The 144,179-nt window shown below is 44.1% G+C and overlaps 3 protein-coding genes across 3 annotated transcripts in view; 2 read left to right on the plus strand and 1 right to left on the minus strand.

Annotated features, from left to right (window-relative positions):
* The window catches only part of ZRSR2 (zinc finger CCCH-type, RNA binding motif and serine/arginine rich 2), a 12,631-nt gene extending 10,802 nt beyond the window's left edge, over nucleotides 1–1,829 (minus strand). The window contains exon 1 of the mRNA XM_040338661.1: nucleotides 1,687–1,829. Coding sequence (XP_040194595.1) covers nucleotides 1,687–1,730 — 44 coding nt within the window. The 5' untranslated portion in view covers nucleotides 1,731–1,829. The remainder of the gene's footprint in view (nucleotides 1–1,686) is intronic.
* Nucleotides 1,830–1,843: 14 nt separating this feature from the next.
* Nucleotides 1,844–29,080, plus strand: ESCO2 (establishment of sister chromatid cohesion N-acetyltransferase 2). The gene is made up of 10 exons (XM_040338660.1): nucleotides 1,844–2,028; nucleotides 11,848–12,805; nucleotides 16,635–16,704; nucleotides 16,816–16,870; nucleotides 16,968–17,106; nucleotides 19,611–19,742; nucleotides 23,609–23,698; nucleotides 24,478–24,621; nucleotides 25,489–25,673; nucleotides 27,194–29,080. The coding sequence occupies exons 1-10, from the start codon at nucleotides 1,976–1,978 to the stop codon at nucleotides 27,324–27,326; spliced, it is 1,959 nt and encodes a 652-aa protein (XP_040194594.1). The 5' UTR covers nucleotides 1,844–1,975; the 3' UTR covers nucleotides 27,327–29,080.
* A 24,785-nt stretch (nucleotides 29,081–53,865) lies between these two features.
* Nucleotides 53,866–116,914, plus strand: CLTRN (collectrin, amino acid transport regulator). Its single transcript, XM_040338662.1, has 6 exons — nucleotides 53,866–53,987; nucleotides 58,575–58,633; nucleotides 88,135–88,217; nucleotides 88,686–88,802; nucleotides 97,874–98,065; nucleotides 115,680–116,914. The coding sequence occupies exons 1-6, from the start codon at nucleotides 53,897–53,899 to the stop codon at nucleotides 115,828–115,830; spliced, it is 693 nt and encodes a 230-aa protein (XP_040194596.1). The 5' UTR covers nucleotides 53,866–53,896; the 3' UTR covers nucleotides 115,831–116,914.
* The last annotated feature ends 27,265 nt before the right edge of the window (nucleotides 116,915–144,179 follow it).

A 144,179-nucleotide genomic window follows, 5' to 3' on the forward strand; every position in this document is an offset into this window, starting at 1 on the left:
CAGAGGCTGCCGCCAACCCGCAGGAGCCGCTCAGAGGCTGCCGCCAACCCGCAGGAGCCGCTCAGAGGCTGCCGCCAACCCGCAGGAGCCGCTCAGAGGCTGCCGCCAACCCGCAGGAGCCGCTCAGAGGCTGCCGCCAAGCCGCAGGAGCCGCTCAGAGGCTGCCGCCAACCCGCAGGAGCCGCTCAGAGGCTGCCGCCAACCCGCAGGAGCCGCTCAGAGGCTGCCGCCAACCCGCAGGAGCCGCTCAGAGGCTGCCGCCAACCCGCAGGAGCCGCTCAGAGGCTGCCGCCAACCCGCAGGAGCCGCTCAGAGGCTGCCGCCAAGCCGCAGGAGCCGCTCAGAGGCTGCCGCCAAGCCGCAGGAGCCGCTCAGAGGCTGCCGCCAACCCGCAGGAGCCGCTCAGAGGCTGCCGCCAACCCGCAGGAGCCGCTCAGAGGCTGCCGCCAAGCCGCAGGAGCCGCTCAGAGGCTGCCGCCAACCCGCAGGAGCCGCTCAGAGGCTGCCGCCAACCCGCAGGAGCCGCTCAGAGGCTGCCGCCAACCCGCAGGAGCCGCTCAGAGGCTGCCGCCAACCCGCAGGAGCCGCTCAGAGGCTGCCGCCAACCCGCAGGAGACGCTCAGAGGCTGCCGCCAACCCGCAGGAGACGCTCAGAGGCTGCCGCCAACCCGCAGGAGCCGCTCAGAGGCTGCCGCCGCCCCGCAAGGGCCGCTCAGAGGCTGCCGCCAAGCCGCAGGAGCCGCTCAGAGGCTGCCGCCAACCCGCAGGAGCCGCTCAGAGGCTGCCGCCAACCCGCAGGAGCCGCTCAGAGGCTGCCGCCAACCCGCAGGAGCCGCTCAGAGGCTGCCGCCAACCCGCAGGAGCCGCTCAGAGGCTGCCGCCAAGCCGCAGGAGCCGCTCAGAGGCTGCCGCCAACCCGCAGGAGCCGCTCAGAGGCTGCCGCCAAGCCGCAGGAGCCGCTCAGAGGCTGCCGCCAAGCCGCAGGAGCCGCTCAGAGGCTGCCGCCAACCCGCAGGAGCCGCTCAGAGGCTGCCGCCAACCCGCAGGAGCCGCTCAGAGGCTGCCGCCAACCCGCAGGAGCCGCTCAGAGGCTGCCGCCAACCCGCAGGAGCCGCTCAGAGGCTGCCGCCAACCCGCAGGAGACGCTCAGAGGCTGCCGCCAACCCGCAGGAGCCGCTCAGAGGCTGCCGCCGCCCCGCAAGGGCCGCTCAGAGGCTGCCGCTGCCCCGCAAGAGCCGCTCAGAGGCTGCAGAACAGTGTCAGGGACTGTCTGAGACAGAAAACATGCCTCAAGAGACTGTAATTGAATGAAGACACATGACACTGCAATAGGGAAACCCCAGAGTAGTGTCTGTAGGGGGCCCTGAGGGCCACGGTTTGGTCACTAGGGCCTGCCATGAAGCAGCAGCCTTCCTCCACATATGGAATATTTCCTATTACAATGGAGTACTCTGCCACCTGCTCTATCCCCGCACACAATATGACAGCAGCATGTGTAGAAGAAGACTTGTAGGCTTGTTGTGTATACAGGTCGGGGCCTTCACCCGGCTCACAGCTCTCTCCTGTCTGATGTCCTCATACACCCTGCTACTCCTTCGTATGATTCTCCCACCTCTCATACATACTCGTATACATAATGTCATACACGCTTCATTTCTATCGAATATACACACTCCGCGCTCTTACCTCACCCGATCCTCTTCAGTGGCCAACACACCGGGGGCCGCCATCTTTGTTTAGCTCCCAGCAGCGCACAGCAACTACGGAAGCCGAATGTCAGCCTGTCTAGTGAGACGTCAGTGCGGAATCATGTGATCCCGAGATCATAGAATGGAATAGGAAGTGCGCGCGCGCGCCCCCGCCTCTCCTACTCGCAAAGGATGCCGGGTACTGAGGTTTGAAGTCTCTGGCGGGAGATAGTGAGCGGTAATCGCCGTGTTCAGTGTTTGTGTGCTCGGACCGATCTCTTCCCGCCATGGCTGCCCGGACACACCGCAAGAGGAAGTACAGCTTCACCACTGGAGACGGGTGAGAGAGATGGGGGGGGTTACATTGTTATCTTCGGTGTGTGTGAAAATATATATATATATATACATACACACACACATACTCTGTCCGCTGGTTGTACATCGCTAGCATGTTCAGTTACTACAATGCCCAGCGTGCCCAGAGGATCCGTGGAGGATTATTATTATTATTTTTTTATATATATATATATATTTTTTTTTTTTTAATTTTTTTGTGTTCTCATGGTTGTTTTGTAATGGACTGCAGTTCCCAGGGGTGACCATAGGTGGCGGCGTTGTACACAGCTGATTACAATAGCTGTCACTCGTGCTATAGTTATGTAATAGTAATGGACTGCAGTTATCAGGGGTGACCCTAGGTGGCGGTGTTGTACACAGCTGATTACAATAGCTGTCACTAGTGCTATAGTTATGTAATAGTAATGGACTGCAGTTCTCTGGGGGACCATAGGTGGCGGTGTTATACACAGCTGATTACAATAGCTGTCAGTAGTGGTATGTTTATTTAAAGTGGTTGTAAACCCTATTTAAAAAATCCTGCAAGTCAAAGTCATAATGAGCTAGTATGCATACTACCCCTTTATGAATTACCTGAGTTTGAAGCCCCCATAGCGGTCCTCGTACCCCCCCCCCCCCCCCCCCCCAGGCCAGCGACATCTCTCCCGGAGTGACTTTGGGTATCGTGGGCTCTGATACTGTAATTGGCCAGAGTCGCGATGATGTCACTCCGGTAATGGCACACTGACATACGTGCCATTGCTTCAGTTTACTGCGCATGAGTGCGCATATGACGATAACATTGGCGCATGCAGGGGATATCTGGTAGCTACAGGTAAGCCTTAATATTTCTTTTGTAATTGTTATATGTATTTTCTTCTATCTGTGTGGTTATTTCTTTATTATTGTGACTCGCTATAGGCCAGCTATAGTGACGCTGTACTTTTCTAATCGTGGCCTTAGATTGTTCCAAAACTTTTGTAATATAGGAAAAATTCGATGTTTTTTTTTATTTTTTTTAAATTATTATTTTTATGAAAACTCTATTATGATCAGATTCCTGTTGTCAAAAGTAGCCCTTTCCTGGTGTCTCTTGCCAGGCCACTGTTTGTGACATTTGCTTTTTTGGTTACGGTAACAGCACCCTACACGGTGAATGATCTATGGTCTGCAGTTCTCAAGGTGACCATAGGTGGTAGTGTTGTACACGTGTCACAGGTTACAGTAGCTGCCAGCAGCCTCTACACATAAGTGTATATAAACCTTAAAGTGGAGTGCCGCCAAAAATAAAAATTAAGTCAGCAGCTACAAATACTGCAGCTGCTGACTTTTAATTTTAGGACACTTACCTGTCCTGGGCGCCCGTGATGTTGGCACCCGAAGCCGATCTCTACCTCGGCTCTCTGGTGCTGCCGCTGCCATCTTCGGAAAGGGAATTAGGAAGTAAAGCATGGGTGTTCAACCTGTGGCCCTCCAGCTGCTGCAGAACTACAAATCCCATCATGCCTCAGCATTTGGAAGTCATGCTTGTAACAGTCAGCCTTGCAATGCATCATGGGACTTGTAGTTCCGCAACAGCTGGAGGGCCACAGGTTGAGCACCCATGAAATAAAGCCTTGCCTTGCGGCTTCACTTTCTGGTTCCCTACTGCGCATGGGCGACTCACGCTGCACATTCCCACTGATCCCTGCTGTCCTCTGGTACCTGTGTGTCTCCCAGAAGACAGCAGGGGGGGACGAAGTAGGTGCCAGACGTGGTCACCGTGGTGATCTGTGCCCGGAAGTGGGAGGAAATACCTGTATTACACAAGTACCTGCTCCCTCCTCCCCCCTGAAAGGTGCCAAATGTGACACGGGGGGGGCGGGATTCCAAAAAGCGGAAGTTCCATTTTTGGGTGGAACTCTGCTTTAATAGTTCATTAGCCATTTCATGACTAAGCCTATTTCTGAAATTTTGTTGCTTGCAAGTTAAAATCTGTATTTGTTAGAAAATTACTTGGAACGCCCAAACAATATAATTTTTTTGGCAGAGAATCTAGAGAATAAAATGGCGATTGTTGCAATATTTTATGTCACACTTTATTTGTGCAGTGGTCTTTCAAAGGCAATTTTTTTTAGGAAAAAATACACTTTTATGAATTAATAAAAAAAAAACATTAAAATTAGCCCAATATTTTTTTGTATAATGTGAAAGATGTTACGCCAAGTAAATAGATACCCAATTGCACACACTCGTGGAATGATGACAAACTGCGGTACCTAAAAATCTCCATAGGCGGCGCTTAAAAAAATACATTAACCAGGTTAGTTACAGAGGAGGTCTAGGGCTAGAATTACTGCTCCCGCTCCGACGATCGCGGCAATACCTCACATGTGTGATTTGATCACCGCTTGCATATGCAGGCGACTTGCGTATGTGGGTGTGTTCTTTGCTGCGCAAGCTCGCTTTTTTTTCTAATTTATTTTATATTTGTTACTTTATACAAATAAATAAAAATGTTATTACTTTTATTGCTGTCACAAGGAATGTAAACATCCTATGTGACAGTAATATATGGTGACAGGTACTGTTGGAGGGATCGGGGGTCTTTTAGACCCCAAATTCCTCCTTTACACTTCAAAGTATTCTGAGCGCCAAAAACAGCCATTCTGAATACTGTCACTTTTTTTTTTTTTTTTTTTTTAACTGCGCCATTGGCAACTGAGTAAACTGGATATGATGTTGTGATTAGGGGTGCATCGATGCATCGCGATTCGGCCTTGCACGATTTTGCATCGATGCAGAAAGCACCCGAATCATGATGTTCGCTGACATCATCGCGACTGCTCCCCCTTGTCAAATTTATTGTAATGGCCGCGAGAAGCGGGAGCCATTCTGTGCGGGAACATGGAGGGCCAGGGCTGAAGGGCATCCCGCCTGTCCATGCTGGCGCTGCGACTGGGCTTGTGGAGCAAGGAGCTCAAGGGAGGAGAGCAGAGCCAAGACACCGGAAATGTTTAGGGCAGCCGCGGATTTCACAGTCAGGTATGACCATTGAGGATGACCAGAGGAGAGCCGGGTGAAGTGGCAGAGTCACATGAGGGGGCCACAGCTAGGACACTGAGGATGTGGAGGATTCGGGCGGTGGATGTGTCCCCATATCAGTAGTAAGCTGCGCAGGGGGAGAAGGAGCGGACCCTCTGGGTGGCAGGGAGAGGAGGAGCGTACCCCCTGGGTGGCAGGGAGACGAGGAGCGTACCCCCTGGGTGGCAGGGAGACGAGGAGCGTACCCCCTGGGTGGCAGGGAGAGGAGGAGCGTACCCCCTGGGTGGCAGGGGGGGAAGGAGCGGACCCTTGGGTGGCTAAGGGAGAGGACCCCTGGGTGGCCATCTGGAGGAGGAGAGGGCCATCTGGAGAAGGAGAGAGCCCCTGGGTGGCCATCTGGAGAGGGCCCCTGGGTGTTTGGAGGAGAGGGCCCCCAAGGTGGTTGGGGGAGGAGGAGATGGCCCTGGGTAGTTGATTGTATATTCAGTGTGTGCTAGCTGCTAACCAATCATACAGCGCCCACTTTATTTTGGTTTTTAATGCAGATATGACCGCATATTCCCCAGCTGGCTGTCAAACTGCCTGATGTCCCCTACATCAGTGCGTAACGTCACGCCCGGCCGTGAGCCGCTGTGAGATACAGGAAGCGGGGCACACACACAACGTCATTGGTTGCTGGGAAACCCGTGATCCCAGCAAACCAATGACTGGTATTACACTGGCGGACCGGGCAGAAGTGTCCTGCAGGCTGCCATTTAATGACGGCATATCTGAACGCTTCAAATATACACTAAAGAGCATCCAAACGCATCAAAAATACACCAAAGTGCATCTAAATGTATAAGAAATACACCAGAGAGCATCAAATATACACATAAATACATCAAAAGTACAGTGTATTTAGGCATCACTAACACACCAGAGGGCCTCGGAATGCGTCAGTAATACACCAGAGGGGTTAAATAATCTTCAGGCCTAAAATGACACTTGTGCAAAAATCACAAAATAGGCTCTGACAGCAAAAAAGGTTTAGCCCTAGTTCTCCCCAGTGCGACCTTGAAATCGTACTACTTCAGTGAGCATTCAAAGCTGCAGATCAGTGCGCTTTGGGCCTCTAATTTCCAAGTCAATGCAAATCACAAAAAAGTAGTGCTGGAACCTTTTGCGGAGTTGCTACGACTTTTTTTTTTTTTTCTCGTGTTTGGGTTTGCATCTTTTTTTTTTTATGCATTGTGTAAAAGTGCATAAAAGTCCTATAGGCTGGGTTCACACCAGTGCGATGCGAGAACCCTGCGAATCTGCTGTGGGTTCCCGCATCGCACCTGACTCACACGGCAGTTCACACTGCACTATGCGAACTGCTGGGGAGTGTCATACAATGTTAAAGACACCCCCCCCCATTTCAGCTTGCATATCGCACTGGGAACTGACAGTTCGGACATGAATCGTATCACATAGGTGTGAATACCCATGCGATCCGATTCTACTGCGGACCAAAAAAGGGTCCTATGCGAGTTTGGTCCGAATGCGATATCAGCCATAGTATCTGTATGGCTGAAATCGCATTGTACGGACATCGCATGTGATGTGAACAGCAGTGCGGTGCGAATCGCATTCAATGTCTGGCATTGCACTAGTGTGATCCCAGCCTAACACTTGTGTGAATGAGGACACCTCCGCCCCCCAAAACCAGCACCTTCATGCAGCTTTTCATAGGCCTGTCTCTGTTGGTCAGCAGGTAACATGGTTCTCATCATTGTGCTTTACACTATGGGGGGGGGGGGGGGGGGGGGGGTTGGTAGTTTTGGGGCGGTCAATACTTTGGGTGGTCATTTGCTGTTATTGAGTCCCATCATCCACCTATCACATAGACTGTGTGGGGCCTCTGGGGTTGGCAGTATACACCTCACACAAGCATTCTCTGGCAGGGAACTCTGGGAATTGTAGTTCAGCTCTCACATGACTGTGTGTTGAGCATAGCAGGTGGAACTACAACTCCCAGAATCCCTGTGTTTGAAGGTTTTCTCCCCTTTTTTTTTTGTTTTACTAGGCCCAGCCATCCCCTCCCCCTTCCCATGCTTTGACTTCTGCAGGCTGGTGAGTGCAGAGGGGGAGAGGAGCACTACACACGTCTCACAGGCTGGTGGGTAGGTTGTATACAGGCTGGTGGGTAGGTTGTATACAGGCTGGTGGGTAGGTTGTATACAGGCTGGTGGGTAGGTTGTATACAGGCTGGTGGGTAGGTGGCATGCAAGAGTCTGGTAGTGTAGAGTTGTCTTTACAGGCAATGTGCACCATAGATCAGGATGTAAGTCTGGGGGGGGGGGGGGGGCAGCATTGTATCTTGCAGTCAGGGCCCATGTGCTTCCACTGGTGTATAGGAAAACTAAAGCCGTCCATACACTACAACTGGATTGTACAATCTCTATACAAACTTCTTTAAATTTACCAAAATGTCATCTAAAGACGTGACTAAAGTATACAGGGAATTTTATGCAGTCGGGCAGACCCCCACTAATTGTCGATCTGAAGGGGAATTGTACAATCAGATTTGCACAGTATATGACCCATGTTTACATCGGGCGCAGAAGGGACGCTCGTCTCTATATCGTTATGGTGATCAGAGGAGATGCAAAGGGAGAGATTTACTAAGGCCTGCTTCACATCCAGGCATTTTTTTCTTTTTTTGTGCATTTTCAGTTTTGTAGAAACGCACTACGTTCCATATAAGATGGTTTCCTATGGATGTAGTTCACATCTGTGCATTTTATGGAAAGGGCCAGAGATTTTATTCTGCAATGGATCAAAAAAAGTGTATTGAAAAAGGCAAAATGCACCCGGAATATGCAAACTGCAACCTTGCATAGGTGTGAACCAGGCCTCAAGCTGGAGCATGTGAAATCTTTATTTTTTTAATTATTTTTAGCGCTTTTTAAAAAAAAAATGTTTTAACGTCGCCTATGGATATTTTTTAGGGGAAAAGTTTGTCGCCGTTCCCCGAGCGGGCACAATTTTGAAGCGTGACATGTTTGGTATCAATTTATTCAGCGTAACATTATCTTTCACAGTTTAAAAAAGATTTGGGCTAACTTAACTGTTATTTTATTAATTATTTTTTTATAAAAAAAAAAGTGTATTCCCCCCCCCCCCGCCAAAGTGCACTTGTAAGACCGCTGCACAAATACGGTGTAGGGCGGGGAGCGATTTTGGCCAAAAAAAAAACTTGATTCACAATTCAAATTGAGTTTTTTTTATTTTTCCTGATGGACACTGCACCGGCAGGATTTTTTAGGCGAGGCCCTAAAAAGGGCAAAGCGATTCAGATTTTGATCGAATCAATTTTTTTTTCCATAGGACCGGCGCTCCGCGGACTAGGCCGAAGCCTCGCCTAGAAAATCCTGCCCGCAGCTTGCTGCGATCCTGGAAAAAGGCCAGACGCCGCGGACTAGGTCGAAGCCGCGGCCTTTTTCTCAGGATCACGGCGAGCAGGATTTTTCAGGCGAGGCTTCGGCCTAGTCTGCCGCGATACTGGAAAAAGGCGGCAGCCTCGCCTAAAAAATCCTGCTCGCCGTGATCCTGAGAAAAAGGCCGCGGCTTCGGCCTAGTCCGCGGCGTCTGGCCTTTTTCCAGGATCGCAGCAAGCTGCGGGCAGGATTTTTTAGGCGAGGCTTCGGCCTAGTCCACGGAGCGCCGGTCCTATGGAAAAAAAAATCGATTCGATCAAAATCTGAATCGATTTGCCCTTGCAACTCGATTCAGATTTTAAATCAATTTTCTCCCCAGCCCTAATACAGTGTGACAAAGTATTTCAATGACCGCCATTTTATTCTCTAGGGTGTTAGAAAAAAAATACAGCGGAACCTTGGATTACAAGAATAATCTGTTCCAGGAGAATGCTCGTAATCCAAAGCACTAGCATATCAAAGGAAGTCTCCCCATAGAAGTCAATGGAAACAAAAATAATTAGTTCTGTATTGACTTCTATTGCATGCAATACCACATGTGGCCGTGGGGGGGGGGGGGCACCGGAGAGCCTCAGAAATACTCAGACACCTCGGCTGAACTCTGAAAGGCTCGGGAACTGAGTATTTCCGATCGGCGCCCCCGCACCTCTGGCCAAATGTGGTACTGCACATCGCTGTGGCTTGAATCCTGCTCGTCAGGATTAAAAAAAAAATGAATTGCTTGATTTGCAAAAAGTTTGTTAACCTTGTTACTCACAAACCGAGACTTCACTGTATATAATGTTTAGGGGTTCCAAGTCATTTTCTAGCATAAAACTGTTTTTACCTTGTAAATGCCAAATCTCAGAGAGGCTTGGTCCTTAAGTCAGGGGTCGACAAAATCCGGGCGCCAGGTCGCGCTCGTGGAATGGCGACAAACTTTTACCCTTTAAAATCTCCATAGGCGACGTTTAAAAAAAATCTACAGGTTGCATGTTTTGAGTTAGAGGAGGTCTAGGGCTCGAATTATTGCTCTCGCTCTACCAATCGCGGCGATACCTCACTTGTGCGGTTTGAATACCGTTTACATATGCGGGCGATACTCACGTATGCGTTCGCTTCTGTGCTCGAGCTCGACAGGGCGCGTTTTCTGGCTCCTAACTTTTTTATCTGGCTCCTAGATTCCAAGCAAATTTGTCAAACCCTGCCTTAAGTGGTTAATTGAACAAGTTGACGTTAGATTGGCTACCGTGTACTTCTTCTCCAGTTTTAGTAAATCAACTCCAAAGTGTCGCCTCGGTATCGCAGCCAGTGAGGAATGTTATAGGACGAAGGTATTGCAAAGCCAACCTTTTCCCAAAGACGGGCCTGTACATGAGCTTTCTTGAGCAGGGGGACCTTGTGGGCGCTGCAGGATTTGTCTTTCACAGTGTAGTGTTACCAATTGTTTTCTTGGTGACTGGTCTCAGCTGCCTTGAGATCATGGACAAGGTTCTCCCGTGTAGTTCTGAATTGGTTCCTCCACCGTTCTCATGATCATTGAAATTCCATGAGGTGAGATCCTCCATGGAGCCCCAGACAGAGGGAGATGGACAGTTATTTTGTGTTTATTTAATGTGAAAATAATCGCACCAACTGATGTCACCCTCTTACCAAGCTGCTTGCCAATGGTCTTGTAGCCCATTCCAGCCTTGTGTAGGGCTACAGTCTTGTCCCTGATATCATCGGACAGCTCTTTGGTCTTGGCCATGGTGGAGAGATTGGAATCTGATTGCTTCTATGGACAAGTGTTTTTTATACAGGTAACAAGCTGAGATTAGGAACACTCCCTTTAAGAGAATGCTCCTAATCTCAGCTTGTTACCTGCATAGAAGACACCTGGGAGACAGAAATCTCGATGATTTGATAGGGGATCAAATACTTATTTCACACATTAAAATGCAAATCAATTTATAACTTTTTTTTTACATTGCAATTTTCTGGATATTTTTGTTCTGTCTCTCGTTGTTAAAATAAACCTACCATTTAAATTAGACCGATCATTTCTTTGTCAGTGGGCAAATATAAAAAAATATAATCAGAGGATCAAATGCTTTTTGTGGCGCTTGAGTTGCCCCACCCTTTGCAGCTATAACAGCTTCAACTCTTTTGGGAAGGCTGTCCACAAGGTTTAGGAGTGTGTTTATGGGAATGTTTGACCATTCTTCCTGAATTGCATTTGTGAGGTCAGGCACTGATGTTGGACGAGAAGGCCTTGATCGCAGTTTTCCAATTAATTCCCATGGTGTTCTATCGGGTTGAGGTCAGGACTCTGTGCAGGCCAGTCAAGTTCCTCCACCCCAAACTCGCTCGTCTGTCTTTATGGACCTTGTTTGTGCAGTCATGTTGGAACAGGACGAGGTCATCCCCAAACTGTTCCCACAAAGTTGGGAGCATGAAATTGTCCAAATGTCTTGGTATGCTGACGTTTTAAGAGTTTCCTTCACTGGAACTAAGAAGCCAAGTCCAACCCCTGGAAAACAACCCCCACACCATAATCCCCCCTCCTCCACCAAATGATTTGGACCAGTGCACAAAGCAAGGTCCATAAAGACATGAGCGAAGGAGATGTGGTGCGGCAAATGGTGGTCACACCAGATACTGACTGGTTTTCGGAGCTTCCCCCTTTTGTTGTGACCGGCCCAGGGCACACCCGAGTAATAATCAGCATCTTCATATGTCACTCCTGTGAGTTGGATGGATTATCTCGGGAAAGGAGAAGTGCTCACTAACAGTTTTGGACATATTTGTGAACAATTTTGAGAGAAATGTGCTTTTTTGTGTATGTAGAAAAAGTCGTCGATTTTTGAAGTGGAGTTCCACCCAGAAATGGAACTTCCGCTGTCCGGATTACACCCCCCCCCCCCCCACACACACACAGTTTTCACATTTGGCACCTTTCAGGGGGGGGGCAGATAACTGTCTAATGCAGGTATTTGCTCCCACTTCCGGAAAAAGATCTCCACAGTGATCTACGCCATGTTTAAGTTGTTGTCGTCGCCCCCCTGCTGCCTTCTGGGAGACACACAGGTCCCAGAAAACAGCAGGGACCACTTGGAACGTGCGACTCGACCATGCGCACTAGGGAACCGGGCTGTGAAGCTGCAAGGCTTCACTTCCCGATTCCCTTACTGAAAATGTTAGTGCCTCCACCCGGAGCCGAGGGACGGGTCGTCTTCGGGTGAGGACATCGCGGGTGCCCTGGATAGGCAAGTGTCTGTATTGTATGTAAGTGAGCAGCTACAGTATTTGTAGCTATACATTTGGGTTATATACTTGTTCCACCAACAAATTTCTTTTTTGTTTCCTGTCATTAGAAGTTGTTCGTCATTTGGGACCCCTATCAAGAAGTTGATAGTGGACTGCAGCGTCGTCCTAACACCCCTCCAACCCAGGAACTCCAATAAGAGCCACGTCGTAAAACGTGTGCCCACGCCGGCCTACACCACTATGGAAGACCCCAAGGAGAAGGAGAATTTTGAGGCGTCTCCTGTCAAGTCCAGCGTGGCCAGGAAGCTTCTTGTCTCTCCTCCAGCAGAGGACGATATGGAGAATGATGCCTACGCCTTTCCACCGCTGAAGTCGCCCACCTCTGCACAGAAGGCCATGGTGCCGACCAAGTCTTTTTATAAGAAAGGTGCTTTGTACGTTGGCCTGTTGGAGAGAAAACTGATCAAGGAAACCAAGTCTAATGGTGGTGTGATCCCCTCGCCTTCGGCCAGCAACAAAATAAAGAGTCCCAAGGCGAAAGATTCTTTGAAATTAAAAAAAAACAAAAGGCCACCAAGTCAGAAAAAGAGGGCTCCTAGTCGAGAGGTACCATCCCCCAAAACGGTGAAGAAAGTGGAGGGAAAGGAGACCACCGCACCAGTGGCCACAGAAATCCATGCCCCCAGTCCCCAAAAGAGCGCCATCTTGGGGTTAAAAGTGAAACAGAGGCCCAAACTCACAATGGGAGCAGCATTTTTTGCTACCAGTAAACGGCCCTATTCATCACGGAAACTTCCCGCTCACATCAAGTTCCCTTTGTCTTCCAAGCCAAAACCCTCACAGCAGAGCAGCACTCAAAGTACAGGTCCACTTCCCAGTTCTGATGAGAAGGTGAAGAAGAGCGCTGGTCTGGAGAGTATGTCAAGGGAAAAGAAGAGCGCTGAAATCGTCAAAACTAGTGACCTGAAGGATGGGAAACCAAAAAGTGGAGGAATCCGGGTTCCTCAACAACCAAAAGTCACAAAACCACCCCAACCTTCCAGGCAGGATGATACGGAGGCACAGGTATGGGTTTCAATGGCTTTATTTATTTTTGGTTTCATTTTTTTATTTTTTTTTAGTTGCTGTCCGCTTTAAAATTTGCAATCTAGAGCTCAATGTAATTGGTCAGGAGCATTCATGGTTCTTCTGCCCCGAATAGAGAGGTCTTTTTTAAAGCCATGTCTGGTGAGGCTCACCACTAGGCCTCATAGAAAACAATTGTTGTATATCTCGCACCTGAAGTCTTCATTGGTTGCCACAGCTCAGCTGCAGTGCATAAACCACTTCAGCGCCAGGCCTTTTCTGTCACGCTTTGTTTACATGTAACAATCAGTATTTTTATGCTATAAAAGTTCTTAGAGCCCCCAAAACATAAATTATAATCTATAGAAATAGTATAAAAAAAAACACATAAGAACAATAGAAATCTGTGTTGGTCATATACTACAAACAGCGCTGATGTTGAGTAAAAATATTGTGTGGCCAACTCCACAAGAAAGTCTTTAAACAGATAAGCCAAGCGGTGATCCTAAAGTCATTACAGTGTGCACCTTCCACCGAACTCTCCAAATCCACGACGTAAGAACCCATTCCCCTTAAGGCAGTGGTTTTCAACCTGAGGGTCAAATGAGGATTTGCCAGGGGTCCCCAAAACCTGGGCTGTTTCTGAAGCCTGCGGCCGCCCACTCAACCTCTTCACAGCCACCCATTCAGTTCACAGCATAGCTGGGAGGCAGAGACAAGAGGTCAGCTGACTGGTGAGGAATTTGAAGTGGGAGGGGCTGGAGGAGACCCCATCTTCTGATTTCAGCATAGGTGTCACTGCTACGAGAAACCACAAAGTCGGAGACACAGTGAGTAACACTACCTGTGATTAGAGTTGCCTTTAAAAGTCCCCACTACAGTTCTCAGATCACCCGATTACCTTAATCAAGAGCACCTAAGTTGGCTGATCCCAACTCCCCGCCAGCACTGCCACTGATCCCATACTCCCCACCAGGGAGTAAGAGAAGGAATAAAAATAGAGAATATATGGAAGGGAGAGGAAAAGAGGGGGAGGAACAAAGCAAAAGGGAGAGAAAGAATAAGAGAAAGAACAAGAAAGACGCCTAGAGAGGGATGGGGATAACAAACAAGGAATTAAGATAGAGAGAGGTAAAAGTGAAAGAAAGGAGAACAAAGAGAGAGAGGGGTACATCCTAAAATGTATTATAAGGGGTTTTAATATTGTATGAGTGGAAGGGACTCAGGGAGCGCTAAATGCCTGTAGGTTAGGGGCGCAAATTACTTGTCTTGCCTTGGGTGCCAAAAACCCACCATAGGAAAATAATTTTACCATTGGGGGTCCCTACAACTTGGGAAATTTTATCAAGGGGTCGCGGCACTAGACAGGTTGAGAACCACTGCCTTAAGGGTATGCACTCACCAGAACATAATGTATAACCAGCATTGAACAGGGGATAATCGTCTGAACCATGTACACTACAGTCAGCATCAGTCAGGGAGACACATGGATAAGGGCTCCTCTTCTTAGTCTCGTGGCCGATTCGCCAGATCACTATGTGGGCTAGTGCAAGCAAACCCTGCATTTGCGACCTGTGTTTTGGGCGGCATGGAATGCGGGTTTCCTGTACCATATTCTGGTGTAAACTGGCCATCAATGTTTGTTTTTATACGGTTTACTGCCGTAACAGGTGCACTTGGCTGGGCGCACTCTATAATCTGTGTGTTGCCTCGGCTCCATAAAATATACAGTGCTGTGTTCAGCAGTGACACTGGGACTACCTGTCCAACTTCCAGAATGAGCTGCTCACACATTAACTGGAAGCTTTGTAGTCTCTGAAAAAATACAATCCTCTCATTGGCTGTTGCAGGTGGATGACATGATGGTGATCTCTGCCTCAGTCAATCAGAGGAAGCTTTGTATTCATTCATAAGATACAAATCTTCCCATGAATGACTGAGTAGCTCGGAGCCTGGCTATATTTGGTTCCCCGTCCTGCTGCCAGAATACAGCGCTGTATACTGCAGTGTTTCTCAACTCCAGTCCTCAAGGCGCCCCCAACAGGTCATGTATTCAGGATTTCTCCCAGATGAAACGCTGTGGTAATTACGAAGACAGTAAAAACTGATCAAATCGCCTGTGCAAAATGTCTGAAAACATGACCTGTTGTGGCGCCTTGATGACTGGAGTTCAACACTGGTATACGGTATGGGGCTGTTTACAAACTATGGGATATTTTTATGGCTTTTTTTTTTTTTTTTTTTACTATTCGTAATGGTGATCAGCGATTTTTAGCAGGATTGCAACAGACAAATGGGACACCTAACTGACATTTTTGACACTGGAGACCAGTGACACGAATACAGTGATCAGTGCTAAAAGATATGCACTGTTGCTGTACTAATGACACTGGCTGAGGAGGGGGTTAACACCAGGGGCAATCATAGGGTTAAGTGTGCTTGCTAACTGTGTGGGGGATGGTCTGACTGGGTGAAGACAGAGATCGGTGTTACTGCCCAGCACAAATACAAGATCTCCATCTTCTCCCCGTCAGAACAACGATGTTTACATGGGCAGATCACCGTTCAGCCTCTCTTTGGAATGATCGCAGGTGGTCGGCGGACATTGAGTCCGTCGGACCCGCTGATTTGCATCCAGCCGCCCTGCCGCAGTAGACAGTCAGCAAGTGGTTAAAGGGACAAAGGGTAAGTTTACCTTTACAGAAAACTCTGTATGGTAAACTTACAAAGGTCCCCCTCCTCATCCCCTCAGCTGAATGTCCAAAATGTCCCTCGTCGGGGGGGGGGGGGGGGGGCGGTTTGGAGCATTATAATTGGTCAGCGCCATCACATGGGTGGTGCCGACCAATCGCTAGCCGCATAGCCCGTCCTGACGGCTATACAGAAGATGTGGATGGAGAGAGGATTTCTCCTGGCGCGGATATACCGGAGATTGCGACGGCCCGTGTCAGCGGGACCAGGGGGCAAGGGGTGGGACCTGCCTGTGTAAGTTCACCTTCCAGGTTTTTCTGTAAAGGTGAACTTACACTTTAAAATTTGGGGTTAGGCGTCAATCTTTTGCACAGCAGATTTAATGAAAAGACATCCATTGATCTGGGACTTTAGCAAAAAACTGATTCACACCGGTAGTAGGTTATCCTGGGCTGACCTACAGTTTTTTTTTTTTATTTAGCCAGTGTTCAATTCTCCTGTAGGTGGCAGTATAACATGATGGTGAATAACTCCCTTTGTCCTGCAATGGGAGAGAATTTCCCTTGACTTGGCATTGTTGACGACCACATCAGCAGAGAGCAAACATCTGTACCAAGAACACTTTTTTTAGTCTGTTCCTGTTGCAAATTTTCCTCACTCTTGTCTAGTTAATTGTCACTGGGGCAGGAATTAAAGCAGAGCTCCACCCAAAAGGGAAGCTCCACTTGTTCGCACTCCACTCCTTCAGTGAAGAAGCCGGAGCCTGCACCCACGTCCGATGGACGGATCGGCTTGGGGTGCCAACATTGCGGGATACCTGGACAGTTAAGTGTCCTTGTATTAAAAATCAGCAGCTACATTATTTGTAGCTTCTGACTTTTTTACAGGCTGGAACTCTGCTTTTAAAGAGTAATTTTTAGAACACTGAATAGCATTAAAAAAACTTTACAGGGGTTCTAGTTCCTTTAATTGGAACTGATTAGCATTGTCAGTATTCCTTTCAAGCTAGGACGGGCCAAGAGCAAGTAGTTAATGACAAATCAAACCTTCAGTAACTTTACTGCGTACATTGAGTGCTACTGCCCTCCTGTGGACACTTGTATGTGGTGCGCGTTTAATTTCTGTGTTCTCTTTACAGGAAGCTGAAAGTCATCTCCACAGTATGTTTGATGTGGACGACTCAATCCTGAAATCATCAGACAAGAAAGGTAGTAGATATAGCTAATCCCTTTTACAAACTGATATATCAAACAGTTGCATCTAAATCAAATAAATGAAATGTGTGATCAAGTAATTGCATTTTTTATTTTTTTGTTTAGTTTTAGGATCCTCCATTTATCCCATCTTCAGTACACCGTCTGCCGCAAAGAAAAGGTGAGTAGTAGCATTTCCATTACAAACCTTTGTAGTACCAACAAAGAAACTTACCTGCAGTGGATTTACGCATTTGTTTTTGTTTTTTTGTATAAAGGCCGTTTGACTTGCGGGCAGAGATGGCGTCCCCTGTTTGTGCCAGCACCCCTGTAGGGACCCTGGCACACTTAAACAAAATCCCCAAATCCAGCAAGAAGAGAGACTCCAGCAAGGCAGAGGAGGACCAGCTGATTATTGTAAGTTTAAAGTGGTCCCTTTTGCAGGTATAGCTATGTAAAATATTAAAAATAAGTGTTTAACCTCTTCAGCTCCGAAACCTTTAACCCCCCCCCCAGAATGACAAGGCCATATTTTGCGATAAGACACTGCGTTGCTTTAACAATTGCGTGGTAGTGCGGCGCTGTACCTAAACAAAATATATTTGCCCCCCCCCCCTTACACACACACACACACAGCTTTCTTTTGGTAGTATTTGATCACCACTGCAGTTTTTATTTTTTGCGCTAGAAACAAAAAGACAATTTAAAAAATATATATATATATATTTCCTGCTATTTTAAGCACACCCAATAATAAAAAAAATCGAATTTCATCAGTTTAAGCCAATATGTATTCTGTTACATATTTTTGGTATAAAAAAAAATCGCAATAAACATAGAGTGATTTTCACAAAAGTTGTAGCGTCTACAAACTATGGTATAGATTTATGAACTTTTTTTTTATTATTATTTGCGGGATTGTGGCAGACATAGGACACCTAACTGACACGTTGGGGACCAGTGACACCAATACAATGATCAGTGGTTAAAAAAAGCAGTCACTGGTTAACATCAGGGCCGATAAAGGGTTAAATGTGTTCCCTGGGAGTGTTTACTTTGTGGGGGATGGTTTAACTGTAGGAAGGCAGAGATCAGTGTTCCTGCTTGGCAGAAACGCAAAATCTAACTTCCTTACTAGCAGAACAGCGATCTGCCTTGCTTACATAGGCAGACCGCTGTTCTGCCTCTCTTGGAACGATCGCCGGGTTTCCGTGGGACCTGCTATGTCCAAACGGAGCTGCAGCAGTGGTTCTCAACTCCTGTCCTCGGGACCCACTAACAGGCCAGATTTTAAGTATTACCTTGGTGAGATGCAGACTAGAATACTGCGATCACTGAGCAGCAAATTATATCACCTGTAATGTATTTGTTACTTGCAAACCTGGCCTGTTGGTGGGTCCTGAGGATAGGAGTTAAGAAGAACCACTGACTTGCAGCTATGTGATTTTGCACGTAAAGGCTGCCCTGCTGCAATATATGTACGTTGGGGGGGGGGGGGGGGTGGTGTTCTCAATCGGTTAACCAATTCCGCTCTTTGGACGCACGTAGTACGCTCAAAGAGAGAACCTTTAATCACAAGATGCAGCCTTTTGTGGGTTTTGTGCATCTGGCTTCAAAGTGAAAGTGATGCATCAGCTCCATAGCTGCCAACACAGCTGGCTGCGCGGTGCTCCTCCCCACCTTACCCTGGAGGCCCTTCCCACCTTCTGATGGCACCCCTTCCTCCCATGGTTCCCAGGCTGTTCTGCGCCCGGGAACACATCTGCTGGCTGGGGGAGAGATTGCAGTGAGATTGAGGCAAATCTAGATCTCGCATGCAAGTGATGACCCCTAATGTCTCCATAATGAATACCTGTCACTTACCCAATGCTATCACATAGGGGTTTATTAACCCCCTTGTGATGGAAATCAAATATAAAAATAAAAAGTTAAAAAAAAATTGTAATAAAAAAAACCTTGCCAAAAAAACCTCCTTTTTACGCCAACCCAGGGTGTACACGCGCATGTAAAGCGCAGTTGCACTACACATGTGACATATCATCATGAATGTTGGCGAGAACAATAATTCTAGCCCAATGGCTCCCAGTTAACTTTAAACTGATGAGCTGTAAAGGCTTTTATAGCGTCACCTATGGAAATTTTTGGACACCATCGTTTTTGGCGATATCGCGGGCTCAAGCCATTTTAAGACGTGGAGTATTTGGTATCTATTTACTTAATGCAGCCTCATCTTTTAACCCAAAAATTGGTGTGATTTTTGCACTAACATTTTTTTTTTTTTTCAGAAAATTTGCGTTTTAATAAACAGTTGCGCAAATATCATGTGAAAAAAAAAAAAATTGCGGCCATCGGCTTTTTATTCTACAGTACCTCTGCTTTCAGAAAATATATAATGTTCTGGGGGTTTGTCATTTTATTGCTAAAATATAAACTTTTTACGTTTATGCGGGAAAAAAAAACCCAAAAATTGCTCTGGAGCCGAACTGACTATACGGTTTAAAAACAAGTAATACGCTGTCTCCTCCTGCTCTGCACATGCTCAGTTGCTCTCTCGTTTTTGACACTGTGCCGATCTGCTGACAGCCTAAAGATTCACTGCTTGTACTTCTTTTGGACGTTAGGCGCCCTGCGATTCTGATGGCGCGATTTTTACATTGTTGCCCGATGAATCACGGCAAAATCATGCCGCAATAGGGGTGCCTTTGGAAGTGACGGGCGCCCCGCGATTTGCTGTCACTTTGAATCGAGACAATTGCACCCGATTCATGACCTCCAAGATGGGAACGGAGCTTTCTAGCTCTCCTATTATTAAATAGAATGGCTTCCTTTTATCAATTAAGTTTTAACCCTTCTGTAAAAATGTTTTGTGCCCTGCATACACTATAACAAATTTACCAACGCTCTTTGTTGTCTCTGATTAGGACGCCGGGCAGAAGCATTTTGGTACTGTGGTGTGCAGCACCTGCGGTATGATCTATTCAGCAGCCAGCCTGGAGGACGAGACTCAGCATGCACAGTATCACCAACGTCTACTGGAAAGCATCCACTATGTGGTAAGGGAGCACCCACCTACACAATGTGTTGTCAGGGATCAGCTTAGGAATAACTGCCACTCAATCTACCACATGATTGAGTGGCAGTGATCAGCTTGGGAACCCCTCCCACAGAAATATGATTGGATGGCAGAGATTGGCTTTGGAAAATCTACCACAAAGGCCACTATGTGATTGGATGGCAGAGATCAGCTTGGGAACCTCTCCCACACAAGCTACTGTATGATTGGATGGCGATGATCCGCTTGGGAACACTTCCCACACGCTATTGGGTAGCAGGGAACACCTCCCGCACAATGTGCTGGGGATCAGCTTAGTATGATTGGATGGCAAGGATCCGCTTGGGAACACCTCCCACACGCTATTGGGTAGCAGGGAACACCTCCCGCACAATGTACTGTGTTGTTGGGTGCTGGGGGTCAGCTTAGGAATGCCTGCCACTCAATCTACCACATGATTGGATGTCGGGTATCAGCTTGGGAACACCTCCCACACAAGTATGATTGGATGGCCGGGATCAGCTTGGGAACCCCTCCCACTCAAGCTATTGTATGATTGGATGGCCGGGATCAGCTTGGGAACCCCTCCCACTCAAGCTATTGTATGATTGGATTGCAGGGATCAGCTTGGGAACCCCTCCCACTCAAGCTATTGTACGATTGGATGGCAGGGGTCAGCTTGGGAACCCCTCCCACTCAAGCTATTGTATGATTGGATGGCAGGGATCAGCTTGGGAACTCCTCCCACTCAAGCTATTGTATGATTGGATGGCAGGGATCAGCTTGGGAACTCCTCCCACTCAAGCTACTGTATGATTGGATGGCAGGGATCTGCTTGGAAACACCTTCTAAACAATCTTTCGTATGATTTAGATGCAGGGGGTTTGCCTGAGGAGCGTATAAATAAACTGATGCTGGAGATCATTTCTCCGATATAACATTTCATTTTTTTTATCACAAAGGTGCAGTCCTCCTAACCTTGGATAACTGAGGCAATGTGTCTCTTCTTTAATCCTTTCACTGCTGCTGATGCAACTATTAGGGTGGCTGCAGTAATTGCTTTAGCAGTCAGGAGTATGGTTTACCTTTTTTACATCTGACTGCTTGCTGGCTTTCTTGTAGAATTGATTTTACAGCTGCCTGATCAACTCTAGTGATCTCTAAATGTCTTATCACACCGGTGTCCTGAGCTCACCTGTCCCTCCTGGGTGTCCGGGTTCTTGGATGCAGAAGTCAAGCAGAAATGGTGGGACATCCGTTTGCTGATCTCTCCTGGGCAGTATGAACCTGGAAACGCTCAGCTGTGATCACTCCCTGATTCAGAGCTGTCAATATCGGGGAAATAAGCTAATCAAGCAATAGCCTGTGCTCAGTCAGCTTCAGCAGATGTTCCCCTAAAACAGGGGTCCCCAAACAAAGGGCCAGCTTATTTTCCTTTTGACTTTAGGAGGGCCGGATTGTGCTCAGTGGGGGGCAGAAAGTGTGCTGGGCCTGGCATCAGTGAGAATAAATATGGACTCAGTGTTGGTGGTCAATAGGAGGAGTAGTAGTGCCCTTTTTTACTAAGAGGAATAGTATCCCATCATTGGTATTGGTGGAAGAAATGGTGCTCCATTGTTGGTGTCAGTGGGAGGAATCGTGCCTCAAGGGCCAGATAAAGGCTATTGAAGGGCTACACCTGGCCCTTGGGCCACAGTTTGGAGACCCCTGCTGTAACGGATCATGGACTATGCTGCCGGGACAGTTATGATCTTCATGAGGACTACAAGGAACTGCACGGCTTGTCGCAATGGGATGTACCACATTGTATTCTGAGCTCAAAGGGTTAATTGGACAAGTCTCTTTCATTGCTGAATGCTAATGTTCCCTTCGCATAGCTAATGAACTCTTTTGTGGAGGTAACAGCCCCCCTGTGAGGTGTATGCTGATGGGGATTATGTGTGAGTGATAATTGTTTTAAAGGTTAATTGAATTCTATTGTCTGATCAAGTTAAGTTGAGGAGCCGAAACGGCTAGCGGCTGATTGGCTCAAGGGAATGTCATTCTTTCAAAGTATGTGTATTGAAGGCCCCCTGGGTGGGGGGGGGGGGGGAGTGTCATTTGTTTCTGTACAGTTGTAACCAGATATAAGGAGGAAAAATGTGGCATTAAAGGTCAGTCCTGCTTGACTCTGCAAACGTAGTCCGTCTCGTTTCTTGGAAGGGCGTTCGATGGGATATACCGGCGGTACCTGCATATCGCAGCTTGCCAGGGAAAAGGACGTCTCCAACGGCCGATACCCCTCACTACATGGGTAGCCGTTACACCTGCCCTAAAGTATAAGTTCACCTTTGGAACATGTTACTTGTACCACCCATTTTTATGGTGACTGCAGGCAGGGGACCTTCGCCGCACACCCGCTGTCACAATTTAAAAAACCTGTATGGCCGCGCCGGACTCTGCCCACAAGGCCCTGTCATTCATTAATTTAATCAGTTTTCTGTGAATGAATGCCTACAAGTTACTGCCAGCTATTGCAGCTGATGGCTTTTCTCTCAGGTAACTGTTTAACCATACAAGCAGAAAGCTACGCTGAGAGTCTGCAGGAGCCTCTTGTCACGGCCTTGGTGATAGATTATTAAAGTACTTTCACAACCTCTAAACGGCTGCTGCTTTTTTGTATATTTTTTAAAATCCTGACCTGCAGGATTCAAGCCTCTGCGGTGTGCAGTACCACGTTTGGCCAGAGGTGCGTAGGGGCCGCTGACACTCGGAGCCGTTCAGAAAATACTTTGTTCCCGAGTGCATCCGAGCGGTTTCCGGGTCTCTACGGCGCCCCCCCACCTATGGCCACATGCGGTACTGCATACAATAGAAGTCAATCTGGAACAACTTATCTTCGTTTACATTGACTTCTATGGGGAGACTCGCTTTGATATGCAAGTGCTTATATATATATATATATATATATATATATATATATATATATATATATATATATATAATTTTTATCCCAATTTTTTTTTTTTTTTTTTTTTTGTGTGTGATCACATCCCCTCTGTTCTCAGCTGCATAAGAGCTCTAAGGAGGAGAAACAGCAGACTAAGCTTCCCAGTTAATGAGTTAATGAAGTGTGTCAGGACAAGTCTGATAATTGGAGGAGTGTACACGGAGTTCCCAGCATAGCTAGAGAACTGACCACTCTGTGCTCTCCTGCTTGGTGTGGTCAGTTTTTAATAGGAAAGCAAAGTGACTGGCAAGAACACCAGGGACTTCACATACAAGGAAGCAATACAAAGAACAGGAGCCTTTCTCATACAAGTACACGGTACAGCAGGCACATATCAGGAATATGAAGTGTTGGGGTAACCAACAATTTAAAGCGGAGTCGTCACCACATTGGCAATTTTTTTTTGGAGGGGAGCGGGTACCTTGTTTTGACAGGTACACAGCTCTAGCTTCTTGCTTTAGGCGGCGACTCCTTCCCCCCCTCTCTCTGCAATCTTATGGGACATGTCACAGGTCCCAGAATATTGCCTGACCACTAAGAGCGCTGCACGACCCACGCATGCGCACCCGGCTGTGAAGGTGCAAGCTGTCACAGCCAAGTGCCCACACATGCAATGCCGACGCCGCGGAGAGGAGGGAGCGCAGCTTTGGGCAACCGAATCGCTGGACCGTGGGACAGGCGAGTGTAAAGTCAGCACATAGTTTTTTTGCAGCTGCTGACTTTTGATAAACTTATAAACAAGTGGAACTTGGTTTTAAACTTCTGATTTCTGATTCCACTCGGCTTTATTCCTGTTTTTATAACATTCTTCTTAAATATCATGTATCACTTTTGAATTTTTTATTGCTTTAAATTGAATTGTCCATTTCCTGTTCCAGGGCTGGAAGAAGGAGCGGGTTGTGGCGGAATTCTGGGATGGAAAAATTCTGATGATTTGCCCGGATGATCCGAAATACGCCCTCAGAAAGGTGAACGGGGGATGGGGTGATGTGTCCCATAAAATGTTCATTTATATGGAGACCAAGCCATGCAATTCGCAAGTTGGGTTTGGCGTGAACATTGCTGGGCCATGTTGTAGATCATTACCATAGCAGGTGCTATTAAATCTGACCCCAGGCCCTGCACGGTGGTACCGGCTCCTCTTCTGGACTGAAATGGCTTACTCCGATTTTCACTGCACACTGTCGGCTTCTCACAATGTGCATTAGAAGCTGCAGCAAGTTTAGATGGAGCCCACCTAATTTCCTGGCTGGAGGACATCCAGCATCATCTAGCTCTTCCCCCTGGATGACTGTCCCTTTCATGGGTTAGATTTTATTTCTTTCAGTCATGAAGGATCAGCATCACATACGGGCATTACCTAGTTTGATCTACATGCAATTGCAACCTGCCTAGATATGTCAACTCCTCCCAACTGACATCTACCTATCATTTTTAATGGCAAATATTAATAATGCCATTGGCTCCCTCTGCTGCCAATCACAGCCAGCGAGGAGGGAGTGGTGGGCAAGGCCAAGCTGCACAGAGCCAGCTCGGGAGCGAGCATCCATAAGTGTCCCCATGGCAAACAGCTTGCTAAGGGGGGGGGGGGCAGGACCACCGGCGGGAGATTGGAGATTCTCTATGCTAAACCATTGCACAGAGCAGGTAAGTATGGCATGTTTTTTATGTTTTAGAAACAAAAATTGTGTTTTTACATTCACTGTAAATGTCGGCTTTGATGCTCATGTTTTCATCCTCTGACTAGGCGGAAGAAGTGCGGGAGCTGGTGGACTCGGAGCTCGGCTTCCAGCAGACAAATCTGATTTTCCCAAGCAAAGCCAGGACCTATCTGTTTGTGTCCAATGACAAGACGATTGTTGGGTGTCTGATCGCAGAGCCAATCAAACAGGTGGGTGTGGCCTGAGAGGTATGAATGACTCCTCCCAGTCTGTACCTGTTGTTCACAATGAAAAGAGCGATAAAGCTAGAATTTTTAGTGCAGGATGAACTGGCTTCTTGTGTCGGCTGCGGAGTGAAGGACAAGACTTGTAGATTGGGAGTTTTTCTATTCTCTTCTAATAGCTAGAAATCCTGGGTGTTAAAATGGTTGGGGGGGGGGGGGGAGAGGGGATTACAGGTGATCAAGCATGTGGGGGGGGGGGTTGTTGCAGGTGATCAAGCAAGCATTGGGGGGGCATTTCAGGTTATAAAGAATGGGGGGGGGGGGTATTGCAGGTGGTCAAGCATGGGGGGTGGGGGGGGTTGGGCAATACAGGTGATCAAGCATGTGGGGGGGGGGGTGTTGCAGGTGATCAAGCAAGCATTGGGGGGGCATTTCAGGTTATAAAGAATGGCGGGGGGGGTATTGCAGGTGGTCAAGCATGGGGGGTGGGGGGGGTTGGGCAATACAGGTGATCGAGCATTGGGGGTCCGGCGCAGGCGACCAAGCGTTGGAGGGGCGACCTGGGCAGCAGTATAACATTGAAAGTTTAGACTTCCTGTGTCCCTCAATGTACGCCCAAAAAAATTAAATACAGGAATCCTATTTTGTGGGAGGGGTGTCTAAATGGTGGCTTATAAATATATTTACTAGGCTAGACTGCAATTTTTATAATTTATATTAAATAATATATAAAATAAGAGTTGATAAATAATTTCTGTATGTTTATTTATGACCTCAAGTGAGGGAGAGGTTGGGGCCTGGCAGTGTTTTTACTATCATGTCATTTTAAATGGTCATTGCCCACTTTCATTTAATTGCCGACTTTTTTCCCAGGCATTTCGAGTCCTGCCCGAGCCCGTCCCGGAGGTGAAGTCTGCCCACGATGACGCTTTGGAGCGACACAGAGCTTGGCGATGTTCTTCTGACCCAGAGCCGGCCATCTGTGGGATCAGTAGAATCTGGGTCTTTGCACTGATGCGCAGAAAGGCCATCGCCAGCCGCCTAGTGGATTCAATGAGGTGAGGAGGTCTGATGTGTCAAATCATAGAGCCACATTTTTTCCTAAAGACAACGGGTTACATCTGTCAGGTTCATTGATGACCACTTATTCTGTAAATAAATCAAAGAATTTTTTTTTTCTAGTAACTAGAGCGCCAATACAATGCTGAAATGTTGTCTTTAATCTGCTCTGTGTAATAGTTTTGCACAGAGCAACCCTGATCCTCCCTTTCTCAGGTCCCCCACTTGGACCCTCCCTCCAGCCGAGTAACCCCCCGTAATCAAGCAGCTTGGGGTGTGTGTTTACTGGCTGTGATTGATAGCAGCAGGAACCAATGGCACTTCTGCCTCTGTCTAATGAGGAGAGAGAGAGGCGCTCGGCTCTCATGCACATCACTGCATCAAGATCGGGGGGGGGGGGGCTGCATGCGGGGTTTTGTACCTTAATGCATTGAAATGATGGGCAGCACTTCCGAAGGGCCTGAAATGTGCTACGGAAGTGCTGCAACACGGGTGTTTTTAACCCTTTCTTCGGCCGCTAGCGGGGGTTTAAAAGTGCCCCACTAGCGGCTGAAAAGCGCTGCTTAAACAGCATTAAAGCTCTGCTTTATCGCTAACGCATGGGCGGGCCCCAGTCTATGGTGGTACTCGCTGAAGAGGAGGAGCAAGGAGCACCAGCGAGGGACCCGAGAAGAACAGGATCCGGGCTGCTCTGTGTAAAAACATTGCACAGTTTAGGCAAGTATAACGCGTGCGTGGTGTTTTTTTTTTTTTTTTTTTTTTTTTATCAAAGCTTTGCCATCGCTTTAGGTATTCAAATGATTATTAAACTGATTCTTTTCTATTCAATAAGGTAAAAAAATAAAAATTGGGTGCAGTGCCCATCCCTTATACTTACCTTTTCGATCCAACGATGTGCATGATGTCCGCAGCTCTCCGGTCTCTCAGAGAGAGCGCTCCCGGGCATGGTTGCCTGCGCCTAATCGAGAGTTTTGGATCATGTGACAACCAATCACAGCAGTAACGTGATCTTAAACCCTGCTTCGCCTCCCGGCATTCTTAACTTCTTAATGAGCTGAGAAGAGCTAGCATGAAGAAGTTAAAAATTCTTCCAAAGAGAATTCTGTAGATTAGTATTGCTGGACCCTTTCTTAATGTTCTCTACTTGTCAAGCTGATGAATTTTCTATTTGGTGCCCAATCTTATGACACTAATTATATTGATTTTAAGCAGTGGCCTGTATTTATGAGCCATTCATAAAATGCAAAGCTGGCAGAGCCCCATGGACTCTTAGAAGGGAGCTCTAAGATTGCTAGGGAGCTGGTCATGTGACTTTTGACCATTGTGCAGCTGAGCCCCTGAGAGTTGCTGACCTGTGACCATTTTAGAGAAAAGGAAGTCTGACAAAGCAGGTTTGTAATAAAAAGTCAGACTAGCATTTTCAGGATGGAAATTGCAGACCAAGCCCCCTGTCACAATACTTTTGCTCATGACAAGTTAACTTTAAGCTTGCGCTTCATTTCATGTTGTTCCATTTCAGGAGCTCCTTCATCTTTGGCTCTCACCTGACAATGGAGGAAATCGCCTTCTCAGATCCAACGCCGGACGGCAAGCTCTTCGCCAGCACCTACTGCAAAGTCCCCGACTTCCTGGTCTACAACTTCCTGAGTTAGAGAGTTTTTTTTAGTTTGTTTGAGTTTGTATATTTTTATTACTGGAGAGAGAAGTTATTGCAGAATGACTTGGTTGCACTTTGCCTGTTTTTAGAGGTTTTATTTGCTGCTAAAGGGGAATTTCCTCGTGTTGGTTTGATAATGTTGTGATTGAGAGAGGAAGTTGAATCTGGTTTTATAGAGTGTGAATTGTAAAAAATATTCCTTTTGTACATACATTGGATCTGTGCCTTGCTGAAAGCGATGGCACATCCAGTTATAAGTTAAAGTTGTATTAAAACCTCCGCTTTTATTTCATCTTCCCCTCTAAGTCCATTTTAATCGTGTTTTTTTTGTTTTTGTTTTTTTTGTTCAAAAATCTTTTAAACCTATTGCCACCCACGTAACAAAAGGGGCGAGCTGTAATGTCCACATGTATGCAGCACCGGGTGGCCCTGGTTCTGTACGGAGAACTTGCGGTCAGAAATGGGCCAAGCTGTCAAACAGTTTTCAGCCCCCACTAACAATTTGCGGGACCGGATCCCAATCATAGTGACCACTCTGACAGCCAATCGTAGTGGTTGCATGATCGCCGATCCTTCCTGACCAGCTGAGCATTCAGAACTTTGTGTCAAAAGGTTGGGTACTAAAGGGACATTGGGGCAGGTGGGAAGGGGTTACAAGTTGGCTGCCATTGTGTTCACTCTCTGGCTGCATCCCCATGTAGGGAGGTTATTGTGAAAATCGCACGTAAGAGCTGATTACAGCAGCACAGCTGTCGGTCCAGGAGCTGGTGGGCAAAGCAGCACAGCTGTCGGTCCAGGAGCTGGTGGGCAAAGCAGCACAGCTGTCGGTCCAGGAGCTGGTGGGCAAAGCAGCACAGCTGTCGGTGCTTCCTGTACCAGGTGTAGTCCCCGAAGTGTGCACATGGGGGGGGGGGGCAGCTATGCTGGAGCTCTAGAGACCCTGCAATTCAGCCTTTTAGATGCAATTGTTCATAGGAAGAACTTATAGATCCTCGATTTAATAGTTCATGGGTTTTGATAAAGATTGTGTTAAAAATTGCCTCAGATTGGTATTTGTAATGACAGTTTGGGTAAAGATGGAAACAAGTTGTTCCTGGCCCGGAATCCATTCTGGGCATCTTGCTGCCTGATATAGGTACACTCGTCTTTTGGTGGTATGTGTGATACTCCGAGGAGGAAGGTTGAGGGAGGTAGACACTGATTATGAAGTGTTTAATGCAGGGCTTCTAGAAGCCAGGTTGTGAATGGCGATATGTAACTTGTGTCGCAATCAACGTAGATGCCCAAACTCCTGCATTTGTTTGCATGTGGTGGGCACTCAATCTTATTTTTGGGGTGGGGGGGAGTCTATGTGCTTGAATGTAACTTGCATTTTTTTTTACACTTTTTTTTTTTTTTGGAGACTGGTTCTCTTTAATGAGACCTGCAGTGTCTAAAAGACCCCCCAATGTTTCCCCTGTGCTCCACTTAATGTAATTGAGTGCAGATCACACTGCGGTATATTGTTTGCCGGCCATGCTGGCTAGGGAAGCTGTTGAAGGAACAAGATGAGGAGAGTGGACATGTGTCTGCTCGATCGCCTTCCCATTTACTGGGCGGCACCTGCTAGACCAGTCCCAGGCCCGCAGATGGGCAAGTGGAGCCCGGGATACATGGCAGGGGGAAGGCATTTTTCCCCGCGTGTGAGGAAGCAATTGGGTAGCAGCAGAGCTCTGTTGCTTACTCACAGCAGGGCTAAATGTAAAAAAATAAAACATTTACCTGCCCGACACCTGGAACTGCATGTCTCGGGCATCAGGTGATACAATTTGTACCTCCCTGCAGCAGTAAATGGGTACCTGGGATTTGTCAAGCCCTAGTTAATGATTAGGAATCTGTAAAGTAAGAAATGTTCATTTAAAAACATTTTTAATGGGGTTGTGCTTCACCCTAGAGCGGGGATATGCAATTAGCGGACCTCCAGCTGTTGCAGAACTACAAATCCCATGAGGCATAGCAAGGCTCTGACAGCCACGAGAATGACACCCAGGGGCAGAGGCATGATGGGATTTGTAGTTTTGAAACATCTGGAGGTCCGCTAATTGCATATCCCTGCCTAGAGGCTGACTGTTGCATTTGTCCCAGCCCCATGTCAATGACAGCAGGACTGCCTGGCCAGCATTCTACATTCTGCTCCTGGAGCTATATCTGATCCAACAGGGGATGGCTGGGCTTCTGCGTGTGGTAGACTGGTTGGATGGCGCACCACCACTGCCATATGTATGGGCTAAGCGTCTTTGATGTAGGCCCCCAGCCCCACTGAACTTGCAAATATTTATGTAAAGCAGCCCTTTCCATGAAATCCTGGCCTTCCCTTCTGTGGCTCTGGAAAATGTAACCTCTTCACGCCCAGCCGCACACATGTATTTGCGGCTTCTCGGCATGTGGACTTCACACCAAGCGACCGCAGGAAGGGGGTTAAAGGAGTAGTTCACGTTTAATGAAATCTGCCAACAAATCTCCCTAGGTAATGGCACTAAACCCTCCTGCCTCTTGCAGCCAAGGAAGCTGCCATCTTGGCCTCCAATTAATTTGCAGTTGCCATGGTGATCAGTTATGACTCCAGTACATTTTATGTACTGGAGCCCAGTTTTGCAAAAGAATACTTTTCAAGATGCTCATTTCAAGGCTTTCCCCATCCTGCAGATGACAGGACGTAGAAAGCGGCGATGTACGGCACTGACAATTTATTAATAAGCACACTTTGTCGTAGCTCAGCACTCTGTAAGGGTGATCTGAGCGTGAGTGGATAATTAACAAAACCATGCGCTTGTTCATGAGTTGGCAAGGCCGTGCATCCAATGTCCTGCCATCTACAGGACAGGGAGGGCATTGGAATAAGCCTCTTGTAAAGTAAGCATTTTACAAAAGGTTGCACAGCATATTAATGTATCGCAGACGCTGTAATGCATAGGGATGTTTTTTGTCATTAAAGGGGAACTAGCCCTTAAAGATTTGGCGAGCAGCTGACATTCAGATGAGCCTCACTTTATATACCGTCACCGGCTCTCTGATCGATCAGCAGTTATATGATCGCTTCGTTCTTGGTCTTGGGGCCCTTTCACACTAATGCGTTTTTACCTTGCAAGGAAAATGTTTCCCCTTTAAACCCTATGGGACACTTCACACCACTATGTTTACAGGTCCGATGCATTTAAAAAGTCCTACATGCTGCATCTTTGTTGCCAAAAATGCAGCTTCCTATTGAAATGAATGAAAATTGTGTTATGCATATTTGGTGCTTTTTTTTTTTTTTGTCGTGTCCATTTTTCACAGGTGCCGACAACCAAAAAACGCACAGGAAATGCATCTAAAACGCAGCAAAGGCCCCCCCCCCCCTTTTTTTTTTTTGGTGTGTGCTACAGAGCAGTGTGAAAGGGCACATAGAGGCGGCAGGGGACAGATGCAGCATCTGATTCACATAGGGAAGAATGTGTTTTTTTTTTTTATTATTATTATTTAACCCCCACCCCAATCTCTCACTTGTCTTGAAGGGGTTGTAAAGCTTTAGTTTTTTTTTAAGTGACAAACTTGCCACCTCTGTGCAGTTGGTTTTGCACAGAGTGGCCCCAATCCTCCTCTTCTCGGATTCCTCAGCGGTGCTCCTCCTTCTCGAGTGCCCCATCAGAGACATGCTCTCCTTCGGGACACCCGTGCGGGCGTGCTCCCTTGTCCTGCGTCTATTAACACAGAAAGGGGGGCTGCAGCATTACAGGAGCTTTTTCACCTCAATGCATTGAGGGTTTATAACCACTTTAAGCACCAGCAAAACCAATTGCATTAAAAAAGGATACCTACCTACCCTGCCCTCACCTTGGGTAACACATTCCTACAAAACGTTGAGTGCACCTTATTACATAGAATTGTTCACTTCCTTATCTGGTTCAGACTTTTCCTCTGCTTTTGTAAATATTTTTGTGTTTTTCTTATTCAATTTGATTTCATTGTTTGTTTATTTCATTTGTTGTTTGTTTATTGATCACAAGAAGGGGTGTACAGTAGGTTACCACATTGAATGCACCGACCGAGCACGTTTGATGTCCCCTATGCAAGAGAATTGTGGTTTAGGACAATCTTCTCACTTAAAGCTAAAATACCGTTCTTTACACTTTTTTACTTTGCTTCTGAAAAATGTTCACTGTTAATGAATCAAGACACCAAATTATTAGATGTAATCACATGTTTGAGGCTATAACACAGGGTTGGTGGTTGGGGCAGTAAAATGCCACACTTCATAAAAAATGAAAGCTTTTGTTTCTAGGATGTAAAATGAACCTGGATCCAGAGGGGTACGATGGGGGATCTGAGTAATGGGAACCATTTATGGATCTTGTATCAAAAAGACATCTGATAGGAATGCTGAACTGAATGCAGGGTAGAGGTTACATGGGATTAGGGGCCTTCCCCATCTGACAAATCGGGGGGTCCAGCTGTGTTCTAGGATGACGCCTCACTCTATACACAGCACATCGGCTTATTTGTGGAGTACGCTGGTGCTAGCAGAGAGCCTCTTATTCAGGAGGGGACTTCATCTTATTCCTCCTGATACAGGTTTGTTTTTGAATCTTCAAGGGGTGTTTGTTCACCTTTTAGTGCTGTAGTAGTTTTATGGTGCCTTTCTTCTGTTTGAAAGGTTCCTTTACTGTTTGAAATGTTCTGTTCTCCCTGCTGCACAACCATTAAGCCATCGTCCTTGGTATCATGCCTCTGCCTCCCTCTCTATTCACAAAAAGCACAGGTCTGGCAGGAGGGGGCCATGGAAAAATTACTAGAAAAGTTTGGGGTTGGTTTGCCAAAACTAGAGCGCAAAATCTGGTGCAGCTGTGCATGATAACCAATCCGCTTCTGACTTTAGCTCGTTCAGCTTTAATTAAGCTTTGACAATAAGGGTTCTTTCACACGGAGCGGATCCGTATTGATCTGCCCCGTGTGTGTTCGTCTGCTCAGCGGGGATCATCCGTAAATCCCCACTGAGCTGTCGACGGACAGGGCAGTCACCGCACACTGTGCAGAGACCGCCCGGTCTTTCCTCCGCTCTCCCCTATGGGGAATCGGATGAATATGGACCGTGTGTCCGTATTCATCCGATCCGTTCCGCCAGACGGAAGAAAAATAGGGTTTTCTTCCGTCTAAAAAAGCGGATATTTGCGGAGGCGGATCTTTGCAGACGTTGGCGGATCCCATAGGGAAGCAACACAAGTCCGTAAACTGACTTGTAAAAAATGGACCGTTCGTCCGCCCGTGTGAAAGGGCCCTTAAACCTGCAAGCTGATTGGTTACTATGCACAGCTGCACCAGATTTTGCACTCTGGAGAGTGCAAAAATCTGGTACAGCTGGTGAGTATGGTAACCAATTGGCTTCCAGGTTTTGTCAAAGCTTAAGCTGGCCGTACACCATACAATTCTTATTTAATTTTCTTTAGATTTACCTTCAACTATGTAGTACAAGGGCCTGCCTGATTGCCTACTAATTTAGTGTTTATATTTGACCTCCTATTATATGGTTTTGGTAAATCTAAAGGAAATTTGTACAAGAAAATTGTATAATGTATGGCCTTAATTGAACAAGCTGAGGTTAAACGCTGATTGGCTACCATGCACAGATGCACCAGATTTTGCAACCAACCCCTCTATATCTATATCTGTCTGTAATAAAAAAAAATCTCCTGCGGAGATCATTGCTATTAGGATAACAATGCAGAATATATTTGGATTTAGTAAAGCTCAATGTACTACCTGATACTTATCAGGATTAATGAAAATTTGCATTTTGTAAAACTTGTTTATGATTGACATTATAAATACCACAAATAAAGCAGTTTCCAGTTTATTGGTCCATGTTTTATTTTTTTTCCCCCCCTTCTCTCTTTATTATAAAATTTTGGAGTTGCAGACTTTAGCTTAGTATTGCAGTGACCTACTCGCCCCATTAAGTGTTTGGCTTGAAAGGGGACGGTTTCTGGTTGTTTTAGCGTCCTAGAGCAGTGATGCAAACCTTGGCACCCCAGATGTTTTGGAACTACATTTCCCATGATGCTCATGCACTCTGCAGTGTAGTTGAGCATCATTGGGGAAATATAGTACCTAACATATGGGGGTGCCAAGGTTCACCATCACTGTACTAGAGGTATTCTAAGATAAACTAAGCAGTCATGATATTGAGTCCAGGTTCACACTGATGCGGGTTAGAAACTGTGCTAGTTCAGCTGAACTCGCCCGTTTTCAAACCCACAATGCAATTCGACTTCAGGGACCATTTGACAGACAAATGTGCAGGTTCATGCATAGGTGTCTATTCAAACCGCCTCCCGAAGACGCCAAAAGTAGTGCAGGAATTACTTTTGGGAATCGGTGCACTGCCAGACTGATTTGGACTGTGCTATTTCTGGCAATAGCTGCATGGCATGTCAATCGCATTCCATATTGGTCTAATGTGAACATGGGCTTAAAGTTTAACCAGACTTTCTAAACAAAGGGCCAGTTTCCTGTGTCCACGGAAGGAATGGTGCCCCCCATCATTGGTGTCCAGTGGGAGGAATGGTGCCCCCCCCCCATTGGTGTCCAGTGGGAGGAATGGTGCCCCCCCCCCATTGGTGTCCAGTGGGAGGAATGGTGCCCCCCCCCCCCATTGGTGTCCAGTGGGAGGAATGGTGCCCCCCCCCCCATTGGTGTCCAGTGGGAGGAATGGTGCCCCCCTCATTGGTGTCCAGTGGGAGGAATGGTGCCCCCCTCATTGGTGTCCAGTGGGAGGAATGGTGCCCCCCCCTAATTGATGTCCAGTGGGAGAAATGGTGCCCCAAGGGCTATATATAGGCTACCAGAGGGCCACAGTTTGAAGACGACTACTCTAGAGTTTTCGCAGAATGTTGTATCAGTCCAATATCAGGAATCCTGTGTTGATGGAAATGTCTTGTGAAGAGAGAAGAATCACCAGCTTGGTGTGAACTACCAGAAAAGCTACAGGTAATAATCCCTACACATAGGGTGACCAGAACCTCATCTCAGTATGTATACAACACATTAAAGAACTGAAGCTGGTTCTAAAAGAAACTGCCCTGCCCAGTACTAGTATAAAGTGCCTAATAAACTGCTTAAAGAGGAACTTCCTTTCCCATAATGCACGTGCTGTCATCTTTGAAAATCCAACAGATTTTCTGAAGGGCTCTACCTGGCCTTTAGAACCCGGTTTCCCACGAGATCCATGATCTCCATAACTACCGCATCCTGGCATGGGGAAAAACGCATATACAGATGTGCCGAAGGTTGATGCCAGGTCTTGGAAGGCCAGGTAGAGCCCTTTGGTACATCTGTACCCATGTGGGAAGAGAGCAAATGAGGCACCAGGAGCACAAAGTCGATCCCACCTAGGGGTTTGAGATGAAGGTCCACTTTAATTGGCATAGAAACATGATTGGGGCCCCTGCAAAAGTACCTCAAACACCAGCCATTTCCCCATGTAAGTACACTGACTGAGGTCTTTGCTCACTACTGTACCATAGAGTTGGCAACCGTCTATACTCCTTTCACACTGGGGCGGTGTGAGCGGTAAAGCCCCAGAAGGTGTTAAAAGTGCCTGCTTAGTGCCGCTAAGCAGGCACCCATTCATTTCAATTGGCAGGAGTGGTGTATACCACTGCCCCAAAGATGCTGCTTGCAGGACTATCTCTCTCCCCCCGCAAGTGCACTGCCCCAGTGTGAAAGCATTCTTTCACACTGGGGCTGCAGAAGAGGCACTTTACAGGCGCTATTTTTTTTAGCGCAAAAAAAGCCTATAAAAGCGCCTCAGTGTGAAAGGGGTCTTATAATGAAATGTAGAGTGCAAGGGGCCACATTCGTTTATTAAACAAAAAAAAGCAAGGCAACTTCAAGGGGTGGTCAGCATCAATGCTATCTAAATAATTGCCCACTTTAACCATTTCCGGACCGACTCACGCCGATATACGTTGCTATTTTGAAGAGAGATATCTTTATTATGGCAGCAGCTAGCTACCATTACCCTGGTATCCTCTTTGGTGAGAGGGCTGGATTCCCATAATGGTGGTCTCTGCGGCGGATTCTGGTGCCCTCCACTGCTATTGGAGCCGTTGGTAGTGGCGGAGGCTATCTGATCCTTCTTCCTGCTTGGTATGGAGACGAGTGAGGGGAAGATGGCCCCCACCCGTCTCCATATAATTGCAGGACGGAAGCGACGTCAAAACGTCACTTCCGCCTAAAGCTCTTAAAAGGCGCTATATATATATATATATATATATATATATATATATATATATATATATTTTTTTTTATGTAAATATGAGATCTGTTTGGCCCCCAGATCTCGTATATAAGAGATCCTGTCAGGCTTTTTTTCCCCTTTGTTACAAGGGATGTTTACATTCCTTGTAATAGGAATAAAAGTGGCAATTTTTTTTTTTTTAAAGAACAGTGTAAAAATAAAAGGTCAAATAAGAAAAAAATATGTAAACGCGCCCCGAGCTCGCACGCAGAAGCGAACGCATACGTGAGCAGTGTCTTTATATGAAAACTGAGTTCAAACCAAACGTGAGGTATTGCTGCGATCGTTGGAGCAAGAGCAATAATTCTAGCCCTAGACCTCTGTAATGCAAAACATGCAACCTGTAGATTTTTTTTTTTTTAGTCGCCTATGGAGATTTTTAAGGGTGAAAGCTTGTCGCCATTCCACGAGCGGGTGCAATTTTGAAGCGTAACATGTTGGGTATCGATTTACTCGGCATAACATCATCTTTCACAGTATGAAAAAAAAATTGGGCTAACTTTACTGTTGTGTTTTATTTTTTATTTTTATTAAAGTGTATTTCTTCCCCCCAAAAAGTGCGTTTTGGAAGACTGTTGCGCAAATACAGTGTGACAGAAAGTATTGCAACGACCGCCATTTTATTCTCTAGGGCAGGGGTGTCCAAACTTTTTTCATAGAGAGCCAGATTTGATGAAGTGAACATTGGTGAGGGCTGGCCATTTTGCCTGACATTCTTTGAACTGTTAAAATTTGGTTCAAGTGTGTCCGTCCAAACATTAATACACTGCCCCACAAGAAATATCTTGCCTTTGTTGCTGTGTGTGCTGAAGAGACGAGCTTGTGCATGATATTTGGATGTGCCGTATTTATCGGCGTATAAAACGCACCTTCCCTTTAAGAGGGAAGTTTCATGAAAAAACTAAAATTTTAAATAACTGTGAAGCAAAATAAGGGTCAGTGCCTATCAATGCAATCTAATCGATGCCCATCTGCAGCCTCACCATTGCCTGAATGCAGCCTCAACATTACCATGAATGCAGCCTCATCGATGGCCATCTGCAGCCTCTGAGGGGGCAGGACGAGCGCCAGTAGATTACAGCGACAACAGATTTACAAAAGATATATATACAAATTACCAGGGGGGCCACATTAAACCTGAAAGTGGGCCGCAATTGGCCCGCGGGCTGGACTTTGGACATGCCTGGTCTAGGGTGTTAAAAATGTATAATGTTTGGGTGTTCTAAGTAATTTTCTACCAAAATAAAAACTTTAACTTGTAAACACCAATACTCAGAAAGAGGCTTGGTCCTTAACCACTTCCATACCGGGCCTATTCTGGCACTCTTCTCCTACATGTAAAAATCATATTTTTTTTTGCTAGAAAATTACTCAGCACCCCCAAACATGTTTTTTTTTAGCAGACACCCTAGGGCAGGGATGAGCAATTAGCGGACCTCCAGCTGTTGCAAAACTACAAGTCCCATCATGCCTCTGCATGTCATGCTTGTGGCTGTCAGAGTCTTGCTATGTCTCATGGGACTTGAAGTTCTGCAACAGCTGGAGGTCCACTAATTACATATCCCTGCCCTAGGGAATAAAATGGTGGTCATTGCAAGTTTTTTTTTTATCTAGCACGGTATTAAAGCAATTTTTCAAATGCCTTTTTTTGGAAAAAAACGATTTCCTGAATTAAAAAATAACAAAACAGTAAAGTTAGCCCAATATTTGTGTATAATGTGAAAGATGATGTTACGCCAAGTAAATAGATACCCAACATGTTACGCTTTAAAATTGCACACACTCATGGAATGGTGCCAAACTTCGATAAGTAAAAATCTCCATTTTTTTTTTTACAGGTTACCAGTTTCGAGTTAGAGGCGATACCTCACATGTGTGGTCTGAACGGCGCTAACATATGTGGGGGGTCTTGCATGTGTGTTCGCTTCTGAGCATGAGCTACAGGGGTATTTTTAAAATATATATTTTTTTTTCTTTTCTTACATTTTAATTTTTTGATCACTTTTATTTCTATTAGAAGGAACGTAAACATCCCTTGTAATAGGAATCTATTGTGACAGGTCTTCTTTATGGAGAGATGCAGGTTCAATAAGACCCCTGCATCTCTCCTCCAGGCTGGAAAAGCATGAGATCGAGAGAAAAAAAAATCACCGATCTCATGCTGACAGCCGCGGTCGCGGCTTTGTTTACATCCGGGAACCCGGATGACCTCCGACGGTCATTGGGATGAAATCTCTATCATCGTCATCCAGGGGCTGGCTGATTCTTTCTCCGGGTCCTCCATGGCACGGGAGAGCCTGGATGGTGGCGGGGGGGGGGGGGAGGAGGCATCATTCAGATATCCCCGCTGAAAGTCATATGATGTTCTTGGGCTGGAAGTGGTTAAAGTGTTTTAGCTAAAATGTGTTTTAGTTTTGGATGGAGTAGGGAAGGGTTGGCCTTTGTCTACCGATCTCTTGTCGGTTACACCAGACCAACCAAAGATGGCGTCTGAGCTCACAAATTATTTGAAAGAAGAGGGGTAATCACCATATCATTGAATCCAGTGTACTGGCCACATCCCTATAGTACAGAACAAACAGTTGTCCCCCCCCCCCCCCCCAGGGTGGGACTTTGAAAGCCAGACACTATTGTTGTAGAAACAATATTTATTTCATGGAAAATGTCAACAGACATGCGTACAAACGTTTAAAAACATGCACTGAGGTGAATGGAATTCAAGTGTGTAACGTTGCAAACATATACAAAATATATAGCAAAAAACAACACCACAACAGTATGACACTACAACTATCCTATAGATGATGATCCCTGGTACCCGACGCGTTTCCAGTCTACAACCTTCATCGGGGGGGGTAACGGGCAGGGGTGAGTATGGTCAAAATTCTTTACTCTTAAACAATAATAAAAAGATACATCACAGAAGATTGCAAACATGACATCAGGCAACTGTATATCGCTTTGCAGTTTGCAGTGTGGCTCTACACAGTGCATGTGCTATATACCAATGCGAGCAGTTCCATATGAAAAAACCAAACAGTGAGAACAAGTTGTGGAGATGGGAATACACAGAGGCATCAATCCGAACCCCAGTATAAATTTGGAACTGGTAGATACAAGTCCTAAGAGTACCCTGTTGTGCAACGATATCCAACCTCCACTGATCCAGTATGAAGCCACAAAGAGCAGAGAAGAATGAACAGTAACAGGGTAATAAATCAAAGGGTCGGGGGCAAAGAGTAGACAGGTGTAACGGAATGACCTGTGACACCCAGAGACTTTTGAAGGATGTGGGGTACTCCTGTGCCAGCATCACTAATGACTCTTGGGTCTAGGATCACCCTGTGCCCCTTTTGGGCATAGGGTGACTGATAAATGATAATTCATGTTTTGCAGGATATCTTGGAATATTACAGTTTGGTTATTGCTGTCCACAACAGGTCAATAGGATGTCTCCTTCAATGCTTAACCTAGGCTGTTGAGACACTAACTAAGTCTGCTACTGTGGTGATGTGGATTGAAACTGAGAGTCAGCCTGGCTGGCTATTATGGGATGTTAAAGTATCTTGCTGTGATTACATTCTGTGTCTATTGTACTAATTAAGTCTGAAAGGTCAGATGTCTCCTTTCAGGGGTAGGGAATTAGCATGTCAATTATGTTTAGTAAAGGAATGTGTTTTGTGTAACAGGTGAGGGGAACTTGTCGCAGAGCCAGACCGTCTGGGTAATGAGTAGTAATTAACTCACCTGAATGTGTATGAAGCCCATTGTGTGATGTGTGGGTGGAGTGTGTCTTTGTTCCTTTGATTACTGTAACATGCCTGTAACTGCATAAAAAGCTGAGAGTGTACCATTAAAATTCATTCATACATTTTGGAACCAGTAACCGAGCTGTGTGGAAGTCTCTTTATTCTGGGAAATGGGATGGATCGTGTCTGATGTCTGTCGGATAAGCTGTCGTGGGGCGATGGAATGGAATATCATAAACGGTGGTGACCGTTACAACAGGGAATGCCAAAATTTGAGGAGGGAGGGGAGGACAAAAGAATATATTGCTGGCTTAGCAATCACCCTTGGTATCTGGTGAAATCCACTGAGAAGTGGGGGAGGGAGAAAGGGTAAGATGGGACGTTGAGGCACATCTAACACGTTCTTGATAATTAAAAGATAGGATGAAATTCCCGATAAAAGCTTAGCACTAAGGAAAATAGCGCTCACGGAACCCCCAAATCAATAACAAGCTCCAAAATGGTTCCTGTTTGCTGCTGTAATAGGCTCCTGGATATCTATAACATAAAAGAAAGTAGCAGAATTGGTCCACGTTCCTATCCAGCTCACAAATTATATTGCTGGAGGGTGAAACAACAGACTTTAGTGCAGGGTTGCCCAACCAGTGGCCCGGGGGGCACATGTGGCCCACGGCCTCCTGCTCTGGGATTGCAGGTTGGCAAGCCCAATTTGTGGGTTGTCGACCCACCATCCCAGAGCATCAGTGTTGTGAAGTACTACATCGTTTAACAGAGTGCGGCAGTCCAGAATTTTTTCTAATCCCATGCAGAGTCGCATAAGCCGATGCTTCCTGTAAAGCACCAACTCCTGTCATAGGCGGAGTGATATCAAATGCCTGGGACAGCAATAGTTGGTGATTCCATGAATCCTCTATGTTCTCTGGACATGTTTCTGGGCCTCCATCCCATCTAATCTAACCCTGTGTTCTCTGGACATGTCTCCAGGCCTCCATCCCTTCTAATCTATCCCATGTATCCTTTGTGTAACCTAGACATGTCTCCGGGCCTCCATCACATCTAACTCATGTATCCTCTGTGTACCCTGGGCATGTCTCTGGGCCTCCATCCCTTCTAATTTTACAGGGGGGAACTCTGCGAACCCTGATGTAAAGGGCAATGCTGCAGACCCTGATGTAAGTGAGAACTCTGATGTAAATGGGAATGCAGTGGACTCTGATATAAGGTGGTCTCTGGTGACCAGAGCACCCCTTACATCAGAGTTCCTCCTTAGATCATGCTCTGCAGCATTTTCCTTTACATCTAAATTCCCTTGCACTGTAAGGAGGGAATCCTGCCTCCTCTGATGTAAAGGGGAATGCTGGGTAATGTGATGGGGGGGGGGGAGACTCTGGTGACCAGAGACCACTTACCGCAGAGGGAATACATTAAGGTAAGAGGGCAGGGGGTGTTACTCAGATAAGGGGAAACTTTATTATCAGTGCCCCCTTACAAAATTGTATTCACTCCCCCCTTACATCAGCCACCCCCTCTCAGTTTGGCCTGACGGCGCTGTCACTGACCCCCCCTCGGTGCAGCTTTAGTTAGACGGCTCCAGGTTGGTGGCTCTGGGTTTTATTCTATAGTCTCTTCTCCACGGTCCATAAATATCTGACTCCTCCCGTCATCTCAATCCCGGCGATGCTCTCACTCTTGATAACTCTCCAGAGTACCCCTAAGAGACTGCAGACAGGATAAAAGACAAGAGAAAGTTAGAGATTGCAGACAGGATACAAGAGATGGTTAGAGGCTGCAGACAGGATACAGGAGGTAGTTAGAGGCTAAAGACATGGTACAGGTGGTTGGTCAAAACATGTGGACAGGATAGAGGAGGTGGTCAGAGGATGGCGGACAGGATACAGGAGGCAGTCAGAGGATGTGGAAATGGTACAGGTGGTGGTCAGAGTATGCAGACAGGTAGGGGGAGCAAACAGAGGGATGAAGTCCTGTTAAGAGCTGTCACATGAGGGCCCTCACACAGGACACATGGCAGGCAGGGCAGTGAGGTTGGCACACACAGGGTGATCAGGTTTCTGTTCTTAGAGGAGGTGGGGTCCTGAACCCCCCCAGGGAAGATGGGGTCCCTAGGTGAGATCAAGTCCCCGTTGCCATGGGAGATAGAGTTTCTGCCCCCAGCTGAGATAGGATCCCTGTCCCCAAGGGAGAATGAGTTCCTGTCCCCAGGTGAGTGGCCCAGAGGGTCCCTGTTTCCAGGGGAGAAGGGGGTCCCTTGCTGCACAGTTTGTTTTTATCTGCAGATGTGCCTTAGCTGCATAAGCAGTTTTTCTGTTAAAGGAAATTGTAAAGGATCCAGAGTTTATATTAGGTGGTGCTTCAAGAACAGATGTCTGTCAAGGTGATCTTGGGGACTGCTGGCTATTCGCTGCTATTGCCTCTCTCACTCTCAATGAAAAACTACTATACAGAGTCGTTCCACTTGACCATACAAAAACATACTTGGGGGGGGAAACCCTAAAAAATGCTATACATTTAAGATGGTGCTGCTATAAGACCAAAAACAGTACAAAACAGATTATAGCGCACACATGCAAAAATGACATTTATCCTGCAAGGCTAGTTAAAAACACCTGAACATATTCAAAAATAGGGGGGTTTGGTCACACTACATGGTCATATAGTGCTAAGCCCACTTACTGCGACAAAGTACCCCGAATTAATGGGTCCTACCCTGTTAATAGAGTGGTCCTTCTTTCATTCTATTAACAGGGTAGGACCCACTAATTCGGGGTACTTTGTCGCAGTAAGTAGGCTTAGCACTATATGACCATGTAGTGTGACCAAACCCCCGTATTTTTTAATATGTTCAGGTGTTTTTAACTAACCTTGCAGGATAAATGTCATTTTTGCATGTGTGCGCTATAATCTGTTTTGTTCCATTTGACCAGTCATTTGGTTCTGGGTATGCAGGAATATTTCATTTTCAGCTTCTCCTCTGGCTCTCCTCTGGTTCCTGATTGTATTTGGATCCTCTTCAGTGTCGGCTGGTGAATTTGTATGTGACCCTCCGTAATCAAAGGGTCCCCTATGTGAGGTGAGCGGCCACTTTTACTACTGGTGGAGGTTAATCGCACACGCAGAGTCACTTGCATGTCCCTATTGTTATAGCACTAAAGACCTCACAGACTGTGTTTATTTATATTTAAGGAATGTTATTAACGCTACACCATCTGCTTTATACAGTTCCAGTTTACACCTAAGCTATTGTCGACTAGTTCCTGGGTGCAAGTCTTGGCAGCACCCAGATGGAGTGCCAGGTGCTCCGACACAGAGGTGAAGAGGTTAATATACAGGTCACATACAGTGGGAGGATGAAGATAAGGGGTTAAATCATCAGGCTGAGATGTACAGAAGAGAAGAGTTAAAGGTTAAAAAAAAAAATCCCATAATCAATTACAACCCCTCACCATGAATATGCTGCTTTTTTTTATCTTTTGTATGTAGGCTTGTCTGTTGATTTTTCCTTGCAATGTTGATAGACGTATGTTTTCAGGTTGCCCCGGTTTCAATAAATCCTAGCTACAGACAAAACACGTTATATTGTTGTGAATAGGGTGGAATTGTTGGCGCCTTTGGTACGTTTCTATTGCCATCTTTTGGGAAATTACTTGAAGAAGGTGCTACAGCTGTCATAAAAATACAATACTATGTAAAACAAAAAGTAAAGTTAATCTTTATCTGCTATTGGTATACAATTACTGTCTTTCCTTATTTTGGTAACTTATCACCTATAAAGTATACAATACTCAGCACATTCCAGGCTGATTATTAACAGGTTGTAAAAAAGGTCTCTGCCAGCTTAAACAACTCTGTTATTTTTAAGTGATGATTTGTGAACAGGAAAGGTGTAGTCTGTAGATGTTAAGCAAGAGAATTTAAATTATTTTAAAGTTGTTTTTTATTTTTACAGTAAAACCTTGGTTTGAGAGTAACTTGGTTTGAGAGCGTTTGGAAGACAAGCTAAATTTTTTCATAAATTGTGACTTCATATTCAAGCAAGGTCTTGATATACATGTAGCGTCATGTCACGACTGAGTATAAAAGAGAAGAGAGGCGTCTCTAAGTGTAGCAATACAGTTACATTTAACCACTTAAGACCAGAACCTTTAGGCAGCTAAAGGACCTGACCAGTTTTTGCGATTCGGCACTGCGTCGCTTTAACTGACAATTGCGCGGTCGTGCGACGTGGCTCCCAAACAAAATTGGCGTCCTTTTTTTCCCCACAAATAGAGGTTTCTTTTGGTGGTATTTGATCACCTCTGCGGTTTTTAGTTTTTGCGCTATAAACAAAAATAGAGCGACAATTTTGAAAAAAAATCAATATTTTTTACCCTTTGCTATAATAAATATCCCCCAAAAATATATATATAAAAAAAATGTTTTCCTCAGTTTAGGCCGATACGTATTCTTCTACCTATTTTTGGTAAAAAAAATCGCAATAAGCGTTTATCAATTGGTTTGCGCAAAATTTATAGCGTTTACAAAATAGGGGATATGTGGAAAGGAAAAAACTGCGCTAATCTAAGAAATATATATATGGTGAGCAGCTGCACAAGCAATATGACAAAAATTGAATAGAAACAGTGGAAAATATATGCAGCGCTAGTAAAAAACACTTAAAAGGAATATATAAATGAAAACCATGCATCGATGTGATAGGATCACAGTGACCTGTGAATATGTGTCCATAAAAATGAAAAAAACACACAAACAAAAATCCATTAATACGAAGTATATGGCCACATCCTCATGATAGGAAAGACTTTCTGCACGGTCAAGACAGGAGTAGATGGAATACTCTTACCGGATAGCGTGGATCTGCTTGTCAGCGACAACAGATCGTAAACGCATGGAAGGACTCCACTCGAATCTGCTCGGCTGGACGATGGCCCAATAGTAGACTCCACACAGGATATCCAGATGGATGGCTGTAAGCCTGGACTGGAACCTCACCGTGGGTGTACTGGCTCCAACTCAGATTCGTAGACAGAAACAGAAGGTCAGCTTGTTCAAAGCGACAAACGATGGTGTAGACAGTGGTATCCACTGAAGAAAGGTGAGCACAATCGTGGAGTGTAAAAAACTTTGTGTCCAAGCAAGTCATGCAGGAGAAAGAAAAAGACAATGCTCCGGATGGTGCAGATAAAAGAGGATAGGTTTTATTGTAATAAAACCAAATTACATAAAAGTGATCACTTCAGCATAAAATTGGATAAAAGCAATATGGGGTGCAGGTATAGCAAGCCCGACGCGTTTCGTCCAAGTGGATGCCCCAGTTGAAGTCCACTTGGACGAAACGCGTCGGGCTTGCTATACCTGCACCCCATATTGCTTTTATCCAATTTTATGCTGAAGTGATCACTTTTATGTAATTTGGTTTTATTACAATAAAACCTATCCTCTTTTATCTGCACCATCCGGAGCATTGTCTTTTTCTTTCTCCTGCATGACTTTCTTGGACACAAAGTTTTTTACACTCCACGATTGTCCTCACCTTTCTTCAGTGGATACCACTGTCTACACCATCGTTTGTCGCTTTGAACAAGCTGACCTTCTGTTTCTGTCTACGAATCTGAGTTGGAGCCAGTACACCCACGGGGAGGTTCCAGTCCAGGCTTACAGCCATCCATCTGGATATCCTGTGTGGAGTCTACTATTGGGCCATCGTCCAGCCGAGCAGATTCGAGTGGAGTCCTTCCATGCGTTTACGATCTGTTGTCGCTGACAAGCAGATCCACGCTATCCGGTAAGAGTATTCCATCTACTCCTGTCTTCACCGTGCAGAAAGTCTTTCCTATCATGAGGATGTGGCCATATACTTCGTATTAATGGATTTTTGTTTGTGTGTTTTTTTCATTTTTATGGACACATATTCACAGGTCACTGTGATCCTATCACATCGATGCATGGTTTTCATTTATATATTCCTTATAAGTGTTTTTTTACTAGCGCTGCATATATTTTCCAAAATAGGGGATAGTTTTATTGCATTTTTATTATTTTTTTTTTTTACTACTAATGGCGGCGATGAGCGATTTTTTTTGTGACTGCGACATTATGGCGGACACTTCGGACAATTTTGACACATTTTTGGGACCATTGTCATTTTCACAGCAAAAAATGCATTAAAAATGCATTGTTTACTGTGAAAATGACAATTGCAGTTTGGGAGTTAACCACAAGGGGGCGCTGAAGGAGTTATGTGTGACCTCATGTGTGTTTCTAAACTGTAGGGGGGTGTGGCTGTAGGTGTGACGTCATTGATTGTGTTTCCCTATAAAAGAGAACACACGATCGATGACGGCGCCACAGTGAAGAACGGGGAAGCTGTGTTTACACACAGCTCTCCCCGTTCTTCAGCTCCGGGGACCGATCGCGGGACTCCAGTGGCGATCGGGTCCGCGGAGCTTCGGCTGGGCACTTAAAGAGGACGTACCTGTACGTGCTTGTGCCCAGCCGTGCCATTCTGCCGACGTATATGTGCAGGAGGCGGTCCTTAAGCGGTTAATGAAGGTACAACATTTAGAAACTCACATGGTTGATGATTAAAACAGGCACAACTAAGTATGCAGGCATCCGGAAATAAAAGATGTTCACATAGACCATCCCCTACACTGCCATTGACGTCGTCCCCTCCACGTTGTGCTCCACGAGCGGTTCAAGTCTCACTTTCAGATCGCTCTACTGCAGGGTAGTCTTCCCGGTCATGATTTCAGACAGCTTTACCCCGGATGCCTGCATATTTGGATGTGCCGCCTTTAAACATCAGCCATGTGAGTTACTAAATGTTGTACCTTCATTAAATGTAACCATATTGCTACACTTGGAGGCGCCCCTCTTATTTTTTATACTCTGTAGCTCCTGCTAGATTTTGCTTCTAAATCCATTGTGGAGGCTTCCATTTGTGGATGAACATTTAATGGTTACACAACCTATCACATTGCTATAATCTTTTTATATGGACTCTAAACTGAAGGATTTATGAATAAATGGTTGTGGAACGAATCATTTGACTTTCCATTATTACTTAAGGGGAAATTTGCTTTAATATACAAGTGCTTTGGATTACAAGCATGCTTCCGGAATGAATTATGCTCGCAATCCAAGGTTTTACTGTATCTATTTTGATAAAAGATTAAAATGACCCTGTTCGAAAATCATCAAAATTAAAAAGGTATTATCCTGAGAAGAAAGAAGATTGAGGGCTCTTTCACACCTATGCATTTTTGCTGTTTGGGTGTGACAAAGGGCATATCAAAACGTATTTTCCTTGAAATTTTTATATACCTATCTGTGCGCTGTGTGTGTTGCATTTTTAAAAGTCCTGCATGCAGTCAATGATTTTACTAATGTTTTCAGCTAAAAACAGTGAAGCAGTTACAAGTAAAATCAATGAGAAAATATGAATGACAACAAGATATTGATAATGCATGTCAAAGTAAACAGGACTTCAGAGATTGTATAGTTGCAACTCTATAAATGTCCAATCTGTGGAGGATTGGGGTGGTACATTCAAGGGATTCTGTAAAGTAGTTATAGGTAAACCAGGCATGCTACCATGGCACCCAAACACTCCTATGGGGAAACTAACTGTGGTTGGGTTGGGGCTTTGAAAACTGATATTTGTCTTTCTACCTTACCGGTTTACTGAGAGGATTAGTTTAGTCCCTCTGTTCATGTGGTGTTCTGGCGTGTTTCCCTGAAAACAAGCCTGAGTCTTATATTAATTTTGGCAGTAAAAGACACAGTAGGGCTTATTTTCGGGGTAGGTCTTACCATGTAATGTGCCGTCTTCTCTCCCCTTCTCCCTCCCTGCCTGACAGGAATCCCCAGTGTGAACTGAGTTAAAATGCTTGTAAAATCCTCTAATCCACTCTTTTACAGTATTATATAATGTACAACGTGTGTGTTTCTGTAATATAATCGTACCAAATATCTTTGTTATAGTGCCGCTCTGCTCCTCTGTCACCCGCCGGAGCTCTCTTCCTCACAATTATATTACAGAAACACACACATTGTACATTATATGCTACTGTAATAGAGAGGATTATAGGATTTTACAAGCATTTCAAACTAGGTTTTTTTTTCGGGGTATGGCTCATATTCCATCCCTGCTGGAAAATAGCGCTAGGTCTTATTTTCAGGAAAACAAGGTATTCGTATCAAATTCCTCATTGGGGATGGGCATTTAGGTGTGATCCCCAAACACTATTTCGAACTGCAGCAATATGTAGATCGTTTTAAATGATTATAAGCCCAACTGAGAAGCTTTCGTCATGATTCAGGGGAGGGTAAAAAGAAGGGCAGGTGGGGTGTCAGCTCGTACTTGTATTTTGTGTAATGGCAAACAATGTTTTATGGGTATCCCCAAGGTCAAGTTATTACAAATTGTTTAGGAGTTTATGGAAGTCTGTTGATTCCATAATGTGTTGATTCCGTAAAGTGTAGCCAGCAGGCCCATTTTGGGGGGAATTTTGTCGGGGTCTAGTTGGCTCTAGTTCACACTATGCAGTCAGTTTCCGGTGCAGAAACTGACTGCATGGTGTGAACTGTGCATGCATTTTGTGCTGAAAAAAAGCACACGGAACTGAACAGAACTGCGTCTGGTGTGGTGTGAACTGGCCCTTAAAGTGTAAGTAACCCCCCTATTGTTTTCAGCCAAGGAAGCTGTTATCTTTGCCTATGTTTAATCTACAACTGCCAGACATTGGATGGTTTGACAGTTTGGTTGAGAGCGCAACCAATGGGAGTGTTACATTTCCGGCACGTGCCAGAAATGAGATGGTTTTATGGATGAGTTTACTTCCGCTTTAAGGACTTATTTACACTTGCTTTGCTGCCTGAAGAACAATCCCCATTCAGATCCCTCTTCAGAGAGTGTTTGACAGGCAGTAAGGAGACATTGTATCACCTCCTGACTGCCTGTTTTAATCCCCTAAATATCGGACTACTGAGCCACAAATGCTTGTGTTGTGCACAGTTATGGATCGATTGCAGCGTGGCCCCATTTACCTGAATCATTCGCATTTGGTGGGTGGTAGTGCCTGCATGGCAGTGGATCCTGATTCCTAAATCCTAATGCTGCTGCCAAACAAATCATTGCGGCTGTGGCACGTGTACACTGACCACTGCTTCTGAAGCTACAGGGGGGAATGGTTGAGGGACAGTAAAAACACGGCACAACCACAGGATTTTACCACCCTCCCAACACAGGTGTAAAGAGCCATTGATGTTTTTTTAATATATACATTAACAAACACAATGTAAATAATTTTTTTGGTGTGTATTTGCAGGGCCGGACTGGCCTACCGGGAGATCGGGAGATCTCCCGCTAGGCTGCCTGTCCTGCGGCCAGTTTCAGCTGTGGTGCTGCAGTGCTCCCTGTCCCCTCGCTCCTGTGTATCACCACGGAGCTGGCTGCCTGGGTCTGTATTCGGCGATGACGCTGTGGCACGGTCCTGCCCCCCTAGACCAGCTCATGTGATAGTAGATAGAATCAGCGTTCAGCCTATCACACAAGCCGGTCTAGGGAGGCGGGACCGCGCCACAGCGTCACCGACAAACATAGACCCAGGCAGCCAGCCAGCTCATTGATGATACACAGGAGCTCATGGCCGCCGCACAGTCTGCCCTATGTGTCCAATAGGAGGATCGGATTCGGCAGGTGGGCGGCATACAGAGGAAATTAGCTTTCTATATTCCTCCATACAGACGCTGAATGCTCGCAGGAGGGAGATGAGGAGAATCAAGCATTCCGCGCCTGTATGGAGGAATATAGGAAGCTCATTTCCTCTATATGCAGCCACCCTGCTTCTCCTATCCAGTTATTCTTGAACTCCCCCCCCAGTGTTCTCCTCCCCCACCACACTCTCCAGCCCCCCCACAGTTCTCACCACCCCTGTTTTTTCTGCCCCCCTGATCTCCAGCTCTCCCCATCCTTCAGCCACCATCCCAGTGCTCTCCGCCGCTGTCCCCCCCCCAGTACTCTCCACCCCTGTTATCCCCCCCAGTGCTCTCCACCCCTGTTCTCCCCCCAGAGTTCTCCACCCCTGTCCCCCCCCAACTGTCCTCCACCCCGTTCCCCCCAGTGCTCTCCACCCCCGTACCCCCCCCCAGTGCTCTCCACCCCTGTTCTCCCCCCCCCAGTGCTCTCCACCCCTGTTCTCCCCCCTCAGTGCTCTCCACCCCTGTTCTGCCCCCCAGTACTCTCCACCCCTGTCCCCCCCAACTGCTCTCCACCCCGTTCCCCCCAGTGCTCTCCACCCCCGTACCCCCCCCCAGTGCTCTCCAACCCTGTTCCCTGCCCCCCATGGTCTCCACCCCTGCCCCCCCAGTGCTCTCCACCCTTGTCCCGTCCCCCCAGTGCTCTCCACCCCTGCCCCCCATGCTCTCCACCCCTGTTCCATCCCCAGTGCTCCCCATCCCTGTTCTTTCTGCCCCCCAGTGCTCTCAAGCTCCACCCATCACTCTCCAGCCCTCTAGTGCTCTCCACCCCTGTTCTTTTTGGCTCCCCCCCAGCACTCTCCGCTCCCTACCCCTGTACTCTCCACTCCCCCCTGCATTTTGCCCCCACCCATGTACTCTCCAACTCTGCCAGTGGACTCCGATCCCCCTGAATTTTGTCCCCACCCATGTTCTCTCCAACCCCGCCAGTGCTCTCCGCCCGCCATAGTGCGCTCCAGCCCCCCGTTCCACCCCTGTTTTTTCTGGCCCCCACTGGCGCTCTCAAGCTCCCCCATTGCTCTCCACTCCCCAGTGCTCTCCATTCCCCCCTGATCTTTGTACTCTCCAGTCCCCGTGCTCTTAATTCCTGTTCTTTCTGCCCCCCAGTGCTCTTTACCCTCACACTCTTAGCCCACTTAGTGCTCTGCAGCCTCCCCGCTCAGCCTCCCGTGCTCTCCATCCCTGTTCTTTTTGACTCCCCTCAGTGCTCTTAAGCCCCCCCCCCCAGCGCTCTCCGCTCCCCACCTGTGTGATCTCCACTCCCCCCTGCTTTTTGCCCCCACCCATGTGCTGTCCAACCCCGGCAGTGCTCTCCGCTCTCCCTTCTCTCCAGCTCCCACCGAGTGCTCTCACTTTCCCAGGAACAGAGGACAGGCTGACTGGGGGCAGGAAATGAGGAAGGCTAAAGGTGCAAGGTGGCCAGGGACCACTCCATCTCACAGCAAACAGATCCTCTGGAAGGAGCACTGTCTCCATCCAAAACGAGAACAGACCCTGCCTGCTGATGGCGATCATGGATATCCTGCTGGCATGGAAGGTACCGTACCGAGCATCAACAACACACCTTCCCACAGACAGGGACTTCAAACTGGGACATGGTGCATAGGAGGGGCTGCAATTATGGGCACAGTGAGGCTGCATTTGTGGGCACAGCAAGACTGCATTCATGGACACAGTAAAGCTGCATTTGATTGGCACAGCGAGGCTGCAATGGTGGACACAGTGAGGCTACAATGGTGGGCACAGTGAGGCTGCAATGATGGGTACAGTGAGGCTGCAATGATGGGCATAGTGAGGCTGCATTTGATGAGCACAGTGAGGCTGCATTCGATGAGCACAGTGAGGCTGCAATGGTGGGCACAGTAAGGCTGCATTTGATGGGCACAGTGATGCTGCATTTGATGGGCACAGACTATAGGATAAAACCAGGGCCACCGAGCTGGAGCCGATTGACTGAGCCCTGCACGGTGCACCTGAGAGGAGGTCAGTGACAGCACCGCTAGGCCAGTCTGAGAGGGGTCACTGATGTAAGGGGGAAGTAAATACGATAATGTAAGGGGGCACTGATATAAAAGTTTCCCCCTTATATCAGTAACCCACCCCCTTACCTTAGTGTATTCTTTCTGCGGAAGGTGGCCCCCCCCACGTTCTGAGTTCCTGGGGTCCCCCTTGATGATTGACCACTTTTAACTGGAATTTGCTTTTATTTATATATAAAGCCCTATGTGATTTTATATCTGTCTTATCTATATATAATACACTCTACAAATGTGCTTTAAAATGATGGTTTTTCATGAACAAGAAAATAATGACACTATGCTGTTACGCTGGTATAATAATGCTGTGGGGCTGGTATGAAATTTTTTCCAGGGCTGGTTTTTATTCCCAGTCCGGTCCTGTGTATTTGTACTAAGAAACTCTTTTCCTCTCATAGTTTTTTCACTTAATATTTTCTTCAGCTTACAGAACTTCTTTTTCAACTTATAGAAGTTCACTGATTCTGGAGTGATTGCACTTTTAAGAAGTGAAGGCAGCAATCATGGGCTGTAATAAGCAGAGCTTATTGGTAAGCTCATAAATACAACCTGGCTAAGAAATGTTTTCGTTATGCTGTAAAGATTGTGACTATGACCTCCATCTATAGACTGCAATAGCCCATCATTTTGTTATACCCTTATGATCTTTTTTTAATTCTACTTATCAACTGTTTATGCATTCTACCACTCTGTCAATGTCAAATCTCTTTCTGTTACCTTGTTGTTGGAACTTTCTTCTCATACAAACTAAATAAATAATGTTGATTAAAAATACAATGTATGTTTCTATACAGTATGTATATATATATATATATATATATATATATATATATATATATATATACATACATACACACACACACAGGGCATTTTTTTCAGGGGGAACTTGGTGGAACTCAGTTTGTAAACAGAAGTCCGGTGTCTGTGTTTACAAGTGACAACTCTGCACTCTGTATGTAATGCAATCCTGGTATTTAATGCCCCTTTTAGACCCTCCTACTGTTTTCGTGAAATTTTATGTGATTTGGAGGGTGTTTAGGGGGAGGGGTGTTGTGGGGTTGCCACCTTTTCTTCAAGCCAAACCCGAACACTTTAGCTGTCTGGGACAACTTTGGGTGCCCCAAGGAGAGTAGTAATGAGGTGCGCATAGCGTGCCGCAGCGAATGGTGGGTGTGGCCATGATATGTAGCAGGAAGAATTTAAAAGGTACAGCAAGAAAGATGCAGGAAGTACAGAAGGAAACATACAGTATGTGCAGCAGGAAGTATCCAAAACATATAGCAGAAAGGGTGTAGAAATTATAACATAAAGGATGTAAGAAGTAAAGCGAAGGCTGCATTAAGTATAGTAGGGAGGACACAGTAGATAAAGCAGTAAGTATGACAGGAAGGATGTAAGAAGGACAACTAGCAGGATGCAGAATGTACAGCAGAAGGGTGCAGGAACTATGAATGATGTGTCAAGTACAGCAGGAAGGATGCAGGAGGTATAGAAGGAAGGAGACTGGAAGTACAGCAGGAGGATGTAGGAACTATAGCTGGAAGGATGTGACAAGCACAGCAGGAAGGATACAGGAGGTAAAGCAGGAAGGAGACTGAAAGTACAGTACAGCAGGAAGGATACAGGAAGTACAGCAGAAAGGATGCAGGAAGTAGAGCAGACAAGTATAGGAGGAAGGATGCTAAAAGTATATCAGAAAGGATGCAGGACACATAGTGGGAAGAATACAGGAAGTATAACAAAAAAAGGATGAAGGTAGTATTGCAGGAAGGATGCATGAAGGACACAGGAAGTATAACAGGAGGATGTAAGGTGCTTGTGTTGCCTTGATAGCCTATCATGATACATTCACATTCCATATAGTGCCGTTGCAGTGCTGTGTATTTCAGATGTATTTTGTAAAGGTCATGAATTTTATATGCTTATTGTATGTAAGCCAAGCCAAAGTTTCAGCTAGCAGTTTTTTTTTTTTACACATCACGCTAAAACACAGAGGTGTCAAGGCAGCATTACTCCCCTAGACCTGTGCAGGCAATCAGAAATGTTTGCAATAGTACCAGATCAGCTTATTATTATTATTATTATACAAGATTTATATAGTGCCAACAGTGTGCGCAGCATTAACAACATCTGGGCAGACATTACAGTTACAATACAATACGAAAGGAATCAGATAGCCAAATGACCACAATTTTTCAAAGAAGTTCATTAATGGTGTTTTATTTTAAATGTAAATGTATTAAAGAAGATAAATCCAAATGTCAATGACTCAATGATCATTGAGATGACCAAGATAATGGCTTATATACATGGCTACCTATACAGTGTCTAAGTCTCTACATCCTGTAAAGCTTATATACTATTTCTCATATTGCCTTCTTGTTGTCCTACAACAGAGCAGTATTTTAACAAGAGCAATATTATACAAAAATATATTAATTGTATACAATTTTCTACTTGGAAACTTCTATAATGCCCTTCCCAGCAAACATTGGTGGTTGTATCTGGAAATCATTAGGAAACGCAAATAATTTTTTATAATTACTGTCTTATACTGGTGACAAATTGCTAGAATAACATGGCCATTTCAGATCATTTGGCTCAAGACCGAGAGATTAATAATTAAGCCCTTTTCACAGGCTAAGTTTTTAAGACGGCTTCTCAGTGACCCAGAATTCTTTTTTTTCTCATGGATTTTCATTCTACAAGGATGTTGGGAAAAACTCTAATTCTTTTTTTCTTTCTGTTCCACTTCGGAAATTCTAATCTATGCAGACCAGGTAAAACCAAATAATTACATTTACAGGACAGTGTTGTATATGAAATGTACAACCCTGATCTCATAGTGGTACATGAGAAGTGGAGAAGTATCTTAGTGCTTGGAAAATGTACATTGTATTTTATTGTTACACAAATTTTGGGGGACGTGTGTTGTCTTTGTAATGCCTGCTTTAATTTTTCTAACCAGAATTGGAACAATATGTGCTGTAATCTGATTGGCTTGGAAACAAATACCATTGTCTTACTTTTTATGCATTATATTTTATCATACTAATTTAAAGTATTAACATTTACATCAAGTTAGAGTTATAAATAATATGGATGGAGGGTGAACTTGTTACATGATTTGAATTATAACAACTCAACCATGCAATAATCGGACTGCATATTTGCAAAAGGTGACCACAGCCGGTAGGTTATGGCTACTGGAACACCGGACTAACAGCTAGGGACTTGCCAATGCAAATATGGCAATCCATATTGATCTCTAGCAATACAACTCTATAGTCTGGCATACACTATCCAGTGGATGTTCATTTCAGTTTGATTGAAAACAGTTGATCTTAGGTCTATTCTTGGTGAAATGGTCAATAGCTGTGGTTTATAGGAGTTCATAAGTTATATGAAAAACACAAGCTTTTATAACTGTATATTTATTTTTACATATATATATATATATATATATATATATATATATATATATATATATATATATATATATATATATATATATATATATATATATATCTGCCCTGGTCTGGTATGGAACTGCTGCAACACTAATCTCGGCTTGGAAGGGATAACATAAACACAAATAACTAATGGTGCGCTGTTCCTTTAAATTAGTGGACTCATGTGATGAAAAACTAAATTAACACACAATATGAGTGAATTGATGCAATCACTTCTGAGTGCTCAAAGAAAAATGTATAGGAATATATATATATATATATATATATATATATATATATATTAGTGATGCAATAAAAAAAAGGTGCAATTTGCCAAAAAGGGATTAATAGTATTAAACTCAAGTCCATAAACAAGTCCACAAACTTGATAGAAAATATGACAAATAAATGTGAGAATATATCTTTTCACTCCGTGACTGCCAGTGTTCAGAAAAAATTAACAGTGTTCTGTCCATAAGAAAAGAGGATGGCCTCTTACCAGATTTGATGGATCCCTATTACGGAGATCAAACGAGCTTGTGTAGGGATAATCACAGGTGTGGAGGTTTAAAACAGCATGTCTTGATATGCTTGCAGGGATGAACTCCATGTATTCAAGGATCATATACGGAAAAGGAGAAGCCTCAGTGTAAATAAGCCAACTTTTTATTAAAAAATATCTGTTACACCTACATTGAGGTAAAAAATTCAAGCATGAACTGTATTCCTAGCGGCGGTATCAGCCTGCCAGCTAGCTCAGATAGCGTTGCAAATACTCTCCGAACTCATGCGTTTCCACACAAATGATTCTCCAATTCCCAGTATATGACAGTTGTGTGGAAACGAATCAGAACGGAGAGTACTTGCAAGTTGCAACTCTATCTGATCTAGCTGGCAGACTGATACCGCCGCTAGGAATACAGTTCATACTTGAATTTGGTTTGTGTTAATCTTGATTGTGTTTATATTGTATTCTGTACTTAGTCCATGTGTCCCTCTACCTATTAGTGTTACTGGGCTGTTCTATCCTCATATCCCACTCCCTGTGTACATGTATATGACTGCCACTGCTCACCAGTAACCCATGCAAGTTATATCAAAGTGAGTTTCCCCATAGAAGTCAATAGAAACAAAAATAATTCCTTTTGCATTGACTTTAATGGCATGCAATACCGCATGTGGCCAGAGATGGGGGACGCCAGAGAACCACGGAAAGACCCAGGGACAGCTTGGCTGACCTCGGAAAGGCTTGGAAACACCCAGGTACTGAGTATTTCTGAACGTCTCTGATCGACTCTGCTCAGCTTTGGCACTCCTGCACCTCAGGCCAAATGCGGTACTGCACACCCCATTAGCTGGAATTCTGCTCGTTTCGCGAGACAACACTCGCAAATCGAGTCCGAATTTTTTTTTAAAGAGTTGCTCGTCTTTTAAAATGCTCGTTAACCGTTTTACTCAAGTCATCCTCAAGTGCATATATAAAAGTTAATCTCTTTCAAAAAAGTCCCATCAGCCAGTATGAAGTGATCTTATTCAGTAAAACACCTTACCACTGCAATACTTCTCTTGCCTCGTACACACGACCAGTTTTCCCATGACAGCTTTTGGCCAGGAAAATTGGCCGTGTGTATGCTAAATGGTAGTTTTCTTGACAGGAAAACCGCCGGGAATCACGGCAGGAAAAATGAAAAATGTTCTCTTTTTTTCCTGCCGCGATTCCTGGCGGTCTTTTTCCCGTCAGTTTCCCTATGGGAAACACTGCGGTGGAGCATACACAATGACGGGATTCTCGTCCAAGGCCCTAACTGCAGTTTTTCCGACAGGAAAACCTCTGGTGAGTACACAGGGAAAGTAACCGAGCAGGTTCTCGGTTTTTCCCCCGGGATTCCCGGTGGACTTTTTACCGCCGGGAATCCCGATCGTGTGTACGGGGCATCAATGTTTCATGCAAAGACACTTGTGCACCCTACTGGCTGATGGGACTTTTTTTTTTAAAAGAGATAACGTTTTATATATGCACTTGAGGATGGTGTTAAAAGGCTTCGATCATATATATATATATATATATATATATATATATATATATATATATATATATATATATATATATATATACACAGTACAGACCAAAAGTTTGGACACACCTTCTCATTCAAAGAGTTTTCTTAATTTTCATGACTATGAAAATTGTAGATTCACACTGAAGGCATCAAAACTATGAATTAACACATGTGGAATTATACATAACAAAAAAGTGTGAAACAACTGAAAATAGATTTCATATTCTAGGTTCTTCAAAGTAGCCACCTTTTGCAGCAGACACATCTCTAGAACTGGTAAGAGGAGACTGTGTGAATCAGGCCTTCATGGTAGAATATCTGCTAGGAAACCACTGCTAAAGAAAGGCAACACGCAGAAGAGACTTGTTTTGGGCTAAAGAACACAAGGAATGGACATTAGACCAGTGGAAATCTGTGCTTTGGTCTGATGAGTCCAAACGTAAGATCTTTGGTTCCAACCCCCGTGTCTTTGTGCGACGCAGAAAAGGTGAACGGATGGACTCTACATGCCTGGTTCCCACCGTGAAGCATGGAGGAGGAGGTGTGATGGTGTGGGGGTGCTTTGCTGGTGACACTGTTGGGGATTTATTCAAAACTGAAGGTATACTGAACCAGCATGGCTACCACAGCATCTTGCAGCGGCATGCTATTCCATCCGGTTTGCGTTTAGTTGGACCATCATTTATTTTTCAACAGGACAATGACCCCAAACACACCTCCAGGCTGTGTAAGGGCTATTTGACCAAGAAGGAGGGTGATGGGGTGCTGTGCCAGGTGACTACCTCTTGAAGCTCATCAAGAGAATGCCAAGGGTGTGCCAAGCAGTAATCAAAGCAAAAGGTGGCTACTTTGAAGAACCTAGAATATGAAATAAATTTTCAGTTGTTTTACACTTTTTTGTTATGTATAATTCCACATGTGTTAATTCATAGTTTTGATGCCTTCCGTGTGAATCTACAATTTTCATAGTCATGAAAATAAAGAAAACTCTTTGAATGAGAAGGTGTGTCCAAACTTTTGGTCTGTACTGTATATCTATCTATCTATCTATCTATCTATCTATCTATCTATCTATCTATCTATCTATCTATCTATCTATCTATCTATCTATCTATCTATCTATCTATCTATCTATCTAGTTTTGTTGATGTATTTTTTTTCACACATTTGGATGTTTTATGAAACAGAGGACTGTGCTGTGTAGAGTTAATTTGCTTAAAGGGATACTATGGGTTCGTTTTTATTTTATTTTTTAAAACAAACATGTCAAACTTACCTCCACTGTGCAGTTCGTTTTGCACAGCGTGGCCCTGAACGTCCTCTTATGGAGACCCACGGCAGCTCTCGCGGCTCCTCCCCGCAAGAGCTAACCGTCCTCTGGGAAGCTCTCCCCCGAGGGGGTGTATGACTCGGCCCTGCCCCCCCCCCGCGCACCGCACCATTGATTTGATTGACAGCAGCGGGAACCAATGGCTGCATTGCTATCAATCATCCAATGAAGAGCTGACTAGAGCTCGGTGAAAGCAATTCGGGATTGCGCCCAAGGGGATTCGGGTCTCAAGTAAGTAAAACGGGGGATCGGGAGGGGGGGGGGGGGCGGTGACTGCAAGCTGTTTTTCTACCTTAATGTATAGGATGCATTAAGGTGAAAAAACACAAAGCTTTACAACCCCTTTAAGCTACAAGAACATATTGGTAAGCCAACTGCCCTCTGAACAAATTGACCCTAGAGTGTATGTTTTACACCAAGTTGTATACCCCATGGAGACATGATACAGTAAGTATGGTACTAGGAACTTTATAATCAATGCATAATGTGATGGTAAATATTAATTAGAGTTTTATTATTCTTCAGATGCACCAGATGCCTTTAAAGTTCGACTTAGTATCAAGAAAGCTCTGGGGGACAATGCAGTAAGTACATATTTCTTAAAATATCAAATCATTGTTCCTATGTATTGGATAAGTACTATTGTAAAAATTAAAATATTGGAATATATTTCAGTTATATATATTTTTCGTATTTTTTTTTTTTGTTATTTTGCAATGTGTGATTATAATTTAAACAGCTGTTGTATAAGATGTTATGCTCCAGCCAAGCCTATTTTTTGCGTATTCTTGGGAACCATAAATACTTCTGTTAAGTTTTTATTGCTGTCCATAACTTTTGTTAAGGAGGTTTCACTTAACTTGTTCTTTCTATGACAGCTGAAGAGGGGAACAGTTGTCACTGAGAAAATCTCCTCAGTGGGGGGGCACAAACCAAAAGTACTACTGCTTTAGCTGGAACTGGGCTTAAATTTTCAGATTTCAGACAACAGTAGCTTACCTCGTTGGCAATACTGCTGTGAAGCTGTGGTCTTTTGAGAGTTAGAACTACTTTATGTACATGCAGCAACTGAGTAATAAAATTGTGTTAAACATTTCCAACTCTGTTGGTGCCCATCATGCAGCCTTTGGCACGATTGCGGCCTGCAGGTTCTCTCTATAAGGCCCACAGCATCCTGGGTAGGGTCAGCCACTTTGGGCACCAGTGCAAAATGGTAGCAGGATTCTGGGCGCTGGGAAGCTCTCTGTGTTCCCATACCCGCTAATATGAAGCTATTAGGGTCAGGTGGAGTGATCTCTGCAGGACAATAGAAGCAAGTCCTGGCCTGATCAGGGCCGGTGCTACCACTAGGCAAACTAGGCAGCCGCCTAGGGAGCACTGCTGCCTAGGGGCACCCAAACACTGGTTTCTCTCCGCGTCTGCATGCTCTTCAGGCTGCAGCATGTAGCTAACTCAGTCCCAGGCAGCTGCTCCATCCCACTGGTGGTGTAATTAGAGGTGCATCGCAGAACTGAAACCAGCGCTAGAGGAAGCCGATGCTTCCTGTATAGGGCTGCCTACTGTCACATGGGTAGGTTAAAGGAGGGGGAGTCAGGGGTGGAGCCAATGGAGGCAGCAAAATTAGGTTTCTCCTAGGGTGTCGAAAAACCTGGGCCTGATGTCATCAGAGAGAGAGAGAGCAGTGTAGGAGTGTGTGCCATTGCCACCTTCCGCCAGTGGGGGTGATAACAGCACTACCACTATTGCTGTCCATAACTTTTGTTAAGGAGGTTTCACTTAACTTGTTCTTTCTATGACAGCTGAAGAGGGGAACAGTTGTCACTGAGAAAATCTCCTCAGTGGGGGGGCACAAACCAAAAGTACTACTGCTTTAGCTGGAACTGGGCTTAAATTTTCAGATTTCAGACAACAGTAGCTTACCTCGTTGGCAATACTGCTGTGAAGCTGGGGTCTTTTGAGAGTTAGAACTACTTTATGTACATGCAGCAACTGAGTAATAAAATTGTGTTAAACATTTCCAACTCTGTTGGTGCCCATCATGCAGCCTTTGGCACGATTGCGGCCTGCAGGTTCTCTCTATAAGGCCCACAGCATCCTGGGTAGGGTCAGCCACTTTGGGCACCAGTGCAAAATGGTAGCAGGATTCTGGGCACTGGGAAGCTCTCTGTGTTCCCATACCCGCTAATATGAAGCTATTAGGGTCAGGTGGAGTGATCTCTGCAGGACAATAGAAGCAAGTCCTGGCCTGATCAGGGCCGGTGCTACCACTAGGCAAACTAGGCAGCCGCCTAGGGAGCACTGCTGCCTAGGGGCACCCAAACACTGGTTTCTCTCCGCGTCTGCATGCTCTGCAGGCTGCAGCATGTAGCTAACTCAGTCCCAGGCAGCTGCTCCATCCCACTGGTGGTGTAATTAGAGGTGCATCGCAGAACTGAAACCAGCGCTAGAGGAAGCCGATGCTTCCTGTATAGGGCTGCCTACTGTCACATGGGTAGGTTAAAGGAGGGGGAGTCAGGGGTGGAGCCAATGGAGGCAGCAAAATTAGGTTTCTCCTAGGGTGTCGAAAAACCTGGGCCTGATGTCATCAGAGAGAGAGAGAGCAGTGTAGGAGTGTGTGCCATTGCCACCTTCCGCCAGTGGGGGTGATAACAGCACTACCACTGACCACCAATACAGACTATGCAGGGGGTGGGATGTAAGAGCGCTGCCATTGACTATCAAGCCAGGTTGGAGTTAACAGCATTGCCACTGACTACCAGTGAAGGAGGTTTGAAAAGGCAATGCCACTGTGCACCAATTTGGGGGCAACTACTGTGGGCAGTAACACCAATTCTGGGGGTTACTATTTCAGCCACTGACACCAATGCTGGGGGTTATTATTCAAATCACTGAAACCAGTACTTGCTGAGGGGGATATTTGCAGTCCCTGATATCGATGCTGGAGTTTATTTTTGTGTTACTGATACCAATGTTGAGGGATATTTTTGCAGTTATTGACAACAGAGCTAGGGGTTATTACTGCAGACACTGACTCTAATGCTGGGGGTTATTATTGTGGTCCCTGCCACCAATGCTGGATGTCATTATTGCGGCACTGGCACCAATGCTGGGGGCTATTATTGAGGTCCCTGACATCAATGCTGGAGCTTGTTATTGCATTACTGACACCGAAAAGGGGCCGAACACCTGAATAGGGGGTGTCAGCAGCCACCATAGATAGATTCATGCAATGCATGAATCTATTTATGGCAATTAGAGCGGTGCCAGGAGAGGGGGGCGGCGCTCCTGCGCTCTTTATGGAAGCACCGCCGCTGGCCCTCTGGAAGTGTTAGTGGCCATGTTTTGGGCAATAACCTAACCTGCCATTAGACAATCGCTTAAATGACCAAAGTACATGTAGAAGCTGTATATGGCCAGTACAAGAAATGTGTTAGAATGATCAAAGTGCAGAATTTATAAATGTTTAACATGCAGCACATAGAGAATGAGGTAAACAGCTGCCTAATCCATAAAGCTATGTTAAAGAACAATAAAATGTCCATGCACAATCTGACTGCCTTACAATGTTTCCTGGGACAATTTCTGCCCTAAAGAGGGGCACTCTGTTCCCATAGATACTCCTTTTTTTCAAGCAATATAGGGAAGAGGGATCATGCAGAGATCATTGTGGCACTAGGAAACCTGTTTGATCATATTGTTCCCTGTCATGTGTTGCCCTATAGAATATAGAGTGGCCCAGATTCAAGAAGCACTTGCGCCCGCGCAACCATAGGTTGCGCGGCGCAAGGGCTTACTTGCTCCGGTGTAACGAGTGCTCCTGATTCAGGAACCTCGTTACACCGACTGCAGCCTAAGATATGACAGGCATAAGCCTCCTTATGCCTTCATATCTTTGGCTGCATTCTTGCGTTGGCCGCTAGGTGGCGCGGCCATTGTGATCTGTGTATAGTATGCAAATTGCATACTACCACCGATTCACAAAAGTTGCGCGGGCCCTGAGCACGCAAGGTACGGAGTTTCCGTACGGCGACTTTAGCATAAGGTTGCTCCTGCTGTAGCAGGGGCAGCCAATGCTAAAGTATAGCTGCGCCTCCTGCTCGTGAAATTTAAATTTCACGTCGTTTACGTAAGTGAACCGTGAATGGCGCTGGACGCCATTCACGTTCACTTAGGAGCAAATGACGTCCTTGCGACGTCATTTGCCGCAATGCACGTCGGGAAAGTTTCCCGACGGAGCATGCGCTGTTCGCTCGGCGCGGGAGCGCGCCTAATTTAAATAATTCCCGCCCCCGGCGGGATCATTTACATTAGGCAGCCTTACGCCCGGCTGTTTAGCATATCGCCCGCGCAATTTACGGAGCAACTGCTCCGTGAATCGCGGGCAAAACGCAATATTTGCGTGGGCGCAGAGAAAAATATTTGCTCTTTGCCCACGCAAATATTGCTCGGATCTACCTGAATCTGGGCCAGTGTGGATATGGTCTGAATAAAGCCGCATTGCTAGATTGTCATTAAAGTGGAATTGAACTGGAATTGTTTACCAATCCTTAGATCTGGTGGCTGCATTTGTTTTCTTTGTTAACCTGGGGGGAGGGACGTGTTAAATGTACTAGCAGGTTTAGATACACTAACAAACTGAAGCCAAACTCCAGCTTTAGGCAGTTACAACAAACAGGTTTTTTTCTTCCGGGGTAAATAAATAAATAAAAGCTAATCATTGTAAGCACCCCTGTGAATGAATGAATGAATGAAAAACTTATATAGCGCGGCACATGCGAACTGAATCGCTTCTAGGCGCTTCAAACCTGTAACTGCTACAGCTGCAGGACATCTTGTTTTGTTTAAAAACAACAGACTTACTGGCCATATCACAGTTAAAAATAAAGTAATCGAATGCTGCCATCACATCTAAGAATTTGTAAGCTGCAATTTAGACCCCTTTCACACTGAGATGCTTTTTCAGGCGCTATAGCGCTAAAAATAGTGGCTGTAAAGCGCCTCTCCTTTCACTCCAATGTGAAAGCCCGAGGGCTTTCACACTGGAGCGGTGCGCTGGCAGGACGCTCAAAAAAGTCCTGTAAGCGGCATCTTTAAGGGCGATGTAGGAGCGGTGTATACATCACTCCTAAAGCGCCCCTGCCCATTAAAGTCAATGGGCAGCGCCGCCAATGCGGTGCTTTGCGGGCGCTTTTCACTATCTTTCGGCCGTTAGCGCAGGTTAAAAGGGTGAAGGTGAAAATCGCTGCAAAAACTATGGTAAAGCGCTGCTAAAAATAGCGATGATGTGCGCCGGGGCTGCTCGGTGTGAAAGTATCCCTGTAAATGTTTGTTTTTTGGGTTCAATAGGCACTTTATGTCAGTTTTCGCCATCAGTGTGGAAAAAAAAAAAAACATCCACCAAAATAGTGTCCAGCTTTTTGAAAAGTCAGGATAAAAGAAAAGTTTTAAAGGGCTGCTATGTTAGTGTGTTTTTTTAAAGCAATTGTAAAGGTAAATAAAAATAAAATAGTAACAAACATGTCTATACTTACCTGCTCTGTACAATGGAATTGCTCCTATTGGACCTCTTCATTTCAGGTCCCCCGCCAGCACTCCTGGCGTTTCCTCTCTGTCCAGTGCCACCATGAGAAGCGGCTTCCTATGGGAGCACTAGTACATGCTCGCTCCTGAGCCCCGTTGCTGCGTCCATTGACACAGACAGAGGGACTCGGCCCCACCCCCTGCCCCCTCGCCACCGGCTTAAATTGATAGCACTGGGAGCCATTGGCTCCCGGTGCCCCAGCAAAGCCAGTGAGACCTGGAAGGGAGGGGAGAGAAGAGCTGCAGACAGGGGCGGACTGACCACTCGGGCACTGCCTGAGGACCCCATGCCACTAGGGGGACCCATCAGGGTTGCCAGCCTCAGTAAAACCAGGGACAGTATGTAAAAATTTGTGTTTTTAAAAAAATCCCAAGATTATAGCTGCCCCGGCTCTCTAGTACCTTTTCAGTGTGTGTATGTGTATTCTGCGTGTGTATATATACTGTGTGTGTGTGTATATTGTGTGTCTGTGTGTGTATTCTGTGTATGTATACTGTATGTGTGTGTGTGTAAACTGTGTGGCGCCATAATCTCCTATTGCCCGGGGGCCCCATAATCTCCTATTGCCTGGGGGCCCCATAATCTCCTATTGCCCGGGGGCCCCATAATCTCCTATTGCCTGGGGGCCCCATAATCTCCTATTGCCCGGGGGCCCCATAATCTCCTATTGCCCGGGGGCCCCATAATCTCCTATTGCCCGGGGGCCCCATTATCTCCTATTGCCCGGGGGCCCCATTATCTCCTATTGCCCGGGGGCCCCATAATCTCCTATTGCCCGGGGGCCCCATAATCTCCTATTGCCCGGGGGCCCCATTATCTCCTATTGCCCGGGGGCCCCATAATCTCCTATTGCCCGGGGGCCCCATAATCTCCTATTGCCCGGGGGCCCCATGAGTTGTCAATCCGCCCCTGGCTGCAGACATGCACGGTGCTGGATCGAATGAGGGCTCACAGAAGTAAAAATGGGGGGATGCTGACACCTAAACATTTGTTACCTTAATGCAAGGAATGGTTGGCTTTACAATCACTTTAAGGCAAAGGAAAAAATAGACCATTTATTAGTGTCTGTAAGCAAGTCTAAAATGCAACACAGAAAAAAGCATGTAGGTATATGTGGAGATTCTTCACGTTTTGATAATACAGCATATGATCACTGGGAATCACTGCTATTAAAGGTCTCAAACTTATGTTTTGCTACTTTGGTCCTTTTATTGGACTTTCTGAATGTTTACTAACACTGGCACTTCATGGCCACTATAGTGGCTCCTTTATAAGGTTTTTCATATACAGTACAGACCAAAAGTTTGGACACACCTTCTCATTCAAAGAGTTTTCTTTATTTTCATGACTATGAAAATTGTAGATTCACACTGAAGGCATCAAAACTATGAATTAACACATGTGGAATTATACATAACAAAAAAGTGTGAAACAACTGAAAATATATTTCATATTCTAAGTTCTTCAAAGTAGCCACCTTTTGCTTTGATTACTGCTTGGCACACTCTTGGCATTCTCTTGATGAGCTTCAAGAGGTAGTCACTTGGCGCAGCACCCCATCACTCTCCTTCTTGGTCAAATAGCCCTTACACAGCCTGGAGGTGTTGAAAAATAAATGATGGTCCAACTAAACGCAAACCGGATGGAATAGCATGCCACTGCAAGATGCTGTGGTAGCCATGCTGGTTCAGTATGCCTTCAATTTTGAATAAATCCCCAACAGTGTCACCAGCAAAGCACCCCCACACCATCACACCTCCTCCTCCATGCTTCACGGTGGGAACCAGGCATGTGGAGTCCATCCGTTCACCTTTTCTGTGTCGCACAAAGACACGGGGGTTGGAACCAAAGATCTCAAGTTTGGACTCATCAGACCAAAGCACAGATTTCCGCTGGTCTATTGTCCATTCCTTGTGTTCTTTAGCCCAAACAAGTCTCTTCTGCTTGTTGCCTTTCTTTAGCAGTGGTTTCCTAGCAGATATTCTACAATGAAGGCCTGATTCACACAGTCTCCTCTTACCAGTTCTAGAGATGTGTCTGCTGCAAAAGGTGGCTACTTTTTTTATTCAATACATTTTTATTGGATTATAATAAAACATTTACAAAAATCACATGTATCGATGGAAGTAAGTAGAGATAAGAAACATGCATAAAATTATACAACTTTTAGTCTGGACAGCAGAAATGAGCTTACGAAAGGTTTTGCAAGCGATCAGTGAAAATAAATCTATCAAGATAAAGAAATTCACAACATCACTTCAATTACAATAGGCCCCAAACGTATGCAATATGAAGTTGGAAACAAATACAATAAAAGAACATTAAGCTATCTTGGGTCTTACCCTAGCTGAAAGAGAGATTTAGGGCCTCAAGATCCGTAAATTAAAGCACAAGCAACAGCAGTATCAAGAAAAGGACAAGCACCAAAGTTTATATGTTGTTTTCGTACCATTTTTTCCAAGGTGCCCATGATAAAGTATGTGTAGGAAGAGTAAGCAAAGGTACTGCCATCATTCTCTCATATGTGTAATGTAAATTAGTCAAATCAATAACATCCAGAATACAAGGTGGAAACGGATCTTTCCACTTTCTGGTAATTGAAAGCCTGGCAGCCATAAGGAGATGGACAATGGAATTTCTGAGGTTCAATACAAAGTTTTCAATGCCCAAAGAGAGCAAAGCTAAGGCGGGGTTAGGGGTAATCCGAGTGCCCGATAAAACAGAAATAATTGCAAATACCTCCTTCCAATAATTTGTAAGCAAAGGGCAGCCCCACAAAGTATGGAGCAAGTCACCCTTAAGTCCGCATAACCTCCAACATTTGTCCGAGTGTTTGTCACTAAATTTAGATACGATATCCGGGGTATAATACCACCGTAAAGTAATTTTAATTGCTAGTTCCCATAAGGAAGTACACTTAGTAGATGATTGGTTGAATCTGCATGCTATACGCCATTGGTCATCTGTATATGACTGATCTAGATCTGATTCCCACTGTAAATGAGAGGAGGTTTTTGAAAATTTCTGTTTTTCTTGTAACAAATTATAAAATATGGTGATACCTTTTTTCCTAGGTTCAGGTGAAGAAAGATAAGACCACATTGAAGATTGTATATGTATATTTTCTACGGTCAATTTTTGCAAACAGTTTGTTATGAGAGAGAAGTGATCCAGATAGGATAGTGGCAGATTAAATTCAGATTGTATGGATTGGAACGATTTAATCACACCCTTATCATCGTACAGGTCGCGGACGTACTCAATACCGTGATTTCCCCAAAGATCTAGTGGAACATGTTTTAAAACTAGTCGTAGTACATTCAAGGGTATATTAGCTATACGATTGGATACGGAAGAGTCTACCGATTTTAAAACTGTGAGCCATGTATTAATGGATACTTTCATCGTGGGAGGAAGTTGTGTAGGGATTTTGATCCCCATGTATGCGCCAAACAGCCATAGATTGGCAGGGCCATGACAGCAATAGGAGGACTCAATCTGACCCCAAGACGTAGTTGGAGAGTGTTGAAACCATTCCTTCATTTGGGATAATATAGAGGAATGAAAGTAATCACGGAAATCAACATATCCCGCTCCCCCCCACATCTTATGTTTGATTAATTTATAGTGGGCACATCTTGACCTCTTTCCCTTCCAAATAAACTTAGAAAGGATAGATTGTAAAGATTTGAAGAAGTGGATGGGGATAGGTATAGGTAAACATCTAAACAAGTATAGTACCTGAGGTAAATGCATCATTTTGAAAGCAGACATTCTACCCCACCAGGAAAACTCATGTTTGCCCAAATTTGATAAATCAATTTGTAATCTTTTTTTAAGGGGAATGTAATTGTGTGTAAATAGAGATTTAGTGTTCCTGGACAGGTGAATGCCAAGATATGGAATACTGTGTTCTGCCCAAGAGTAAGGGAATTGAAGCTGAAGGTGGCTACTTTGAAGAACCTAGAATATGAAATATATTTTCAGTTGTTTCACACTTTTTTGTTATGTATAATTCCACATGTGTTCATTCATAGTCAAATTATCAGCATATGAGAAGTCTAGAGGCCTGCTAAATTTGAGTTTAGGTGGATCTTAACCAGGGTGGATAAAAATCAAAGTTTTTTTTTTAATTAAATCGGATTCTTTAGATTTGTTATGCAATTTACTTACCAAAATGCCTTTGGAGTAAAAATCTATCTAAAGATAGTTTTGTTCTATTCATTCTATTTATATATTATTAGAAAATGTTGTTTATTCAGCATGAAATGGAGCTTAGTTATGTAGCATGAGGCTGTATATTCTGCAATATTAAAATTTTTGGTAAACTCATTCAATGAATCCAAGTTCTGCAGCAGAGATAACATGCACTGCATTGATGCATTCACACATTTTCACAGTAACCATAAGATAAAACAGGTTTAGAAATATTCCTTTATCCCATTGTTTTGCAAATCTATGTACACTACAAACTGCATGATTGAATCGGTTCTGATATCGCTGTTTTACTAACCTGATAGCTTAATATTCTACATAGGAAACCTTCATTTGGTTTGTAAACATTAAAGATTCTGACTACCAGCGAGAATAAGTCCTTACATTTAAAGAGCACCTGTCATTTCAGATCCATCATGGCAGCGGGCATCCACTCACCTGCTGCTGCCACGTCCCTCACATTGTTGTGTCACTGCCGCATCACCAGCTGTCCCATTAAAGTAAATTGGACTGTCATGAGTAAACAGCGGGTCAGAGGAGAAGCCGCTGTGGGACAGAGATGATAGTTGCTTTTTAAAAATTATGATTTAAATCACATTCATTTAAATCATTCCTTTTTTTACTAGTGATTTAAATCAAATCCACCCTGATCCTAACTGTTCCAAAGTTAACAACAAAGCTATGCATGCACATCACTTTAGGTTACTGAATCACAGGGCTCAGTGATATGCAAGCTTTCATTGGGAAGTGTCTTTCCGCGACCCCCTCCTGCCTCCAATCATTCACTTTACCAGATTTTTATTAACCACTTAAGCCCCGGACCTTTAGGCAGCTAAATGCCCAGGCCAGGTTTTGCGATTCGGCACTGCGTCGCTTTAACAGACAATTGCGCGGTCGTGTGACATGGCTCCCAAACAAAATTGGCGTCCCTTTTCCCCCACAAATAGAGCTTTCTTTTGGTGGTATTTGATCACCTCTGCGGTTTTTATTTTTTGCGCTATAAACAAAAATAGAGCGACAATTTTGAAAAAAAAATATTATTTTTTACTTTTTGCTATAATAAATATCCCCCAAAAACATATATAATTTTTTTTTTTACCTCAGTTTAGGCCAATACGTATTCTTCTACCTATTTTTGGTTAAAAAAATCGCAATAGGCGTTTATCGATTTGTTTGCGCAAAATTTATAGCTTTACAAAATAGGGTATAGTTTTATTGCATTTTTATTATTTTTTTTTTTTTTTACTACTAATGGCGGCGATCAGTGATTTTTTTCGTGACTGCGACATTATGGCAGACACTTCGGACAATTTTGACACATTTTTGGGACCATTGTTATTTTCACAGCAAAAAATGCATTTAAATTGCATTGTTTATTGTGAAAATGACAGTTGCAGTTTGGGAGTTAACCACAGGGGGCGCTGTAGGAGTTAGGGTTCACCTAGTGTGTGTTTACAACTGTAGGGGGGTGTGGCTGTAGGACTGACATCATCGATCGAGTCTCCCTATATAAGGGATCACTCGATCGATGCAGCGCCATAGTGAAGCACGGGGAAGCCGTGTTTACATATGGCTCTCCCCGTTCTTCAGTTCCGGGGAGCGATCGCGACGGAGCGGCTATAAACGAATAGCCACGCCGTCGTCCCGGATCGCTCCCCGTGGGAATCCGACCGCCGCATGTAGCGGGGGGGGTCCCGATCGGACCCCCCACCCGCTAGAAGGCAAGGACGTACCTGTACGCCCATTTGCCTGTACGTGCCATTCTGTGGACGTACATATACATGCGGCGGTCCGGAAGTGGTTAAGAAGGAGAGTTCAGGTTCACCAAGTCAAGCTAAATCAAATTTTAAGTCTTATGCCGCGTACACACGATCGGAAATTCCGACAAGAAAAGTCCGATGTGAGCTTTTGGTCCGAAATTACGAACGTGTGTATGCTCCATCGGACTTTTGCTGTCGGAATTTCTGCCAACAAAAGAATGAGAGCAGGTTCTCAAATTTTCAGATGGAAAAAAATCCTATCGGAAATTCCATTCGTCTGTAGCAATTCCATGCACGGAAGCATTGAACTTCATTTTCTCGGCTCGTCGTAGTGTTGTACATCACCGCGTTCTTGATGGTCGAAAGTTCAGAGAAGGTGGCAGGGTGTGTGTCCTATGCCTACATACTTTTGCTAATAGGTGTCCCCTGTCCCATCTCAAAAAATTTCGAGGTATGCACATCTGTGATACAAAAACACAGAGAATGATGGGAGCTGACCAAAAGGAACTGATGCAAGCAGAAAGAATGTTTTTAAATTCAGAAACATTTTCAAACCTTTTGTGGATGATATAAGTGAAAGACAAGAGCAATTTTTGCTAGAAGATGACTTTTGACTTATGAAAGCTTCTTTGGCATTTCTTCCTATGATCCTAATATTATAGACACTGGGTGGCGCTGTTCCATCATAAGCAAGCCACTTTTACATTCCTCTCTCCCTACAATAGTTTTGCCACAATAATAAAAAAAAATTGGACAATCTGATACTTTTTGTCTGTCACCAGCCTCACTTTTGTTTGAGTCAGCTAGCAGATTAAAATGCAATGTTTTTAAACACTGTATTTATTGTTTAGTTGTATTGTGTTATTTTGCTATTTGCTTCTTTGTGTTTACAATCACTTTCATGATCGCAAACAAAGAAAAAGAAAATGGATGCTAAAAAACACATGTATTTATTTAATTTATTTCAATATTATTTAATATATTGCACTGAACTCCACAGGGAACACTGACCCATTCACATAAGTCCTTATCCTAATGAACTTACAGTTTAATCCACTTACCACATACACAAAACTGCAGTGTTGGAGAACATAATACTCTATACAATAATATATGTATTGAAAATGCAATTACTACCCTTGTGTTTTCAATTGTATTGTATTTCAAAAGATGTTAAAAGTGAGCTCCATGCACATGTTAACAACCACATTGAATACAGTTATGTACTTACCGTATTTATCGGCGTATACCGCACACTTTTTTGCCCTTAAAATCAGGGCAAAATCGTGGGTGCGCGATATACGCCGATACTCACTCCCTGCACTGTGTTTGAACCACTCCGCCGACATATATCGAGCGCAGTACACTCGGGTATACTCGGGCAGGCTCGGCTCCGCTCGCGGTCACGTCCTGTGCGTCCTGTATGTCCTTTACGCGAGAGGAGCTGAGCCTGCCCGAGTATACCCGAGTGTACTGCACTCGGTATATGTCGGCGGAGTGGTTCAAACACAGTGCGGGAAGCAGGGATCGGCTGAAAAACACAGCGGGGAGGACACCACGATGGCCGCAGAAGGACGCTGGACCGGACAAGGCCGCCGATGGACGCCGGACCGGACACCGACGAGGGGCATCCAAACTGTAAGTATTTCTTTTTTTTCCAGGAATTTTCCTTCCAGGTTGGGGGTGCGCGCTATACGCCGGGGCGTGTTATATGAAGATAAATACGGTATTTTAAATCATTACAAGTACTATATGTTAAATTTTACCGGTTGAAATACCCAAATTCAAGTGAATTTAACTTGATTTTAGCCACTTGTAATGCAGCATTTAGACTGGTGAGAGGGGGACTGGTAGTACAAGTGTAATTGGGTGTTAGTGCCCCTTTTAGTAAGGTCCCTCATTTGGCTGTACGTCTGTGGATCACAGGAGTGCAGTTTGTTCTGAACTGCTGCGATCCTTTTTCAGCAAACAGCAGGATTAAGTCCGCTGTCTGCTGATGTCATAGAGCCGGTCCAGGTTCAGGCAAGATCATGAAAATGAAGTCGGGATCTGCCCACATGCCTGGATCAGCACCCGGCTCAGCCTCTCAGCGAGTCTGAGTCGGCTGCTTCCGCCCTCTCCACAACCCAGCACTCCAATGAGCATGCAGGGGGGGGGTAAGGTCAGAGAGAGCTGGTGACTGACAATCACCAGCTCTCTACTCTAGGAAATCTGAGAACTGAGCGATTGGTGGTGTTTGATCGCTCTGTTCTCAGTGTTAGAGCCGGCGACAGATGCAGCATCGAACCAATTCTAGGCAAGTATGATTCAAAGTCAAAATTGCTCATTTTAAAGGCTTATATGCAAGTTTTTACCATAAAAAGGTCCTGCCCCAGGGAACATGTATCAATGCAAAAACATATTTCTTTTCAGGAGCAGTGATTTTAAGAATTCTTAAAGTGAAACAATAAAAATGAAATATTCCTTTACATACTTGTGCCTGGGGGTCTCCTTAGTCTGCCTGTAAAGTAGCACATTTCCCCCATTTTTAGAACAGTACTGCAGCAAAATGAAATTTCTTTAGGAAAAAATGTCATTTAAAATTGCTCACGGCTGTAATGTATTGCCAGATCCCGGCAATATACCTAAAAAATCATTGATAAAAATGGCGTGGGTTCACCCCAAGTTCATACCAGGCCTTTCTGTCCTCTAGGCAGACCAAGTTAAGCACTGCATGACATCTTTTTGCCTGACTACTTGGGTAGCCCCTTGAGTTTTTAGGGAGCACTGCTGGTTCAGAGGACAATTCTGCAGAAGAGGCCATAGAGTAAGAAGAAGAGGAGGGAGGGGAGCATACAGATGTTGTGGCAGAATCACCACTAGCTTTTTGGAGATGTGGTGGCAGAACAAGCTCCAACACTGAACCCTGTCCTGCATCCTTCCCAGCTGCCAGCAGAGTTTCCCAGTGCTCCGTGAAGGAGAATTAACATTCCTGCCCATGACTGCTGGACCATGAGTCAGCGGTATTATGAACCTTACTGCTGACTGCCCAACGAGGCCAAAACATTGCTTTCCACATGCCGGTAGAGAGCCGGAATGGCCTTACACGAAAAGAAATGGCGTTTTGGAACTACTGAAATTACTGAAAGCCCTGCATTTTTCTTAATGAATGCAAGGCGTTCTCTGATTGGATGACATAGAGATTGTGATGCCACCAATCCACCTTGTCCAATCAAAGAATGGTTTGCATTCATTGAAAAAAATGCAAGGCATTCTGTGACCTTTCTTTGTTACCTTGCACATATATTCATACCACACGTATGGCATATGCATATTTTTATGTTATTTATTTCAGGTACTTATATAGCGCCAGCACAGGGAGAGCATGCAAACTCCAAACAGGTAATGCTGGCTTTAGATAATGATACACTTGACAAGTTTAAGGTCCTATGACTTATCTGGATGGACTTTTCCACTTCATATTCACTAAAAAATATGTTCTTGCCCGACGACTGAAAGGGGGAGTGGGGAAATTAAAAAGAAGAGAGAAGATAAAAAAAAAGAAAAAGAAAGGAGAGATAAAGGAGAATAGAGAGTAAGGCCGCGTACACACGGTCGGACAAAACCGATGAGAATGGACCGAGGTTCAGTTTCATCGGTCCAAACCGACCGGTCTGTTGTCCTTCGGTCCAAAATTTTAAAACATGCTTTAACCACTTCCATACAGGGCACTTACGCACCTTCCCGCCCAAGCCAATTTTCAGCTTTCAGCACTGTCGCACTTTGAATGGCAATTGCGCGGTCATGCTACACTGTACCCAAACAAAATTGGCGTCCTTTTTTCCCCACAAATAGAGCTTTCTTTTGGTGGTATTTGATCACCTCTGCGATTTTTTTTGCGCAACAACTAAAAAAAGACTGAAAATGTTGGGCGGCACTGATGGGCACTCATGGGCAGCACTGGGCACTCATAGGCGTGACAGATGGGCACTCATGGGTGGCACTTATGGGTGGCACTGATGGATACTTATGGGTGGCACAGATGGGCACTGATAGGTGGGCACTGGGCATGGATGGGCACTGTGGGGTGGCACTGATGGACACTGTGGGGCGGCACTTATTTTTCCTATGTTGCCAGTCAGTGCCCATTTGTGGGCACTGATTGGCATCTTTTTTTATTTTTTAATGGTTGTGTTTTTTTTTTTTTTTTAGACTTTTTTTTTTTTTGAGACTTTGTTTTTTGTTGTTGCCCTTCGCTGGTGGTCCAGGGTGGGCTTCTCTGGTGGTCCAGTCTGGCGATCCGAGGGGGGGCTGCGCTGATAAACAATCAGCACGAACCCCCTGTCAGGAGAGCTGCCGATCGGCTCTCCCCTACTCGCGTCTGTCAGACACGAGTGAGGAAGAGCCGTCAACGGCTCTTCCTGTTTACATCGTGATCAGCCGTGGTTGGACACGGCTGATCACGTGGTAAAGAGCCTCCGTGAGAGACTCTTTAACGAGATCGGCGTTGCGGGGTGTCAGACTGACACCCTGCAACAACGATCGCCGCGATGCGCGCCCCCGGGGGCGCGCAGCGGCTCAGAATCCTGAGGACGTCATATGACGTCCGGTCAGGATTCTACAACCACTTTGCCGACGTCACTTTGTCATTGGCGGGCGGCAAGTGGTAAAAATCGAACCGATGGACCGCTGCCCGATCGGTCCAAACCGATGGTTAGTACAGAAAGCATTGGTTCAAAACCAATGCTCAGAATCAAGTCGACGCATGCTTGGAAGCATTGAACTTTGTTTTATTCAGCACGTCGTGTGTTTGACGTCACCGCGTTCTGACCCGATCGGTTTTTGGAACGATGGTGTGTACGCACATCAGACCATCAGGCCACTTCAGCGGTGAACCGATGGAAATGGCCCGTCGGACCACTCTCATCGGTTTGGAACGACCGTGTGTACGCGGCCTAAGAGATCCCGATGAGATCGGGGAAAGAAGGAAAAATAAACAAAAGAAGAGGTCAAGCGAATCTGATAAACCATGTCTATAAAGATCGGTCAAGATGTGGAGTCAACATCTTGACCGCTCTTTATAGACATGGTTTATCAGATTCGCTCAACCTCTTTTTTTCTTTATTTTTCCTTCTTTCCCTGATCTCATCGGGATCTCTTACTCTCTATTCTCCTTTATCTCTCCTTTCTTTTTTTTTTTCTTTTTTATCTTCTCTCTTCTTTTTAATTTCCCCACTCCTCCTTTGATACACCTAAAAATGCGGACCTCTGTTTTTTGGCTTTCCTAACTCTAAAGTTTTTTGTTTATGTTCTCATTTGCTACGAGTGCATACCTCTATTGCTAAGTTATCTATGATTATGTTGTATCTACCTTTGTTATATAATTTGTACAAAATTACTTGTAAGATGGATAATAGGATTTACCTCTGTTGCTCTAAATATACATTTTTTATGTACAATAAAAACATATTTACCTCTAAATGGTACTCGTGTTTAGGGGGAAAAAAATCAGGAAAGTATGCCTGAACTCAAGTGTTCTGCCTGCAAATGGGGGACATTCTTCATTACAAGCAGGGCCGCTGATAGGGCAGTACAGGCAGCCCTGTTGTACCGGGCCCGGCCCCCAGCAGCTCCACAGGGGGGCCCGGGCAACTTGACAGTTAATTTCTGGCTATTAAAAAATAGAGCTTTCTAAATTTCACCCCGTCTCCCGCTAGTACTCTTAAGAAAAGGGGGTGTAATTACATTTTCCTGGGCCCCATCAGGTCATCAGAGGGGCCCAGGAGGTGAGCGCAGTGGTCGGACTATTTTTTGTATTTCGGGCGGATGTACATAAGACCGCACCGCACATCGCTCTGCTTTTTAATTAGTCCCAGATGCCGATGCACACTGCCTTCACTGACGGAGTAATGCTACGATGCCTCCGCTCCACCTCCCGTCCTCATGTGACGACTTACCAACTTGCCGAGACTGATGTGAGGCACAGGCTCCTCTGTGGCTGGCAAGGGAGCAAGAACTTGGACACCGTGGCTGCAGTACACACAGTGAGTGGAGCACAGAGGATAGACTCCTCACTGTATATGGGCGCTTACACACAGCATGGCAACTTATGATTATCAGCATTATGATACTCCTGCAGGGAGCACAGTCAGCATGTGCTCTGTAATGGATCTGTCACAGTGTGTCATATTGCTGTTGGGTGCTTACTTTGTTATGGCTGTACTGGGTTAATGTTTGTAACACAGTACAGCCAAAGTCAGAACCCAAAAGCCATTTGACACTGACAGATCCAGAACGAACACATGCTGCCTGTTCATAATGCTGGTGAAGATGAAGTGAGATGCTGCTTTACACTTGTATTTGGGAGGCAGTAAACATGTGCCCCCCAACCACCCCCCTTTAACCAGCAACATATTGGTACAATGCTGGATTGTAAGGGTGATATCTTGATCATCGCTACAGCAATGATCAAGATATAATTCTTTAGCCCCAGCGATTCTGCACAAAGTAAAAGTAATCTTAGTGGCTAAGAAGCCCCTGGATTACTTTTACAGGCAGTCAGTGGAAGGGGGTTCCACCACCATCCTGCCACTGCCTTTACTGGGCTCTCCAATGCAATCAGGGGTCCTGTTAATGATGTAAGTAGCGGCATCCAGTTCCTGGGACACAGTGAGTGGAACTGAAGTAGTTCCTCCCACTGTGTGACGTCAGAAACCAGAAGAAATGACCGGCTTAAACAAGCATGTGATCAAACCGATCTACATTTGATCAGATGCTTTGGAGGCCAGAGGACAGATATGGGGTTTAATAGACCTGAGATCTCTCCATAAAGGGGACATGTCACTGTCACTACAATAAAAGAGATACAAAAAAATGAAAGACACAGTGTAAAAAATTATTGTTAATAAAATTTTACATTTTTTTTTAAAACCGTTGCTGTCCCCCTGTACTGATAAGCCACAATAAACGCGTGTGCATATGTAAACAGTGACAAATCTGCAGAGGTGAGGGCAGGGTAGTGGCCTGGGGGGGGGGGGGGTTAAAGGCAGGATTAAAGGGGGCCCCATCAGGTAGGCTGTACGGGGCCCCATGACTTCTAACAGCGGCCCTGATTACAAGTGTTATGTCACTATAATTATATGTAGAGATCTCTATTTAGAGATTATTTTATGGGTAAACTTAGGCTTTAACTCCACACTGTGTTGCAAAAAAACTATTTCAGGTTCCATTAATATTGGCATTTTCTGACCTTGTTAACTTGGCATTAAGTATTCAAGCATAAAAACACAGAAGTCTGTTACATAATCATTTACTTATTATATCAGCTTGCAATGCACTTTTACATTTTTTGCAGTTCTGAGTAATAGAGCTGCTAAAAGTGCAAAACCAAGGTGACGACATGTGGGGTCCGTCAGACTATCTCATTTTCCAAGTTGGTGATCTATTTCTGCAAATGAAACAGGATTTTGCTTTGCACATGACTGAAAAATAGTAGAAAATATTAAATAGAGCTAAACTTTATGTATTCTCTTTTCCTAACTTTTATTAAAAAGACGGCTATGAGCAATCTCCAAATTGGCTTTTTAAGCTTACAGAAGGCTGAGGAGGGACACCCCTTATCTGATAGTGCTAGGACAATCACCAGGCATTGTCACCAGGGTTGCACCAAGGCAGAGGCAGAAAAGGCACCCGCCTTTGACGCTGCACTGCGTGGAACTTGCTCATGGACCTGCATCACCCAGCTTTGTCCTGAGATGTGCAGGATTGAGCTGTCAAGCTGACAGCTCAGTCCTGAAGATTACACCTGGGGGGCGCAGCTCTCCCTGTGTAACCATCTGTGTTTGTGGTTGTCCCAGGGTAAGCTATAGGACTGAGCTGTCAGTGTGACAGCTGAGGTCCTGTCCTGCATTCATTTACAAATGAAAGCTACTATTTTACAACTAGTTTTAAAACAACAATTTAGCCCCCCATTAACCCTTAGTGAACATTAATTAGTATTTAATAAAGTGGAATTAAAACAACATTTTTTTTTCATTTTGGATATGATAAGGAAGGGCTATAACCTCTGATAATTTTATTTTTGCAATCAGTGTCACATTTGGGAGATTTCCACTCATTTCCGTCCTATAGCCAAAACAGGAAGTGAGAGGAAATCCTATATATATATATATATATATATATATATATATATATATATATATATATATATAGTATATAGATACACAGTATTTTTTGTACCTTTTTCCTTTTCTCTTTTTATAATTGCATGTATGTAAAATTTTTAAATGTGCATTCACTCCAGTTAGTAACAATCTTTTTTAAAAATGTTTTGTACCACAAACATGATGCTTGCGCTTATATAAAGGTGACAAGTCGCAGAATATAACTTGTAGTAAACCATAAAATTTGTAGTTAAAGTTTTTGTTGACCCTTTTTTTGTAACTCCTTCATTCCATTCCCATAGCTTTTTTTTGCGTCAAAATAAACAGCGCAAGTGGTGCATTTTGTCATTCTCACCAGAGCACCTTGTCCTGGCAAGGTTTTCAAATAAGAGAAGGGAAGTAAATCTAATGCTCCCCATACCCAGCTGTACCAGGTATTTCACTTCGCTGCTGCCTCGTGAATGAAGTAGCGAGGGAATGAAGCAAATGTGAGTGTTACTGGGAAAATTAAGTGACCCTGCTTTCCAGGGGAAAAGTAAAGGGTCACTTTAACGGAAACCTGGACTAAGAGAGTATGAAGGATGTCATAGCTGACCTATCCTTATGGAAATGCTAGATGCATGGCTGTCATTCTACTCCAATGGCTTTGATGCCTTTTTTGAGGCTTGTAGTAGCAGTCCCCATATTCTCTCAGTACCAGTTTGCTTTATGAAAGCTAGTCTAGCAAAAGGGTTATAGTAATAAAGACCCTTAACCAGTAAATATGCAACAAGAAAACTACCCAGGCCTAGTTAGTGTGAAATTCTTCTGTAACTATCCTGTACCTGGCCAATTTACATGTATGCCATGCCGTATAAACTATTTACAACTAGTTTTTCGCTTTCTGCCCGAGTCTTTTGAAGTAAAGAAGTAGATTCATGTGAAAGTTTAACTTCTGATTTACTATCTGCTGCTCCCATGGGCCAGAAATTAACAGGTCAAAGTGAAAACTGCAGCAGTTCTGGTGCTTCCGAAACTAGTTAACAAAGAACTACTTCTACAGCTGCTCACTCATCAAATATTCTCTGCTAGGGACACTTGTGTGGTGATATATTAATTTAGTAGTGGTTTCACACAAATTTACTATTAATCATTACCATGCTTGCCTTCTACTTCTCTTGCATTTGGAATAATAACCATTTGGGAAAGCAAACATGGAAAAGTTGAAGGCCAAATATGAATTGCTTGCATCATTAGGAATTTATATTAGAGCCGCTGTGACTATATGGCTTGGTGCACATAAAGTTGATACACAAAGCCTAAACAAAGCGGACAGAAACGTACTGTATATCTGTATTGCATTAGATCGCTTCCTGATTTTTTCCTGATTCATCATTACCATGTTTTCCCCCCAGTGTGTACAAGTCAACAATAGTGCATGCCAATGATATTGTCACGGTCTGGAGTCAGGCTCAGAGGCCAGTAGCTATAGCATCAGAGCAGATATTCACACAGGTCACCCTGGCTGATGACACGGGTTCACTTGAGATGCGGGGTCTAAGCACTAACCAATATTCACCAGAGCTCCTGATGGTGGAGATGGGCTTTTCTGCGTGTTAGTGCCAGGTCGCGGTCCTCAGGATAGCCCCACCAGGAGGTGAGCAAGCCGAGGTCCGGAAGCAGATATAACAGGTACGGATCAAGCAGAAGCATAGTCGGGGAACAAGCCAAAAGTCAGTAACAAATAGTTGCAGGTTGGGATTCAGCAGAAGTGTAGTCGGGGGACAAGCCAAATGTCGGTAGCGAATGGTAGCAAAGATACGGTCAGCAGCAAGAGAGACAGGAGCAAGATATTGGCTGGTGAAGGCACAATATTCTGGCAACCAGGAAGTGCAGGGACATGGCTTAAATCAGGAAGTTCATGGGAGGAGCAAAGGGTTCAAGGCAAACAAGATTCAAGACAAGATCATTCAAGGAAATATCCAAGGAACTGTTCAAGGAGCTTACCAGCATTCCAGGTGGCTCAGCAAGCAGCGTCACCACCAGACGCACCAGAGGTCCCAGATTCAAGCCCAGGTCCTAACAGATATGTGGTATTTTCTTTACTTTGCAGAGTGTTGAAGGCACTTTGGTCTGCCTAAAAAGTTTTTAATATTTAAAAACATCATAAAAATCATATGTAGCAATCCTGACTCAAGCAGTAGTCTCCTTACAGTATATTACTTCTGCTTTAAAAAGGCGGTAGTCAGGCAAGTAACTTTTAGTTTTTGTGTGTTTTTGAAAAGGTCTCAAGCTCGGGCAATTGCTTTTGCCAGTTGCTGGCAGTAGTTTAAGCGGAAGGTGTTTTGAATGTTTATCATCCCAGCCAGTCACTAAGGAGTCTGGAATCAGAAATAAGTATTAATAAATATTCAGGACAACCTTCCAGAGTTTGCATCTTCCCCTAGGCTTCTGACCAGGGAGTAAATGTTTGATGGATTCTTGCTCAGTGGAATATGTGCTGAGTTATTTTTCCTATGGGTTCCGGTCCAGAGGAAGCTCTGCTGATATTGTCTAGGTCTCTGTCTAGAGAGTTCTGCTTAGAAGCTCTTCCCTGTTGGGAGCGTGGTTTTGGAAACTGAAGCAACCTAAATGTTGAAATCCACTACAACCAAGGGAAAAACCTGCAGCTGCTCTATGAAGAAGTGCAGCTGAACTGACCGATAGGAAGAAGCAGACACTAGAACCTTCTTGGATAACCAGCAATTGCGAAGTCACGCAGACACCAGAAACAGTGACTTTGGAGGATCCTGTACTGCTAGCCACCCTATAGATTTGCACTGGGGCCTGCAATAGAAACGTTTATACATTGTCCTGAGGCATAGCATTGCTTCCGCATCATTTTCCTGTTGAGTATCTCTAAAAAACACATACAATCCATTAAAGTAACTGGCACCAATTTTTCGTTGACTCATTAGGTGCCAAGGATCCAGCCCTGAATGTGGATTTGTCCCAGAGCTACATTAAAATAAGTAGACTTGGGCATTCAGAAGACATAACTATAAGCCATTTAGAATTTTATTTCACTTGATCTTGGACACAATAGCCATAGATATATATAATTAAACTGGCAGGGTTACCCAAGGTACAGTACTATTGTTTCTCACACCCTAGCCTCCCAGAAACATCATCAAAGGGAGGTGACTCCCAGATAAAACATTTCCCTTTGCTTCCTCCCTGGCTTAGGTAACCACCCATTCAAATGACAATGCTTCACCCCTTTTGATTTGTGTGCTATGCAAGGTCTCTAGCCTCCAGCGTGGCAGTGAGCAATGTTTTTAATGGCAGATGGTAAGGAGACACCTTTAGGTAGGTGTCTCTTTAGGTTCCTTGCTTACATCATTGGCTATAATAGTAGTACATCATCTGGGCTATATATATATATATATATTTTTCTGTCCCCCATAGCAAACTAGCTTGTGCCCTCCTCCCTTCATACCAAAGTTGATAGGCTAGCCTTAATTTCACAGTAACAAGATTAGACACTCAAAGGCACATTGAAGCTGACAGTAAAGCCTCGTACACACGATCAGTCCATCCGATGAGAACGGTCTGAAGGACCGTTGTCATCGGTTAACCGATGAAGCTGACTGATGGTCCGTCACACCTACACACCATCGGTTAAAAAAACGATCGTGTCAGAACGCGGTGACGTAAAACACAACGACGTGCTGAAAAAAACGAAGTTTAATGCTTCCAAGCATGCGTCGACTTGATTCTGAGCATGCGTGGATTTTTAACCGATGGTTGTGCCTACTAACTATCGTTTTTTTTCCCATCGGTTAGGAATCCATAGGTTAAATTAAAATCAAGTTGGCTTTTTTTAAACCTATGGTTAAATAACCTATGGGGCCTACACACGATCGGTTTGGACCGATGAAAAGATCCATCAGACCGTTGTCCTCTGGTTAACCTATCGTGTGTATGAGGCCTAAGGGATAGTTTACATTTGCTTCAAAACAAGACTTCGGACACGCTTTATTAAAGTTCTCCTAATGCCAGTCAAAGCTCATGTCACTAAATAAAATAAAAGCTTACAGTCCTGTAAGGGATTTGACAGCTATGATATGAGCTCTGGTACATAAGGCTAAAAGGTCAATACATAAGATACAAACACAATGTATCACACAACATCATTAGGATAGTACAATGTCGGTGGGTACATGAATCTTGACACGTTTCGACCCGTCAAGGTCTTCTTCAGAAGATATGTTTTCTGTGAGGGAATTACATTTAATCAATAAATATATAATTTAAAAGCATATTGCGAACATTGGTAGGCATTCCAAAGCATATTTACCAATCATGTGTGGGGAGCTGCTCTCACTGGTGTGACTCCTTGTAAGCCATGCACGGTCGGTTGGGGTGCGCCCCCCTTTTGGGGTATAGGCTGGTCAGGGGACCTCGTTTTGGGATCATGTGAAGACTTTATTAGAGGACCTCTGGTCATGAGATCTTTCTCAATATATCGTGATTGGTAAATATGCTTTGGAATGCCTGACCTTTTAGCCTTATGTACCAGAGCTCATATCTTAGCTGTCAAATGTCTATTTGTCATGGTTGCCATCAATAAAGCTTAATTTTACAAATTCTATATATTCCATTTCTTAGAGCTCTATGACAAAGCTGATTTAAAGCTTGTTTGAAGCACCTGTAGCTTTTGAGAGGCTTTAATTCAGCTTTAGCTTCGCTTTGTTTTGGAGAAATTGCAGGTGTGAGATATCAACACATACACAGGGCATCCGGCAAGCTTCAACAAAGCTTCAAAAGAACACCACGGAGCTTCATCGAAGCACCACCGATGCCTCATCGAAGCACCACAGAAGCATCAAAAACACATCATAAAAGCTTGTTGAAGCAGTAGGAGCTTTAATGTGCATTGAAGCCGCAGCAAGTGTAAATGAGCCCTTAAGAAGCCAAAAGAGACATTGACGCTGGAGTTAAAAAAGCTAAAAATGATAACTAGATCCGCAGAGTAATCCTTCACTCAGCACTTCGAAACCTGAAGACTCCATGTCACATGTTCCTCCTTACCCATGATTCAGGCCCTCGCAGGATCCCTTTCTCATGGCAACAATATGACCGACCTAAAATACATTGTAAGGCCCTCAAACATTGATATTAAACTTGTGACACGATAAAATATGTAAACACAAACTTTTAAAGTACTGGTGACTTTCACCAACCAAGGGCTCTGCTTATAGCTTGTTTGGACTTGTAAATCTCCTCTGTGTGCTCTGGTTTCCTTTCACAGTTGAAACATTGTGGTCAGTTAACAAGTTTCCACCTAAATTAGTGTATGTATCTACTTTACAGGTCTACAAGTTCCTTTGAGGGCAGGTATTAGAATGAGCAGCATATGTAGTGTTTATAGTGCAATGTAACATTTTAGTGCTATTAAGTAGCTAAAATAATAAAAAAAATTGAAAAGCAGTACAATATCGACTGGTTGCTACTAAATGCAGAGGTCCCGCAAAAAAAATAAAATTTTAAATGCCAGCAGCTACAAATACTGCAGCTGCTGACTTTTAATAAATGGACACTCACCTGTCCAGCGTGCCCACAATGTCGGCAGCAGAAGACAAGCAATCGCTTGTCTCTCTCTGCTGCCCCCCGTTGCCATCCTCGGTGAGGGAATCAGGAAGTGAAGCCTTGCGGCTTCACTGCCCGGTTCCCTACTGCGCGTGCGTGAGTACCGCGGCGCTTTCCCAGTGTTCCCCGCTGTCTCCTGGGACCTGTGTGTTTTCCAGAAGGCAACAGGGGGGGGGGGCAGGAAGTGGAGTGACTCCCGTGGGAGTCTCTCCCCGGGAGTGGGTGCAGATACCTGTATACAGGTATCTGCACCCCTCCCCCCTTAAAGGTGCCAATTGTGACACCAGAGGGGGGAGGGTTCTGAAAAGTGGAAGTTCCATTTTTGGATGGAACTCCGCTTTAATCCTATTTTCCGATTAAAATAAATACAATTATTGACCAGGACAAAATGTCAATATGACTGCTGGCTTTCAGACATGTTCACCTCGAGACTGCTATACTATGATCAATAAAGCCGCATTCATCATGAAAACTATGGGGACAAAGACATTTATGGATGCTGGATATCCGCATCAGTTCATTCAGGGAAATGCAAACAACTCCTTGGTAGTTAAAAATCCTCTGTAAATAAACACTGCCACTATATGACCCTGAAAACCATACACTATGCCGTAAATGTGCACAGCCGTGTAACTGTGAAGTACAGTAACTGACACAGTAAAATAATAGAAAAATCATTACCTTTGAGCAGTGAATGCAGTATACTCAGTGACTGAAAAGTAAAACAGAGTCCCTGTAAATAATCAAATAAAAACACATTACAATTAGCTGCAAATTATATTAAAGGTAAAAAATATATTTCTAGTTGAGTGTAAATTGTTGAGTTATAATTGCAGGTAATTTTTGCTCTGAAATTATATTATTGTATTAAATATAGAGATTTGTACCTCAAACTTCAAAACTACAGGGAGCTCTTACTACACAGAACCCTGAAGGAACGACATGGGCATGCCGTCCCTTCAGAGCAAATGCGGTGGTGACATCACCGGCTGCATCTAAAGTAAAAATCCCCTAAACAGTGCATGTTTACGAGATATTTACTGTACCTATAGGTAAGCCTTATTATAGGCTTACCTGAAGGTAAAAATTTATCCATGGGAGTTTACTCTAAATCTACTTTATAGGGTTTGATTTACTAAAACATACAGACTGTTCACTTAGCAAAGTGAATTTTCCCTCTGCAGGGATGTTTTCCCTCAGGGATGGACTGGCCATTGGGACTACAGGGAGTTTCCCGGTGGGCCGATGGCTCAGTGGGCCGGCTTCAGTGACAGCGGACCACCGCCCCCCCCCCCCTCCGTTCCTCTGTCTCTCCCTTCCCACAGCACTCACCTCCTCTCCCTCACCGCAGAGCTCACCTGGGGGGAGTAAAGAAGCAGGGGGAGGACCAGAGGAGCAGGGGGGACGACAGAGGAGCATGGGGGAGGGGACAGACAGCTGACTCAACAGCTATGGCCTGGGAGTTTCTCACTTCTGCCTAATCTTGTCCCATAAAGGGGGGGGGGGGGGCACCAAACTGATTCTTTGCCCCGGGTGAAATAATGTCTAGCTTCTCCACTGGTACTGCCTATATGAGTACCAGTACCAGCCATTCTACTCTAATAAAGTAGAACGGCTAGTGGCTAGTGAAGGGGGAGAGGGGGCTTGGGTGGCCAGGGGAGGTACGGGAGTTGTCAGGCCGCCATGGGAGAGACCTGTCAAAGTGGGCCAGTCTGGATGAAGTCCAGGGCCAAGTTTTTGTCCCAGTCCAGCCCTGTTTTCCCTTAGCTTAGTAGTGCATGAGGTGAGATCTGTTGACTTTGATCATCCAATCATATGCAAGTAAATATCAAATTGTTTTCCTTGCACACAGGTATTTTTTGCAAAGTACCGTACATTTTCTCATTCACTAAGCTAAGTAAAAATTCCAGAAAATTATATAAAGATGTATACAAACCAACATCTTTGTCCCAGTTTCCAAGATTCCAGATTCCAAGTGCAGGAGTAAGCTTTCAAACTCTAAGCTCAGAGCTACTACATCAGGGAAGAGAAAGAGAATGGAAGGGTGTTCGAATCAGAGAAAGAGCTTTCTCCTGTGGTGGTGAAGGGGAACAGCCACGCCACGGCTAGGCCTCGATCAAGTGCTAAACACACCTAGCGTCAACACGCATTCAACCGCATTTACACGTGTTTATAAGTGTCAAGGGTTTTTTCTGCCAAAACTCTGCTGCTCCTGGATGTGTGCATGGACACATACAGTTGTATTCAAAATTATTCAACCCCCACTGAAATTGATTGTTTTGGCCAGTTTGACATTGATTTTGATCATTCAGTCATCCTGCTTACAATTAAATCAAAGAGGCACGTGTAGGTCAGACAAATATAACATAACATTTATAATGAAATAACCACAAATGTCTTTTCTGTGCTCACATCATTATCAGTTTTATTCAACCCCCAAGTGACATTCAATCTTAGTACTTAGTACAACATCCTTTTACAGTTCTAACAGCTTTTAAACGTGAAGCATAGCTTGACACAAGTGTCTTGCAGCGATCTACGGGTATCTTCGCCCATTCGTCATGGGCAAAAGCCTCCAGTTCAGTCACATTCTTAGGCTTGCGCACTGCAACTGCTTTCTTTAAGTCCCACCAGAGGTTCTCAATCGGATTTAAGTCTGGTGACTGCGATGGCCACTCCAAAATGTTCCAGCCTTTAATCTGCAACCATGCTCTAGTGGACTTGGAGGTATGCTTGGGATCATTGTCCTGTTGAAAGGTCCAACGTCTCCCAAGCCTCAGGTTTGTGACGGACTGCATCACATTGTCATCCAATATCTCCTGGTACTGAAGAGAATTCATGGTACCTTGCACACGCTGAAGCTTCCCTGTACCTGCAGAAGCAAAACAGCCCCAAAGCATGATTGAACCCCCGCCATGCTTCACAGTGGGCAAGGTGTTCTTTTCATCATAGGCCTTGTTCTTCCTCCTCCAAACATAGCATTGATCCATGGGCCCAAACAGTTTAATCAGTCCACAGAACACAATCCCAAAACTTCTGTGGTTTGTCCACATGAATTTTGGCATACTGCAGTCGACTCTTCTTATTCTTTGGAGTCAGCATCTTCTTTCTGCCATGACCAGGTAGCGTTTCAACCGTGCCCTTTGCGTTGAATTTGCGAATGATGCTTCCTATGGTGTCTCTTGGTATGTTTAACATCTTTGCAATCTTTTTATAGCCATTGCCCTTCCTGTGAAGAGTAATCACCTCTTCTCTTGTCTTCCTGGACCATTCTCTTGACCTCACCATGTTTGTAACCACACCAGTAAATGTCTAGAAGGAGCTGAGTATCACAGTCATTTTAAAGCTGCCTAATTAATGCTTATTGGGCTTTATTGCCGCTCCCTGACATTCACAGGTGTTTTCAATACCTGATTGAATACACTTCAATAAACCTCTGTTCTTCAGAGTGGTAGTCTTTAAGGGGTTGAATAATTGTGTAAATGAAGAATTCACAAAATAAACATTTACTACTGTATTACAAAACCAATTGATGTCATTTTAGTTGCATATGGTTCTTTAAGAAGTCCTTGTAGGATTTCATTCTGAATACAATTACAAGTGTACACTAAATTCCCTAAAACCCTTTACAGCATTGGGGGGTTGAATGATTTTGAACACAACTGTAGGTTAACATGCAGGGGAGTTTAGATGCAGGAAAAAACAGACGCTCCTAGAAGCAGCTGCAAGAACGTCCAATGTGCATGAGACCTAAGACAGAGGACAGAGATGTGGGACTGTCCCACATGACACCTGTACTAAGAAGATCACCAGGGTTTTTACTACTGCCCCCCCCCCCCACTTAAGCATACTAGTTCCCAGCCTGTCCTTGACCTCAATACTTTCAGTCACTGATCTGAAACAAGCAGACAGAGTTAAAGGGTCACTAAAGAAATTTTTTTTTTTTTTTAGCTAAATAGCTTCCTTTACCTTACTGCAGTCCTGTTTTCATGTCCTCATTGTTTGTTTTTGCTATGATGTTGCTGTAATCCTTCTCTGTTCTGAACAGTCTGTTTCCTGATGAAAAAAGTCATGGGAGCTTTCTCTCTGTGGCACTAATCAAGGAGGTGTGATTACTGTGTGTCTTAAACCCCTCAGAACCAATCACTTTCGTTTTACAAACCATCACTGCCCTCTATTGGCTCTGTGTCTCTGTACTTCACAGAAGCATGAAACTAGATGCATAAATGAAACTAAAACTACAGGTACATTATATGATTGATTTTTATCTATTTTTAATAATTTTTAAAAGGAATCAGTTAACTATTATGTCTCTATACCCTGTAAACAGTCATTTCAGCAAAACTCCTTTACAACTCCTTTAAGGTGTTGCTAGGATTGTGAAAGACTGGGGCATCCTTGGGCTCCTGGAACAAAGAAAACTGCCGTGTGTGCCTTAAAGCGGTATAATTGTCTACTTTGCGTATACGCTGCGCATTCAGCAGTCAAGCTAGTGTGTGGTTTCTGTTGAGTAGTGTATTTTGATTATTTAACTCATGGGTAATCACCTAATAATAAAATACAATTTTTTTCAAGAGAGTCGATTTTTAAATCTCTTTCCAGCAAGAGAAATGTGTGGGAACTCTGATTATTAGGAATACAGTGAAATTAAAATAATGTTTCTTGCATTTGTTTTATATTGCATTATAATTAAATCACATTGGCCTGCATTCTTTTTTACCTTGATATTTTGATGATATTATATGGTCTGATACTTATTTGTGCCTCCTGTTCTTTAGTACAGCTGGAATACGGATGAAGAATTTTTCTTTAAGGCTGTGATGGCCTTTGTAATGCGAACTCATGTGAACAATACAATTCAGTAAGTTACACTATAAGTGACGTTTTTACTTTTGTTGAAAAATACATAATCCATCACCAGATGAACTATATACATTGCAAGGATTTTATAAAACAATTAGTTGAGAAGGACAGCTTTTGCTATAATCACCTGAGCAATCTCAATGATGTGATAAGACAATCTGCAGTGCCTTTTAGTGATAGAGTATTCCCGTTAGCATAACATACCATATAAAATATATAAATAGAACATCCCATATATGAGTAATACTTTGGATGCAATCTTCATTGTACTCCAATTAGACTAGTAAAATTCAAAATGGAAGTATTACCTCAACCGCCTTACATTTTCTGTCATTGAAACAGTCAGCACGCTCAGATAATTGAATGGATAATGCAAACACATTTCATAAATTTACATGTGACTTGATGGTTGGAAAAGTGTTAATTACTACTAATAATGTGTTGCTATTTTGTATTTTGTATATAGGATCTCCAATATTCTTCTTTGCAATGTAACTCAGAGAGTCTCATTCTGGTTTGTGGTGACGACCCCTTCAAACAGTTCAGAACCTATTGACAGCACAAAAGTGAAAAATGCTATAAGGTATACGCAAAATTTAATAATTTAGTAACATTGCCAAACTATTGTAATTACAGATCTGGAGCTTCTGGGCCAGATTCTCTAAGAAACAGCGTTGGCGTAGTGTAAGTCATTTACACTACGCCACTGCAACTTACTGGAGCAAGTGCCGTATTCGCGAAGCACTTGCTCCGTAATTTGCGGCGACGTAGTGTAAATGGCCCGGCGTATGGCCGTGTAATTCAAAGGGGGCGGCTTGTATTCAAATCAAGCGCGCCCCCGCGACGATTGAACTGCGCATGCGCCAGGCTGAAAAATAGCCCAGTGCGCATGCTCCAGCTCACGACGGAAAACGTCAATGACGCCGACGTGAGCGTCATTAATGTAAAGTCGTATTCGCCGACGAGTTAGTAAAACGACGTAACCGACGGAAAAAGACAACGCGGACCCGACGCCATACTTAACATGGCATACGGCGGACTGGCGTAAGGTTACCCCTCATATAGCAGGGGTAACCTTACGCTTACGTACGCAACGCACATTCGTTTGGGAATCGGCGTATCGAGCTCCCGACAACCCCTTAGTGTGCTAACCCCTGCTACACCGAATTATGGGGGTGTAGAAACATTGAACATTTCTACTAAACAAAGAAGAATCAGCACAAGGGACACGTCATACTAAATGTAAGTTATGTCCCTTCTTTTATGTTTGTAACTTAGGCTTAAAGAAGAGTTCCAGACATTTCTGTGTTTATTAAAAGTCAACAGCTACAAAAAGTGGTAGGTCTTGTGCGACACTGAGAGCTGCTAGGGGGGCAATTCATGCTGCTAATATTTGGCTAAAAAAAAAAACATAAACACAAAAGGCGTCTGCTCCCCTGTGAAATAAAACAATAAAGCTGCCTTCCCTATAGTGAAATACTATTATGACAATAAACCCAAAAAGAAATCGGCGCTATTACCACCTCAAAATATTGGAGTTCAGGTCAGATTTGACATCAGAAGTGAGACAGAAGTGATGACACCAGTGAGGCCTCCAACTAATTTTGCAAATTGCGTCTTCAGGCTTTCCACTCACCGTCACTGGCGCAACGGTGAGTGGGCACTTTTCACATTGGTGGTGGTAATTGGTGTCTTATTGGAAGATCACCCCTCATAAATAAGAAGATCACATCTATGGTGTGGGACTACTACGTTTACTTATGGACTTTATTTATGGACCTTTTTTAGTTGGTTTTAATGCAATATTTTGAGATTTTAATAGCGCAGATTCCTTTTTGGGTTTATTGTCATAATATTTGTCTTTGTTGGGTACTACTGGCTCTCTGGAAACTTTGGGCCAGATCCACAAAGATCTTACGCCGGCGTATCTATTGATACGCCGCGTAAGTTCTACGAAGCCCAGTCGTATCTTTGTTTTGTATCCACAAAACAAGACACGCCTTATTTTTGGTTTCAATCCGACTGACGTACGTCTTAGTACGCCGTGGGATCTTAGGTGCATATTTAGGCTGGCCGCTAGGTGGCGCTTTCGTTGATTTCCGTGTAGAGTATGCAAATTAGCTAGATACGCCGATTCTCAGAAAGTACGTCCGCCCGGCGAATTTTTTTACATCGTTTACGTAAGGCTTTTTTCGGCGTAACGTTACCCCTGGGTCTATGAGGCGTATGCAATGTTAAGTATGGACATCGGGCCAGCGTCAAATTTTCCATCATTTACGTCGTTTGCGTAAAACGTTCGCGAATAGGGCTTTGCGTAAATTACGTTCACGGCATCTAGGTATTGAGGGCGTAATTTAATTTGAAAATTCGACGTGATACTGAGCGTGCGTGCGCATGCGCTCCTTACGAAAAAAGCGTCATTTACGTGGGGTCATGCTTAGTTTACATAAAACACGCCCCCCTGTTCCTCATTTGATTTAGGCGCACTTACGCTGGCAGATTTACGCTACACCGCCGTAACTTTAGCGGCAAGTGCTTTGTGAATTCAGCACTTGCCTTTCAAAGTTGCGGCGGCGTAGCGTTACTACGCCCATTTAAAGTTACACCTATCTACGTGGATCTGGCCCTTTGTGTCTGTAAAGGATTTGATTAGCTAGTCTAGGCCTCATTGGTTCCCATATAAATGCAAGGGTTTTGCATTGCTAAATTTTTACTTGGAAATGCGAGAACTTTTAGGAAATATATTTAGCTTTGAAAGATAATTATTTTAAGAGTTTAGATCAGCCTTTTTCAACATATAAGAACCCTTAAAATAATTTCCTGGTCTCAAGGAAACCCTGCTAAAAATTACTATAACTACAAACTCATGATACACCAGTGTGACGGTCAGTGGGAAGAATTGCCCTTACAGATAGCTAAAAAGATTAATGGTGCCAGTAGGAACTTATCTGAGAGTCAACAATTGCTCATTGTGATTGTGAATTTAGTTAATTTGAGTGTTCAGGAGGGTGTGCGTGTCCAGCGAGATATTCATTGCTTTAGGCTTTGCCTTGTCTACCCATAAACCTGACACCCACAAATTCTGAAACAGTGGAGAAACTCTGGGTAATGAGGTATGAAGATGGGAGAGATGTAGACTGTATGCAAAGTATAGCATTTTTTGGTCTGCTATCTCTATGCTCTGGATGTTTGGATTAGATCTGATATCCACTGACAAAGATTCAAGTACTAAAACAAAAAATATAATCACAGTGTGGCATCCTTGTCTAGTGCCTCATTGAATCTGGAAATAGTCTGAGGAGTAGCATACCTGGTATGTTATTCAGGTTGTGAATATAGAACAGAGATTAACTTAAAGGGGTGGTTCCCCTAAAAATAAAGTTTTGACATTGCATTTGCTATAATAATTACAGTTAGAATTGGCTGGTCTTATGTAAAAAATACCTCCGTACGTAGCGTTTGTATTATTCGTTCCCACCGCCACTTCCGGGTACGATGCTGGCGGTGGGCGTTCCTTATTGATGGACAGGCATCCGACCGACGCATCCATCGCGTCACGAGATGCCGAAAGAAGCCGAACGTCGGTGCGCTCTATACGGCGCATGCGCAACGACGTTCGGCTTCTTTCGGCATCTCGTGACGCGATGGATGCGTCGGTCGGATGCCTGTCCATCAATAAGGAACGCCCACCGCCAGCATCGTACCCGGAAGTGGCGGTGGGAACGAATAATACAAACGCTACGTACGGAGGTATTTTTTACATAAAACCAGCCAATTCTAACTGTAATTATTATAGCAAATGCAATGTCAAAACTTTATTTTTAGGGGAACCACCCCTTTAAGAAACTCATTTTAGAAGTTCCATTTCTGAAAAGTGAATGTGAGGTAATCCCAAAATCCATAGTCTTGAATGTATATGCATAGGCAAGAATGATTAACTGGATAACACAATGTATATTGTTTCTAGCTTGTCTTTTGGGTAAAAATGCAACCTGGTCTCTATGCACAATCAATCCAAGGAAGGAGTTTAATCTGCGTTCCAATATGTTTGTTGATATATATATTTTTTCCAATACTTTATTTAACCTCCTGAGACCGCGCTATAGTCAAGTGACGGCTACAGCGCGGATCTCAAAATCCAACTAGCCGTCAATTGACGTCCGCCCATTTGGGCGTTCCCCGCGCGCGCTCCAGAGCGCGCAGCGGGGAACTTCTGTGTTGGCCGTGTCCCTTGGACACAGCCAATTACAGATCGCCGCAAACGGCCAATCAGAGTGGCCGTTTGCGATGCGATCTGTGCGGCCAATGAGAGATGATCTCATATGTAAACATATGAGATCATCTCTCATTGCCGGCTCACACAGAGACAGCGTCCTGTCTCTGGAGAGGAGACCGATCTGTGTCCCTTGTACATAGAGACACAGATCGGTCACCCCCCCCACCTACAGTTAGAACACTATATAGGGAACATATTTAACCCCTTCCTCACCCCCTAGTGTTAACCCATTCAATGCCAGTCACATTTATACAGTAATTAGTGAATATTTATAGCACTGATCGCAGTATAAATGTGAATGGCGCCAAAAATGTGTCAAAAGTGTCCGATGTGTCCGCCATAATGTCGCAATCCCAATAAAAATCGCAGATCGCCGCGATTTCTAGTAAAAAAAATAATAATAAAAAATAATAATTCCGTCCCCAATTTTGTAGGCGCTATAACTTTTGCGCTTATTGCAATTTTTTTTTCCCCAAAAATATGTAGAAGAATACGTATCGGCCTAAACTGAGAAAAAAAAATGTGTTTTTTTTTTTTAAATTGGGCTATTTATTATAGCAACAAGTAAAAAATATTGTATTTTTTTTTCAAAATTGTCACACTTTTTGGCTTATAGCGCAAAAAATAAAAACCGCACAGGCGATCAAATACCACCAAAAGAAAGCTCTACTTGTGGGGGAAAAAAGGACGTCAATTTTGTTTGGGAGCCACGTCGCACGACCGCGCAATTGTCAGTTAAAATTACGCAATGCCGGAAGCTGAAATTTCACCTGGGCAGGAGGGGGGTATATGTGCCCAGTAAGCAAGTGGTTAAAGAGAACACATGGTAAATGCAGAAACCACACTGCTGGTGTATACAATGGAACACATCCACCCGCCAGGCACTTTTTCCAGGCCTGGGGATCCATCATTATAGGCTCCGCCACTCCTCAGAATAGACATAGACTAAAACATTTTCTCTTCTCTCTTCGTGGTCACCAGGTCCTCCATCGCATTAATTTCGTACACTCTTTTCAGACGGCAACTGTCAGTGGCTGTGTCTGCTTCCAAAACAATGGGAAGCAGCTCTACGCTGCTGTGAGCAGGAGAGGTAGAATGGATCTTACTTGGAATCTTGTGATGATGCAGGAGGAAAAATGCAGGATCCCTCGATAACTCCCGATCAGTGAATTTTTGAGGAATGTGGTGGACCATCCTATGAATTTTCACCGGCATGTAATACTACGAGGTCAGCACCTTAAACCCAGCCTCCTGGTGTTTAGTGCAAATAGAAGTTTTGTGAAAGAATAGAATAATTTTTTCCACTTCTCGTTCCCACCCGGTGATATAAGGAGGTCTGAAGTCCAGTGACAGAGCTATCAGCAGCTGGTAGGTCTGAGAGACCGCGTGACGCAGTGGAGACTGTTCCAGACAGAATGGTTCAAAGGTACTAAGGCATCTCTGAAAGGTCTCTGGAGGGGCCAATTGTAATTTTTCTCAGAAAGACAGGCCCGCAAAAGCTGGGTCCTTAATGACTCGCTGTCTGGTCATCCATTGTCTGGTCATCCATTGTCCATTGGCAATGAAATGAATGGCCTGGGATCGCCTTACCACTTTTAATTCCTGGAATCTAGAGTCATGGGGGCCAGGGCCAAAAGCAGGGTTGCCCACTATGGGGGCAAGCAGTGAAGAGTTCTGAGCGATAGAGAAGTTGTGGAACCCCTTCAGACATATCTGTCATGTCTCCCCCACCGTGGGGTGGCCTAATATCCGGCTAGGCAAATTTGTTTGGCTCCATGGCAGCGCTTCCAGCGAAATCCCTGCTAGGATCTGCTCCACTTGTACCCACTGCTTAAGAGGGCCATGGTGACACCAATCCAGGGCACGTGTCAAATGGCAAGCCATATGGTAGAGGTTGGCATCCGGCAAAGCCATGCCCCCCAGTAGCTTTGGTAGACACAGAATTGACTGTGCCAGGTGGGGGGGGGGGGGTTTCAGGGCCCATAAGAAAGTAACAAGAGCTTGGTTCACTGCCCTAAGGAAGAAGAACGGGACCTGAATGGGGAGGGCCTGAAAGTGGTAAAGCAGGCGGGGCATAATATTAATTTTCACTATGCTACACCGTTCAAACCAAGAGAATAAGCCGTGTTGCCAGGACAGATGATGTTTTTTGATGGCTGCCAGAGGAGTTTAATAATAAAATATCTTCTATCCTACTGTGTAAAATGATATCCAGGTACTTTATATGCGATGTGGCCTCATAGAAATAAACCCCACTTAATCAGTATGAACTAGTTGTGGAATCATTTCTATCAAGCGTATCAACAGTATTTTGGTGATCAATTTAAGTTCCACATTTATAAGAGAGATCGGCCGATCATTTTGGCAGTTTAGTGGGTCTTTTCCCTCCTTTGGAATCTCTGTGATATATGCACTGTGTATCATCCGGGAGGGGTAGTCCCCTTCCCTGCAGCATTATATGCCGAATAAAAGTATGGAGTCCAGAGATCTCCAAAGGTCTTGTAATGTAAGAGGGAGTACCCATCCGGGCCCGTGGCTTTGCCCGGTTGCATTTGTGCTATCGCTATAGCCACTTCCTGTACCGAAAGAGGCTCTTCTAATGTGGCCAAGTTCTCATATGAGAGGCAGCGAAGTCCTGACCTCTGAATGTAATCCTGTATGGCCTTATATTTGGAAGATTTCTCCATATCGGACGTACAGTAGGCTGAGGAAGATTATAAAGAGAGGTATAATACCTTTGGAATATTTCTGCAATCTCCTCTATCGTATGGACCTTGGTTTGACCATCATTAATAAGTTCGGAGACAAACGTGCAAGCTTGCTGGACTCTAAGAGCACATGCCAGCAGTTTCCCACACTTGTTACTATGTTCCTAGAACGTGCATCTGCATTTAGCAATCCTGGTTTTAAATCTATCCAGAGCCAGAGAACGCAATTGGTTTCTCAGAACCGTAAGGTCCGCTAGAGCCCTGTCTGTCAGCAATTTCTCATGAGTGGCCTCCAGGGTCCTAATCTTTTCCAAGAGATCCACAGTTTTGCTAAGCTCTGGCCTTTTTGTGACGGGACGCAATCTGTAAGAGGTTACCTTGGCTGGAGTCCATATTGCAGAGTTGTATGCTCACCCTTACAAATACACAAAGCCAACGATAACAAAGTAAGAAGCTACCTGGTCTGTGAGTCTGTGCACAGGGGCTTGACAGGGATTTGCCAAAGGATGGTCAAAGTTAAGCCGTGGTCAGGGATTCCAGAATTCAGGATACACGATAAACATAGCCAGGGTCAGAAGCCGGAGTCAGTCTTGTAGCTGAAACAAAGCACAGGAACACAGGAACCTTTGGCAATGACAGGACAATCACAATGAACTGACAAATCCCTCAGAGTGAGGCAGTGTTTTATACCCTAGTTGATTGGGTAACCTGCCTCAGCTGGACCAGGAGAGACAGGTGCAAATTGCAAGGAGATCAGCACATCATTCAGAACCACCTTAGCTGGAAAGCAAGCAGAATACCAAACTGAGGAGTGGCTCAGAGGTAAAGAACCGAAGCAGCAACAGAGAGGTCCCAGGTTCAATGCCACTTGGGGCATGACCACACCTTGCCGTCTGCTTGGCACGGTAGGGACCGTGACACAATCTTAATAAGGGTTCCCCATATATAGCTTTTATGCACCTCCCATACCATCATTGGAGCACTAGCCAGGCTCACGTTAGAAGACAAAAAGCGTCTCAGCTCCCTGGATACCTCCTCAATGACTTCCGGGGTTTGAATCAATGATTCATTCAACTTCCACATCCACTGTTTAGGGATGGGGGAGCAAATCTATGTCTAAAAATAACGGAGCACGATTCGAGAAAGTGATTGAGCCAATAAAGGCGGATGTGACTCTGGACAAGAGAGATTGAGGCATCAAAAATAGGTAAATTCTGGTGTAGAAATCATGGGGGTGTGAGTGAAAATTTATAATCATGTTGATTTGGGTGTAGAACATGCCAAAAATCCACAAGGTGGAAGGCATAAAAATAATTCTTTAAGCATTTCAGTGTGGCATAGTAGACCTGAGAGGCCCTCCTGGAAGCATCCAGGGTCAGATCCTTTGGTGAAATTCATATCACCCCCCATGATCACTACACATTCCGCAAAATCACCTAATTTAGCAAGAACTTGGCAAACTGATTCAAGTTAGGGAGGTAGATGTTTACCAGGGTGACCAAAGAGCCTTCGATGGTCCCCTTCACAAAAATAGCTCATCCCTCTGCATCACGCCACTGATCCCTGAACGGCCAAGGGGTCGAGCTGCAGGCCAAAATACTAACTCCCTTTGATTTAGAATCAGGAGAGCACTGGTGTTGTGCCATTGGCAAAGAGCAATCATAGAGTTTTGGTAGTTTATCAGCACGAAAATGTGTCTCCTGGAGGAAGCAAACATGAGCTTTCATATGTTTCAGATCAGTGAGTATCATGGAGCATTTCTCTGGAGTGTTTAACCCCTTCATATTGATGGAAACGAGATAGGCTCTGTTTTACACGTAGTCATAGTGGAGGCTGGTGGTTGAATGGGAGAAAAAATGGGGAGGGGGGGGTGGGAGGCATGGAAAGGGGGTAGCAGAAGAAAGAGAGAAAAATAAGTAGAGGAAACCAGAAGGCTTTGTTAATATTTGAATTTCACATTGGATTTGCGTTGGGCTTACCGTAAATAGCACTACTATGATTTTAACTATGGTTAAAGAATAGTGCAGAGCTGAAGTTTCTGAGATTTTTTTGTAGAATTGCAGATCACAGGGAAATAATTGATTTTTTATCACTTCCAATAAGTCAACAGTATATCAGCATCTAACATGGTTAAATAATGGGATGGTATAGATGGAAAGATATGCTTCAGAACAAGGTTTTGGCTTAATTTTGTTATAGGGAAATAGTGTCAGTATTGACAGACAGACATTTATTTAGATGGGTTTGGAATTCCTGTAAAATCTCATCATTATCCATTTTTATGCACTTACAATAGTAGACTCCCTTGGCACTGTGTTTTTCTGGAGAAACAGAGGTAATTGAATGAGAATTTTCAGCCCTGACATCAAATTTTAAATTTGTAATGACCGGTGGTATCCTTTCTGATATGGAGTTATCAACAGGAATAACATTTTGGTTACATCAAGTCCATAAGACTCACATGGGAAATTTTATGTTACGAATTTCATTATTGCAAGAAATGCTTTCTTATCCCACTTATATTAAGTTTTATGGACTTCTAAAATTAATAAAGGTGAGCTTTAAATTTTTTTTATATTATATTGAAGTACACTTGTATTATTAATTGCGAGTTTGTGTTATATAAAAAGGATACATAACATTTAGAATTTTTTGTGAATGTGTTTACAGGCTTGAAAGGAACAGGATTAACAGTGCATTTCTTTTAAATGACAATACTTTGGAGTTTGTTGATATACCGCCTACAATTGCTCCAGTAACCAGTCATTCCAATCAGTCTTGGCTTGTCGTGTTTGGGGTTGTGGCTGGTCTTCTAGGACTGGCAAGCATTCTCCTTACAGTCTCAGGAATAAAGCGATATAGGTAAGTTATAAATGTTAAGTTGCATGTCATTAGATCAATCTACTGTATATATATATTTTTTAAACAATATAATTTTATTAATAATAATCTCGTATGAAAAGAGAGAAACAATTTATGACAACAAATGATAATATAGACAGAAACATAATGTATGGTTAAGAATTAGAACTAGAAATAGAGGGCCAGATCCACAAAAACCTGACGTAACTTAAAAAATCCAATTTAAGTTACACTGGCTTAAAGTTTCTACCTAAGTGCCTGATCCACAAAGCACTTATCTAGAAATTTCAGGCTGTGTAACTAAAATTCCGCCGGCGCAAGGCGTTCCTATTCAAATGGGGCGAGTCCCATTTAAATGAGGCGCGCTCCCGCGCCGGCCGTACTGCGCATGCGCGTCGGCCGTACTGCGCATGCGCGAAGTTACGTTACGCCGAGTTTTGAGGATCGCGACGGCTTAAAGTTGCGTCGGGGAAAAAAAAAATTACAGCGGCATGCATTCCTGAGGGAGAACTCCATGCCAATTTTCAAAGAAAAAACCGGCATGGGTTCCCCCCCCAGGAGCATACCAGGTCCTTAGGTCTGGCATGGGTTGTAAGGAGACCCCCCCACGCCGAAAAATTGACGTAGGGGGTCCCCCTACAATCCATACCAGACCCGTATCCAAAGCACGGTACCCGGCCGGCCAGGAAGGGAGTGGGGACGAGCGAGCGCCCCCCCCCCTCCTGAGCCGTGCCAGGCCGCGTGCCCTCAACATGGGGGGGTTGGGTGCTCTGGGGCAGGGGGGCGCACTGCGGGCCCCCCCACCCCAGAGCACCCTGTCCCCATGTTGATGAGGACAGGACCTCTTCCCGACAACCCTTGCCATTGGTTGTCGGGGTCTGCGGGCGGAGGCTTATCGGAATCTGGGAGTCCCCTTTAATAAGGGGGCCCCCAGATACCGGCCCCCCACCCTAAGTGAATGGATATGGGGTACATCGTACCCCTATCCATTCACCTGGAGGCAAAAAGTAAAAGTTAATAAACACACAACACAAGGCTTTTTAAAATATTTTATTATTCTGCTCCGGACGCCCCCCCTGTCTTCGTTATTAGCTCAATTACCAGGGGGGGCTTCTTCTTCCGCTCTCCGGGGGTCTTCCGCTCTCCGGGGGGGCTTCTCCGGACTCCGGGGGGGCTTCTTCCATCTTCTCCCCTCTTCCGCTCTTGACTCGGCGAACCCCGGTTCTTCTGCAGCTCTCCGGTGCCTTCTTCTTCAGCGCTGGCTGCCTGCTATGTTTGTGTGTTAGCTCGATTTCAAACAGGCAGCCGGCGCGGTCTTCTGTGGCGTCAGGGTCTTCTGGTCTTCTGTTCTTCCGATGTTGCCTCGTCGCCTGTTGTCGCTGTAATGATGGAAGCGCGCCTTGCATCACATTTATATAGGCATCACCGTCCCATCATGCTCCGGTAGGTACCCACGTGGTGGGTGCCTACCCACGTGCACCCACCACGTGGGTACCTACCGGAGCATGATGGGACGGTGATGCCTATATAAATGTGATGCAAGGCGCGCTTCCATCATTACAGCGACAACAGGCGACGAGGCAACATCGGAAGAACAGAAGACCAGAAGACCCTGACGCCACAGAAGACCGCGCCGGCTGCCTGTTTGAAATCGAGCTAACACACAAACATAGCAGGCAGCCAGCGCTGAAGAAGAAGGCACCGGAGAGCTGCAGAAGAACCGGGGTTCGCCGAGTCAAGAGCGGAAGAGGGGAGAAGATGGAAGAAGCCCCCCGGAGTCCGGAGAAGCCCCCCCGGAGAGCGGAAGACCCCCGGAGAGTGGAAGAAGAAGCCCCCCCTGGTAATTGAGCTAATAACGAAGACAGGGGGGGCGTCCGGAGCAGAATAATAAAATATTTTAAAAAGCCTTGTGTTGTGTGTTTATTAACTTTTACTTTTTGCCTCCAGGTGAATGGATAGGGGTACGATGTACCCCATATCCATTCACTTAGGGTGGGGGGCCGGTATCTGGGGGCCCCCTTATTAAAGGGGACTCCCAGATTCCGATAAGCCTCCGCCCGCAGACCCCGACAACCAATGGCAAGGGTTGTCGGGAAGAGGTCCTGTCCTCATCAACATGGGGACAGGGTGCTCTGGGGTGGGGGGGCCCGCAGTGCGCCCCCCTGCCCCAGAGCACCCAACCCCCCCATGTTGAGGGCACGCGGCCTGGCACGGCTCAGGAGGGGGGGGGCGCTCGCTCGTCCCCACTCCCTTCCTGGCCGGCCGGGTACCGTGCTTTGGATACGGGTCTGGTATGGATTGTAGGGGGACCCCCTACGTCAATTTTTCGGCGTGGGGGGGGTCCCCTTACAACCCATACCAGACCTAAGGGCCTGGTATGCTCCTGGGGGGGAACCCATGCCGGTTTTGTTTTTTACAAATTGACGTGGAGTTCTCCCTCAGGAAAGCATACCAAATGCCGTCGCTGCAATGGGCCTTTACAAGGTGTGACTAACTTTACACTTTGTAAAACGAGCCCTAATTTTACACTTGCAAAATAACACTTACGGCGCAAAAAAGAAGCTAGAAAGCTTTGTGGATCGCCTTAAGTGCTAATTTGCATACTAGCAACGGCATTTCGACTCGAAATGCCCCCAGCGGCGGATGCGGTACTGCATCCTAAAATTAGGCAGTGTAAATCAATTACACATGCCGGATCTTCTGTGTAACTTTGGAAAAAGCCTTTTGAGGATCGTTTCCAAAGTTACACACAGACTGAACAGCACTTAAGTCGGAGTATCTCTTTTGAGGATCTGGCCCAGATTGTATTACTCCCTGCGTCTTCATCACCAGGCTTGCAAAAGTTTTGCAGGTTTTCCTGCTGCTCTCAATCCATCCGCTCTAGCCAATCAGCGGCCAGGCTGAGCGGCGAAGAGGATCTCGGGACCGCTTGTGACTTTCGAGGTGTCAGGTAAGTATAACGGGGGCTCGGGGGGGGGGGGGGGGGGGGGGGGGGTGGTTTCAGCATCCAATGTTTTTTCACCTTAATGCATAGATTGCATTAAGGTGAAAATAAAAATTCTTTACAACTCCTTTAAGTGGTGCTGGGGAGGTTTTGAAGTGCTACATAGAAAGGTCATATCCTTTTAATCTAGAAACACTTTTAAGGATCTAAATGAGAACTTTTTTTGCATAATTATCACAGATCTCAGATAGGGGTCTAATTAAAATTCCTCATAAAAACAAATAGTATTTTCTGCCAAATACTTGTAAACTTGAATTGTTAGATGAAAAATAACAGACAGACCTCCAAGGTCTGTTTTAATGGTTTACGTCAGAGCAGTATGACTCACTAAATGATAATGAATATTCTTGTTTGTATTGTGTGAGAGATTACAATTATACAAAAGTTGTTGTGTTTTTTGTTTTTTATACTTTAAGCCCAAGGCATAAATGGCTGCAATGGTTCATCATAATTTATCCTTAGAAAATTATTGAATACAAAATTGAAAAATGTGCCAAATTGTTTTGATGATTACTGTAATCTGTCCTCTTCTTACTCTCCTACTATGTTTCATGAATTGTTATTTTGAATATGAGGCTCAAATAGCTGAAATATAGTAAAACCAAACGTATTTTCTTTATCGTACACCACGGGACACAGAGCCATTACATAATGGGTTAAGGGTCACCATCTGTGATTGGACACTGGCACAACCAATTAAAGACAGTTCCCCTCCATATAACCTTTCCCATCAGGGAAGTACCTCAGTTTTTTCGCCAGTGTCTAAAGGTGTTGGACACGATAGGATGCTAAAAGGAAAGCTCTGCCAAAGAGACCCTCTGGGGGTAAAAGAACTATGCTTCCGGACCCACCCAAGATGCCTAAAGTAGGTCAAAACTGGATGGGATCCGGGCCTCATGCACGAGGCGTCGCCTGTAATGTCTCTCTTCGGAGGACTGGACTCTGAGGTTCAGCACTTTCGCTACTTCGCTAAAAGTCCTGGTCAGAGTCTTTTACAAGGCCCAGGGGAGAAGTATCCTTTAAATAGGAACTCATATCCCTGAAGGTTGGCACACACTGCCCGCCGTGAGGGACAAAGTTTGGTACCGTCTGATCAAAGAACCTGCGGCGCGGATAAGGTAAGAGGTTAGAGTCCTAAAAATCTATTTTAAGGATATTTTCTATACTTTAAAGTGAGGTGTCTTCTCTAAAGCTGCCACTGGGGGGAGTGAAGAGACTCATCACGTGTGTATGTTAGGAAGAAAACTAAATTTCCCTGCTGCAGTTTGGCTTCAGGTCTCCTCCTCCCTCCTCCTCCTCTCTAAGCACTAACAAGGCGACAAGAGGTTAGTAAGAGGGAAACAAACAAACAGGACATGTTTTAAAAACCATCACTGTACTTAAGGCTTCACTAAAGGTGGAAAGCATAGGAGGGGGGAAAAAACTCACCACAAACGATCGCCGCCATTGCCGGGCGCGCGCACGCGGGGGCATGCTTTTATCGGAGACGGCGCGCGCATGTGCAAAAAACGACGCCAAATTCATAAACGCCATAAAAGGAACCACAAAGCCCAGCAGACTTTTGCCTTGAAGGGAACAGCAGCATTACAAGGGACACGTGAGACTCCGTGTGGTTGGGGCTTGTACTACCAAAGAGAGACACTCACTTGGGCATTGAAACTGTGTGTTTGAAAGTTGCATACTTTATGTAGATTGATAAACTGAGCACAGTAGTATATGCTTTTGAGTACCTTGGCTTTGCATAAGCAATATGACCAGGACAAAAAAGAAGCCACTTGAGGCGGAAGGCTCTAGCACTGCTGGCTCAGCACCTTCCTCACCGGTATTAGCCAATGCACCTGTACAGGATGAGCCATTGCCGCTATCTGGGATAGTGGGTTCTCCGGTGAGGCCTGGGCCTGCGTATGTCACCAAAGACACTTTAGCAGTAGCCCTAGACAATTTAGAAGGAAGAATCGCTACGTTAATCGCTAAATCCTTAAAAAAGGATAAAAAGCGAAACAGATCCCCTTCTGTGGTAGACCTCCTTTCAGAAATATCTGAGGATGAGGATGATGCATCTCCTACAGAAGATAAGGATGAGGAGTCAGATGAATCAGGAGTATCAGAGGAGACATTCTCTGCATCCCAGATCCTGAAGTTGCAGGTGCAATGTTATGCGGGAACAGTGCGTTCCACATTTAAGTTACCTTCTTCAGGGTTAACTGAATCACCTGTCTCCTCCCTGGGTTCATTAAAAGCCCAGCAGGGTGCAAGCTCCTTCCCAGTGCACCCGTTACTAGAGGGACTAATCTAAGCAGACTGGCAACATCCAGACAGGCGTTTCTCACCTCCTAAAAAATGTGACATTCTTTATCCTATGGAGGAAAAGTTTTCCAAGAAATGGAGCCTACCATCGGTAGATGCAGCTATTTCTTGTATAAATAAGAACCTGACCTGCCCGGTGGATAATGCACAGGTGTTTAAAGATCCAGCTGAAAAAAAATTGGAATCTCTACTAAAATCCTCTTTTCTTTTGGCCAGTTCAGTTACCCAACCTGCTGTAGCAGCAGTCGGTATGTGTCAGGTCATCAAACAACAGATAAAACAAGGGCTAAAAGATTTGCCTCCAGAACAGGTAACATTTTGGGAGAATTTACCTAAAGCCTTATGTTTTACAATAGATGCTATGAGAGATTATATCCCACAAGCATCGCGCCTTACACTCCAGTTAGTGCAAACATTGGTCAGCAGAGACTCCATGCAAAAAACTTTTGGCCAGTTTCCCCTTCCATGGTGAACGCCTATTTGGGGACGACCTGGAAAAATATATCCAGAAGATATCAAGTGGAAAAAACACTCTTTTACCTGAGAAATAGAAAAACAATAGGCCTTGTTTTAAACGTTCTTTTTCCCCAGTTCTGGGAAAACCTGCCTTCACCCAGTGGCGACGGCCTTTTCAGCCAGCCTCAAAGGCCAAAGAAAATCAGGCTCAGAAAAACAAGATTTGTGTATTTGTGAAGTGTATTGCGCTAACTTATATAAACATTTTACCACAACTGATCCTGTGAACTTGTTACCCAAAAAACAAAAAGTATGTACATGTGTCTATGATTATTAATTATTGTGCAAACAATCACCAAATAGTGTGCCAAAAATACCAATACAGTGCCCTGTGCCAAACTATAACATCTGAATTTCTCAATCCATCAAAAAAATGTGAAATAAATCCAAAAAGATTTCAAATATGCTACTGTTACAATCCACAGCTTGAATGTGCCCCAAGAAAGCAAGAAAAATGTATTTTATACAAAAAAATATAAAACAAATATATATGTATATGTGCTAAGAAAGTCCCTAATAGATAATTTCTTGCAGTGATGCCCAGCTATGTTTCCACCTTCACCGCAAATAGTGCCTACACCGTCACCGGATAAAATGGCCACTCACCAAATGGACCCAGAAATCTGCCTTTGGTTCATATGGATAACCACTCCCTCTCTCAGGTTTATCAGCAATCAGTCAGGACGACGCATTAAGTTGCGAAATGCATAGAGGCTGCGGGACCATTGCCAGCTCGTCATGTCCAGTCTGAGTATAACGAGGCTGGGAACGCAGGCGACAAAGTGAGGCATCACACGTGCGGACCAGGACACACCCGTACATTTGTATACTCCTATTTACGGCTGGATTAGCTCAGTGCCTGCTCCCAGGCACTTTTACATGTGAGTGGAATAACTATATATGTTTTAATCATAATAAATTCTTTGATATACTACACCATGATAGTATTTTATATGTTATATGAGTGGATATAGAACGAGACTACAGCCAAAGCATTGGGAGTGATTGCTGATAAACCTGAGAGAGGGAGTGGTTATCCATATGAACCAAAGGCAGATTTCTGGGTCCATCTGGTGAGTGGCCATTTTATCCGGTGACAGTGTAGGCACTATTTGCGGTGAAGGTGGAAACATAGCTGGGCATCACTGCAAGAAATTATCTATTAAGGACTTTCTTAGCACATATACATATATTTTTTTGTATAAAATAATTTTTTCTTGCTTTCTTGGGGCACATTCAAGCTGTGGATTGTAACAGTAGCATATTTGAAATCTTTTTGCATTTATTTCACATTTTTTTTTGATGGATTGAGAAATTCATATGTTATAGTTTGGCACAGGGCACTGTATTGGTATTTATTGCACACTATTTGTTGATTGTTTAAACATTAATTAATAATCATAGATACATGTACATACTTTTTGTTTTTTGGGTAACAAGTTCACAGGTCATGGTAAAATGTTTATATAAGTTAGCGCAATACACTTCACAAATACACAAATCTAAACCCAACCTTGGAGGTTGCACTTTTTATTGCAGCAAGACTTAATAAGAAGCGCAATACTAATAAGTTAGCGCAATACACTTCACAAATACACAAATCTAAACCCAACCTTGGAGGTTGCACTTTTTATTGCAGCAAGACTTAATAAGAATGTTGATATTATCTTGGCGCCGGTAACACACACAATTTTTTCAGAAAAACAAGAAGCCGTGGGGTCCAAGAGCTAACAAGCAAGACCCAAAAGCCTCAATGTGAAGGGCGCCCCCGCTCAACCGAGTGGGGGGACGGCTGCGTCAGTTTTCAGTGGCATGGCAAACAGAAATCCAGGACAAGTGGGTAGTATCCACAGTATCCTTAGGGTACAAACTGGAATTTCGAGAGATCCCATCTTCTCAGTTCCAATGTTCAAGACTCTCCAAAGATTCACAAAAAAGAGGATCCTTCTTCAAGGGTTTGGATCACTTGCTGCCTCAAGGAGTAGTCACAGAAGTACCCCCAAAAGAGTAAGGTTCAGGTTTTTATGTAAACCTCTTTGTGGTCCCAAAACCAAAAGGAGACGTCAGACCCATCCTGGATCTAAGATCTCTAAATCGATATCTGAACATTCGCCATTTCCGAATGGAAACTATTCGATCCGTGATCGCCTCCCTACAAGGTGGAGAATTCATGGCATCCATAGACATCAAGGACGCATATTTACTGATTCTTTGAGGCAGGAAATTGGCATTTTTGATTGCTATCTCTTCGGCTAGAAGAGTATCTAAAAATAGCAGCTCTTTCGTGTAAAGAGCCTTATTTAATTTGTCACAAAGACAAAATTGTACTACGAACCCACCCGGCCTTTTTACCTAAGGTGGTGTCGCCTTTTAATTTAAATCAGGACATTGTTCTGCCTTCTTTTTTTCCGGATCCGCGGAAAGCGGAGGAAAAATTATTGCACTCTCTGGATCTAGTAGGAGCAGTAAAGGTGTATATGCAGGCAACCGCTCAGATACGTAAGACAAATGTTTTGTTTATTTTGCCAGATGGACCCAAGAAGGGCCAAGTGGCATCAAAATCCACCATTTCTAAATGATTTCAAAGTAATTATTCAAGCTTATGGTTTAAAGAACAGGATTCCCCTTTTTTCTGTTAAGGCGCACTCTACCAGGGCGATAAGTGCTTCATGGGCAGTGCATCACCAGGCTTCGATGACTCAGATCTGTAAAGCTGCAACTTGGTCTTCAGTCCACACATTTTCCAAATTCTATCAAATAGATGTGAAAAGACATGAGAATGCCGCCTTCGGGCAAAGTGTGCTGCAGACAGCAGTTTAGGGCTTCTTGTCTGCAGGCGGCCTGCTTGATCTGTGTCTCCCACCATTCATATTGAGCATTGCTCTGGGACGTCCCATTATGTAATAGCTCTGTGTCCCGTGGTGTGCAATAAAGAAAAAGGGATTTTTATAATAGCTTACCTGTAAAATCCCTTTCTTGGAGTACACCACGGGACACAGAGGTCCCCCCCTTCTTATGGGAACCTTTATTGCTTGCTACAAAACTGAGGTACTTCCCTGATGGGAGGGGTTATATGGAGGAGAACTGTCTTTAATTGGTTGTGCCAGTGTCCCATCACCGCCGGTGACCCTTAACCCATTATGTAATGGCTCTGTGTCCAGTGGTGTACTCCAAGAAAAGGATTTTACAGGTAAGATGTTATAAAAATCCCTTTTTTAGTTTAAAATAAGCAATTGTAAATTGCAATTTGACCATACATATTTTCTAGAGATTCAATATATTGATCATTCAGCCGATTCATTCATTCCTATGCTTCTTTGACCATATGACACTGCTGGTCTGAACAGGTAATATCTTAATGTCATGATATTTGTGTAATTACTGTACATTTCTAGTATGTTTTAAATAAAGAAAACAAATTCACAATTAGACATATACAGTACAAGGTGGTAACATAACCATTAACTCTCTCTTATATAGAGCCATTGGAGCTTCCAATCCTTCTATATTATTTCTCTTTTTTTAAGTCGTTATATATATGTAGGGGAAAAAAATGTCAAAATCCCCCCCCCCCCAAAAAAAATCCATATCAGGACCTTCAGGTATGGTATGGATTGTAAGGGGATCAAAGTATAAAAAAATGGCGCGCGGTCCCCCTAAAATCCATACCAGACCCTTATCTGAGCATGCAACCTGGCAGGCTGCAGGAAAAGGGGGGGGGGAACGAGAGGGGCTTCTTCCCCACAACCCTTGCCCAGTGGTTGTAGGAGTCTGCGAGCGGGGGGCTTTTAGCTGCAGAATCGTCTCATTTCCTACTTTCTCTTCAGCCAGAACCTCTGTCTTTAGGCCTGTTTCAAATCAGCGCTAACCCAATACATTATAAAGTGACAAGTTGGTGCTGCAACATAAGTAGCCTGATAATTCAGCTAATAACAATATGTATAAAAGAAAAAGTGTGCATCCCCAAGATAAAAACACCTTATATAAAAGGAAGTAAATGATGATAAAAACAGTGAAATTTAACAATGGTGAGATATCTAAATAAATGTCCATATAGTGCTCCACAAGGTGCAAATATGTGAATAAATACTCTTTGTTCACCCAGTGCTTCTGTTTAATAAAATCAATCACTTTGTGCCGCTTACCAGATTTGTTGGATCTCAAATTATAGAGATCAAAAGCGCTCAGACAGGAATCAACCACTGAGGGAATTCATCTCAAATTTATCCAGTGAAGGGATCCAATTTTCCTGCAGCAGTAAGATATATTCCTCACAACTACGGAGGCAGCCTTCTCCAGGTGATCTCCGCCAGTGGGAATGTCATAGGATGAAAGGAAGAGGCTTCATGGTGCAGTATGCCAATAAAATGTATTATAAAAAATAAGTAGGCACTTACATCCAAAATCCAAAACATCCAATGTTGATGAGGACAAAGGCCTCTTATCGACAACCCTGGCTGTTGGTTGTTGGGGTCTGCGGGCAAAGGGCTTATCAGAATCTGAGAGCCCCCTTTAATAAGAGGGCCCCCAGATCCCAGCCCCCACCCTATGTGATTGAGAATGGGGTACATTGTACCCCTACCCATTCACCTGAAAAAAAGTGTCAATTAAAAAAACACTACACAGGTTTATAAAGTAATTTATTAGGCAGCTCCGGGGGTCTCTTCCAACTTCAGGGGTCTCTTCTGACTTCTCCGTGCTCTTTCCGGTCTCTTCTCCGCGCTCTCATGTTCTTCTCCCGCTGTCCGGTGTCTTCTGCTTGGCCTCCTCGCTATCTTCTGCTCTTTTGCTAGCTCTTGCCCGGTCTTCTCCGTTGTCTTCTTCCCTCTTCTCTTCTTCCGATGTTGACACGACGCTCTCTCCCATCTCAGTGCAGCGTTCGACACAGTAGACCACAAAACCTACTCTTTCACCTTAAAGAAGTAGCTGGAGTCGCAAGGCTCTGACCTACCCTGGTTTGTATCCTTTCTAGAAAATCGTTCCCAGACAGTGAAACTAAGAGCCTTCACCTCTAAAACTCATGCAATTTCTTGCAGAGTCCCTCAAGGATCACCCCTGTCACCCTGGTGTGGAGAAAGCCTCTTGAGGGGGAAGGGGGCGAGCAGGCAAGTCAGGACACTCTCTACTTTGCAGATAGAGAAAAGAGCTGTGTGTTAGTGGGCATCCTGACACTCCTGCTCACCCCCTCCCCCCTCAAGAGGCTTTCTCCACACCAGAAAGAAAGCCTTGCATTACGGTGGTAAGTTACAGACAGAAGAACAGGAAGTGAGCATTTCTCAGAAGAAATAAGGACATTTCAAAGCAAAATTGAAGGATGAGGTAAGTGAAGGAGGACTGCACTAAGGTAAAGGAAACTATTTAGGGAAAAAATGTTTTTCCTTTACAACCCCTTTAACATCTACCTCCGCCCACTCCTTAAAATCATCAGCAAACAGGACCTGTGCTACCACTCATACGCTGACGACACTCAACTCTACTTTCACATCACCGGAAAAAAAGACCAATTTCACGGACTGGAAAATTACCTTGCATTAATCGATGATTGGATGACTAAGAGCTCCCTTAAACTCAATGGATCCAAAACAGAACTTCTTCTCCTCCATGCAAACCGAAAGACAAAAGCTAAGACTTCATGGACACCACCCACCATCCTTGGACAAACCATTACCCCGAGCACCAAAGTCAAAAGTCTCGGAGTCATCTTTGATTCGGAGATGTTGATGGATGCACAAATAGGATCAGTAGTCAGCGGATCGCACAATCTCCTCCGCCTGCTGCGTAGACTCGTCCCCTTCATCCCAGAAGAGGAAATAGCAGTAGTAGTTGGAACAATCATCAATTCCCGACTCGACTACGCAAACTCCCTCTACATAGGATAGGACTACCTAAATACCAGATTTCACACCTACAAGTCGTCCAGAACACGACAGCAAGACTGGTAACAGGGAAAAAACCCTGGGAATCCATCACCCCTTTACTGAGGACACTTCATTGGCTAACCGTAAAGGATCGGATCACATTCAAGACCCTCTGTCTCACCCACAAGTGCACACAAGGAAACGCTCTTCAATACTTATGCGAGAAAATAAAACACTACACCCCCAATCGCGCGATCCGATCAACCAACCAAAACCTTCTCCACACCCCCAAGTCCCACTACAAATCGAAGGGAGAGCATAGATTTGCAGTCCAAGGACCACGGCTATGGAACGCTCTACCCACGGACATCAGCATGGAGGAAAACCATCGGGCCTTCAGGAAAAAACTTAAGACCCACCTATTCTGAAGGATTAGGACGTCACTGGATGCAAAGCGCCTTGAGGCGATTCAGTTCGCATTTGTAGCGCTATACAAGTTATTCATTCACTCACAGTGCAACAAAAATGTTGCTTGGGATCTAGTTATTCTCCATGAGCTTGTGTACTCGAAAAAATGCTACAGTATTTTTTCTAACCACAGATTTAAATCTTTAGTTTATTCATAGTTCGTAATCAGTATAGGGTATTGTTCTGAGAAGTGATAGAGTTGGTTTCTAGTTATAAATAAAAAAATTCTCCTGTAATTAACAAAAAAAAGTCATGCTGGGTGCATAATTGCCATTTAATAGCTATAGGTCATCATAATTTCTTTCAGTGACACACACCATTCCAAGTTCAGAAAACACAATAAAATGTTATTAGGGTTAATGATTTCCGAGTGTAGGAATTACCACTAACTGTGTCATAAACACCTGAGATATGCATTATTCATGATCTTTGACTTTCTTATCTAGTGATTTCAGTGCACATGGAACAACGTCTTTCTGAACAATTTGTACAAGGTTCAAGGCAAAATAATGATGATATTAAAGCTTTTTTTTTTTACTTTAGAGTCTGTTTATAAGGACATTCATTTCAGATTTGCTAACAAATTCATTCAGCTGATTTATGAAGTATATTTGCCATTAATATTTGCTAACTTAATCTTCCCACTTAAACTATTTACCTACTGTATGAACACATGCATGTGTTTGTGCTTTCTGTTGCAATACTTTTTACTGGATTTCAAAAGGGGTTTACAAAAAAACATGTAACTAACCTATAGTATCTATTTATAAGAGATTCAATATATGTTTTAGGAAATACAAAGTTGGTGTTAGTAAGTAGCTTCTATGTAGTAACATGTCATTACATTCCTAAAGACATTAAGGCTGGGTTTACACCTATGCAAATTGGATGCGGCTTATTTTAAAATCTATTAGTTTCAATCAGTCTGGTTCACATATGTGCATTGCATTCGCAATCCGCTTTGCCCAAAAAACGTGTGCATTTTCTAGGCAGTGCGGTGCGAATTGTAGGCACATATTCTTCTATGGGAACGCATCTGATTCGCAGATGCGTTTTGTTGTGAACAGGCATTCTCTCCCCCTCCTCACTACACCTTCCCCCTCTCCCTGCCCAGCTGATCCGCAGATACAACGGAGAGGCATCGCTGAACAGCTGCTTTTTCTCTGCGAAGCTGTTTGCACCGCACATGTGTAAATCCAGCCTAAAGCTGAATTTCATTCCTTTTCTTAAAGGGGTTCTAAAATCAGAAGGTTTTTTATCTGTGCAGTAGCCCCCCTAATATGTAACTAAGCTCCATTTCGATCCAGCAATGTTGCACAAGAGTTTTGGCTGTCGAAGGACTCTCCCTCCTGATTGGCTGAGACACAAAGCAGCCGCCATTGGCTTACGCTGCTGTCAATAAAAGTCAGTAAGCCAATGAGGTGAGAGAGAGGGTGGAGTGAAGTCACGGCTCCGTGTCTGAATGTACACATAGAACAGCAGCTCAGCTTGGATGCCCCCATAGCAATCTGCTTGCTGCAGGGGGCACTTGGCAGGAGGGAGGGGCCAGGGGAGGTGGCAAGGAACCCAAGTAGACGAGGATTTGGGCATTTGGGCTGCTCTGTTCAAAACCACTGCACAGAGCAGGTAAGTATAACATGTTTCTTATTTTTAAACAAAAAAAACACAAGACTTTAGTATCACTTACAGTCTGTCTGTGCATGGATGCGATCCTGTGCATTGCCACCTAAAGGCAATGCAAAGACAAAGGCAGGCAGGCCATACATGAAGCGAAAGGAAACATATTTGCTTGATTCCCCCCATCAACACAGACAGTGTTGGCAGGGGAATTCCTCCTACAGAGCCATTGTATTCTTCAGGCGGGGTGGTTGAAGCTGTCCCTGCCTGGACAAGACAGTGATTATTGCTTGGGGCTATACCATCTGCTAGCGATAATCGCATGTAAAATTTGTCAGGCTGGTTGTACCCAAGTTGATCGATCAATCAATTTGGTACATTCAGCCTGCCCATACATGGTTCAAATCTCAGCCGGATTCCTGCTGAACTGGCCGAGGTTTGAACTGTCTATGGCCCGCCTAAGTTGCACATCCTAGGAGATGCTCAGACACGCTATGGGGTCTCTCACATTACTGGCAGAGACCCAAGCTGTTTCTGCACATACCAGGAAGATTTGGTGCATGCTCAGACACATCTCCCCATGACATGTCTTTGCATGTGTCAGATCTCGATTCAAGATGGTGACCTGAGAGAAGAATGGTGAAGGGAGAACTTTGTCTGCAAAGAAGACAACGATGGACTCTATGGACTAGTATGTATGTTTTGTTTTTTTATATTTTATATAGGGACATAGTTTCTTTGTTTCACAAGTATTAGTTTGATTAGATAGGATTAGCTTTGTTCCAGTGTATTTTCAGAATGGATTTGAGGTCCCACGGCGAGTCATTAGAACCATACCTTCTAGAAATTTTCTATTTTGTCATTGAGGTGGATTTACTAAAGGCAAATAGGCTGTTAACCTTGTAAGGGGAGTTACTCTTTACAAGAGAAGTCACCCCAGAGCTTAGGGAATGAGGTGAAGCTCTCCTGACTTCCATCTTGCAATAATGTGCAACCAAAAATACAGTTAACAGTTAATAAAACTTCAGCTTATCCAGTAAGCTCTGGGGAAAATTCTCTTGCAAAGCCAAAACGCTCTATTTGGCTTTAGTAAACCAACCGCATTGAGAAAGCAAATTGTTTGTTATTGGTCATGATCCAGGGCAGCTTTGCTTTAGAGCTGAAAAGTCTGATTTCACTGTGCACTGTGGACATCTCATTATTTAGTGTATGATAAATAAGTATTATGCCCTGTACACACGATCACTTTTTGTCATGAAAAAAAATGAAATTTTTCCAACTTCATCATTAAAAATGATGTTGCCCACACACCATCGTTTTTGAAAAATGATGATCAAAGTGACAGCACTCTTAAGGGGAAGTTCTATTCGTCTTGAGGCTGCTTTTAGCTGGTTACTTGTTAGTAAAAGACGATTTGTGCTTTTTTGTCTGTTACAGTGTGATGAATGTGCTTACTCCATTATGAATGGTAGTTTTACCAGAACGAGCGCTCCCGTCTCATAACTTGCTTCTGGGCATGTGCGGGTTTAAAACTTCATTTTTTCCCACACACGATCATTTTTTATGACACAAAAAATGTCATTTTAAAAAATGACATAAAAAATTCAAGCATTTTCGAAAAAAAAAATTGTCATTTTTCAGAAGACATAAAATTACATTTTGCCCACACACGATCATTTTAAATGACATTTTTAAAAATGTCATTTTATTTCATCACAAAAAGTGATCGTGTGTACAGGGCATTAGTGAAAGAAATAAAACATAACTTTTTGACAGGTGCATGTGTGTGTGTTGAAGGAGTTCTCTTCTGACTATATTATTCCATGTTCCCACACGATAGATAGTTACATAGTTACATAGTTAGTCAGGTTGAAAAAAGACACAAGTCCATCTAGTTCAACCATAAAAAAAATATATATAATATCATACAATCCCATATACCCAATTCTATACCCACAGTTGATCCAGAGGAAGGCGAAACACCCCAGCAGAGCATGATCCAATTTGCTACAGCAGGGGAAAAAATTCCTTCCTGATCCCCCGAGAGTCAATCGGATTTTCCCCGGATCAACTTTACCTATAAATGTTAGTACCCAGTTATATTATGTAGATTTGGAAAAGAATCCAGGCCTTTCTTAAAGCAATCTACTGAGCTGGCCAGAACCACCTATGCAGGGAGTCTATTCCACATTTTGACAGCTCTTACTGTGAATAAACCTTTCCGTATTTGGAGATGAAATCTCTTTTCCTCTAGACGTAAAGAGTGCCCCGTGTCATCTGTGTTGAATGTAAAGTGAATAACTCAACACCAAGTTCACTATATGGACCCCTTATATATTTGTAAATGTTAATCATATCCCCCCCTTATTCTTCTCTTCTCAAGAGTGAATAAATTCAGTTCCTTTAATCTTTCCTCGTAGCTGAGTTCCTCCATGCCTCTTATCAGTTTGGTTGCCCTTCTCTGCACTTTCTCCAGTTCCCCGATATCCTTTTTGAGAACTGGAGCCCAAAACTGAACTGCATATTCTTTTTTTTTTATAAATCTCTTTATTTAAATTTTCTTTTTTTATCCATACAAAGAAATAAGATCACACACATAAATTACATTCATATTTTACTTTACTAAAACTCCAATGACATTAACATTGACCTTATTCCCAAAACATTCATACAATATCCTTTCATCCAATGCCATTCATTCTTCTTCCTCCCTCCCCCCCCTCTCCCAATGGTGTGATTATCTCCCCAATTCTCCCCTCATCCTGACGCTGTTATAGGGTTCTCTATCCAGTTTGCCCATATTCTTCTATATTTCTCCCCATGTCCTCTATTACAATATGTCTCTCTATATAATATCAGGTTGCTATTTACTAAATTTTTCCACTGTGCTATTGATGGGGCCTCTGTTTTTTTCCAATTTAGCACTATTACTTTCCTGGCATAGAATAGTAGCAGGCCTATCTGCGTTTTCCTTTCTTTTGAAATAGCATTACCCTCTATTAGTCCCAAGAGACAGATCTCTACTTCTTGTTCCAACCTTACAGATGTCACATTTGCTATCATTGTCAAGATCTCGCTCCAGAACGCTGAACTGCATATTCTAGATGAGGTCTTACTAATGATTTGTACAGGGGCAAAATTATATCTCTGTCTCTGGAGTCCATACCTCTCTTAATACAAGAAAGGACTTTGCTCGCTTTGGAAACCGCAGCTTGGCATTGCATGCCATTATTGTATTATGATCTCCCAAAACCCCCAGATCCTTCTCCACTATGGATCCCCCCAGTTGTACTCCCCCTAGTATGATGCATGCATATTCTTAGCCCCCAAGTGCATAACTTTACATTTATCAACATTAAACCTCATCTGCCACTTAGTTGCCCAATTAGATAGTGCATTGAGGTCGGCTTGTAAATTGGAGACATCCTGTAAGGACATTATTCCACTGCATAGCTTGGTGTCATCTGCAAAGACTGAAATGTTACTTTTGATCCCAGACCCAATATCATTTAAAGATATTAAAAAAGTAAGGGTCCCAGCACTGAACCTTGGGGTACACCACTGATAACCTTAGACCATTCAGAGTAAGAATCATTAACCGCTACTTTCTGAATTCTGTCTTTTTCTATCCATTTACAAACTGATATTTCCAAGCCTATATACTTTACCTTACACATTTGCCACGTGTGGGGAACTGTAACGAACGTTTTTGCAAAATCCAAGTATACCACGTCCACCGCGACCCCTCTGTCCAAAGTTTTACTAGATAGATAGATAGCCGTTACTTGATGCATTTTATTTGTAAATGTGTTTGAGTAAAATATTTATTTTCAATTTTCTACAGAAAGAAAAAAGTATCTGAAGCTGAAGAACCTGATGAAGCTGAAGACAAGATGAAACCTGCAGAAACAAATGAAAATGGAACTCGTTGCGAAAACGTACATATTTCTGGAGGAGTGGACAATGCAGGCTTTGAGGATATTACTCCCCTTTAAATTGGAATATATACATACACGTTATACCGATGGACACGTACAAACGAAATATCTGTGGTTGTACAGAATATTGACTATTTAGGTTCTCTTGCAATAATTCATGGGTGAAATAACAGCTGCAATTGTAAAAGCAAGATGACTCTGAGGGTAACAAGTGGAGGGTGATGGGCTACTGTCAGGTAATGGGGATAATAACCTTATGTCACGTTGTATTCCAAACAATACAAAAGTGACAAAATTACCACTTTGTACCTTTTTCAATATGTGTGCTTTGTACAAGGTAAAGCTGTTAAGAGTATATAAGATTAAATACATAATAGAGGCTCATTTATATGGTAACTAGTAGCCTTATAATGGTTCTAAAGGTCCAAGGTTTTTATGCATTAAGTTAAAAAAACATCTGTCTTCAGCCTCCCCCCCCCCACAGCCCCCCTTATGTTTATCTGAGACCGATCTCAATCCAACAATGTGCACAAGTGCGCTTTCTCTCTCCTTACCGAGAGCCTTTGGCTCCTGTTGCTGTCAATCACAGCCAGTGAGAGTGGGAGGCTGTGTGTGTCAATAGACCCACACAGCACAACTCAGGAGCGAGCCAGCCTGAGTACCCCCATAACAAGCAGCTTGCTATGAGGGCACTTGGTGGGGGGAGTAACCACAAGTCTGGGGCCCCCAGAAGAGGAGGATCGGTCCTTCTCTGTGTAAAACCATTGCACAAAGGTAAGTATAACATGTTTGTTATTTTTTTTTCTTTAGAATCACTTTAAATCTGTTTATTGTCACTCTGACGTTAGGTAAGTCATTAAAGTGGATCTTTTACATTTCTATTTAAGTGTATCACAGCTCAAAAAAGTGACGAATTGTTATCCTATGTGAAACATTGATAAATATTCGTTGTGAATAAGCAGTACCTTGAAAAATCTACATTTTGGCCTAAATTCCTCCTAAATAAATAGCAATGCACTTCATTGCATGTGACTGTGTCTGTGTCTTGGCATTCCTGTGCATTAAAGTGCACCCGTATCCAGACTATGGACATTACATTATTTGCTTATTAATAACAACCAATAAAAGAGCTTTAAAACAAGCCATCCCTAAGCTCTCTTGCTGATTGTAGTGTGAAGTAATCAAAGCAGAACTCTACCCCCCCCCCCTCCTCCTACCCAACATTATTAATAGCGTTTTTTGTTTGGGGGCCATTTCTTGTTTCTTTTCATTTTTTTTTTCAGTGGCTTGACTCCCTGCTGCCATTCTGAACTAGGCAAGAATGACGTATCCGGCTCCTGCAGGTTCCTGTGATATCTCTGTCATAAATCACTGGAGACAATACACAGAGCAGCCAGAGTTGTATCACACGTCCTCAGAGGCTAGGCTGCCTGAACCTGGAATGGGCAGCCAGTTGAGAACTCCAAGATGGTGGAGGAGAACAACGGCTATGACACCAAAACAGTGGATCGCAGCAGGACAACGCTGGCTTAACACATGAGTCTTCTGCATTCCAGACCTTTGTCCTCAAACACATGTGCCCCTAAATGCCAGTATCACTTGGTACAGCATCTAGCCCTATCCAGCCTTAGCCTGCCATAGACTGCTGGACATAGAAAAGCCAGCTGATAATATCAGCCCCCAGACACCCACTGGGCCCTAGGCTGCCTAGATTGCCTTGTGCATTATCTGGTCCTGTTTGTAGCCATGTCAGTTCCCATCAATATACAGATTCAAAGGGTTTTTCTATGCATGTTTTAGATATTACATGAATAAAGTCAGGTTTCATACTTCAATATACAAAAGGCTTCTTTGTTGCTACGAGGCATGGTCCATAAATGAACATAGCAAGGTATTTAAAGTGAAATCCTAATAGATTATCAGAAAGTTCCACTTTAACAATGGGTCTGTGTCCACATATAGTCCTCAACTGATTCAATACCGGACACTTTTAACCCCTTCCTGCCCAGGCCAATTTTCATCGTTGTCACACTTTGACTATTGCCCAGTCATGCAACATTACCCATATGACATTTTTTTTCCACATAAATAGAGCTTTCTCTCAGTGGTATTTAATCATAGCTGGATTTCTTTTATTTATTTTGCTCAATAAACAAAAAAGACTGAAAATCTGAAAAAAAACAGTGTTTCTTTGATATAACATTTTGCAAATAAAACATTTTTCTTCATAACTTTAGGCCAAAATGTATAATGCTACATTTCTTTGGTGAAATAAATAACCCTAATAACCCAAATCACATGCCACAAACTATGGTATATTTATCTGAAAATCAATCAATTCTGATGGATTGACGATCTATCTCATTTCTTGAGGCCCAAAAATGCCAGGACAGTACAAATATCTCCCAAATGACCCATTTTTGGAAAGTAAACAGTCCAGGGTATTTAGTAAGAGGCATAGTGAGTTTTTTGAATTTGTAATTTTTTTGTCCAAATTTTTAGGAGAAAGAAGAAGTAATAATAAAAAAAGTTTTATTCACAATAATTATTTTTCCTTTATATATATTGTCACCAGTGCAGTACAGAATCGTAATATAACTGGTGCGGTGATGATCAGAGACACTGACTGGTGACAGTATGTAAAAAAATTATAATTTTTTTGTCTTTTTTCAATTTTTCTATATTTTTTTTTTTTATAAATGTGTTTGTTTTTTTACATACAGTGACCAGAACAATACAGTGTTACCATAGTAACACTGTACTACTCTGAAGAGGTGATAAGATTTTTTTTTGTTACACACTATAGGCCCATACACACGATAGGATTTTGACAACAATTGTCCAATGGACGTGTTTGATCGGACAATCCGACCATGTGTATGCTCCATCTGAATTTTTTTTCAGTTTTTTCAACGAACAAATGTTCTCTGTGAATGCTCTCAGACCTTCCGGCAACAAATATCCTACGTCGGCTAATCCAATCGGGTGTACACAAATCCATCGAACCAAAATCCAAAGTACAAACACGCATGCTCAGAACCAATGCTAAACATCAGCCAACAATAGCAGAAGTTGCCCAAAGGGTGGCGGGAAAAGAGCTGAAAAACCATGTGATTTGGTGAAAGTTGGCTGAAAAATTTCACAGTTATAAGCAACCATTTTTTTCTGAATGAAAACTATTCATTCAGTGTTTACCATTGTGATTAGCTGTGATTGGCCAAAACGAAAAAAAGGTACAGATGTGCTGTGAATGACCATGTCAGGACCAATGTAAACACTGTGACCAATCACAAGAGTACACATGAAACAAACCTATTCCATGTGTACAATTGTCATGTGATCTGCTGCGATTGGCCGCAGTGATCACCTGTTACTGACAGCAGGCCAGTACAGTTATCTGTCATCAGCTATGTCCGGTGGGTCTCCAGAGTGCGGCCCGTATGGTGTGATCCTGGGACAATAAAAGGGGTTAAAATATTAATTAGGTACCATATCAGCTAGTATCTTAGTATACTCCTTGTCCTAGGTCATCAAGGAAGGAAGCTTGTCAGCAGTAAGATATGTGTGATAATTGTTATCTACTCACTGCAATTCAAAGAAATAATGTTGAAACCTAAAATGATACTAAAAAGCATTTTTCTCAGTGATGAGTACAAAATATTTCCACTCAATCAGCTGCAAATTTAAAGTGGTTGTTGAAGTGGTTGTTAAGACATTATTAAAGACTATGCCAGCCCCTCTATTAGAGGTTGGCATAGCACAATTTCTAAGTTGTATTTAAAAACAAGCGCTGTAAATACTGAGTTTCAGCTGTCTTCAGGCTGGTCACATCACTCGCGGCCGCTTTCCAGCTTCTAATAGATGTCTTCTGTGAGAGGGGCTGTGATCTCCCTCTGACATCAGAGGGAGATCACGTGGCCACTCGCCTCCTCCGCAGAAGCCATCCATCAGAGCTGAAAAGCGTCCGCGAGTCACGTGACCAGCCTAAAGACAGCTGATATTCAGTATTTACAGCGCTCGTTTCTTTGTCTGGATTTCTCACTTCCTATTCCTCCTCAGTAAGGTGTTCAGTAAGCTGTTCTGGCTGACTTTCCACCGCTCGGATGATGGGGGCAAGCTTACTGAGGAGAAACAGGAAATGAGAAATTCAGACAAAGAAAAAAAACATTTAGAAGGGAAATCGAAGGAAAAGGTAAGTGAACCAACAATGCACTAGCTTAAAGCGGGGGTTCACCCTAAAAAAAAAAAAAAAAAAAAAAAAAAAAAAAATTTCCCTCTAGCATTAAATCCGGCATAGTAGCGCGAGCTACACTATGCCGGTCTTATTTTTTTTCCCCCGTACTCACTGTTATAGCGTACATAGAAGATTCCGGGGAATGGGCGTTCCTATGGACAGGGAAGGTGATTGACGGCCGGCCGTGGCACGTCACGCATCTCCGGAAATAGCCGAAATAGGCTTGGCTCTTCACGGCGCCTGCGCATAGCCTGTGCGCAGGCGCCGTGAAGAGCCGAGACCTACTCCGGCTGTCTTCAGGGAGCGTGACGTGCCAGAGCCGGCCGTCAATCACCCTCCCTCTTGCTAGGAACGCCCATTCCCCGCGGCAGACGGAATCGTCTAGGTACGATATAACCGTGAGTACGGGGATAAAAAAATTAAGACCGGCATAGTGTAGCTCGCGCTCGCCAGAAAATAGCATTTCATACAAAGAGAAGTTCAAGTTAATATTAAAATAACCAGTTGATATTTACTATGCAGACGGTGGCTGAAATAATTTGGCTACATTTTTCATAAAAACATTTTTCTTTAAACAAAAAGGTATCAATTGCCTTGGACTATATAATGATATATCTTGCTCCTCTAATATGAGAGTATTATTAATGTAACATCAAGACTCAAGTTTAACCTCTTGCTTACACATACAGCGCTCGCAGTGAACTTTGTATCCTATGGTTAGGACGGATGTGGCTTTAATTACTGTGTGCTAAGTGCATGTCGCTGTTATAAATTACACTGTAATGGTCTTTGACCCTCTTCATGATGGAGACTACAGATTGTGTTTGGCACTATGAAGTATGGGTTCAGAATATGTAATATATATATATTTTTTTGCATTTAAAATAAAAAACAACAATACCAAAGAAAAGAAAGAAAAGAGAAGCAGAAAAAAATAAATAAAGACAAAGCGGTATGTTCCATTAACATATCTCATAATGAAGATAATTAACAAATTATGTCAATTCAACTCCAACTGCCAGTACACAAGATCAAGCTGTATATTACAGCATTACAGGAAAATAAACAGAAAAGAAAGCTACAGAAACACATCTGGGCGAGTAGTACCACAAATAAAAAGTCATAAAATTAGGTTACAGAATAAACCTGCAACAGATAAACAGCAAGCAGGGGGGCCATATTTTTTATAGAATTTTTGTACACACATTTTTCTCTTTCAAGAGTTTTTTTGAACTACATTATGCCATTGAAGAAAAGTTGGTGGCATATGGGACAACCATTTCTGAGCTAATCATTTTCAAGATAGAAAAGGTAAATGTATGACCATTCATCTAAGCATTGGGGATAACATGGCATTTGGTCATGGACGTCCGTAAGGGGGGGTCAAGTGCCCCCCCCCCCAGATCAGGGATCGGATTGGCACTGTTACATTCAGCACATTGGCATCACTATGGTGCTGTCAAGATCCCCCATCAGTGTAGTGTGAGGTTTTCCTCCCAGTCCAGCAAAGAATGTTGTGTCAGAGGAAAGGCAAGAGGTTTCCCCTGCTCGCCCCCCTTTCTCCTGTCAGGGAGAAGATACGTTGGCTCTCACCAGGTTCCCCGCCCAGTTTCCTGCCCGCTCTGTTCCTTTCCTATTGGCCAAAATGGAGGGCCAATCAGAGGATACTAGAATAAGAGAGCATCATGCAACAATGGCAAAGACACATATTGGAGAGGTAAAAAAAAAAATGTAGGAAAAATTCCCCCAAGGGGGTTTGTAGCAGCAGTAAGCAGGTCAAATAATAAAATAAAGTATAAAAATATTCGTATATATATATTACAATAGTCGTTCAAAATACGGCCGCCAGACTTGCAACTGGGATAAAACCATGGGAATCTATCTCACCTTCGCCGAGAGCCCTTCACTGGTTGCCTGTAAAAAACAGAATTGCTTTTAAAGCACTCTGTCTGACGCATAAGTGCATCCATGGAAGGGCCCCTCAATATCTATGCGAAAAAATAAAAACTTACAACCCCAATCGCGTTCTGCGATCCACTGACCAAAATCTGCTCCAGATACCCAAAGCCAAATACAAATCCAAAGGAGAAAGAAGATTTGCGTTCCAGGGTCCCAGACTATGCCTTTCGGTTGGAGGAGAACCACTTGGCCTTCAGAAGACAGATCAAAACTCATCTCTTTTGATATCGAGAGAGACAGGAACAACTTGCGCCCAGAGGCGATTTAGTTCGCATGTGCTGCGCTATATAAGTTTTTCACTCACTCACTCACTCGCTATAAAGATGATGACAATGTGATAAATGATCAGTGTAACAATATCACCCTGTGACAAGTGAAATAAACTACATTCAATAAAAAGTTCATAAGCATAATGAAATTTATCCAAAAAGAAGGTTGATCCAGTGTAAAATTTTCTGATCTTCCACCACACCACTCAGTGGCAGTGATTCAGCTCCCTTTGGATGACACACTTACCAGATATTTATGCCTTACACTCTCGTGCTTTGCAAAATCGCTTTAACCACTTCAGGCCCGGACCATATTGCTGGTCAATGACCGGGCCACTTTTTGCGATTGGGCACTGCGTCACTTTAACTGACAATTGCGCGGTCCTGCGACGTGGCTCCCAAATAATATTGGCGTCCTTTTTTCCCCACAAATAGAGCTTTCTTTTGGTGGTATTTGATCACCTCTGCGGGGTTTTTTTTGCGCTATAAACAAAAATAGAGCGACAATTTTGAAAAAAAAATGACAATTTTTCACTTTTTGCTGTAATAAATATCCCCAAAACAAAAAACAATTTTTTTCCTCAGTTTAGGCTGATACATATTCTTCTACATATTTTCCGTAAAAAAAAATCGCAATAAGCGTTTATTGATTGGTTTGCGCAAAAGTTATAGCGTCTACAAAATAGGGCATAGTTTTATAGCATTTTTATTAATATTTTTTTTTACTAGTAATGGCGGCGATCAGCGATTTTTATCGGTACTGCGACCTTATGGCGGACACTTCGGACACTTTTGACACATTTTTGGGACCATTGGCATTTTTATAGCGATCACTGCTATAAAAATGCATTGATTACTATAAAAATGCCACTGGCGGGGAAGGGGTTAACACTAGGGGACGAGGAAGGGGTTAAGTATGTTCCCTAGGTATGTTCTAACTGAAGGGGGGGTGGGACTGACTTGGGGAAATGACAGATCGCTGTTCATACATTGTATGAAAAGCGAACAGTCATTTCTCCCCCTGACAGGACCGGGAGCTGTGTGTTTACACACACAGCTCCCGGTTCTCGCTCTGTAACGAGCGATCGCGGGTGCCCAGCAATGATCGCGACCGCCCGGCACGCGCGTCGGGAGCAGGGGCGAGCGGGGGGTGCGCATGCGCCACTATTGGCTGCATAGCGAGATGACGTATAGCTACGTGATCTCGTGCAGCCGAGCCGACCTGCCGCCGTATAACTGCGGCAGCTGGTCGGCAAGTAGTTAAACCACACAGACAGGTTTAGCTGATCTCTGCTATCCAGCCACAAGCATGTAAATAGGATTAGGAAACATTTGAAATAAATGAGTTTGTTACATACAATTTCTCACATGTAGTGTATCTACTATGGTGCCCTTGTGGATTATTTTATGTAGGGAGGACAAAACGACATTTAAAAATACGAGTAGCTGAGCACCTAGCTAATATAAAAAAGGGGTTCAAATATCATAGTGTCTCCCTACACTTTAAAGAAAAGCACAATCAAGATCACACGTTATTACAATTTTGTGGGATTGATTGCCTGTTTCCCTCTTGGAGGGGTTCAAATAGACTAGAGTACGAGATTTATCTCAAAGAGAAACTCGTTGGATTTTTCTATTAAAATGCCTCTTCCCTAGGGGCTTGAGTATTGAGGTATACCTCAATTGTTTTATCAATAATTTCTGATTACTTTGATCTTTAAGTCTATGAAGTGAATTTTAATATTTAAAGTGGAGGTTCACCCTAAAACAATTATCTAACATTACATCCAGCATACTAACGACATGTATAGTATGCTGGTATTTTTTTTTCCGCCGTACATACCGTTATATTGTTATTTTCCCCCCGGCTTCCGGGTTCTGATTCCCGCGGGACTGGGCGTTCCTATTGAGAGGTTAGATGATTGACGTCTGGTGAAAAACTTCCCATGGCGCATAAGGCGCGTCACCAGTTTTCCGTAAATAGCCGACCTGCGAGTCGGCTCTATATGGCGCCTGCACAGTCAGCTCTACACGGCGGGCGCAGGCACCGTATAGCGCCGTATAGAGCCGACTCGCAGGTCGGCTATTTACGGAAAACTGGTGACGTGCCTTATGCGCCATGGGAAGTTTTTCACCAGACGTCAATCATCTAACCTCTCAATAGGAACGACCCAGTCCCGCGGGAATCAGAACCCGGAAGCCAGGAGGTAAATAACAATATACCGGTATGTACGGCGGAAAAAAAATACCAGCATACTGTACATGTCGTTAGTATGCTGGATGTAATGTTAGATAATTGTTTAAGGGTGAACCCCCACTTTAATTATATGGGGAGTGGTTCTGGGTTTTTGACTGTGGGAGCGCATCTTATGGTGAGCACATATTTTGCTTACAAAACGAAGAGCGGTTCAGAGGTTTTGACTATAGGAGCACAACTTATGGTAAGCACATGTTTTGCATATGAAACAATATGGTTTGCATAATATATGAGGCAATTAATAAATGGGACAACTCGCTAAGACAGCCTACCAGTGGCTGAATAGTTATTAAATTGTTGCCCTATCTTTCTAGAATAGTTTCTTCTTATATCCTTTTTATATTATTTTTTATATGGTTTTATAAATTTTATTATGTATTTATAGTGCTCATAAATACTAACGTATTATCACCAGTCATTCGTTCTTTTGATATGTAATGTATTAGGTTTATTAGAATGAGTTTAGCAAAATATGTTAATAATTATCTATCATTATTCAAATATACGTGGTACAGCATAGCTTGGTGCTGATTTGCAATATCACATGTTATATTATGTCTAAGCTAAATGAAAATAGAGTACTTTTTATGTGAATATGGTAGGTCCTTGTGAAAGGATCTATGTTCCATTTTGCACTGACGTGGTGTTCGGAATATTGTGGACACGTAGACACGAGGTGAACGCATGCACCGTTAAATAGTCTCCGCCAGTGGTTCACGTGGGGGGTATAAGAGGATGGGTTGTCACGCCGTTTCTCATGAATAAGTCTGTATGATGAAACATGTTGGGGGCGTGGCTAAACGGCAACCATCTGTAAGCACTTCACACTGTATACCAGATCAGAGAGTAACGGTTCGAGCTAGAGGAGCGTGTGAGAGTGATATCCAAGCCGTACACCTCGGGTCCGCCGTGACCACACTATAGACTACTACAGACGTTTTCTCCAAGAGTTGTTGCTGTGATTTTATTTGCTGGCTTTGAAGTGATGTGATGTGAGTGTAATGGTTGAAGTTTTTTCACATAGCGTTTTATTAAACTGGTTTTACAATATTACACTATTTGGAGCACTTTTTATTTACATGTGGAGAGATCCTATTTACATGTTTGCGTCTGGATAGCGGAGATCAGCTAAACCTGTCTGTGTGGTTTAGAGCCAAGCACGAGAGTGTAATGCCGCGTACACACGATCATTTTTCGGGTTGTAAAAAACGAAGTTTTTTAAAAATTTAATCTAAAACAATTGTGTGTGGGCTTCAGAGCATTTTTCGGGTTGTGAAAAACGTCCCAATTTTTTTTCGAACATGCTCTATTTGTTCACAACGTTTTAAACAATGTGGTTTTTCGGGTTGTAAAAAATGATCGTGTGTGGGCTTTAACGACGTGAAAAACCCGCGCATGCTCAGAAGCAAGTTATGAGACGGTAGCGCTCGTTCTGGTAAAACTAGCGTTCGTAATGGAGTAAGCACATTCATCACGCTGTAACAGACGGAAAAGCGCGAATCGTCTTTTACTAACACAAAATCAGCTAAAGCAGCCCAAAGGGTGGCGCCATCCGAATGGAACTTCCCCTTTATAGTGACGTCATACATGTTGTACGTCACCGCCATAGGCGTGCGCAGCCTATTGGATTAGGGTGTGCACCCCAAAACTCAAACACACACGCGCGGGCGTGTGTGTGTGTGAATGTGTATATATATATATATATATATATACATACACACAGACACTATTTTAAATAAATGTAAACAAACATTTTGAAATGTGTTAAAACAATTTTTAATCTTTCAATACATTTCACATCTTATGGCAGATCCGGTCAGAAGGAGAAAGTGGGGATGAGAGAGGAGAGATGGGATCAATTGGCAGTGGTGGTGGGGGTAGGGGAATGGGTTCAGTGGTAGTTCTGGAGGGGAGTGATCAGTGACAGTGCAGGGGGTTAATGGGATCAGTGGCAGTGCTGAGGGGTGAACAGTGTCAGTGCTGGGAGTTAATGGGCTCAGAGGCAGTGCTGAGGGGTGGTCAGTGGCAGTGCTGGGGGTTGATGGGCTAAGTGGCAATGCTGAGGGGGGGGAGTGATCAGTGGCAGTGCTGGGGGTTGATGGGCTCAGTGGCAGTGCTGAGGGGTGATCAGTGACAGTGCTGAGTGGTTGATGGGCTCAGTGGCAGTGCTGAGGGGGGGGGGGGTGATCAGTGGCAGTGCTGGGGGTTAATGGGCTCAGAGGCATTGCTGAGGGGTGGTCAGTGGCAGTGCTGGGGGGGGGGGGTGATCAGTGGCAGTGCTGGGGGTTGATGGGCTCAGTGGAAGTGCTGAGGGGTGATGAGTGACAGTGCTGAGTGGTTGATGGGCTCATTGGCAGTGCTGAGAGGGGGGGATCAGTGGCAGTGCTGGGGGTTAATGGGCTCAGAGGCAGTGCTGAGGGGTGATCAGTGACAGTGCTGAGTGGTTGATGGGCTCAGTGGCAGTGCTGAGGGGCGGTGATCAGTGGCAGTGCTGGGGGGTTGTCAGTGGCAGTACTGGGGGGTATGGGCTCAGAGGCAGTACTGAGGGGTGATCAGTGGCAGTGCTGGGGGGGTGATCAGTGGCAGTGCTTGGGGTATGGGCTCAGAGGCAGTGCTGAGGGGTGATCAGTGGCAGTGCTGGGGGTTGATGGGCTCAATGGCATTGCTTTTTTGGGGGGGTTAGCAGCACTAAGGGGAGTGGGATGAGTGACAGGGGTGGCGGGGTATCAGTGGCAGTGCTGGGGGGGGGGGTGATTAGTGACAGTGCTGGGGGGTGTTCAGTGGCAGTGCTGGGGGGGATGGGATCAGTAGCTGTGGTAGGGGTTGTGGTGGGGGAGGAGGGGTAAGGGGATTAGTTGCAGTACTGGGGGTGGGGGGTGGGATGAGTGGCAGTGGTGGGGGGGTGGGTGGGATCAGTTGGAGTGCTGGGAGGATGGGATCAGTGGCAATGCTGGGGGGGGGGATAGAATAAGTGGCATTGTTGATGGGGAAGGGATCAGTGGTGGGGGGTTGGGATCAGTGGCAGTGCTGGGGGGGGGGGTGATCAGTGGCAGTGCTGGGGGGGTGATCAGTGGCAGTGCAGGGTGATCAGTGGCAGTGCTGGGGGGGGTGATCAGTGGCAGTGCTGGGGGGGTGATCAGTGGCAGTGCTGGGGGGGGGTGATCAGTGGCAGTGCTGGGGGGGTGATCAGTGGCAGTGCTGGGGGGTGATCAGTGGCAGTGCTGGGGGGTTGATCAGTGGCAGTGCTGGGGGGTTGATCAGTGGCAGTGCTGGGGGGGGGTGATCAGTGGCAGTGCTGGAGGGGTGATCAGTGGCAGTGCTGGGGGGGGTGATCAGTGGCAGTGCTGGGGGGTGATCAGTGGCAGTGCTGGAGGAGGGGGTGATCAGTGGCAGTGCTGGGGGGGGTGATCAGTGGCAGTGCTGGGGGGGTGATCAGTGGCAGTGCTGGGGGGGTGATCAGTGGCAGTGCTGTGGGGGGGTGATCAGTGGCAGTGCTGGGGGGTGATCAGTGGCAGTGCTGGGGGGATGATCAGTGGCAGTGCTGGGGGGGGGTGATCAGTGGCAGTGCTGGAGGGTGATCAGTGGCAGTGCTGTGGGGGGGGTGATCAGTGGCAGTGCTGGGGGGTGATCAGTGGCAGTGCTGGGGGGGGTGATCAGTGGCAGTGCTGGGGGGGGTGATCAGTGGCAGTGCTGGGGGGGGTGATCAGTGGCAGTGCTGGGGTTGATGGGATGCCGCTGGCTGCATGCAGGGAGAGAAACCAGTTGTCAAAAGTCAGAGGGGATGTGGGGTGAGCGGGACCGAAACAGTTAAAAACACAGTCAATGGGATGGGTCTGGGAGGGGCGGTACATTCCTCTGGCTCCGCCCCCTCTTTGAAGCATCTCAATCATTGGCTGGTGTTGAGGGAGCTTGGTCCCGCCCACCCCCGACATCGCGGCTGAGTTGTAAGTCACAGAACAGCCGCGATGTCGGGGGTGGGCGAGACCAAGCTCCCTCAACACCAGCCAATGATTGAGATGCTTCAGAGAGGGGGCAGAGCCAAAGGAATGTAGCGGCCCGCCCAGACCGCCATCCCATTGATTGTTTTTTTTTTTTAACTGTTCGGTCCCGCCCACCCCGACATCACCATGACAGCTCGTCTCTCTTCCTGCCTGCAGTGACATCAGAGGACAGTTTCATGCACTTAACAGCTCTGGCAGAAATTATGATTTGCTGCCTGTAAAACTGTTTCACAGGCAGCAGATCTCTTGAGACAGCATGGGGTGATTAGGGTGTGCCCAGGCACACCCGGCACACCCCGTGCGCACGCCTATGGTCACCGCGCTTTGCTAGAGCATTTTTTTTTAAACGATCGTGTGTAGGCAAGGCCGTTTTAATGATGAAGTTGAAAAAAACTTCAAAGTGGTTGTAAAACAACCCAATTACTTTAAAATAGAATAGAAAGGCAACACATTTGTGTATAGATATAAAAAGACATTATAAATACCTGTTTTCCCTTTTTGTTGCAAGTGATCACATTCCCTCTGTTCTCAGCTGCATAAGAGCTGGGGGAAGGAGAAGCAGCAGCACAATGAGCTTGCATGTGAATAGCTGTGCAGTGGGGACTTGTCAAAACAAGTCTGATTATTGGAGAATAGTACACTGAGTTCCCAGCATAGCTAGAGAACTGACTATGGTGTGCTCTCCTGCTTAATGTGGTCAGTTTTTAATAGGCAAGCAGAGGAACTGACAAGAACACCAGGGATTTCCCATAAAGGAAGCATGCAAAGAGAATAGGATACTTTATCTTACAAGTACATGTAGCCGCAGGCACATATCAGGAATATTACGTTTTGGGGTAACAAACGCTTTTTTATCAAGTTTTCCATTGTTTTCATAGTGCCAGTAAAACATGTCCAGTGACAACGCTCACTCACTATACTGTATCTGGAGGAGCAGCATTGTCATCCAATGCTGCTCACGTCTGGTTTCATAGCATGAGGAGGGAGTGTTCTGTAGTTCAAAGAGGTGAGCTGGCATGGCTGATAGGATTTAGGATTTAAATCTTAACTCCAGTAATATCCAAAATATACGCTTGCAGTGGACTCCTTTCGCATTAAAAAAGTTATTCTAAAGTTACATTTTTACCCTAAAATAAAAACAAGTTATACTTATCTGCTCTGTGCAATGGTCTTAATACCAAGGATAGCCAGCATGACTGAAGTCGTATGGATGTCATAGGACAGTCACATATAAGGTATATCCCCTTATTTCTTTTTGGGACAGAAAGTGATAGATATCTCTCAAACAGGGACACAGAGCAAAAACTATTATAAGTGCAGTAAGAGATGGTTAGACATAGAATTCATGACAATGGTTTTATTTCTATATGTGCCTTTCTGTCCCAGTGACTATCAATCCTCTAATTTCTTGTATAAGGCAGCCCATACATTGAAGTATTCCAATTCCCCCACCCTCCCGATAAATTATGGTTGAGGGAATTCTTCCTATTGTGCTATTGTATTCTGACAGCTGGGAGCTTTCACAGCCATCAAAATACAATGGAGTTGATTTACAAAAGGCAAATAGACTGTGCACTTTTGAAAGTGCAGGTGCTCCAGAGCTTAGTAAATGAGGTAAAGCTTCACATTACAAAGAACACCCAATCACATACAAGGAAAAAAAAAAACAGTATTATTGCTTGCATATAATTGGATAATGGAAGTCAGCAGAGCTCTCCCTCATTTACTATGCTCTGGAGCAACTGCACTTGCAAAGTGCACAGCCTGTTTGCCTTTAGTAAATCAACCCCAATAATCAGTGTTGCTGGCTATAACCAGCAGCACTGATCATTGTGGAATAACCCAACAGGTTGGTTGTACACAAGTCAATCGATAGATCAACTTGTGTACATGGGCAGACTGGCAACTCATGGGGCCCCCGGGCAATAGGAGATTATGGGGCCCCCGGGCAACAGGAGATTATGGGACCACACAGTATACACACACACATACAGTATACAATGACAGACACACGATATACACACACACAGTATACAGTACATACACGCAAAAGACACACACACATACTGAAAAGGTACTGGAGAGGCAGGGCAGCTATAATCTTGGGATTTAAAAAAAAAAAGGATTTTTAAATACTGTCCCTGGTTTTACTGAGGCTGGGAACCTTGATGGGGCCCCCTAGTGGCATGGGGCCCTCGGGCAGTGTGCCCGAATGGTCAGTCCGCCCCTGCTTGTGTACAACCAGCCTACCCATACATGGAAATTCAGCCAGTCCCTGCTGAACAGTGGGATTTTGATCCATGTAGGGCCGGCTTAAGTGTCGCAGCCACACATAAAAACCTGTCAAAATTCTAACTTTTTCCCACTGTATCCATAACTATCATGTTACACATGCATGGTCTGTTTGTTTGCCTTTAATAATTATGTCCCTGTTTCACTCCATTGCTGGGGGATGTTATACAGCATGTAGTACAATTGCGATACAAGTCATGTTGTAATTTAATGTTATAAAAAATGACCTTTCTTTTTCAATCTGCAGCCACTGTAATTTTCTATAAATGCAATGCAATATGGCTACATGGAGTTGTTATGTACACAGAATGTATACAGAACGCCCTCCAGAAACATAGGGCCAAATTCTCAAAAAACCTGCCTAACTTAACTTTCAGCAGTTAAGTTACACAGGCGTTAAATTTCTACCTAAGTGCCCGATCCACAAAGCACTTACCTAGAAATTACACGCCGTGTAACCTAAGTGCCTCCGTCGCAAGGCGGTCGTCTGCTCGAGGGGGCGATTCCTATTCAAATGAGGCGCGCTCCCGCGCCGGACGTTCGGCGCATGCGCGTGACGTCATTTTTCCCGACGTGCATCGCGCGAACGTACTTTACGCCGGGCTTTGTGGATCGCGACGGGACAATAAAGTTGCGTCGGGTAAAAAAAAAAATTCGCGCCGGGAAAAAAAATTCGAAATTTAAAAAAAAACGCGGCGATCGAAAAAAAGGTTTGTTTTTACAAGGTCTAAACAGTTTAGGCCTTGTAAAAGCATCCCTAATTTTACGTATGCAAAACGTAACTTACGCAGAAAACACAAAGCTAAAAAGCTTTGTGGATCTGCCTAAGTACTCATTTGCATACGCAAAGCGGCATTTCGACTCGAAATGCCCCCAGCGGCGGATGCGGTACTGCATCCTAAGATCCGACAGTGTAAGTCTATTACAGATGTCGGATCTTCTGACTATCTTTGGAAAAATCCTTCTGAGGATCGTTTCCAAAGATAGCCACAGGGATACGCAGGCTGAACAGCAGTTCCGCCTGCGTATCTCCTTTGAAGATTTGGCCCATAATTTCCTGCTTGTGTGATTGGCTCACCAATTTTCCCAGAAGTCTGCACTAGGATACAAGTCAAATTTCAGGCATCCCCCTGCAACAAAAAATGCATTTTTGGTGAGATATTTCCAATAGGAACACATCTAAAGAGATGCAGGCCCAGCAGATGTCTTCATTAGTGCCCCACAGGAGCCAGAGCTGACTGATAATTATGAAACCATGCTCATTAGACCCACTCGGTACAGAGGCACAGACAAACACACATGGATTTCTTAAGAATAACAAAAGGTAGGACTCTGCAATAAAGGTTGTTATAATACTTGCAATGTACATAGATCACCCAGAGGGGAATGTTATTTTCTCAACAAAAGTGGAGTTACGCTTTAAGCTATCTCACCACAACTGGATCAGTTATAGAGATCATACTTTCAGTGCTTAGATTGCGGGAGCAGAACAATAAATAAAAATACATTTCTGAAAGGAATTATATAGCGTATGTAAATACTCAGGGGGTATGGAAAAAATAAATCACATAGAATATAACACAATTAAGGGGGTTGTAAAGGCAGAAGTTTTTTTTTATCTTAATGCATTCTATGCATTAAGATAAAAAGCCTTCTGTGTGTAGCAGCCACCCTCAGTCCCCCAAATACTTACCTGAGCCCATCTCTATCCAGCAATGTCCATGAGTCCCTCGGCCATCCGGGACTCTCCCTCCTGATTGGCTGAGACACAGCAGGGGCACCATTGGCTCCCGCTGCTTTCAATCAAAGTCAGTTAGACAATCAGGAGAGAGGGAGCGGGGCATAACCGCAGCTCTGTGTTTGAAAGAACACATGGAGCTGCAGCTCGGCTCAGGTGCCTCCATAGCAAGATGCTTGCTGTGGGGTCACTTGACAGGAGGGAGGGGCCAGAAGCAGCGAAGAGGGACCCGAAAAGAGGAGGATGTGGGCTGTTCTGTGCAAAACCACTGTACAGAGCAGGTAAGTATACACATGTTTGTTATTTAACCACTTCAATACCTGTCCATAGTCAAATGACGTCTACAGGAGGGATCTCCCATCCTGGGTGGACGTCATGTGAAGTCCTGGGCTTCCCGGCCTAGGGGGTGTGCGCGCACCCGCCACATCGCTCGGGACTAGGTGCGCTTGCCCGGCGGCCTCGATGTCTGCTGGGCACCCGCGATTGCCCGTGGTCACGGTAGGACCGTGGATCTGTGTGTGTAAACACACAGGTCCACGTCCTGTCAGAAGTGAGGAGACCGATGTGTGTTCCCAGTACAGAAGGAACACCAATCGGTCTCCTCCTCTTGTGAGTCCCGCCCCCTACAGTTAGAATCACTCCCAAGGGAACATACACTATGGATCGCTCCCTACTGTTAACCCCTTTCTTGCCAGTCACATTTACACAGCAATCAGTGCAATTTTATAGCACCAATTGCTGTATAAATGTGAATGGTCCAAAAAAAATTGTCAAATGTGTCCGATATGTCCGTCGCAATGTCATGGTCACAATAAAAATCGCAGTTCGCCGCCATTACTAGTAAAAAAAAAAATGCAATAAATCTAAAAAGAAGCTATAACTTTTGCACAAACCAATTTAATATATGCTTATTGTGATATTTTTTTACCAAAAACATGTAGAAGAATACATATCGGCCTAAACTGAGGAAAAAAAATGTTTTTTTTTTTTAAATGTATTTATTCAATCAAAAAGTAAAAAATATAGCTTTTTTTCAAAACTGTCGCTCTTCTTTTGTTTACAGTGCAAAAAATTAAAATCGCAGAGGTGATCAAATACCACCAAACGAAAGCTCTATTTGTGGGGGAAAAAACATAAAGATTTCATTTGGGTACAGTATTGTATAACCGCGCAATTGTCATTCAAAGTGCAACAGCACTGAAAACTAAAAATTGGTCTGGGCAGGAAGGGGGTGAAAATGCCCTGTATTGAAGTGGTTAAAAAACAAACAAAAAAAAACAAGACTTTACAATCACTTTAAATTACCTCTAAATTATATTGCTTTATATGATAAAATAGTACTGATGTCATATTGTACAATGATGAACCAGCAATAAAACAATCCATGCACTGGTCATAAAAGGCAGTATACGGAAAATCTAAATAACAACTAGTGTGATTCAGAGATTGGTTGAAATCAGTTTGATTAGATTAGAGATTCAGTTTATGCAACAACAACATGGGTGCAATTTGAAGATCAGCTGACATGAGTTTGCTTATATTGTGCAACAATATAATAGAAAGTCCAAAGGATACTTTAGAGCAGGGATATGCAATTAGCGGACCTCCAGCTGTTGCCAAACTACAAGTCCCATCATGCCTCTGCCTCTGGGTGTCATGCTTGATGCTGTCAGAGTCTCGCTATGCCTCATGGGACTTGTAGTTTGGCAACAGCTGAAGGTCCGCTAATTGCATATCCCTGCTTTAGAGCATGGGTGCTCAACCTATGGCCCTCCAGATGTTGTGGAACTACATGCCTCTGTCTTTGGTAGTCATGCTTGTAACTGTAAGTGGCTTGCAATGCCTGATGGTAGTTCCGCAACAGCTGGAGGGCCAAAAGTTGAGCGCCCATGCTTTAAAGCTTGTTGTTTTTCACTTTAAGAAAATTGGGGCAGGAAGCATTTTATTGCATGTTGTGACATACGATGTGACTCTGTAGCACATGTTAGTTTAAAAGATAGCATCCTCCATATGGTATACAGTAAAACCTTGGTTTGAGAGTAACTTGGTTTGAGAGCGTTTTGCAAGACAAGCAAAATGTTTTAATAATTTTTGCCTTGATATACAAGCGATGTCTGGATATAAGAGTAGCGTCATGTCCCAACTGATTATAAAAAAGAAGAGAGGAGCCTCTAAGTGTAGTAATATGGTTACATTTAATGAAGTTACAACATTTAGCAACTTATTGCTACACTTAGAGGTGCCTCTCTTCTCTTTTATACCCTGTAAAAAAAATGCTTTGATATACAAGTGCTTTGGATTACAAGCATGTTTTTTGGAATGAATTATACTTGCAAACCAGGGTTTTAATGTAATAGGGAATATGGGGAGTTGAATAAGTTGAAGGGTTTTGAAATGTGGTATAACAAAGTGATACGGTATATGGTACAATTGTATATAATGTTTCTCTTAAATTATGTGATCCACTGTGTGGGAAATTTGATCTCCCACATCAGAGGTTTTTTCAGTACCTCCAGTTAAGACATGCCATCCAGTCAAACTCATGCACATACATTGCAATATAGCAGGTCACTATTGTCTCTATACTTCAGAGTGGTGATACTAAGAAAAGTCTTAGGGGGTAATCCACAAAGATCCGGCGTAACGTAAATTTTCCCATTTAAGTTACACTGCCTTAAAATTTCTACCTAAGTGCCCGATCCACAAAGCACTTACCTAGAAATTTTTGGCTGTGTAACTTAAATTCCGCCGGCGCAAGGGGGCGATTCCCATTTAAATTAGGCGCGCTCCCGCGCCGGCCGTACTGCGCATGCTCGTGACGTCATTTTCCCGACGTGCATAGCGCGAAATTACGTTACGCCGAGCTTTGTGGATCGCGACGGGTCAATAAAGTTGCGGCGAAAAAAAAAAAGATACGGCGAAAAAAAAAAAAATTCAAAACAAAAAAAAAATTGCGTCGCTGGACAGAAGGGTCTGCTTTTACATGGTGTAAACAGTTTACACTTCGTAAAAGCAGCCCTAATTTTGCGTTTGCAAACTAAAACTTACGGAGAAAAAACGAAGCTGAAAAGCTTCGTGGATCTCCGTAAGTGCTAATTTGCATACCCGAGGAGGCATTTCGACACAAAATGCCCCCAGCGGCGGATGCGGTACTGCATCCTAAGATCCGGCAGTGTAAGTCCCTTACACATGTCGGATCTTCTGCCTAACTATGGGAAACTGATTCTGTGGATCAGTTCCATAGTTAGAAACAGGAATACGACGGCGTAACAGCAGTTACGCCGGCGTATCCCTTTTGAGGATCTGGCCCTCATTTCCCAATTTTATTACACACTAAATTTCAAACAATGGTGGTTGTTCCGGCCAAAGAACAGTAGTCCAAAGGAATATGTTTATTGAACATGTTGGATGAGGCTACTTTACCAGGAAATACATATGTCCCTATCACTCGAGTGTTATTTGAAGCCTACAAATGAATTGCCCAAAAATGGTTATCCCCCTATTCCCCCACCTTGGAGGAACTGAAAACACAAATAAATCATTCCATATCTAAAAAAAAGCTAATCTACCTAACATAGAATTTGCCCAAACAAATTTGAAAAAAAATTGGAATAGGGGGTTTAGTTCCGACATTCATTTTAAATAGATTATTGTCTTAAAAGAGAGGGAGGCTGGATGGTGTGTCCTATATTAGAGGGTATGTAAGTATTAATGATGATCAGCCAGTTATTATATTGCTTTTGGCTGTGTGAAATATATGTGGGATTTAGAAGGCAAGGCACTGAGGGCCAGATCCACAAAAGGGATACGCCGGCGTATCTACTGATACGCCGTCGTATCCCTGTTTCTATCTATGCGACTGATTCACAGAATCAGTTACGCATAAATATTCCTAAGATCCGGCAGGTGTAATAGTTTTACACTGTCGGATCTTAGGATGCAGTACCTCGGCCGCCGCTGGGGGCATTTCTCGTCGAAATTCCGCGTCGGGTATGCAAATTAGCACTTACGGAGATCCACGAAGCGGTTTCCCTTCGTGAAGTCTCCGTAAGTTGTTAGTTTGCAAACGCAAAATTAGGGCTACTTTTACAAAGTGTAAAGTTAGTACACCATATAAAAGTAGACCCTTCTTTCCCGCGACGCTGTCAATTTTTTTTCCCGCTGCATCTCTTTTTTTCCCCGACGCAACTTTTTTTACCCGGCGCGATTCACAAAACTCGGCGTAACGTGACTTTGCGCAAAGCACATCGGGAAAATCGCGTCGGGAGCATGCGCAGTACGTCCGGCGTGGGAACGCGCCTAATTTAAATTGGACTCACCCCATTAGATTGGGCACGCCTTGCGCCGGACAGATTTAAGTTACACAGCCGAAAATTTCTAGGTAAGTGCTTTGTGGATCGGGCACTTAGGTAGAAATTTTGCGGCGGTGTAACTTAAATAGGAAGATTTAAGTTAAGCCCGCTGGCTGTGGATCTGGCCCTGAGTGTGTTTCTGTTTTGTTTTGGTGCTTAGTTTTTTTATATTGGGCTTTCTCTTTGGTTATGTAGAATAATGATTTAAGAAGGTATTTGGATAAATAATTTCTAGAAGGCTTACAGGCCCCTGGACGAAACGCGTAGGGAAGAGCAAGCGACGTGCTGACGTCACCACCCACTACTGCATCGTACTTCCAGACGGATGGGTCTGCCTGCTTGCGTCTGGCCGGCACAGCAGGCTTCAGGCTTATTTGTCATTTAATACTGTAAGTGCAGTACTTTGTTCTTAATTTTTTTTTAATAAACACTAAGGTTTTACACTATCGAGACAATTTTGTTTTTTTACATGCCACATCATTGCCACTTGGCCCTTATCATCATGGAGTATGCTGATTAGTGGTGCAATTGGTCCTTAGTGTTATTGCAACCGAGCTGTGATTTATTATAAAGCTTCTCCGGGTCCTCCGTAATAGGGGACCACAGGGTTCCGGTAAGCAGAACATTTTGTCACATGGTGGTGGACATCACGTTTTTTCCACATCTGAAGAGAGTGAACTGTATTGATTTAAGAAATTGTGCACGGGTGGATCAATATCACTTGATGTCACAAACAGATAATCCTTTTTTTGAACTTCATGAACTTCTATGGATTTGATTCACTTTATATTTCTTGATAATTTTATTTATATTTATTCCCTCAACAATCACTTGGAGGTTTTTATGTTATTTATATTATATGTATTTATGTTCACATTTAATATTTAGGCATTTATATACACCTTCACTATTTAGGTTTATCGCGACTCTATTTTTTATTATTATTTTTATTATAATTATATTGACATTTAATTGTACCTAAGAGATTGAATTGTATGATTGCTGGAAGAGAAACTACTTAGAAGAAAGTGCAGGGGCATTGCTTATGGGAGAGAGGGACAGTCAAGTCAGGTACAAAGACGGGCTGATGAATTATCAGAAAAAGGGTAAGGAAGTAGTAAAGTGGAGAGAGCAATGGTAGGAAGAAATGAAGCCAAAACTATTGTCTGTCTGGCCCCCTGTTTGACTGGAGATGAATCTCATATCTATATATATATATATATATATATATATATATATATATATATATATATATATATATATATATAAGCAGTATTTCCAATGCTTCTATATATGACAGCTTGCATCTGCTATGTCAATAGTGTAGTAATAGTGAGTGTTGTGGTCCATCTGTCACCCTTCCCAGCCAGGCACACAATTTCAAGCACCCAGAGACATCAAACAGTCCTTGCGCTTGTTTTTGTATTTCTATTGAGGGGAATTACCTTGGATAGGGATAGGGAAATCATCATATGCCCAGATAATTGAAAGTCAATTTTGGGACCGAACTATATACACCCATGGTATAAACAGTCTCCTCTCTTACTCCTGCACTTCACTTGCTTGAAGGTGAAGGATAGAGGGCGCTAAACCACACACATATTGATGTGATTAACAATTACCACAAAGGTGTGCATCATACCAAATAAATAGAAATAAATTCAATACATTTGCAAACAACTCTGCAACATAGGTGAACAAATTCACTGTGTTAAGGACTGTTTTTGAGTCATTTTCTTACTCGCTCCAGATTTGCGTGTCGTTTTACATGCTTTGCACCTGGTGCAATAATGAAACCCTGATCCATCCAAAAAGGTCACAAATTTCCTGGGTGGATCAGGGACATTGGGAGCAATTTTGTTCCTGAGGCCTGGGGCTCTCTTGTAAATAAATTTAGGCACGTTTGAAATAGATGTCATTAAATACTTATCCTTCATTAGGATATGCCAGTGTCGCTTAAACACTGCTTCAACCTGCCGATACTGTCTATGGAACCCAGAAATGAAGGCCACCTCATTCTTGAACTCCTTTTTGGGTTTGGAAACCAGCAGAGATTGTCTATCTAGGGCAGCAACTTGATCAAAAGCTCTTTGAATCTGCTGGATAACCCTTTTCTAAAAATCTAGTTGTGAGGAGTTCAGCCTGTGCCTCAAAATCTTCCCCAGTGTCGCAGTTGCGCTTGAGCCGCATGAACTGCCCTTTGGGGACTGCCCCTATCCAAGAGGGATGATGGCAGCTATGGGTGGGTACAAACCCATTCCGGTCCGTTGGTTTGAAGAAAGTAAGAGATTGGAACTTGGAATCTTTTTTTCTAATGGTAAGATCCAAATAATTAACGGAAAGCATACTGGTTTCTGCCACAAGAGTAAGACCATAGTTGTTGTTATTCATTTGCGCTATAAAGGTATTCAAACATTCGTCTGGCCCCTCCCAAAACAAAATGATGTCATCAATATAGCGCTTATAGAATCTAAGTGATTCATGTTGGTCCAAAAAAATTGTTTCATGTTCCTATTTATTTAAAACAATATTCGCTACACTGGGTGCATAACGAGCGCCCATGGATACACCGCCAACTTGATTGAAAAACTGAGTATTTGCCCAAAAATAATTGTTTTTCATGGCTAATTCTAGCCCCTTGATCAAAAAATTGATCTGGACCTTCATCCAACGAAACGTACGTCGGAGGCGGTCCTGGTCACGTGACGTCCTCCCGCTCTGTGTAGCTGTCAGCAAGGATCTCGTGGTGGAGCTACGGCGGTGGCATCCTACTCCCTGAACCGATTTTTGAACCCGCAGATTGGCGGTAACAAGTCTGCAACCTTTTAAAGTAAGAGGCCATTTGGCTTTCCCTGTTTTTTACTGTCATATTTTATTAAACGTCATTACGCTATTGGCTTTTCCTGGTTCTTTCTTGCATTTTCACCCCATTTGGAACGCCTGGAGCTGAGATTTATTTCTTCCATGTCTTCATGTGTGCAGGCACAATCCTGCTCAAGCTTGTGTGACTATCTTTTTAATTAAAGTAGTCAACAAGCTCTGGTAAGAGCATTTAATTTACAACACACCTTTGGGTGTAAAAGAAGATACAAGTGTGGTGGTGGCATTCTTTACTTCTCTTCCTTTAGGAAGATCACAGCAAATTAAGAAGATTTGATTGTTTTCTATGCACAATATTGGGACTATTTTTCTTTCCTTAACACAGTGAACTCTAGTGTTTGTGTCCATTTATGTTGCAGAGCAACCTGCAAATTTATGCACATTTTTTGGGACTATTACATATATATTTATTTATATTTTTTTCTCCTTAACACAGTGAATTTGTTCACCTATGTTGCAGAGTTGTTTGCAAATTTATTGAATTTATTTCTATTTATTTGGTATGATGCACACCTTTGTGGTAATTGTTAATCACATCAATATGTGTGTGGTTTAGCGCCCTCTATCCTTCACCTTCAACGTTCACAATTCAGTATTGTTTTATGAGGAGCAGCTTTTTCTAATTTTTATATTTTAACAATTTTTTTCATTTGGCGCGGAATTTTTATCTTTGCACTTCACTTGCTTGCAGACTATCACTCCTCACACCTCCAGCACATCACTTGCTTGTACTTCCCAGACCAGCTAGCACTGATTAGTAGGCCTGACACTGGCTCAGCTAGGCCTAAAGCAGATGCCCTTTGCAGGCAGGGACAGCGGGCCCAGCGCTAGCTGTCCCTGTGGCTACTGCTACCAGTACCACCTCTTAAGGTACTGCCAGCCCTACTGGTTGCAGCTGCCCCTTTTCACTGCCTGTGCCACCACAATCCTACAGACTGGCTCTTCACCCATCCCAGACTGCTCATCTCAGTCCTTTCAGGCGTGTCTCCCAGTCCTCTCCCGACTGTATGAACACTCACCAGTCCTCTTGGCTGCCTCTGTGGAACTCCTGGAGACTTGCCCAGCTGTGTTCTTCCGCTGTCCTCTCTTGCTCCTCCTGTGCCTCCTAGTCAGGACACCTATGTGGGTAGTAAGAGGGTCCTGTCCCCACCTGAGCCCAGGCCCAAGGTCACCCCCCAGACTGGGGAGCTCCCTCAAAGGCTCCCGACAGCCAAACACTCTATTTCCACCCGATCACTCCTCCCCAGCTGGGCTGACCCTAGGGATTGATCAGACCACCCCAGGCAGATGCACCTCTAAAACTCTCTTTCCAGAAAACACCAGATTCTGGAAAGAAGTGGGAGGTCCTGGTGATGCTACCTGTAAGTCACCCAGCAGTACTCTGAGCCACTCTCAACCCAGATCAAAACACACCCAGAGGCTTTTCAGAACCCTCCCCCCTCCAGTGTCACATTTGGTACCTTTCAGGGGGAAGGGGGAGCAGATACCTGTCTAATACAGGTATTTGCACCCACTTCCGGGCATAGATAGCTGCATTATCTGCGGGTATCTACACCACTTCCTGCCCCCCGCTGTCTTCTGGGAGACACATGGGTCCCAGAAGACAGCAGGGACCATTCGGATTGCGCAGAGCGACTCGCGCATGCGCAGTAGGGAACCAGGCAGTGAAGCTGCAAGGCTTCAAAAGTCAGCATAAATATAAAAGTCAGCAGCTGCAGTATTTTTAGCTGCTGATTTTAAAAATAAATAAATTGGGCGGACCTCCGCTTTAACATGTTTCACAGTCTGGAACTGTAATGTATGTAATATAGAGAGTTGATTATTATTCACTTATGATAATTTGGTTACAGCAGGTAAAGAGAAGTTTCTTTTGATAATTAACCACTTCATGAGTTTTCTTAAGACCATAAACATTTTCTCTTAGAATATAACACGCCATTAAAATTCCTAACCAAGATATGCTAGCTCAGTGACTAAAGTACATTCTACAATCAGTTTCTAGAAAAGATATATACGCTTGACAGGTTTTGTATAAATATTAGGGTAAGCAGAATCTAGCTATACTATGAGCTATAAAATATTTTCCAGGTTAGCTAGTAGACATGTGCACAGAAAATGTTTTCGTTTTTTTTTTGTTTCGTTCCGTATGTTCGTTTCCGTAAGACGCCCGTTTTCCTGTCCGGTTCCGTTTGTTTTTCGTACGACGAGATTTTTTCGTATTCCGATCGTTTCGTATTTTCGTTACCGTTTTGAATGAATGAATGAATGACTTGTATAGCGCTACGCATGCGAACTGAATCGCCTCTGGGCGCTTTTTCCAGCCAGAGTCTGCTTGGCTGGTGCGGTCATTTTACCCCGTAGGATCGAGACACGCTTGGGACACACAGTCATACACACAGATATATACTGGGCCAATTTGGACAAGATCCAATTTACCTACCAGCATGTCTTTGGAGTGTGGGAGGAAACCGGAGTACACGGAGGAAACCCACGCATGCACAGGGAGAACATGCAAACTCCAGGCAGATGGTGTCGTGGTCGGGATTCGAACCAGCGACCCTTTTGCTGCTAGGCGAAAGTGCTACTCACTGCACCACTGTGCTGCCCACATGCGGGATGGTTCGTTATTCTGTTTAATTCATGTTCGTTACTTGTCAGACAATAATTTTCGTGAATTTTCGTCAATGATTTGCATTCTGTGTTTTGGATTCCCTTTTCTGTTCGTGTTTTCGGTCGTGTGTTCGTGTGACATCTATGACAATTTGTTGTGGATGTCATGTGGGCATGCGACTGAAGATACGAACAGAAAAAGGATTTTCGTCATTTTGTACTTTCGTAAATATATTGCGGGATTCGCGGCACTTTCAACACGCGGCTCATCCATATTAACGATTGTTAAGCCCCATACACTTGGTCAGACTTTTTTAACAACAAACATAAAAACGATCGTTTTCCGTTCGTTCTCAGAAAATGTGTTCGTTTTTAAACTCCATCAGAAAACCATTTTTGGGTTCAAAAGTCTGGCCAACTGATCTCCCTTCAGATGAAAATCCACAGAAAAGTTTATTTGGCTTTACTGTACTACTCAGCACAAAAGAGAAGCTGCTTCACTAACTACACTCACTGCCCATTCAAAAAAACGAAAATTACATCTGTGGCAAGGGATTTGCATTCTGTGTTTTGGGTCCTTTTTCTTTTGGTGTTTTCGGTCGTGTGTTCGTGTGACATCTGTGGCAAAAGATTTGCATTCTGTTGAATCCAAAATACGAACAGAAAAAAGGAATTCAAAATACAGGGTGCGGGTCTTTTGTTGTGGATGTCGTGTGAGCATGCGACTGGGGATGCGGACAGGGAAAGGATTCAAACAAAATGCAGAGTGCGGGTCTTTTGTTGTGGATGTCATATGAGCATACGACTGAGGGTGCGAACAGAGAAGGGATTCAAACAAGATACAGAGTGCAAATCTTTTGTTGTGGATGTCGTGTGAACATACGGCTGAGGATACGAGCAGAGAGGGGATTCAAACAGGATACAGAATGCAAATCTTTTGTTGTGGATGTCGTGTGAACATACGGCTGAGGATAGGAACAGAGAAGGGATTCAAACAAAATACAGAATGCAAATCTTTTGTTGTAGGTGTCATGTGGACATGCGGCTGAGGATACGAGCAGAGAGGGGATTCAAACAGGATACAGAATGCAAATCTTTTGTTATAGATGTAATTTTCGTTCTTTTGCCGTTTTCGTTTTGTCATATTTTCGTCAGATCGTTCATTCGTATTTGCGGTTGTTCGTTATGCGGCTCATTCGTAATCCCGTCGTTTTCGTATTTTGGTGCTTTAATTTTTTGTATGTACACATTATTCTGCGGGTACGAAAATTAAAATTTTCGTACGAAAATAACATTCGTACGAACGGGAATGCACATATCTATTAGCTAGAGTCAGCATTTGTGGTTGGCGGTAGCCATGCAAAACTTGAGCTTCACATTGAAGAGGATCTACTGAAAAAGGACAAAATAAAGGAAAACCCAAAAAGCATATAAATAGAAAAGTCTTTGGATCTCATAAGTTAATTTTGAGGCTGTTCACTTCACAAGGTAAGTTGCACTTTGCAAGAGAATGTTCCCTAGAGATTAGTGAATGAGGTGAGGCTTTTTTCCTTTCATGTGATTGGGTATACCTGCAAAGTGAAACTTCACCACATTTACTAAGATATGGGCCAAATTCCCTTGCAGAAGTCAACAGCATGTCATGCCCTTAATAACCCCATAGTATACAGTATTGGCTGAGGCTGTAGGGTTGATTTAACAAAGGCAAATATACTGTTCACTTTGCAAGGGAATTTGCCCCAGAGCTTTGTGAATGTGGGGGCGTTTCGTTATGCAAAAAATAACCAATCAACTGCAAGGAAAATAAAAAAAAA

The sequence above is a fragment of the Rana temporaria genome, chromosome 2, assembly GCF_905171775.1.
Source record: "Rana temporaria chromosome 2, aRanTem1.1, whole genome shotgun sequence".
Classification (NCBI taxonomy): domain Eukaryota; kingdom Metazoa; phylum Chordata; class Amphibia; order Anura; family Ranidae; genus Rana; species Rana temporaria.

Coding starts and splice junctions, on each gene's coding strand:
- ESCO2 (XM_040338660.1), top strand. CDS start 1,976: ATGGCTGCCCGGACACACCGCAAGAGGAAGTACAGCTTCACCACTGGA. Junction 12,806..16,634: donor AGGATGATACGGAGGCACAG/GTATGGGTTTCA, acceptor TTCTCTTTACAG/GAAGCTGAAAGTCATCTCCA. Junction 24,622..25,488: donor TCGCAGAGCCAATCAAACAG/GTGGGTGTGGCC, acceptor CTTTTTTCCCAG/GCATTTCGAGTCCTGCCCGA.
- CLTRN (XM_040338662.1), top strand. CDS start 53,897: ATGGATTTTCATTCTACAAGGATGTTGGGAAAAACTCTAATTCTTTTT. Junction 58,634..88,134: donor AAGCTCTGGGGGACAATGCA/GTAAGTACATAT, acceptor CCTGTTCTTTAG/TACAGCTGGAATACGGATGA. Junction 88,803..97,873: donor AAAGTGAAAAATGCTATAAG/GTATACGCAAAA, acceptor ATGTGTTTACAG/GCTTGAAAGGAACAGGATTA.